At 45.8% G+C, this 144,179-nt stretch overlaps 1 protein-coding gene across 1 annotated transcript; it reads left to right on the forward strand.

Moving 5' to 3' along the window:
* Positions 1-334: 334 nt before the first annotated feature.
* On the forward strand, positions 335-73,712 carry RAB36 (RAB36, member RAS oncogene family). Its single transcript, XM_069215111.1, has 11 exons — positions 335-533; positions 8,527-8,640; positions 16,157-16,248; positions 21,549-21,614; positions 24,657-24,758; positions 24,937-25,001; positions 34,554-34,605; positions 37,407-37,488; positions 60,465-60,555; positions 65,810-65,929; positions 71,454-73,712. Exons 2-11 carry the CDS (start codon positions 8,572-8,574, stop codon positions 71,516-71,518), a joined length of 804 nt encoding a protein of 267 aa, XP_069071212.1. The 5' UTR covers positions 335-533; positions 8,527-8,571; the 3' UTR covers positions 71,519-73,712.
* Positions 73,713-144,179: the final 70,467 nt, after the last annotated feature.

Raw genomic sequence — 144,179 nt, forward strand, 5'->3', positions numbered from 1 at the left:
TTCTGTTTATTGATGTACAGTCTTACTTAGAAACGAATGAATAAAATAAAATATTTAATGCATTGGCTGGAATCAAACGCATAAACGATACACTACTGGGGGTATTCAAACATTTTTGAAAACACGTGTGTTCTCTTAAATTATCTTTTTTTAATGCGTAGGAGTCATCCTGTGCCAATTGGATCATCCGACAGTCAGCTAGCGCCGTTGACTTCGCTGGAAGCCATATTGGTTTTAGGGCCTCTTTAACCACCATAACCCCGTCCGTCTAGAACACTCCTGTCTCTCACCTCTGCCCGCCCACTGACTCTAGCCACGCCCTCTACATACGGCCACTTCTTGGCAGGTCAGATCCGGCCTCTTGTCATAGTCCCGCCTCTTTCCCTCGAACACCCCCGAGGCTCCGCCCACTGATGCGAGCCACGGTTGCTATGGAGACCCGGCTGGCTGCACAGCTCCGTGCCTGGAGACTCTTGTCAGCGGAGGCTGCTCGGTAGCACCGGGGCCGTAGGACTTATGAATCTTTAGGCTCGGTGAGTACTGGGGCCGGAGAAGTTATGCTTCGGTACAAGGGGAAGGGATTCGAGAGAACACCAAGCCAGTGTACTACGGGGGACCACGTATGATAGAGGTTAGCAGGTGTGGGTGTCCTGGGGTGCAGTGTACGCTGCAGGGTGTCCTCCTTGGTATAATGTGTGCAGGTGTAGGATGCAGGGGATATATTGTGTGCGAGATGTGAGGGTGCATAGTTCATAGTGGCACAGAGTGCATGGCTGGAGGACCCACAGATGGGATGCTGGGATGCAGGTTGCAGACCTTCTTGTTAGGGAGTGGGGGGCTACAAGAACTAGGAGTTTATGGGCAGAGCTAGAGGGTGAAGTAGGAATGTGGTTTGGGCCTGGTTTATATTATGTAGGGTGCAGGCGAGGTATAGGCTTCATGAATGTAGGGTGCAGGGGTTATAGTGCTAGGCTACATGATGCAGTTGTTTGGGGTGTTAGGTTGATAAAATGTGGGTTAGAAGAAAGAGCTTGTAGCATACAGGCCCAGAAGGGTGCAGAAGGATTCTGTAGGATACAGGCCCGTAAAGGTGTAGAAAGTATGGGTTGTATAGGAGGCAGGGTACCGTTAAGAATGTATGGATAATGGAGGAATTAGCATTGGAACACGAATATAATTGTATAATTATGTAATCCTGGAAAACAACTGCAATTTCATTTTTGTTCTTCACTGTTGAAATAATAATAAAAATATATTTAAAAAAAAGTATAGGAGGCAGGGTTCGATGGTGCCAGGGTGTGAGATACCGAGGGTATACAGTGTGGGATTTTTGGTGCAGGGTGCATAGGGGCATCAGTTGTGCTAGGAGGTATGGGGGAATAGAAAGCAACATTGTATGGGGGAGGTCATTACCTTGGAATCTGACGAAGTGATCGTTTCCTCTCCGCTGCACCTGTTACTTGATGCTTTTAACATTTTTGGACACTTTGTATTCATAATTCGTCCGATGGCTCCGTTATGCTCCATTGATATAACTGGACCTCTTTGGAGCCTGCTGACACTATACCACCACACATATAATAACAATTATAACGAGCATGGCATCGGACGTAGCGAACGAGAGAGGTTAATATCATTTTAGGACCAAAGAATATTTGTACTTAAGTTACTTGTCTCCACTCGTACGGAGCATCACAGACGATGGCATTGTGCCCACTATTAATATCGATACAGTTGCCTCGTTGGTGATATGTACATGCCCAAAGGCTTGGCTTTTACAATAACGCAGAAGATGCCTGATTCAGGAAACGAACAACACCAGATGGATGGAGCTGAGTTCACCTCGTGTGAATGACCTGGTCGTTGCAGCAGTCGACCTTCCCTAATCCGTTGTCTCATTTAGACAGGAAGTGACACTGTAGACCACAACGTCATGGCGGTGCTTACAATGAAACCGTAGATTGATTCAGTGCTCCGTCTAGGCACCCACATTCTCAAATGTAGCAAAGATATGATAATTCTCTTTACTAAATTAGGCATATCATAATGAAAGCTGTACATTGTAAGGCAATCAACGTGGGCTTGCTGGGCAAGTTAGTAAAGAAGGCCAGTCTCAGAAAGTAACTCTGAAGTTGGTTACATTACAGCCATTCAGAGATGTAAACATCTGTCCAGTTAAAACACTGCTTTCTGATCCAAGAGCGATGCATTAGTCCTGGTGTGGTACAACACCTACATGTGTTAACACGGATATGCAGCTATACATCTGCTATAACTCACTTCAGATGCGAATATGTCAAAAGTGCTTCATATACTTTTCGTGGACTTACAGTTTGGCACCGAATTTAATCAAGGACTGGAGAGATCACAGTCTGGCTGCAGTTCACACATAGTCAGAGGACCTCATATTTTAAATTATACTTCTTTCAGCCATTATACTTCAAAATATCACGTTGAGTGGCTCTTGCAAGGCTTCAATATCATCTTCATTTATGGTCTTGGTATAGTCTACAGTAGGTTGAAATTCGGAGGGCATCCGTGGGCTTAGGTGGTTGGGCACATCAAGGAAAATGCAAATAAAAAGAGTAATGGTGAGAGACAGGATATCGGGTAATAGGATGTGCACTACAGGATGAATGTATGAAGTATGGACATGTAGGGTGAAAAGGAAAGGTGCTGTGGTACTATGTGCAGAAAACAGCGGTGGGTCTGCAGTGCTCTGGGCTAGGAGCAGCGAAGGAAGGGCACGGGGGCAAAGAGTGGAAACTATGGAGAACCTTCTTCAGGGCACAATGCGTAGAGTAATCCCTGGGTACTGGGCAGGGATGTGGGCGGCGCTCCTGGAATTAAGTGGGATGGAGTTCTAAATTATGTGTCACCCAGAGCCGACTGAATGAATCGTTAGGAAAAAGCACATTCTGCTGAATGCCACGTGGTTAAAAGCAAATTATATGGTATACTCTATCATTTAATTGCTTGCTTTTCATATAGTGCTTTACTTCACACTCATACAGTTTATAAACACTGTAAATGGTAAATTTTAGTATTACTCTGTTTAATGGTACTCACCTTACAGAACTCGGAAGGAAGCAAAGTTTAGTCTACTCTTCTGGGATTCGAACTTGCGAGCATCAGATCACTACAGGTATCAGCAGCGAACTTCAGCTCACCTATCTTGCAGGCATTATTGTGCAGCTATAATGGCATTGTTGCCCAGACGTTAATACAAAATAGATCACAGTGCTCTCAAGAAACTGATACTCAGCTACTATTCAATTCTTATTCACCAACATTTACCACATTTTCTTGCTTGAAAGCACTGAAACATAGTATTTATATTATCCTCGCTACTTTTTAGAGTAACAGGGATTTTGTAAAGCATAGACGCTGTCACACTCGGCAGGACTAAAAGATATATACACAGAATCGAAGGTGTGCAACGACCATTCCACACATCCCAGCTAATACATGGCAATTTTTTAAACTTATTTTGGAGCTCATCATCAGGTTTACTCTCTGTTTATAGTCTGGGGCTAATGTAAGCACTCCCAACAAGTAACAGTTCCACACAGCAATATTGTATATGACACTTTTTTTATTTAAGTATCTCACTGAGAGGCATTTTATGATTGCCTTTTAATTGCATTTAGTTTTAAAAAAGTGTAACATATAGTAGAGTATGACAACTTAAGCCAGTGATGTCAATTCAGTGATGGAGTGTACTTTAAGCTACAATCCAAAAGTCTAAATACGTGTTCATAGCCCTGGAAATCAACAATTATGGTTGTAAGGTCAGCAATGCACACTACACATTATGTCAACCTCGTTATTTTACAATTCTGAACCACAGTCTAACTTTACTACGCATCATTAAGGAGAAATGGGCCCCTTTTGTCCCTTGGACGAGAAGTGATCTGGACTTGGGCAGCATATGTTCCTGTAATGTCTTAGTCCCCATGTCCTCAAACCAGTCTCAAGAGTTGCGGTGGGGCCATCCATTCCACACATGGCCACCCATCTTTTTGCCAGGAATAAAGCCAAGTAGCCAGTCTCCTAACATGACTGGGGAATATTTTCTCATAACTCTGAGGGGGTGTAGGGAACCAGCTGTCATGTGAATACCTGTATTTTGGTGAATTGTCAGAAAAATTCCCAAAAGATAAAACAGAGGGGCAGTACCAAGCCAATCAAATAAAGTCACCATTTGAGTTCCTACATCTTATGAAGGAACTTAAAGTGAAGCAGGTTATTTCATCAAACCCATTCTGCCTGCTCTGCACACCACCACGGATCATCTGTGAGCAGTGCACCTCGATTGTGTTGCTGGTGGTCCATGAATCCAGCCAGGACACATGGTGTACCTCGTACTGCAGCTGAATAACAGTGGGATGTCATACGTCTTTGATCAGTGAATTTAATGATATGTGCAAAGAAGGAACACTCAAGAAGTTCTTCAGGAAGCGTGCTATATGGAGCTCAAATGGAATATGCCAGATAAAAGTATATATGTAGATATGTTCTGTAGCGACTCATCCCCTAGAGATTTATGGACATCATGTGACAGCACCTGTCCATCTATAAACATGTCGCCCAGTTCTCGGAGACCAAGGTTAGTTCGCATATTTTTAGCTTTCATTTCGAAAGCCAGGGCAACAGTTCCATTGTCTAGCAGAGGCAGTGTGCTAGATTCATGCATACAACATAACGCATCTCCTTTCAGGGCCGGTTATTCTACTGGCCAGAGCTGTCTCTGTCAAGATTAGATCTCCCTCAGCTACGATGCCCAAATTTGAAAGAGCCAATGGTACCAACATTCTGCAAAGTTGGAGAGTAGTAGTAGACACAGCACTAACCCTTACATATCAAGCTGGAACACGGAACAGGAGTTCCGTATGATTCATTCATAGGGAGTCTATCACAAGATTACACATTCAACCCCAAATCGATTCAATAGGAATAGATGGACAATATATGTGAGGTTTAATATGTAATCTTGTGATACACTCCTTATAAATGAATCTTACAAAACCCCTGCTACCTTAGCTTGCAAACCAGGCCTGAGCATCTTAGTAGCACAGCTCCAGTTCGACCATCCTACCCCTATCACATGGGAGTGTCTGCAGATCCCACCAGATTGTGAGCTGTCCGCCTGCTCATATTAATCTACATAGTAGGGCTCTTAAAGACCTCAAGCAAGTCTTAATATAAGGCAAAGGAATTTTGAGAAACAAATATAGACATTGACGAAGCACTACCATTTTTTAATTTATGGCAATTGATCAGTCTCTTTAGTGAGCTGGTCATTAGCAGGTCAGTAATTATCCATAATAACTGCCTTGCAGTCCATGTGGACCATCACCCTGAGGTACTGAATAGAGGAAGTTAACTGCACTAGCAAGAACTCAAATTCTGTTGTTCTTGTGCAGTGTGTAAGTTGGAAGATATCTTATCTAAACCAATTAATGCACAGCCCCCAAAAGCGGCTACATTTATCAGATAATGTCAGGTTCCTTGTAAAAGATGTCTTCCATATCCACAGACAATGGGAGTTTGTGGTTAGTGAAAAGGATAACCCGAAGGTAACCGCAAATTGCACTAGTACAGGCGAATACCTGTCTCTGGTGCCACAGGATATGTAAACAGAGCTGGAGAGCATACAGTTCACTCCATTCCTTTCAAGTGGAAGCAAATACAGCTGGATGATCTCCCGTAGCATGTAGGCCCGATACACACATGGTGTAGCCCCCTTTGTGAGAAAGGCCCACTCCAGGAAGGTAAAGGTCTTCTCAACATCCTAGAGTATAACTGGTACTTGCATTCAGAGTCCAATCAGTGCAGCTTATCAAAGAGAATACGCAAATTGTCAGCACTGGCTGTGCCCGGTACAAATCCAGCCCGCTTTAGGAAGACCAGTACCACTGTCTACAGCTTTAATCTGCACGCAAGGAACCCTGCAAATATTTTCTGTCCAAATTTATGAGAAATAAGGGTCTGTAAAATTATAGCCTCCTTTCATTTGGAAGGGAGAACCTCCGACCCCAAAGTCTCCCTAAACGTGGCTAATAAATGTGGAGCAATTATTTTACTGTCTTCCCTACAAAATGTAGCTCCGAGACCATCTGACCCATGTGAATTGTCTCCTGGTAAACCCTTTATGTATTTTTACCTTCAGCTAATGTTATGGGCTACAGTAGTGTCTGTCTGCAAGTGTCATCACCGGGATGGAGAGATAGTAGACCAGAAGTTCAGTGGCGCCAGGCAATCTGGACCTATGCAAAGTCTTATAATAACATGGAATGGTTGGAAGAATACTCAGTATCATTAAACATAAGTTGCGCTTTATGCTCTTGTGCCCAGAATGATCCCCGGAGTTGAAAAATTGGCCAGTGGTCATTGAAAAGGTCCTACCAGGCCTGTTGCTCTAACCGTATCTCCTTGCCCCTGCAGGATTCCCCAAAAACATAATGTCCCTGTTTTCAACAAATAACATAAGTTCCTCATTAATAATAACCACAAGTATGGTTCTGTCTCCACTGTCTGTGTACTGCATCCCAATCTGAGTTATCCTTGTTTCTTTCTTGTCCACAGAGTGGCTTATGTCTTTCAGCACCCTCTTCTGTTTAGCTATGCAATATCCATATTGAAGTCAGACATTTCAATTATTCTGTTCTATCCAAACCACTGGTTAAGCTTCTGTTGATATTTGGACTACTGTGTTTACACATTTGGCATCCCCTTCTCCATCTGTGAAACATAATGTTTTGCCCTTTTAGGTGACCCTGAGTCCTGCTCAGCAGAGCATGGCAAAAGAGATTGCTTGTTGTCATAGTTTCTTTTGAACAGGTGCAAATATTATTGTGCCCCCCTGGATGGCTAACATAAACTCTGGGTAAATGGAGATGTCCAGACCTTGAAGTGTCAGTGTTCTTTTTTCTCAGTCCCATGCAGGTGGACATCTTTACCTCTATAACTCAGGAAGTGTGCAAGTATTTGTTATGGCTTCACCTCAGTGCAGGAGTTTGTGCTAACAATACATGGGCTTTTTCAGTAACAATGATTACTAAGAATTCCTGCCGAACAAGTACATTAGGAGAATTTCAACATAAGTTATGTTTCAGCATTCCCAATATTGGTAGACTCTGACAGTCCTTAAACTGGAATTCTATTGCATTTGGAGCTTGCCTCCAAACCCTAATTTTTTAATGTTATTACTTCAAAGATTATTTATCTTGTCATCTTCTTCCATGTCTGAGATGCAACATTTTGATGTGGCATGGATGCATACCAAGGAGAAACCATATGATCCTGTGGTATTTGGTGCAGGGAGAATTAAAGTATAGGGTTTTGTGATACAGAAGTACATAGATCATAGTTGCTGAGACAGCTGGGTGTCTGGGTGTGAATGAGGTATTGTGGTTAAGGTACTGGAGTATTTAATGCTGTGAGTATTGAGTGCTATTGTACTCCAACCCTTTTGGGCATTCCATGTATTGAATGTTGGGTATTATAAGTGTATTGTGTGTATATGGAGAGTGAGCAAGGTAAATGACTGAAGACATTAGGGGCCAGATGTAGCAGAGGTTTTTCCCCATTCTGTGTCAATGGGAAAAAGTGTTCGTACATATGGCCCTTGGTCCTTTGTCTATTCGTTGCTCTAAATGTTTGTATTGATGACACAGGACAGCTAATGCTGAGTATAAGACTTAGTTGCAGTGTGAGTTGCAAAGTACCGAGGATGGTTGATACTGGCTGTTTTGAACACAGTACTGTAAGCTGTGTCTCCTCTATTGATGATATGGTGTATTGTACTGAGAATAACAGAGCTGTAGTTATGAGATGCTCTGAGTATTGAATGTTGGTCCTATGTGGTACAGAGACTACTGGAGCTGTAGTTTTCAGATGCTCAGAACAATAAGCGTTTGCATTACGAGGTGCAAGGGTACAAAGTGGGAGCTTGAAGTTTGGATACTGGATGTATAACTTACAGTATACAGCGGTTCCTAGGTACAGGATCTAGTTGCAGATATAGAACCAGGTTACTGATTATACAGAGACCACAGCACAAAGTGTAAATATGGTGTAAATGTTTTTTGTCTCTGTTTTTATGTTTTGCGCCTATTACGAGTTTAGCACAAATTGCACTTACTCACTTAGTTTTAGTGCATTGATGTACCATTGGCTATACGCTGGTGATCATTTGCTTGGGATAAAACATTTCTAAATGGTTGCAAAAAAGTTTGTGCATCTTTTTCCACAGTAACAAAACGTGCTTAATATGTAGTTACTGGTGTAAGCAGTATTTGTGCCATAGTGCTTTATGGTACAATGTACTATGAGATTCTAAATGAAGGCCAACATGCATGATAAAGTGGTAGTAAAAACTGCGCTTGCTGGATGTTCAGTTTTGTGTACATGTTCTACACTATGATGAGCACACTGAGTAATTTATTGGATTCTGTGAGTGCTGAATGCTGAGTGGTTTTACCTTTCCTGACGATTTCCTGTTCTGATTTTGGGGCTTTTCAGCCAACAGAGAAATTGAGAGCTGTAGCCCTTCTCTAGAGAAGAACAATGAGTTACGACATGCTTCACCTGGTGCCACCCGTCAGCAAGGACAGAGTCATATCTCATTTTCCCAAGGTAAGTGGCATTGAGCTGTGCAGCGTGAGCCATTGTACCTGGGCACCCTGGCAACTGTACAACCCATGAGCAGAGAGAAGAAAAAAACACTGTGCTATTAATGAAGCAAAAAAAATGGGATCATTTAGGCCCAAACTTTCCAATGATCATCTTTACAGTATGCATGGCTGTGTATCATGCTGTTCTTATTTATTTATTAATAAACATATCACATCTTTTATCCTGATTGCTGCATAATGGGGCTCTCTGGTGCAAATTTAGATGCAGGCTGTCACATACCAGCAGTGATGTTGTCCAATAGGAAAAGTGACTCAGCTGGTGAGGGGCCATTCTCTACTTTCAAAGAGTTAAAGGGGTTTTATGCAGACTTTTTTGTTGTGTTTTTCTTTATCCACCATTCCTTAGATGAAACATTCATGCATCAGGTGAGCAATGTATGAGATCAATCCATAAGATAAGTGACCAGGAGGAAGGTATCATACATCTCAGCTCTTTCATTGATCATAGTCCTTAACTAGGATTGTACATCTTCTAATTTATGGTAGTTAATAATGGGCCGATGGTAAAAGCATTGCTATTATGTATTTAAGGAGACGTTTTATCAAGTTTCGAATATTTTGCCTTCTGGTTAGTCTGTCCAAAGTCTGTATTTTGATTCACCTAGGTGGTTTGTTCCCTTGTCGATCACAAGGTAGCTATGGAGACCTATGTTTATTAAGGTTGTACACACTCCAGATACTTTGCACCATGTCCTTGTCATTATGTAATGTACAGAGTTTATAGGATTTATATTGACTATTCTATCATTTGGTTCTTTCTGAGGATTCTTTAAGAAGAAACCAAGTGCAGCCTCTGTCCTGACCCTACATGGTTTCTGTGTTTGAGTGGCATTTCCAGCAACCATTTTATGTTCCACTGGGGCACTCATGTTTGTGTGTTTATATACATATTTTGTAACTTGCTAACATTCTTAAAAATAGAGTTTTGAAATCAAACCTTGAGAAATGAAATATAATAAGCATTTTAAGTAGACAAAACGTGTTTCCAAAAAAGTTAAGAAGTATGTTGCAGTTGAGCATGCTCTTATCAATGGAACACAGTTGGTATGCTGGTGAATTAAAAGCAATTTAGCTTCAGTAATGTTGACTCTATTAGATAATGTTTACTTTCAACAGATTCTTTATCTTTCAAATAAACTAGATGCAGGCAGAGACCACGAAAACCTTTTTATACTCTGTCATAGACCCATATGGTGCCACTTATGTCCCTGGTTTTGCACTGGTGTCATGCACTGTTGAATAACTGTGTGGCACTGAGCACATAAATAGGACCACCCTGCTCAAACCTTTTAATTTGCAAAATTCACCTGCCAGGTAGGCTTCAGCAGATCAGATGACTAAGCGGGAAGTGGTCTGGTGATAGGGACTCTGCAGAGACTACATAATATCAATCAGGAATAATGTTAATGAAGGTACATAACTTTTTTTCCTGATGTACATTATTTTCTTAACATTTTTCTCATTGTTCAAACATTGTTCAGCATTGTTCATAGGCAGAGGGTTCTTGGTTCTGGAGAACACTCTAAGCTTGCTGTAAATGTAGTCAGTCACAAACAAGGCTTTAGCGCTGTTATTTGAATTAAGGTAATATTGTTTTGCAAAAGTGTAAATATAAGACCAAGTGGCTGCCTTGTAGCTCCCCTACAAAAGCTAAGAATAGCAGCATTGGCTGCTTGCTGTCTTATGGGACGTGCAGTTATGCATTGAGGAGGAGTGGCTCCCTTCTAGTATGTATGCCACTATAATTCTGAAAATTGTTCTTGATAACATTTTCGTGGCATTACAATTCTATCCATTCTATACCTACCTGGAAATGTGGAGTTTCAGCCCTCTTTTTGGTTCTGATGTATGGAGCTTACTCATCTTCCTGACTTCTTCGCTGAATTTACTGCCATCAGGAATACTATTTTGATGGAAAAGTACTTGACATCACAAATATGCAAGGGTTCAAATGGTGTCAAGCGATCCAACACTTAATTGAGGTTCCACCGACTGCTGTACATCACAATGTGCTGCACAGCGGAGATGTTTCTCACTAAACCATTCATATATTGAGACACTGCCAGACTCACAAACCAAGAAGTATCATCAGGTTTCCTCAAAAATACAAAGGAACACCCTTACCCTACCTCTAATATTTGACAACTGCAAATCCATCTTAAAAAGTTTGAAATAAAAATCTAGCACTTGAGACAGTAAAGCTATAAGTAGAACACTGGCGGATCTGATCATATTTCTACAAAACCTCAAGCATCTACACTCAAACAGAGGCCTAGTGCTCTTTAGTTACTATTCACCATAACACCAAGTACAAGTCACCAGAGAGACCATGTCCATCAAACCACAACCTGTTAGTAGGCAAATATGCTATTGCAGACTATGGAGTTCTGGATGGAAAATACTTCTGCTCACATGCAATGGAAGTGTCAGAAAGGCGGGCAGCCCGATTATAGCTCCCTGTGGAGAAGACAGGAATCCATGTACCAAATAGCCCTGAACCGGTTGGGAGCATTCAGAGTCATTGTGGTCTGAACTCTCTAAGGGACTGATTTAGATCACAGCACGAACGGTCCCACCATCAGCTTTCTGTCAGAAACCCCATCTGCCTACTAGATGGTCTGCCCATTCTATTTAGATGTTGACGGTTCAAGAGACGAAAGACCATCGGAGTCCCGCTCACTCTGCCAGATATGTTCACCTGCGTCGATGGCGCCATAGGCAAAAGCAGCTGTTGGAGGAAGGCCTGCCAGTTTGTCCTCCAGGCCAATGACGATGTGCCTTCCTGTGGACGTGACTGTGATGGGGAAAACTCCTCACCTCAGTTGGTGGATTGGAAGGGATATAAGGCAGAAACCCACTATTTCTCACTTTCCCACTTCCTTTCCCGCCATGGACCCCATCTTCTAAGTACTGCCACTGCAGCTGCTGCTTGATGACAAACAAAATCAACACCGCCATGACCGAAACAGATGGGAAGCTTCACTTTTACCTGTTACCTCTTGACTTGTCTGTTAACATTTGCACTGTACCTGTGCATTTTTAAATCTCTCTTACAAGCAATAGCATATCAATGTGCAATGCATATGTATGTCATGTTGACGCTTAAAAAATTTCAAGAAACACACCTGTATGATAACATTGTATTTCCTAATTTAATGGAAGCTGCCTTTAATGAAATAGACACTTACACAAAAAGGATATCAAGAACAAAAAACAAAAAGTCACCATACAAGTGTGTTTAAACAAATTTTGAAAATTGGCCAAATAAAAACATGTGCATTACACATCATTGGGATAAGTGCACAGTAACATGATGCAGAAATTGCACTAAATAAGGTGTAACCTTTAGCTTATTAATTACCTGTTAAATCAATGCCAGTCCCAAATTTGAATCATTCAGCATATTCATCCATGTAACATTTCCCATTGTCTAGTGCAATTCCTGTATTGTACCTAAATTCAATAGTCACATTATTTTTAAGGTGTAATACATATGCAATCATTCTAATCAGCAATCAAAGTGAAATAAACACACCTGCAGTAACAATTCAAAAATGATTTCAAACGTTTATTTGTTGCTGCAAGTGTCTATTATCACGATGAATGGATGCAACTAAATTCAAATTACCATCACATGCAATTTTAACCAGTGTTTGCACTGAACAAACTAAACATCAAAAATATGTTGCTTTTCCTGCCATAATGGTAAATAAAAATATGTACGTCACATTTCAGTCAGAAACAATGCTGGGAATCAAACAATAGCCAAGGGAAATTAATGTCAGGACACATTTGGTGAAATCAAAATAGTGGTTTATTAAACCAATGAGTTACATCTCTCAAATTAAAACTATAAATACATTGCACTCCAATTTGTATGAATGTCAAGTGCACTGTTGTGCTTTAGCAGTAAGCTTGCCTCCTAATCAACTGCCAAGGTGAACCTCCTTAGGAAGAGGCATCTAGTGGGCATAGAGCAGGCACTTCAGTGATCTTTCTTGGGGGTTGGGTTTGGGAGAGGTAGTCTTGGTTTTGGGAGGGCTGGGTTCTGGTTTGGGAGAGGTTGTGTTGTGTTTGGGAGGGTTGGTTTGGGATTTGGAAGGGGTCTAGGCAAGGGCAAATAAAACATCTTCACAGGGAAAACAAGTAGGATGGTTGGCAAGGAGTTAGGTTTAGGAGGTAGAGGGAGTGGCAATGGGTGATGTGTGTGTGTCTGTTGAGGTTGCAGTTCCCCATGGGTCTGGTGTATGTTGTGTACATTTGGGGGGTGTTTCTTGCTAGGTGTATGTAGTTCAGGCAAGTGTGGGCGTTTGTGTTTTGTGGTTGTCGGTTCTAATGTATGTTTGTGTGTGGATGAGTGTGTTGTTGAGGTGCTGGGTGTGGTTGTGGATGTGGTGGTGCATGTGGGTGTGGTGGTGGGTGTGGTTTCTCTGGATGTGGTGGTGGGGGTGTCTGTGGGTGTGCTGGTGGTGGTTGTGCATGTGGGTGTGGGGGTCGGGACTGTGGATGTGCTGGTGGTGGTGGATGTGCATGTGTGTGTGGTGGTGGGGGTGTCTGTAGATATGCTGGTGGTGGTGGTTGTACATGTGAGTGTGGGTGTGGGAGTGGTTGGTGTCTGTGGGTGTGCTGGTGGTGGTGGTGCATGTGGGTGTGGTTGTGGGGGTGTCTATAGGTGTGCTGGTGGTGGTGGTGCATGTGAGTGTAGTGGGTGAGATGTCTATATGTTGTTTGTGTGTGTGTGTTTTTTGGTATGTTTGTTTTTATGTGTGGGTGTGCTGCATATGTGTGTTGGAGTTGGTGTGTGCAAAGGAGTGAGTTTGCTTGGGACAGGGCTGGGAATAGGGAATTGGCATAGGGAAGGGGCAGGAGTTGTAGCACAAGGTTGGGAGGCTGCGGTCAGTGAGGAGGCTAGACCTTGAATTTACCTCTATAGGCCAGGCATACCACTGTGGATGCCTTCCAGGTATGCTACTATTTGTTGCATATGGCGCTAAGGCCCTGTATGACATTCAGGAGTGAAGTCTAGCCTACAGAGATGTTCCGTAGGAGGTCAATAGCCTCCTCACTCAGTGCAGCCAGGGAGACAGTGCAGGGGGTGAGGTGCCTGCAGCAAAGGAGGCACCATCCCTCTTAAGGGGGCGTGTTTGGCCAACAGGGGGGAGCAGCAAGAGGGAGGGTGGAGATGGTTCTCTGGGTGGCGGACAAGGATGCAGGTGGAACAGTTACTGTAGGGTCCGCCACCACTAGGGACTGGCTGCTTGTGAAGGCCTCCGAAGATGATGATGTTGAGCTGGTGGCCTCCATTCCAGTCACCTCTTCCTCCGTGCCACTGAATCCCTCGGTGTCAGTGGTCTCAGTACCCGAACCACAGTGGCCAGCTGCTTCCTGGCTTTTGGCCAATGTCTCCTCCGCCTGCTCCTGATGATGCTGCAGTGACATATACAATAGTTATATTGTATCTGTGTAAATAGAACTGATCACAAACTTTGATCACATCTTCCAATTTAACATATTTCAACTGCTTCAAGGCTCTCAAACTTTGGTTCCTTATTATTATTATCGCATGAATGTATGGAACATTTTCAGAGGCAATTTGGTCACAGTTTTGTAATTCCAGATGATTTTTCCTATATCATGTATGACCTTGTCTCTTATCCATTTTTATTTCTCTGCAGGAACTGTTTAAGACCTCTGAATGGTTGGGCTTTGTTGTTTAGAATAGTGAATTTATGTCACCAAAAAAGATATGAACCAAAAATACAGTGTGTTTGCAAGGTCCAAAAATCTGCATTATTATTTTATTCACCAAAGTAAAATGTGAATCAATGTGTGTCAACAAATACTGCAATGTTGTACCAAAGTTTGTATAAACTAAAAGCCGGGATTCCTTTGTTTGGACATTTCACAATGGTAACACTTACTTCAAGTAACTAAAGTATATTTCAAATGTAAAAAACAATTATATGGAATGTGTTCTGAAGTAGCTTATCAGTGTATCACACACTATGTTGACAAATATTGATTGACAAATTACTTCAATAGCATAAGTAAATACATGGGCCATAGTACATTCCTAATCCACTTCATTACAGAACAAAAACATTTTCTAATTTGACTCCTAAATATCTCTAATTATCTGAAGTCTTACCATTGTGTTATTGTTTTACAAAATATGCTGGCTTTCACTTTAGGCAGGAATTGGTACAACGTCACAATAAATATTACATACACTGATTCATATATAATTTTTTCATCAAAGATTCATATGCAGTTCACAGTATGCTACAGATGACACATTGATACATTTCTACATTTTCAAAATGAGTCATGAATTGGGCCTCATACTGAGTTTTCCAGATGGGATACTTCAACATATATGTGATGGAACCTTCCGTCTGCAAAAGTCCCTTTAAGTTTCCAATTTTTCTCCATCATTGATTTATCACATGGACATAAAAAGGGAATTGTAAAATGGTTTACAGTAATGGGTACTCTGTCACCAATGTGTACATTACTGTCTGTGTTGTATCAAAAATTGTATGCCTATCACAGTTTTATTCACAAAACAGGCTGGCTTACATGCACATTTGTGAAGGAGTAAGACATCATGCAAATATGTCACTTTTAACATGAATTAAATAATTTTTTTGATTTAAGCACATTTGGGATATGTTTTGAATAAAAAATGTAGCCATTTAATCTGATGTTACTCGTCATTTTGGCTCACATACTCACTCATGTGTGTGCATAAAACCTACTTACTAACGTGACGCTTGGTACATTCACTATATCATACAAGTATTTTATGCTATGTCACCTGTAATGGGGCTAACACAACATCATTCACAATAGTGAAGGAGCATTACACCTGATACAATAATGACCAGTGGCCTGTTTGGTACCACTGTCCCTAATAACATCAAATTACCTGATGTATATTTGTTGTTTAGGCGGGACATGTGTCTGCTCAACCCAGTCCTTTCGTAGTAAACAAAAATCAGGTGGTGTTTTGTACATTACATTTTGGTCAAATTGCAGATCTGGCCAGTGGCCAGGTAGGGGCTAGCCAATTCTGTGTCCTTTACCCATAGGTGCATTGTCAGAGAGGGATTACTAATTTGGCCTTTTGTATTCAGTGCGTGCATTTGCCCATTATATGGATTATGTAAAGGAGTGATACAAAAAACTGCCTGTAGCATGCATATAGGTTGAGTGATTAGCTTGCTGTCCATTGCTTTCTGTTCTGAGCAGTCAGAGTAATTTCTCTGCAATTTATAGTCAGCAGTTTGTTAACTAATTTGATGATTTGTTGGTACCTTTCATTGAGTACAGCTCTGAAATGTGGTAAGTGCCAAAATGTTATACCTTTTAGAGGTGGTCATCACTCTTTGTGGGTCAATATGCATGATAAAACAGTTTTGTCTTCACCAGTAGTGACTTGCTGTATCTATTGTCAGTGTTACAAGCCTGAAGCCTGTCTCGAGTACAAAGACTACTTCCACCCTGATGTGAAGAATGCCTGCCAGAAACGCATAACTGGAACTGTCGGGTAAGTCATTTAAATAGGCAGGAGCTCGAAATGTGAATTTATATGACAAGAGGCAAGATGCAAAGCTCCTGAAAATGTAATATTAGAGAAAAACCTGAAATGAAGGCATCCTTGCGCAGGAGCTGTGCATCATACTGAATTGCAGGTAGAGTTTTGTCATCAATTTGGAAAGAAAAGAGCAGAATATCTGGGTTGGTCATCAAGGTGTAATGGAAAGAACATCATGTCCGGGTCAGAAAATGAGAAAGGGGTCATGCAGTGAGATGTAGCGAAAGCACCTGGGTATGGTACACGCTGCTGAGAGGCCAAGATCAGGAATCTCAGAAGGGATGAGCTATAGAAGGATCCTACTAAGGGATCTGGGAAAGGAGCATCTGCACTGAGAACGTACTCGGCAATCTGAGAAATGAGAGCTGCATGAAGCCCTGGGACAAATCCAGGTTGTGAAAAACGGTGAAGAAACCAGAGGGAGGACTATGAGAAGTAAAGAACTTGAGGGAGACTAGAGCCAGGAATCTTGAAATGGTGGATTTTAAATCGAGAAGTGTAAATTGTACACATCTCTGCAAACACTTTTCATCACTTGTACTCCAAGGCTAGGACTCCAAGCAAGAAAGGATTCCATCTTCCAACAGTAGTGTGTTGTTAGATCTTACTGGAATTTTTTAGTGATCTTTATCGTGACCTTAACTCTTGCAGCATAGACCACCAATCCCAATTAGTTTTACACTACCACTACTACTAGTGAAAAGGGTAGGGAAGCAAGGGTGAAACTGGGACAAACAGTAGGCAAGGACAACAAACTAATAGTGATATCAGAGAAATCAGCAGTAAAGAGCGATTCAACCAACCTATAAAACAGGCCCACAACAGCCAAAGAAACCAGCTCACTTACATATCTGTTAGGCCAGCCCTTCAGGTACTGGCTGCCCAGCAGGCCATCTGACCCCATAGAGAAGGGTGAAACCCTATTAGAGAGAGGGCAGGCTGGACCCTTGTATTTTTCAGGATAATTGTTAGTGGCAGAATTGAGATGCCAATATCAGAAAAGAGACAAATTTACAAATCTACCCAAATTCTATTCTTTATTATTACAAAAAAGGAATCAATACATATGGACCTGACAGGAATGTGACAATAACCTTAGTTGACCTGCAGAAGGCTATGTTGTCTACCCTTGCTTCGCTCACATCTAGGGAATAATCTACGCATCCAGAAAATATAGATTAGAACAAGATGTGTCCTTTTAGCAATAGTTCAACCCAGTGTCCAGGCAAATGCCCAACAAAAGAAAACCCTAAAGTTTCTAGAGCCTACCTATGCATACTCATTTTTCTCAGCAGCAATTAGAAATGCACTTACTCAACAGAAGAAACAGGAATCCTTCAGAACGTGGCAGAAATTTAAAGAGCCAGATTGACCAGCAAAGATTCAATGGCACAATGCTCCTTCTAACTACCCTTCCCTCTTTTCTTCTGGCATTTTCTGACATAATGGCAGAAGACTAAGCATGCTGGAAACTAGTTCTGAATGCTACCTAGGTGGAAGCTGTCACCAGAGCACACCACCTGTTCAATAGTTCTGAAAATTACAAACACTGCACCAACATCTCTGGTTGTGCATGGGCAACACAGCCAAAGCACCACTTTTTCCACAAAGACCAGCAAGGTCTACTCGATGTACTTCACAATGACGTAAACATCTAGCACATGCAGCACTAGAGGTACATGTCAGGTTTTGCAATTATTTGGGCTTGATCACAGTCAGCGGCCCAACATGCATTACTAATTACTGCTGTTAACAGCAAGCTGATTTAATTTGGCTCCTCCACATATGCCCGCTGTGAAAGAAGTACAGTACATTTTATCAGTGTTTTGCTTTATTGTGTCTGTTGTTTACCACCCAAGTGCAATATCAGAAAATTATTTAGCAATGTAGAACACTGTTTTCATGTTAGCAATTAAAGCCTTCATTAATGGAATAATGTGCAACATTAAGGAAGGTAGGGCTGAAAATCGAATATCTGTGGATAGGCTAGATAGACCCAATAATAGGCCAAACATCATAGCATGAATGACACATGTGGCCAAATTCCCTGGTCAAAGGGAAACTTGAAGAAGAAGTATGATATATATGTTCTCATTCCTTGACATAATCTAATATCTAAACACAGATTGTGGTACCACTCAAGCAAAGCAGCACAGAATGTTTCACAGGTGTACACCTTCTGCAGTGCCACATAGCATAATGGTAGCTGTAGTCCATAATGCTATGGGGCCTTACTGAAGGCAAAGGCCTGTGCAAAGTTCTGTGCTACTTTGAGTGCTGCCACAGTCTGTGTATGTGTTTTTGCAACATGGGGTTTCTGGGCCAGTGGTCTGCAGTTAAGGGTTGCTCTCTTGCTGGGAGAGGATTCTGGGTATTTTACCATTTTAATTGGTTTGCTGCGTGCAAAGTCACTATAACCTAACAAGGTTGAGGTCCTCTAGGAACATTGACCTGTGAAATGAAAGCAGATTACCTCACTGTATTGTCAGTATTCTACTGTTAAATGAAGACCGAAAATGAGATGATAGATTCAAGGTCTAGAGTTACCAGAATGCCCTGGCTTTGTTATCACTTGCAACATTCTGTGCTTGTATCGTCTAACATATGGGTCTCCAACCTTTTCTGCAATAAGAGCTACTTATGTTCAGTAAAAATCATCCTGAACCAGTAATATTATCAGTGTTGTAAAAGTGACTGCATCAGGCAAGATTACTTTTAGTGGCCACTCCATACAAGATTACCAGCAGCGATCACCTCAGTGTTTCAAGGAGAGTTACCAGTTGTAATGTCAAAAAGGCTTTGCCAACTTGGAAGTACATAACATCTATATCTGCAATGCCCCTTGCACAAAAATAATCTGCCTAATACATTTCTTCATTGACGCAAGATTGATTGCTTATATATTAGCTTTAAACACATTATGGAAATGCAACCATTTTTCTCCAAACATCAGCATATGAGTTCTGAAAATACACACATTTTTGGTTTGTATTCACACTTTTAATTTTGAAATGCATATATTAATTCAACCAAACAAAAGATTTTAATTTAGTAGGCTGGCCTGCACACCAGAGAGCTACATTTAGGTAGCTGGAATTTACTAGCAGCTCGTAAGCTACTCATTGCGGAAACCTAGTATAATATGTGTAGCACTCAAATCACTACCCACCCCTCAGTACACATGGCTTTAGGGATGGTACTTCAGAAAGCACGACAAGAGAAAGCTTGAATGAAAATAGAAATGTGGCCTAGAAATGTTAGAAAGAAATCTTGATGCAATAAGAGGATACTTCCACATACTGAGAAGTATTTCTACAACTCTGTTCCCAGGAACACTCCACTTGTTAAGTGCTGAATCCTGGCCACTTGTTGAAAGGGATTGAAAGAGCCTGGAGCTTGAACAAGAACAAACAATGGGAGGTTTGAATGAATGGGATATTGAAGTCCTCGCCACTAGAGTATATGAGGCAATAATGAACTAAGGGCCTGATTACAACTTTGGAGGACGGTGTTAATCCGTCACAAAAGCGACGGATATATCACCTACCGTATTACGAGTCCATTTGGGACGGATTAACACCGTCCTCCAAAGTTGTAATCAGGCCCTAAGTCCTAATTGCCTGTGTGTGATCAGCGTGAACATATATTTTGCCAGACTCTGAGACCCAGGAGGACACACGCAATTATACAAAATTAGGAACACCTTGCTTTTACCTAACAGAGAAGAAGATACATCACTAATCAATCAGCTCATCTCTATATCATTCAAATTAAAAAAATACAACTTGAAGAAAATCCATGTGTCTGAACAACCAGCAAATGACCTCAGTTCTGCTATCAATAAAAGGGCTAGGAGTTCCCCCTGTTATTACTATCATAGCTAAACACGTTACATCCACAGGGGATGTGGAGCTCCTTTGTTCCTTTTCTGTGAGCATAGTGCAGGTAGGGTTCAATTTTTAGTAAGCATTACATCCTCCATTTTTATTTTGCAGAGGATCCTTCTATGATGGTTGTTTAGCCTGCAAGAAAATCTCATGTGACTGCAGCTACTTCATAGTGCAGGAGAAATGAAATTGTTGAACGTGGGACCTAACATGTGGTAGGGTGGAAAGGCCCAATGGTGTACCATGATTTTACTTTAAATAATCACTGTTAAAGGAAGACTCCTCTGGCTATGGAGAATTCCAGTGCACTTGTAAGGCATTAGTCAGAAGTTATTGATATACCATAGTTGTATTCCTTCTCAAATGTCTTGTTCCATATTATAGTAATCCATGTTGCTCATTCGGCTTCAAAAGATAGTAAGAACAAAGACTACAGAGGTTGTTGTGAATAGACTTCCTTGGCTCTTTTTGCCTGCTGGAGAACACCTGGGACCTGTATGGTTTGAAAACATCCCCTGCGTCTGTATCTTGTATCTGCAAGGAGGAGCTGGCCTCTTGAGCAAAACCAGTTAATCCACATAGTGAGGCAACTTACCAAACCCATATTTCTGACTTTGGCCCAGCCCCACTTACCTCTGGAAAGCTATTGGGCTGTGGTTTTCTAGTGAATATTTCTTATGCCGTCTTGTATCCTCATGGTTACCTTTGATTGGAGACACTGTTCATGGTGCCAGATGTTCTATCCTTTTTTGTTCATCTGCTGAATGAAGTTTTAGGGATTTTTTGTACCATGAAATACTCTTATTTATTGTGGTCTTTGAGTAGTTCTTTGTTTATATTGAACCCATTTGTTAGAAAACAAGTTAGGGGATAGTTATCCCTTCAAGGACTTTTCTCCCCATTTGCCTCATAACGGTTCCTCATTTTTCTCCATTACCTTTGTTTTTAATTTTTTTTAAGTATGGTGTGAACATTGTACGCTTTTTATTTCTTACTTTATTCATAATTGATGGGTTTGTTAAACATAGTCCCTCTGACATTTTTACTGAAAGTTGACTTGCTGCTTAGGCCAAGCTACCAAGTGCGAAGGAAGTTTGCACTTATTGAAGCTCTTCTGTCTCTTATTGTTTTTGTTTATGGGCATTATAGACGTTCAGCCATAAATCACATTGAATCTTTGGCCAGTCCATCTCATAGCATTGCATATTTGCTAAAGGCACCTAAAGTTGAATCATCTTACTTTTCAGATTCCATTCATAATGCTTGTTGGTTAATGACATGATTAGAACTTTTAAACAGACGGTTTGCCAAGACTATGTAAGCAAATTATTGATTATCTGTAACTGTGAAATTAATTTCTTTCAGGCTGAAAATGTCAAAAGTGGTGGTGGTTGGAGATCTGTACGTTGGAAAAACTAGCCTCATAAACAGGTATTACTTTTTGATTGTTCATTGTGTTTAAATACACCATCTTCCTAAACCTTTAAGGAAATTTTCACTTATATTTCCAGTAACAAAGTCCTTAAGAGCTTTTGTTAGCAACACCATCAGTGGTGCCTTAATTTTGTTTCGCAGATATCACTGTGACCAGTAACTTGGAAATTGGCTGTGTACTATATTTGCAGCTACGGACTATTCCTGTTAACTAGGACAAACCCTGTAATAAACTCCATATACCATATGGAAGGAGATCCTTCATACCACAGCAGTTTTGAGAAAGTATTTGTAAAGCTAGGTACTATTGTAGGTTTTTATTTTTTAATGCCTAGTTGTTTAAATTCATAATATTATCTGCATTGGTCCACAGTTGAAGACTTTAACATGAACAAAATATATCAGCCTTACCAAAGAGGGCAATTCTGTGGTAATTTAAGTGAAAAACTAAGGCCATTTTTTCAGACAAAGAACAAAAATGCTCCCATTCCATGTAAATTCTGAAGAAACTAATTAAGACTATGGGGCTCATTACGAACCCGGCGGTTCAGACCGCCATGCCGGCATTGGCAGCGAAAGGGACCGCCACCAGCATGGCGGTCTGAGCCTCCATATAACTAACACAGGGAGGGCCGCCTGTGGCGGCCCTCGGCCCCTCCGCCACCGCCAGACTACCGCCGACAGGCAGCCGACAATGATAATGTACCCTGTTTCCCCCAGTCTTTCCCCGGCGGGTTCCCCCGCCAGGGAAAGGCTGGCAGAAGGGGTGCTCTGGGGCCCTGTGGGGGCCCCTGTACTGCCCATGCACTTGGCATGGGCAGTGCAGGGGCCCTTTGCAGTGCCCCCTCGTGCAAGTCACTGTCCGATTTACGGGCACTGATCTGTGCGACGGGTGTTGCTGCACCCGCTGCACTGAGGCATTGCTGACGGCTCCATGTGGAGCTGTTGGCAATGTCCCAGCCCTGCAGAGTATTCTTTATGCGGCCGACGGGATCTCAAGGGGGCTGGCAGTCTGTAGAAAGACCGCCAGCATGAACACAGCGGTGTTCATCGCTGTGTTCATAATGTCCCCATGTTTGCTGTATTACAAAAGTCAAGAAAATATCTGACCTGACCTTATGCAATAAAAGGCTATACCTCTTTTGTTCTGTTAACAGTTGCTGACGTAGCCTTAACTGTATCAGATTCTGACCACATTACTTCACAACACTAATCTCATTTGATTTTCCTGTTTTCTTAGCATTTAACATTCATCTACTTTTTGAGCTCCCATTATTCTGTGTATTTTATGAATACGCAGGCTTTTTAAAACCAGGGTTCAAAACTGAATAACATCATTTTGAGATATTTCATCAAAGAACTGCGATCTGTTCTTATCAAAATCATGACATTTATTATATACCTCAACATTTTTAAGTGGTCGTCCTTTTTTAAATCAGTAAATCATTAATGGATTTTCAAAGAAATACATTTAACTTCTTGGGGTAGAGATCATGGTGAACCTGCAATTCTCAAGAATGAGCACTAAAAACATACACAGCTAACACCATGGCTGACCTACAATCTGAATAAGTGCTGGCCAAAATGTATAATTTTCAATCTTCGTGGCCGATCTCCTCAGGGCATGTTGTCCAGCATCACAACCCTTCCACCATCAAAAGGAACATAAGGACCAGGGCTTGGGTAAACTGCATCTCTTCACATATTTTACATTTGCAAGCACTAGACTGTGAAAACATTGTTTAAGCTCATTAGGAAAGAACCAAAGGAATGTGAAAAATATTCAGGACATGTAGAGTAATATCAACTGTTAATCTAAACTTTTTGAAACCAGAACTTTGATGTGCACATTATTAGTCAGCCATTTTGTTGAAGTAAGACCCAGTTCTCTCATTCTTCTTTTCTGCCTTTCTTAGCCTCTTCAGCATCTAGCTGACATTTCTGACAGTTTTCCAATAATACCAGAAAAGCTAATGATTCTCCTTGGAATTATGCTATAAAAAGAGACCAGGAAAGGTACTGAATCACCTTATAAGGCACTCTCAACTTTTATAGTTTTATTTCTTGCCTTTTGTTTATTAATTGTCATACCTCATAACAAAGGACAGTTGTGCTGCCTGTCATGTATCCGTATACCATGGAGGTCCTACTCCTTTTTTCTTTCTGTGCCATCTGGGTTTTTTCCCTGCCTGACTTCATAATGGAGGTTCTACTTTGTGTTTGTGCCTCCTCCAACGACATGGAAGAAGGACCCTCCAAAGATGCCCGTGTCACTGAGCACCACTCGCTGTTATTTGTGGGCTCTTACCTTTCTCAGCCCAGTGGCGTGCACACTCCTCCTTCCCACCATACCTGGGTCCAGACTGCTTAATGTGATGAAAAAAACTAAGCATCAATGAATGATATATTTATGAATGCTCAAAATCTCTGATGAATGCAGCCATCTTGTATTGTTGTCAGTGCACACCCTCGATTGTCTCAGTTTTTTACCCTCTTCTCTTATTTTGACTTAGTGTGCAAAACTGCATAGTCCAGTTTTATATATATATATAAATATATATATATAGGTTTAATGATTCATGCTTGTAGAAAAACCGCATAAATCTCTACAGTTAAAATATCTCAAATTAATAAGGGACCTCAATGACATACAGAAGATCCCAACTTATACCTCTCTCCATGGATGCAGACTTGACATTCCTACCTGTGTGGTCCATAATCTCCGCCACAGTTGTATGCTGGGTAACCAGAGTGATAGATTAAATAGCAGTCTATAACTGAGAGAGAAAAGACAAGCCATGTTCCCTTCTGAGATTTATTGGACGCACTTGGGCATGTTTGTGGATGTTGACTTGACCAGTCATTCCAGAAGAAACTGATGGGCCAGAGATGATTACTTTTCAGTGGGCTCTGAGATAAGAAAACAATAGTAAAAAGATAGGACAGCTAGACAAGGAAGTACAACGTCAACAGGATTTTATGAATCCTCCAAAGGCCCATGATGATTGTTCTCACCTCTTTCTTTATTTTCTCCTCTAGGTTTTGCAAGGACAGTTTTGATCGGGACTACAAGGCGACCATTGGCGTGGACTTTGAAATTGAGCGGTTTGAGATTGCTGGGATCCCCTATAACCTCCAAATGTAAGTCGGGGTGCCGTGCTGCCTCCTTATCTTTTTCCATAAGGGCAAATTGTCGAGCAAAGTATTTTTTATCAAAGTTACTGATGCCTGTGATTCTATTGAAGTTATTGTCTTCTCTCCTATTTTCTCTTGTTTTTTTTTACTTTCACCTTCTTGACCCCAACTCCCCTCCATACAGATGGGATACTGCTGGGCAGGAGAAGTTTAAGTGCATTGCGAGTGCATATTACAGAGGAGCACAAGGTGAGTGCTGAACATTTTGTCAATCACCAGGAATGTCCTCTTTTAATCCTCCGTAAATCTTTCCATTCCTTTGTCCGGCAATCTTTTCACCTACTCACTAATGTACGCTCTCCCCTCCTCTTGATCCACCTGCACAGAACCTCACATCTCATCCTGATATATTCACATCTTAAGCCACCTGCACAGGGTCTGTTGCTTTATTCACATTTGCTGTTTCTGGTCTGCCAGCTCCTCTGTGCCCTAGTCAAAGCTTTCTGCTGCATCAGCTCCACAAGAACTCTCTTCTGACTTCCCCTACTTCCCGTTCTTTGGGGGCCTCTTCCAAATTCTTTATCTGTTTCTGGGAACCATACTAATATTTCTCAGTCCTATCAGTTTTTCCATATTTTGCCCTTTCCAGCTCCACAGTCATGCTCACATTCTTCTGCAATATTAGCTCTGACTTCTGCTTTTGCATCATTTTCCCATCTCATCAGCATCAGGAAATAGGGTTAGCACCTCCCTCCAAGTCATTTGCAGAACTGTTTCCCGTCCATTACTTCTGAGTGACAACCTAACTCATTCTGAGTGTTATAATATTGTGTTACAATCTCGTGTTGTTTCCATTAAACTAATTAGATTACCCCACCTGAATACAGTGATTTATAGGTGAAAACTAGTCACCCTATTAGGAACGTTTTCTCCTCTTATCCCCTTTCAATTTCCCAAGTCTCTCCCCCATCATTTCCCTTTCCCCACCTTTCATAGCTGTTATACCATCCACCTGCCCTATCTACCGCGCAGATTAACATGCATATAATTTTTCCATGGTCAGTGTTTTATGGCTTCATTGACTCCATTGATAATTATCCTCGGCTTGGGGCTCCTTGGGTCGTTTCTTTTAGCTTTCTTTAGCCCTCATAACATTTCATATGTATATTAAGGACAATTTAACAGATCCTGAGCTCTGTCCCAAACAGCAGCAAAACATCAAGCAAGAATGATGGATCAAATACGTGCAAATCTAAAAGGTCAAATCAATGAATGCATCAGAAAAATATAGTTACACAATAAGAGATGTAGGCCTTTGTCCCTAGAATAGAATAGAAACGAAGTTACCAAATCAATCACTTTTTTCACTAACAACTAGGTCTTGCTCCCTTCAGATGAAAGACTATGTCAAGCAATTGTATCTCAATTTAGAGAGCTTGATCCCGGACCTTCTGAGATTTTGGCATGGTGCATAGCACAGACTCTTGAAATTGTTACATTCACGCACTGGTATTCAGTATAGTTAAGATGGTTCTGTCAGTTGAGAAATTATCACTGAGCTCTGATTTGCACATACACCTAATAGGGCACTTCTGAAAGGTCAATAAAAATGTATTTCCCATTTCTATCAAAGATAATATTGAGAAATGGACAATTGTAAGGAAGTCATGGGCTGATACAAAAATGGTTTCCTCTTAGGATCTCACAACTGTAACATATAAACTGAGTAATTAAAAATATAATAAAAGACAGAACTTATGTTAAAACATAAGGATTTCACACAAATTACAATGTTAAATAAAATGTTTGTGGTCACTCTGTTTTGTAGGAGATTTTATTTCTGTGTGCCATAAGGGAGATCGAGACACTCATGAGGCCATACTATCCGGCATTCACAATGATGATGTTTCATTTCATAAAGTTCAATAGTTTGAGAATATGTGCTTTAACAATGGTTTTCTTGATATACTCAAAGGACTTTCAACCAACTGGGAATGAGGGGCTTAGCTAGAACAGATGCACACATACACCATACATACACACTCGCTCTTGAAATAGACAACAACTGGAAAGTGAATGAATTGTGGTGGAAGTACCATCCTCTATATCAAGACTTGAAATGCCTCCTGCAGGGTATTTCTCTGGGGATCAATCATAAGGTGAGGAGTCTGCAGAAAAATATATTTAGTAAAACAAAAAGTAGGCTTCCGGGAGATTCCTAGCCATCCTTACTCCTCCCAATTGAGTTACTGCTGATTTTAATATGCTCCCAAGATATGCAAATACACCATATGCTGGATTGTCTGCAACCTGTGAACAGGTTGGAGCCTTATGTACTCTGATGTACTCACATCTAGCAGTTAGATTTGCGAGTTCAGCCACATGGCACCAGCTGGCGATGCTGGAAACTTTGCTGGTGCACACAATTTCTGGGTCCTGTCTGGTCCTAGAGGATAGTCATAAGAGATAAGAATGATGTTCATAAGGTGAGGCTGCAGGAAGGTTATTTATCCACCAGAAATATCATTTCCAGATGTAAGAAACCATTTTCATGAGTGAGATTACATCAGATTGGCACAGTAATCTACATCAACCATCTGAATACCATCATCTGCCAGATAGGTCATGGTTTACAGGGATCCCTATGACCCTGGCTATGGTCAGTGTCTGTACTAACATGCAGAGCACAAGTGAGCACTATTATGCAATAGGGTAAATGTTGGAACACCACGCCACACTACTACGTATGGAGCTGTGCAGCCATGCGCAGTGGGTGCACTGCTGGCACACCAAAGGTAAGCCCATCTGCCCCCGCCCGCACCAGGACTGCGCCCAGCACCAGGAACCCTGGCCCTCAGCACAACCACAGATACTCCGCCGCAGATCTCCGTGCTGTAGACCCCGGACTCAGCAACAAATGCTGTCTCTCATCGCCTCGCTCCACAGTTGGACCTTTCTCCTTTATCCGCTCCCGGTTCACCTCCACCCAAGTGCCGAATGCCATCACAGCAACCAGTGCCATGCCTTCCCCATCGGCCGAGACCCCCCCTGAACCAACTTAGCTGCCGCCTGATCAAGGTTAGGTCACTCTGCAAGCACGCCAACGAAATCTGGGAAACAATCTCCAACCTCGCATCCGACATGACCTTCCATACATAAACCTGGCTCTCCCCCGCATTCGCCCCGGACATCACCACAGCAACACCCACTGGCTACAAGATGAAAGACCGTGACCACACCAACAGACACAGAGGTGGCTTTGCCATTGTACACAAAGAATCGATCACCTGCACCACCACCGACAATGACACAACCACGATCATGAAACACATTAACTTCCAGCTCCACACAGATGACAAAACCACCATCAAAGGTTCCCCCCAGGACCAAGAACCAGCCTCAGCTACACCATCACTGAATTAATCACCCCGCTATTCATTGAATCCGAACGCTACGTCTTCCTGGGAGACCTCAACTTCCACCTAGATGACCCCACAGACACCAACTCCATTGACCTCCTGGAATGAATGGACAACATCAGCCTCAAGCAGTTGGACGCAGTCCTCACGCACAACCAAGACACACGCTGGACCCCCTCTTCACTGCCAGTAATAGAATCAGATACAGCCACACCACGGAACTCACCTGGTCCAACCATTCCATCGTACACTTCACCATTACTGGACCCTTCCCGAACCCACCCCCTGGCCGCAACAGCGACTCCTTCCGAACCTGGACCAAGGTCACCCAGCTCCAGTGGACCGATGCCTTCAGCATCGCCCAACTCAACATCATCACTGATCTGAACCAGGCAGTAGAGAACTTTAGCACCTGGATCACCGGCGCTAGCAACTAGCTCTTTTCCACCAAACCTGCCAAAACTCACAAACTCACAAATTGAGCCTGCTGGTACACCCCAGAACTCAGCACGGGGAAACACAGATTTAAACAACTCAAAAGAAGAGGATAAACCAGCAGAAAGAATACTGACCAAGACAAATTCAAGTCAGCCTTCAACAACTACCACTGCCAGCTCAAAGCTGCAAAAAAGGATGCCCTGACTCACTGGATCGAGACCACCATCAACCAGACCAAGGAATTCTTCACCATCGTCAGAGAGTTCACCTGCCCATCAGCCACCAAAACCTCAATCCCCTCCACCCAGGAACTCTGCGACGCCCTCGCCAACCACTTCCACAACAAGATAGCAACCATCCACAGACCTTTCCCAATCAGGATACAGAGCAAATCACAGCACCAGGACAGCCCTGATCACCGCAACAGAGGACATCCGTATCCTACTCGACAGAGAAGAATCAGCCACCCTAATCCTGCTTGACCTTTCCGCAGCTTTGTACATCGTTGCCCACCACACCTTCATCGACCGACTGCACAAGATCGGAATCACAGACAATGTGTTCAGATGGATGCCATCCTTTTGTTGTATAGCTATTTTAGCCATGTTTTAGACATGTTATTTTAGCAAACTAGGCCTGCCGTTGTTCACTTTGGCCCAGTTGCATTTTATTCAGCATTGCTTTATTTTTCTAGCAGTAGATACATTTGCAGTGTTGTTTTATCTTCTCTAACTAGTTGTTCTTTCACATAGGAAAGCATCACGTTCTTAGCATTGCATTTATTTCACTTTGTGATTTCCTCAAGGCTGCAGTCAGATAGGGTTGCCGGCAAAAGTGGTACTCTGTGTCTTCGATATTAACAGAAACATACATGTCCTTACGTGGGTACCTTTTCTTAGAACATCAGTTGTTTTATTATAAAACCCCTTCTCTGTCCCATGCACGTTAGAGGGAGATTCCAGCCAGATGACCACAACTGCATGCTGATTGCTGAATATCTTTGCTACAGCTGCTTGCTCAGACTGCTGAATCCCTGGTCTATATGGGGATGGTGTCTTTCTGGACAGCAGGCGTCCTTGTTCAGGTATGGGGGATGATGTCTTCTCAGGAGGGAAACCTGAAGGGCGGATTAGGGCTTATCTTGCTGTGCTCTAACATAGCTTAGTTACACAATGCATATATATTATTCATAGTGACAGTATGGTGGGACTGTTTTTGTGTTTTAATCTCCTTGTCACAATTTTGCTTCTCTTGTGTTTTATCATCCTAGTTATTGCAATACATGCCATTCCATCAAAGATGCTGTTACTTCACTAAACCTTATTGAACTATACCTTGCTTCTGTTTGTCTTTGCCTGTGTGAGACTAACATAACTGAGAGAAAGGGATGAGATCTGATCGACCATAATTCCCCAGAGGAGTCCTCTCTGTCATTCGCCCAGTTGCCACAATCATCCCCATTCATGGGTGGAGATGAGTCACTGCTAGTTAGCCGGAAAACTATGATTAGGCCAACAGGGGTCACATGGTGTAGACTTGTACTCAGCACCCACAATTCAGATGATTCTGCCACCCAAATCCAGTAGTCTCGTTAGGATAATGAGAACCTACGCAACACTTTCTCACGGGACACATACAGAGCATCCGTCTCCCTCCCTTCACCATACAACCCAAGCACACTATCTGCAGCGTCCGCAAGGCTCATCCCTCAGCCAACCATCTTCAACATCTACATGACACCCCTTGCAGACATCGTCAGAACATCAACATAGTCTCCTACGCAGACGATACCCAGCTCGTCCTCTTGCTCTCAGCAGACCCAACCACAATGAAGACTAACTTCCACAAATGTATGAAGAACATGTCAGCCTGGATGAAGAATAACTGCCTGAAGCTCAACACGGACAAAACAGAAGTACTAATCTTCAGCAGACACACCTCCCTGTGAAATGACTCCTAATGGCCATCAGAACTCACCCCACTCCCACTCCGACGGACCACACCTGCAACCTCAGTATCATCCTAGGCAGCGAACTTTCCATGAAACGTCAGGTCAACGTTGTCTCCTCAGCCTGCTTCCACACTATCCGCAAAGTCTTTAAGTGGATCCCCATGACCCAGGCCTTCATCGCCAGCAGACCGGACTATGGCAACGCACTCTATGGAGGCACCACCACCAAACTCATGAGCAGGCTCCAGACGATCCAGAACGCAGCAGACAGACTAATCCTCCACCTACTCAAGAGGATCCACAACACCCAGCACCTGAAAGACCTCCAGTGGCTCCCCATCCAGAAAAGATTCCAATTCAAGCTTCTGATTTATGCCTACAAAACCCTCCACAATCAAGAACCCGCCTACATGAACCACCGCCTTAATTTCCACTTACCTCAGAGGAACCTCTGCTCTGCCCACCTCCCCCTCACACAGTTACCACATATCCATCTCTGCCGCACTGGAGGACGCTTCTTCTCCCACCTAACTGTGAGTCATGGAACACCCTTTCCCTCCACCTTCTCCTGCTTACCCACTTCAGGAAGGGACTCAAGACCTGACTCTTCAACTAGTTCCCACAGCACAGCGCCTCTCAGGTGATGAGCTGCGCTATATAAGAACCAACTGATTGATTGACAGGGTACCAGGCCTGACTGACATAGATTTCGTTGTGACTTATAACTTACTCTCGGAATTTAGGAGTAAGCCAGAAGAGCTACAAGTGTCACCTATTCATAGCAACATCTTTGTAAATCCGGCCCACTGTCGTTTTTCACTTGTCATGAAAATTGAAACACTTTTTTAGTGGTTTCTATAATTAGTCAATGCATTTCCTGACCACAAAGGTTATTACTAGCTTGGTCACTAAACAACAATTTGCATAATTTAATCAATATACATTCTAATAATATTGCAGTGTACATCAAAGACTTTGGGCCCTATTTAAAGTTGCAGGGCATCTGCCAAAAAGTGGCTAATGCCCCATCCACCATATCAAGGGAGGATTGATGTCAAGCTCGCTCTAAATATGGCAAAGGGGACATCCACCACTATATAAGGCTCCTGGTAAAATACACATGTTAATTTCCTGCAATTTTGAGAACATAATATAAATTATTCTAAAACAGTCATAATGTAGCAAAGTATGCCAAAGTGGCAAAAACATTTGTGACAATAACATAAATAGGTAAAACATTTTTACCCAAATTCAGTCCTTCAGGTGCCTCACTGTACAAAATATAAATCTGTCATAATTTGAACAGATTACCTGAATATTAATATTTCATTTCTAATAAATCAATGGTATTAGTGTGGGACAATTTATCTTGCTGTGTTGAGGCTGGTTATAAAACCTACAATGCGGGATAATTCACAACAACATTTTCCACTTTAATTCAGAATTTTTATGTGTTGAAGCACTGATGACTTTAACAACAGACACCATAGGTCTCATGCACAAAAGAGGCTCTTTGCAGCGTAGGTCTTGCACTACTCCGAGACTAGCCTATTCCTCCCTGGTTCAAGACAAAACAATACAATTATTGAAAGCACTCACACTTTAACAAAACAAACGTTATTACTTAATTCATTATTTGTTTGACTACATTTGTTATTTATCTGATAACGTGTTAGTATGAAAATCCAAAAGTGTCTGAACTATTTGTCTTTTAAAATAAAGGATAAGTGAAAATGTGTATGCAATAAAAAATAACACAACCACTTATTCTGTCAATAGTGGGGATGACTGGTATCCAAGACTGATTGGAATATGCAGAGTGGCCCTACAGTTGAAGAAATGGCATTGTGTGGTCCTGCTTACTTTGATTAGAATGTAGATAGAATTTGCACTGCAGGTCAAAATAAGGTTTAAATATTAATGAAGAGATATTTTCCCGCTCAGATGATTGATTGTTATTTTTCCAATTGTGTAACTTTTTGGGTATTCTTATCCATATTGAATAAATTGACAATATGATCTTACGATTACATTTGAATCAGTCGTGTATTTTATTTTACTAAGAATGAACGGGTTTGGAATATTAGTATACATAAGTGTTGTAATGAATTGACTTACTATGCTGAGAATGTTCGTATAGTAACAAGCCGTTGATCCATGAAGTTTATCATTTAATTGTTGAGACTGTTATCTTAACAACCTTTTCATTTTCATCAGAGTGAAATAAAACTCTATGGACCTGATTTAGAATTTGGTGGATGGGTTACCATCTGCCACATTGGAAGTGCCACTGGATAAAATGTACTTCTAGTACACCGGACGGGATATCCAGCATGTTTGTGACGAGTAATCCATCTGCCAAACTCTAAATCAGCCCTACGTTTACAGGTTTATTTATTTTTCTATCTCCTGCATGATACCATGTTTTATGATTTTGAAGTTATGAAGAAAGAAGCACAAACACCAAAAATACCCATTATTTTAATGTATTGATTAAATGAATCAAACTTATGAATTGGAGCCTTGCCTGTTTATGCCCATAGTTAGTATATTGGTTCATTGCTTGCTAACAGGGAGGAACCAGTCCCAAACAGAAGAGAGCATTCACAGATTGTGAATTAAGGAAGGATGTCATTGATAGAGAAGTGTGGTCTGTTCTACTGTGTAAAACTACACGTGCAAAGAGGCTGATATAAATAAAAAGAAACTACCTATTTCTCATTGCATATTGGGATTGTGGGTGGGTCTCGGTCTAAGAAGACATTCACCTATGCCGTAATGGCATTCATTAAACCACAATTCTGAGGAGTGGATGAAGCAACTCCAAAACTTAAAAAGTGTGACTCCTACTTCACTCTCCCATCTCCATTTCCCTAGGGTCTATCTAAGTGCCAGGGTGTTTGCACATTTCCTTCTGACCTCTTCACCACCAATGATTCCTTTCTAAGCCTTCAGCATTCCCCACCATCCGAAGACCACTCTAACATTCTCCTGGCCTCTGCTGGTGTTCAGGCCTTTTTTCCCTTGCACCTCCATTGATTCTCTCTTACATACTTATGTACTTACAACCTGCTGAAGGGCTCTCACATTCTTCTGTTCACTGCCTCCCAAAGCGTTCTCTCTTCTGGACATATGGCCTCTCCAGTTCCCCAACTGGAGCTCTCTTCAGCTCCAGATTATTTGATTCATGGCTTGATCCTTTTAACTAATCCTCTGCTGAGTACTTCAGGTCATCAGACTGGGTCTTAGATCCTTCAGCTCAAGCACACCTTTCATGGCCTTTCTTATGCCCTTCTTCCCTTTCCAGCTCCTGAGGTCCCCCCTCTGGCATATTTATGCCCTTTACACTGTTGCCGGTGTCTCCCTGCTCTTCTTTTCTTTTCTCCATCCACATTCTAGCAATTATGACATGCTGCCTTTTCTAGCGCCTCAGAGTCTCCTAGGTATCAGTCTGTTTTTTACTCATTCTAATGGTCTCTCCCATTCTTCAGACCTCTCCAGCTTCTCAAGGTCGCTCAGATTTTCTGTGCTCCCAGCTTCTAGGCGATTGCTATCATTTTGTCTTCTTCAGTTGTTCAGGGACTCCATGATGGATCTCTACTCTTTACGTATGGTCTCTCACATTCTGCTTCCCCCTTCAGCGTCTGCTCCTCAGGTTTCCCACCAATCAGTGTCCACTGTGCAGTCTAGCTTGTGAGTATGTCAGCAAACATTTTTTAGTACTAAGATTCCTTTGGAAGAACTCTTTTGTGTTTTACAAAAGTCAGAATTCAAATATATCCATCCTATTCTCCCTTGTTCCTCACTGCCTCACTCATACGCATCTTCCCTCGCTGCCTCCTCAGAGTGCCTGCCATATGCTTCCTCCCATTCCTTCAACACCTTCCACTGCCCCTTCCTCCCTGCACCCCCACCCCATGTTGCTTTTCGAAAGGGCTGATAGAGTTACCAGATTTGTTGCTAATCTGATTCATCCTGTTTATCTTTTCGCAGTGATTGTAACCGCATTTGATTTGGGAGATATCCATACCTTGGAACACACCAGGTAAACAATGTTGGTCCCTTTTGCTTGTTCAGACAGTACTAAGTATGAATCTGTCAACCATCATCAACAGCAAAACTGGCTTCCTGTGGTGCGAATGCATGCAAGGTATGCTTGGATGCTAAGCTTGAATCTCACACAAGTACAGAAGTGGAAGCAAAATTGTGTACTCCCATAAGTGAAAGAAACTTTGGCGGTCATTCTGACCGCGGCGGGCGGCCGTCGCCGCCCGCCATGCGGTCACCGCCAAATGGCCGCTCCGTGGTCAGGAGACCGCGGATGCCATTCTGGCTTTCCCGCTGGGCCGGCGGGCGACCGCCAAAAGGCCGCCCGCCGGCCCAGCGGGAAAGCCCCTGCAACATAGAAGCCGGCTCCGAATGGAGCCGGCGGTGTTGCAGGGGTGCGACGGGTGCAGTAGCACCCGTCTCTATTTTCACTGTCTGCAAAGCAGACAGTGAAAATCTTCATGGGGCCCTGTTAGGGGGCCCCTGCACTGCCCATGCCAGTGGCATGGGCAGTGCAGGGGCCCGCAGGGGCCCCACGACACCCGTTCCCGCCATCCTGGTTCTGGCGGTGTAAACCGCCAGAAACAGGCTGGCGGGAAGGGGGTCGGAATCCCCATGGCGGCGCTGCAAGCAGCGCCGCCATGGAGGATTCCCTGGGCCAGGGGAAAACCGGCGGGAAACCGCTGGTTCCCCTTTTCTGACCGCGGCTTTACCGCTGCGGTCAGAATGGCCCTGGAAGCACCGCCAGCCTGGCGGTCATAGACCGCAAGGGTTGGAATGAGGGCCTTTGTTTCTTCTTTAAGATAGAAATTATTTAGATCCTGATTAAAATAATTTGTGGTCCTTCTAAGGGTGGAAATAATTTCCAGTCCTTTCAATGATGTAAGCAAATAGGAATCCTTCTGCAGCTATATAATTTGAGATCTTGTTAATAATAGAAATGTGGATCCTTTCATGGATGCAAGTAATTTGGGATCATTGCAAGGGTGAAAGTATTTTTTTTATTATTCTTAGATTATCATAATGCAATATATTATTAGCACATAGAAAATTGAACAAGGAAAAAAAAAGAATGAATATAACAAAAATTAGATCACTTAATTTAATTTCTTCAACTACACCTCAATATAATCACATAATTCATTGTAATACGGGTAGAAGTACTTAGAATAACATTAATAAACAGAAAAAGCTTTTCATCATACATGAATCCAGGAATATGTTATCAATACTATCTGCTAGTGTCCACTACTCCTTATACCCGTTAGGATAGTAAAGTTTCTTGCATGAAAACATTATTCCAAATTACAAATGTTGTGCATCATAGAAACCCACTCTTGAAAAATTGGAGATTGTTCATTATTCCAACTGCCTGTTATAAAAGATCAGGCTATTGTCATTCATTGCTCTGAAAAGGATTTCTGCACCACTTGAAGGCATTGGCAGCTAGGTGATATTTATCCCATGCAAGGCAATTTTTGGATACGCTATGGTCATAGTATTAGGAAAACATTTCTGCAGTTGTGCAGATATGAACCGGCATTAACCTGCTAATTTGAAACCTTTCCAGAACATACATATCATTTCACCTTCAAGTTAGTTAGCACAGCATAGGAAATTGGATTGAATTTGCAAGGTGAACTTGTGTGCAGGGTATGATAAAGCATCAAAGTTATGTACATTTTCCAGGAAAGCTTGATTGAGTAAACCAACAAATCATAAACCCTTCAAACATCAGGATCTCAGTGAACACCTGTGCCTGCCATTTCTGCAGACTAGAATTTATGATTCCCTCAATGATGAAAAAAAGCTTGAGTCCTTTTAAAGGTAAACATAATATTGAATTTTCTCAGTGATAAAAGGGAGCAAATATAACTGTGGATTTGTCCAAAGGCTTTAAGAATTTGGGATTCTCTTAATGAAAGCACATTGGCATTCTCCTGAAGTGGAAAAGCATGGGAAATGTCTTTGATAATCTGAGTGCAGCACAGAATCCTCCCAGGGTTGGAAGACCATGGTATTTCTTTAAGACTGGATGTGCTTAAGGGTCTTATTAGGGGAGGATATGCATGGGGTCATCCTGTAGATGGAAGTACATGTTGTCCTTAAGAAAAGACCTGCTTTTGGATACTCCCAGGGGAGGAAGTGTTTATGATCATCCACAGTAGTGGTAGTAGTGTGGAACCCAGCAAGAGGTGGAAGTCATTTAGTAGTCTTCAAAGAGAGTATATCGTTTGGGACCTTTCCAAAGGTGGAAATAATCTGGATGTGTTCAACTGCGGGGGCATTTGGAATCCTTCCAAAGTTGAAGTAATAACCAATAGTCATCAAGGATGTAAATGCAGGAATGGTCCCAGAAGTCAACTTGCTTGGTATCCTCTGACGAGTGGATGTGCAGGGGATACTTACAAGGGTGAAAGCAGGCAACCCTACCAAGGAAGGAGGCAATTTGGGACGCTCCCAGGAGTGGAAGTAATTGGGTGGTGGCCTATGTTGGAAGTGTAGGCAATCTTCTTTCCAGGAGAAGATGTGCCTGAAGGGTTTCACTCAGGGTTGAAGGTCCAGGTGATCCTCCAGGAGTGAAAGTGCTCAGCATTCTCACAGTAGTGAAGGTGCCTGGAATTTGTCTTGGGTGCAAATGCATTGAATAACTTTCTTTTGTTTGCCTCCGAGCCAGTTTACCTCTCCAATCCAAGGGCCTTTTCTTTCCTCTCTTCGAACAGTGTTTCCTTACCTTTTATCTTCTATCCTCCCTTAAATTAATCATTCAGTCCATCTTTCATTTTTATTTTGTTGCAGACAGTGGTTGGAGGATGCCCTGAGGGAGAATGAGCCTGGCTCTGCTTCTGTCTTCTTGGTCGGAACAAAGAAGGACATTGTTGTGAGTAGAAAAACAGGACACCCCTAAAGCCGAGCTCTAATAGCTGTTATGTCTGGTGCAACTAATATATATGGTACTGGCCCAAATAGAGTGATATACCCAGAAAGACCCAAACAGGAATGAAAGCGTAGTAGACAATAAGGATGTGTCTGCGTTTTCTAGCATTAAGGAACTAGTGATAGAAGTGAAGGGCGGTGTCAAATTATTTTAACACTTATGAAAAGGCAATGGAGGTGAAGTTGTTGGCCTTTATATTCTTGGAATAGTGTAAAAAGTGGTAGAAGTGGAGGGTTTGGTTTGTGTAGTCTTCTAGCACTAATCACAGGAAGGCAGAAATGAAGGGTATATCTAATTTGTCTTTTTGCCCAGGGAAAAGGGCTGTAGGAAGGTGGCCATACCTATGTTATTTCACAGCAGTAGGAAAGTGCTAGATGTGGACTGATATTCCAGGAGGATGTCCCAGCCATCTGGAGAGTATAGTCAAAGTGGAGAGTCGAGGGGCATGCAAGCATTGCCTCGCATAAGTAAGCACATTGTGGTGGTGATGTTTGTTTGGGGTACTATGTTGTGTGCAGTGCATGTGATGTTGCATGCCTGAAGTGTCTCTTGGTATAAGTGTGGCGATTGGCCTGTTATGTCTCCCCTCAAAGGGGCGTTTGAAATACTTAATAAAGATGCAGTGCTATTTCTGGTCTGTTGCCAAAACTTAGTACAGCAATAGAAGAAAAGCACGTGCCAGTAAGGTCTCCCATTACTATGGAGGAAGCAGTACAAATCAAAGTACAAATCAAAGCAAGTGATTCTGGAGTTTCCCTGAAAAGCAACATAAAAAACGACTACGAAAGAGAATGCATTACATTTGGTATCACATCTCAAGGCCTGAGTTATATAGATGGGACCATGAATCTCACAGACCACTCTCTTGACTCACTTAAAATTGTCAATCAATAAATTTGGCATGTAGAAGAGCTATGTGGAATCAAATATACATTTAGACTGCCAATATTAAGGTGATATAAATCAGTTAATACTGGAGATAAAGAACTGGTTGAATTAGCCAATAAAACATATTGGGACTTCTACCACAGAGGTGAACAAACTCATTATAAAATAAACATTTTAACAGTAGAGGATAGAATGAAAGCTCTTTAAAATCATAAAATATGCCATTCTAATCATATCACACCTCATCACGCCATGTCCCTCAGTACAAAGCATGACATTAATCTAAGACTTCTTTAGTAATACAATTGATAGCGTAAGACTACAGTTGAAATTTACTGATAAATGGCAGTTGTATGACTATACAGTGCATGCCTTTGCGCACACACGCACACACACACACACATATATAAATATATTTTTATAACAAAACAGTCATCATATTCCAGCAGCACACTCAACTGCTGGTGCAGGCAGGGAAGGGAGACCGAACCTCCATACAAATAATATCCAACAAAAGGACGCCGCACTCCAGGAACTGTCATATACTCCATTTTTATTGAATTGACAGGGTGACCACCAACGCGTTTCAACTCATGCAAGACTTGTACAAGGTTAGTGAGTCCTAAACTCGCTTTCAACTTTTATGCCACTGTCCAGCCTGCCCATTATGAGGCACTCTGGACCATGTAGTTCAATACCATAACCACGCACTCCATTTTTTAAATGAAAGCACAAAAGATAAAACACATATCAATGGTATCATCCGCGGTTTTATCATTCAATTTTAAATTCATATTTAGACATGTTGGATGCATTTATCGCTTACTCATATAATTGTGGCCACACTTAGGCCCTCATTATGAACACGGCGGTAAATACCATACCGCCAGCGGTGGCGGTAACAAACGCCAACCGACGTGCGGTCCGAACCGCCAAATAAGAAACCAACTGAAACACAGGCATCCTGAAAACCACTCACCGCCAGCAGAGGAGTGCCGACAACGATGGCAGAGCCCGCCCACAGGCCGAGGGAAAGGCCCTACCCGCCCATCAAATAACAAAGCACTAGACCACCATCAGTTCCGGGGCGGGAACCACCGCCACACAAAGCCAGGCGGAAACAAACCAAATGTAAGGAAACACTCACTGGAGGCTCACACAACATGCCGAAGCAGACATGGAGAGAGAGTTGCAGATCATGCCAGTCCTGCTCCTTGCCATATACCTCCACGACCGAGATCGCCGACGAAGAAGACGACAGTAAGTCCCGTGACCTACTAAAAAAGGGAAGAAAGGGCACAGTTACATACCCACCCACTCCACCCACCCTGCAACGCTCCCACAACCCTTCAAAGCAGCACAAGCCATACACCCCACAGCAAGAAGTACTTACCCGAAACAAGGCAAATCCAACCTGCCCAAAGTTCATACATGTGCCCAACACCCCCAAAACAAGAAACGAAAGACCACGGATCCAGAGTGTGCCTTAAACGACACAGGCCACACATTAACCTTTATTCTGCTCACTGAGCACCAGAAGTGCATATAAGGCCATTGGCCAGTCCATAGTTAAAGAAGTCCGATGGGCCACAATGGCCCCAACTTGACTCCCACAAGTGCAACGGTACTCCACCTCATAGGGGCAACAATGGGGCATCCAGGCACCTCAGGGAACAAGGGGTGGTGGGGGTGGGGACTTAGGACTGGGAGGGGGGCTTAGATTTACATTTGGAAGGTGGAGGGGGCTTGGGTTTTGTGACAGCAGCTGGTGGAGCGGACTTGGCCTGAGGTTCGGCAGATGTTTCTGGGCCAGCACAGGGTCTGTTTCTCACAGGGAAGGTAGCACAGGAATGGGAAGGGCGGACAGGGGCGGGCTGTGACGTGGGAGGAGTGGACAGGGCAAGGAGGTGGGCACGTTTAGGGACAAGACGGGTTGGGCCAGTGGGTTCAGATAGGTCTACACGGGATAGGAAAAGTTTTTTAGGTTCGATTGGGGTGGACCTGGAGGAAGACGTGGGAGTGGAGGTAGAGGGAGTGGTCGTGACAGGTGTAGGTGTGCGTGATGTGGGTGCAGGTGACTGGACAGTATGCTGAGGTGTGGTGGATATGTGATGGGTGGGTGTTTTGGTGCGTTTGAGTGTCTTGGGAGGAGGGGGGTGGACACAGTGGGACAAGACAGGCTGCCAGTGTAAATGATCTGGGTGTCTGCAAGTCTGGTGAGTGTGCTGCATGTGTCAACTAAAGTCGTTGTGGTGAGTGCAGGTGTGGTGTCTGGGGTGCATGAAAGGATGTTTGCTATTGTGGTGACTGCAGGAATAGGGTCAGCAACACTGAATGAGGGTGCAGGGCCTGTGGGTGTGCATGTACAGGGGACAGACAGGGAGGCGGAAAAGGTGGACACACTGGGGGAAGTGGTTGTTGGTGTGTGTGCATGTGTATGTTGGCTGTGTGTATGCCTGTGGTGGGAAGTGTGGTGCTTGTGTTTTGAAGTGTGCTTCTTGTGTGCTGAGGTGTGTGCCTGCGTGTCAGAATGTGTGTTTTGGACGGGTGAAGGGATTGGGGTGCTGGAAGGGTTAGAGGTGGTTGGAGGGGGGACGGAATGACCAGGGACAATGGCTGCCGTCAATGAGAAGGTCTGTAGGCCAGACACAGCACCGTGAATGCCATCCAGATAGGCATTGGTCTGCTGCACCTCTGATGCTAGCCCCTGGATGGCATTGACAGTGGTTGTCTGCCCTGCAGAGATGGTTCCCAGGAGGTCAATAGCCTCCCCCGTGAGGGCAGCAGGGCTGACTGGGGCAGGGGATGAGGTGCCTGGGGCGAAGGAGACGCCCACCCTTCTGGGTGAGCGGGCACGGGCAACTCGGTGGGGAGCAACTGGGAGGGCGGTGATGGTATAGGGGGTGGTGGAAGATGACACAGTAGGGTGGGTTCACTAGGGTCAGCCACCGCCAGGGAGCTCCCATCAAAGGAGGTATCGAAGTCACTACCTCCAATGGTAGTTGCCTCCCCCGTGATTCTCCCCTCGCCCTCCAACCCACTGGTCCCCTTGGCGTCGGACGGCTCTGCCTCCGAGGATCCATGGGCCGCTGCCTCCCCACTCGCCGGTGCCTCAGCTCCCTCGCCAGATGATGCTGATGTACACAGACAACACAAGAGAACAGGGATGGGGAGTCAAAACAGGAGAGACACTTGTAAATAGCTAAATGGAGGTACAGAACTGGTTCACACATACACCCACCCTGAAAATATTCCACCAGGCAGCACCTACCGCTATACACATGGGGCTATGCCCCTGACTCGTGGCAAGAACCCTGCTCTACAGCCATTCCCCACAGCACTTAAGGACCTGACGTACTGCAGACTTGACCCTTCCACTAGACAGCATAAATACGAACGCACACACACACATCCATCAAGGAGCCAAAATATGGTATTTGTACTCACCCCCTTGTGACTGCTGTGCAGCCTTCAAGCGCCCATCCAGGTCCAGGTACGCCACTGCCAGGATGCATTGCAGAAGGGGGGTCAGTGCCCCTTCCTCGTTGGGTGGATTTCCCCAGCTGGGCATCACTGATCTTCCTCACCCAGCACCGCAGGTCCTCCCACCTCTTCCTGCAGTGGGTGCTCTGCCGGTTGTAGACCCCCACGGTCCGCACCTCCTTGGCGATGGCATGCCAGAGTCTCCTCTTCTGGTGGGCGCTTACCCATAAGGGACACACAGAAAAAGTAACACTGAGGTCAGATAATGGCCAATAATATACAGCTGGCTATACATCCACTATGGGATGGACATTTCAAACATCCTAACAGCACACACACACGCAGGATGTCACAAACCCTGGACTATACAGTGTCACACGTACACACATGTATGCAGCCATCTACCACCATTACACACATCCATGGTCCCAATCCACCTACTCACCTGTACCTCTGGCCGACTGTAGAGCTTGGCGTACAGGGGCAGGACACCGTCCACGAGCTTCTCCAATTCCTCGTTGGTGAAGGCCGGCGCCCTTTTCCCTGCAACACGTGCCGTTTCCATAACCAGAGGCAGGACACAGCAGTACACTCAGTGGAGTACCTGTATGCACGAGATCTGGGAATCAAGTGAAGTTGGGGTGACGAGTTCACGTACGCACCGCGGCGGTGTGCACCGTCACCACTGGCGGTGATCACGATATGCTAAGAATGACAACAATGTTAACCAATGAATTTGCGCACAGCGGTAAACACTGCCTTATGCTATTACGTCAACAGCTAGTGGTATGAGCTCACTTCCACCACGACACTTCTTGATTACAGGGGACAGACATTTTGGCCTTAACTACGCAGTTGTAAAACCCTCATCAGCACAATGCAGGCCCTATTGTCCACTAAACAACCATAGGCATGAAACAATATACATTACCTCACCTGAACAGACCTGATATATCATTGTGGTGATGTTGATGTAATGTCACACATACTAGACATTTGTGTCGTCGACAATCATGCCAGCAGTGCTCAATGAGAAACAATGTGTGCAGATGTATGTGTGTTCCTCACACGTGTTTTCAACTCCTCCAAGGTACAGACCCTTGTGGCGAGGGAGGGCCCCATTGGTGTACAGACCACTTGTTGATTTGCGGACCATGGTGGAGCGTCACATCATTATCAATTACAGACTCACTCGTGCTACTATTCATGAACTTTGTGTATTACTGGATCCAGCAGTGAGACCGGCTAATCGGAATCAGCATGCCATCCCCACTGAAGTACAGGTGCTCTCTGCACTCCATTTCCTGTGACAGTGGGCATGGGTGCAGGTTTTTCAAAGCCAATGTTTAGCATTATACTGTCCAGATTCCTGAATGCATTTGTATAACACCTGCAGTCCTATGTGAGGTTTCCCTAAAGTGCTGACCTCCCTGCCATCAAGTCGGACTTCTATGCCTTTGCCAACATACCCCATGTGATAGGTGCCATCAATGGCACCCGCATAGCTATCATCCCCCCAAGAGTCAGTGAACAGGTGTACAGAAACAGGAAGAACTTTCATTCCATGAACATTTAATTGGTGTGTACTGCAGACCAGTACATCTCACATGTGAATGCCATGTTCCCTGGATGAGTCCATGATTCCTTTGTGCTAAGGAACAGTAGTGTGCCACACAAGATGAAACAACTACAAGACGACAGAGGATGGATCATAGGTAGGTGTTTCTGACACTTATTGTCACATAGCAGACAGCCAGGCTGTCTGCCACTGAGGGCTGTCATTGGCAGTCCTGTTTTGCACCCTTTTTTAGGTGATTCTGGCTACCCCAACATGCATTGGCTCCTGACACCAGTGAGGAATCCTGGAACAGATGCAGAGAGGAATTACAATGAGGCCCATGTACGTACTAGGAGGGTGATAGAGCGCACAATAGGTCTCCTGAAGGCTAGATCTTGTTGTCTACATATCTCTGGTGGTTCCCTGGCCTATGGGCCTCAAAAGGTGAGTAGAATAGTGGTGGCCTGCTGCATGCTGCACAACGTGGCTGTGAGGAATTCTATCCCCCTCTAGGAGGAGGAGGGTGCTGTACATCCAGACCAGCTTCCTCAGAGAGGGGATGAGAGTGATGGTGATGATGAGGAGGGGGAAGATGTAAATTCCAGGACCCAACTGATACACCTCTACTTCCAGTAACTATGTAGGACTATTAAATGAGATTGCTGGCTGTGCAGCATACTGTCACTGTGCCTTTTCATCTAGGGGGGTGTTGGGTCAATAGTCATTGCCACTGTGGCCAGGTCTGCATAGAACAGGTAACATTATAGTATAATAGTTCAACACATCTGTAGGCACAACAACATGTTATGCGTGTGGTGCATTTCCTGCTACTCAGATAATAATAATCCATACTTCACTTTGTTTAAACATATTGACAGGGGACATTGTAATAGATGAACTGGTGTTTTATTTGGTGCAGGGATTACATTGTGCAGATTACAATGATGGGAGTGGGCTACTGGTGGTTGTACAATATGGCAACATGGTCTCAGTATTTGTTGGCAGTAGTGGTATGTCCATCTATGTTTACAAGAGTTTGTTGTTGTTTTCACACGGTTTGGTCATTGATTCAGGGGGACACTTGGAGGACAGTTCTTGCCAGAGTCACTTCTTTGAGGGGGCCTTGGTCTTGGCAGGTGTTCCAGTGGCATATCTGGGCCTGAGGGACCGTTTGGGTGCCTGGTGTTGGCCTGTACGGGTTGAGATGCATGTCTCCTGTGTGTCCTGAGAGGGTGGAACATGTCCAGTTGCTGCTGATGCTGTTGTTGTAAGGTCTGTAGCCTGGCCTGTAGTAGGGGCTTCCTGGTCTGTGTGGGCCTCAGGCTGTGTTGCGACAAGGTGCAGCAGCGCACCTGCTATGCTGGCCATTGTGGCATTGTGCAGTTTCCACTGCTCCATGGCCTCTTGGTGGTGTGCTAGCTGCATCCTTTGACTCTGCTCCAGGGTGGATACTATCTGGGCCAATCTGTCCTGGGTATGGTGATATGCTCCCAGGACTTTGGAGATCATGTCCTGGGCTGCAGCATCAATCCTGTGGCTTCCCCCCTGTGCCACTGATGCCCTCCCACTGATGCCTTCCCACTGGGCCTAGCCCCCTGTGCCTGTGCCCCCTGCACAGGTCTGGCGGTACCACTTGTACTGGGGCCATTGTCTTCCTGCCTGTTGGTAGGGGGTGACTGTGGCCTCTGTCCATGTGTTCCACCAGTCTGTGGCCTGGATACACAGGTGTGGGTTGCCCTGGTCTGATGTTGGCTGGATGGTAGGGGTGTCAGTGGTGTCCTGGGTGGGGCTGCTGGATGGTGACAGTCCAGGACTGTGTGAGGGGCCAGGGTGATCGTCAATGTCCAGGGTTCCATTCCCAGTGTCCTGGGAGGAGCCTCTGTCTCCCTGTGGGGCACTGCCACTCCTTGTCCTGTCCGTCAGGGTGGAATGGGTGGTGGTGCCTGTTGGGAGGAATGGACATATCTGTTACAATTGCATGATCGGATGGGGTGCACAGGACTGGGCAGTTTTGTGCACTGTGCAGTTTTGTGCAGGTTTTCACACTTTGGGAGCTTTGCAGGGTGCTTTTGTGAGGTTTGCATTGCATTTTGCTTTGGATGTGGAGGTGCATTGTGGGTGCTGTAGGTGATTGTGATCCCTTGCAGGGGTGGGTGGCTGTGCACAGGGGAAGGGATGTGGGCCTGGTTAGGCGGTTTGTGGGCATGCAGGGGGACTGGATGTAGTGATTGTGGCCTGGGTGGGGTAGTGGTCCTGGTGGGTGTTGGAGGGGTGCGGTGGTGCATGCATTACAGGTGTGATGGATATGTGGTAAATGTAGACGACTTACCCGAGTCCATTCCTCCAGTGAGTCCAGTGAGTCCCTCAGGGTGGAGGAAGGCCAGTACCTTTTCCTCCCAGTCAGTGTAGTCGGTGGTGTTGGTGGAGGTCCTCCCCCAGTCTTCTGGACTGCAATGTGGTGCCTGGATGCCATGGACCTGACTTTCCCACGCAGGTCGTTCCATCTCTTGTGGATATCGTCCCTGGAGCGTGGATGGTGTCCCACTGCATTGACCTTGTTCACTATTGTCTGCCATAGCTCCATCTTCCTGGCAATGGGTGTGTGCTGGACCTGTGCCCCAAATAATTGTGGCTCGACCTTCAGTATCTTGTCCACCATGGTCCTTAGCTCCCTTTCTGTGAAGCGTGGGTGTTCGAGGGGTGCCATGGTGTGTGTTGTGAATGGTGTCTTGTGTGGATCTAGGTGAGGGTGCTGTTGTGTGGTTGGGTGTGTGAGTCGTGTGATGTGGCGTTCAGTGTCTACCTGTTGTGTTGTCCATCTGGCTTCTCCTATTGGCGATGCAAAGGATTGTGGGGTGTGTCTGTGAGTGTTTTATAGTGTTGTGGATGTGTGTCAGGTGTGTGAGTTTCAAACTTGCCAATGTATGCATTTCTTACTGTTGGGTCCACTAGCCACCGTGGCGGTCTGTACTGCCAGTGGTCATTCGGCTTCCACTGACCACCGCAGTGATTTGTGCTTTATTATTTGGAGGGCGGGGTGTTTGCGTGCTTGGCGGTGGCGGGGTGGGGTGGGAAGTCCAGCATTTCCGCCGACAAGTTCCTGGCGGTGACTGGTGGCAGGGAGATTTTTTCCGGTTTCTGATTTTTGCATCATTATATGGCGGGTTTCTGTTGACCGCCAAGGGACATAGGGCCAGATGTAGCAAAGAGATTGCGAAGCTCAAATGTCTCTTTGCTATGTAGAAATGCATTTTGCGAGTCGGATCCGACTCGCAAATAGGAAGGGGTGTTCCCTTCCTATTTGCGACTTGCAATGCTATGCAATTCCATTTGCGACCGCGAAAGCAGTCGCAAATGGAATCGCAGTTACCATCCACTTGAAGTGGATGGTAACCCAGTCGCAAACGGGAAGTGTTCCCTTCCCCTTTGTGACTGGACATTAAAAAAAAATTTCAGAGCAGGCAGTGGTCCAAGGGACCACTACCTGCCCTGAAAAAATCCGAAACAAAAGGTTTCGTTTTTTTTTTCTAAGTGCAACTCGTTTTCCTTTAAAAAAACTGCTTTATTTAGAAGCAGTCACGGACATGGTGGTCTGCTGTCTCCAGCAGGCCACCATCCCCGTGAGTGCCCAGACTCGCTATGGGGTCGCAAATTGCGACCCACCTCATTAATATTAATGAGGTGGGTCTTTGCGACCCCATAGCGAGTCGCAGAAAGTGTCTGAGACACCTTTCTGCATTTGGTTTTGCGAGTTGCAATTTGCGAGTCGCTATGACTCGCAAATTGCAAGTCGCAAAACCATACTTACCTACATCTGGCCCATAGTTCTGTATGCCCTTTGCTTTGTCAAAAGGTTTACCTAGCCTAGAAGAACTGTATTGCCTTGGTTTGTTTGGACCAAGTTTACACCTGCGGAGGTGACACTAATAGAATGTGTGAGCTATTGTTGGCCAGCATGAGTATTTAAAGGGTGGGTATGACCATGGACACAAATAAATGCCTATATTTCTGATGGATACAACTACCTGTGGATTCCTCACCTGATGAATACTCCCATGGCGCCAGCATTCGACGGAAATCTTCTTACTAGTCTCTGCACGTCGACGAGGACGTCACTCTAGCCCACGCGACGCCGTCTGACGTCATACAGGCAATAAGAGGTCCTCGCCGACGTGCCGATGACAGTTCCCTTTTTTCCGTGCATTCGAAACGGTTATCTTCGAGGGAGGTACTGTTACCTTCGTGGTTACAGTGTATTGTCTGCTGCGTAGTCTTCTCCGCGTATCGAGGAGAGACTTCATTCGAGGAGGCGTGCTCTCCGTCTTTTAGAAGAGCAAGAGTACCAGCGAGTCCTAGAGGAGGGAGAGATTGAGGACTCTGGAGACGGACTGCATGGTCTGGATACAGCCAGTGGGCTGGACACTTCCCCTGAGTGGGACCTTTCATCTCCAGGGGAATATACGGAGGAGGCTGCTTCCTTTCATGCTGTGGTGAGGAAGGCAGCGAGCTTTTTGGACCTGCCTTTGCCGGTGGCAGAGGCAAAGCAGAATTTGCTGACAGAGGTATTGCATCCGGCCTCTGCTGCAGCTGAGCCTCTCTTGCCATTTAATGAGGCTTTGCTGGATCCGGTGTTGGAGGTGTGGAAGAAGCCGGTGTCTTCCTCGGCCGTTCATAGGGCTGTGGCCAGGAGGTATCGAGCTGCACCATCTGACCCTGGCTTTCTCTCTAGACACCCTACGCCGGAGAGCTTGGTGGTGCAAGCCTCCTGTTCCTCAAAGTCAGCGCCTGGTTCCTTCCCGACGGTGCCTGGAGACAGAGACTCCAAGAAACTGGATGCGCAGTCCAAGAAAATATTTTCGTCATGCAGTTTGGCGTTGAAGGCCACCAACGCAACGTGCATTCTGGGGAGGTACATCCATGCGCTGATGGATGATATTTCGTCTTCATTTACGGAGCTTCCCCAGGGTCTCTTGGATGTGGTCTCGGACGCCCAGGCTGCCGCGACCCAGATTATCCAGTCTGGGCTGGACACGACCGACTCGGTGGCCAGGGCGATGGGCACGGCTGTGGTGGCAAGAAGACAGGCCTGGCTCCGAAACTCAGGGTTCTCTGCGGATGTGCAGTCGACCCTGCTGGACCTCCCGTTTGATGGGGACAGACTGTTTGGAGCCAAGGCAGATTCAGCCTTGGAACGATTTAAGGAGAGCAGAGCCACAGCCAAATCGTTAGGACTGCAAGCTCCTTCTTCCTCTGCCTCTTCTAGAATTTTCAGGAGGTTTCGGGGATTTGGGCGTGGCTCTTATTCCTCTTCCTTTCGGGGGAGGTTCCAGCAACCCGCCTCTTCCCTCCCCTATAGGTCATTTAGAGGGAGGGGGAGGGGTGGGGTCCGTACCAGAGGAGCCTCTCAACAGCACTCTGCCTCTTCCTCGTCCTCTGGAGGGGTGCAGCAGGGGAAGCAGCCTTAGGCTTCCACCGTTTCCCACTCACTCCTCTCCTGTAGGGGGAAGATTACAGCATTTTCTCCACAAGTGGAAGTCTATCACAACGGACACTTGGGTTCTCGGCATTGTGGGAAAAGGCTACGCCCTTCCCTTTCGGGAGTTCCCGCCCCTCATCCCGCCCCGCCCATCTTATTGTTCAGAAGAACACCTCCTGTTGCTAGAACAGGAGGTTCAAGTCCTCCTTTCAAAGGGCGCGGTAGAGTTGGTCCCAGAGCAGGAAAAGGGTCGAGGTTGTTACTCAAGATACTTCCTGATTCCCAAAAAGGATGGTCAGTTGAGACCAATCCTGGATCTGAGGATCTTGAATTGGTTCCTCAAACAGGAAAAGTTCAAGATGCTGACCCTAGCACAGGTGCTTTTGGCGTTGAACAAGGAAGATTGGATGGTGTCTGTCGACTTGCAGGATGCTTACTTTCATATCCCGATACTCAAGTCGCACAGGAAGTATCTCCGGTTTGTGGTGGGGTCGCAGCACTATCAGTTTGCGGTCCTCCCGTTTGGTCTTACTTCAGCACCTCGAGTCTTCACAAAGGTGATGTCAGTGGTTGCGGCGGAGCTCAGAAGGAAGGGGATAGCAGTATTCCCTTACTTGGACGACTGGTTGATCAAAGCCAAGTCCCCGGAGCTTGTGTCGCATCATCTGCAGTCAACAACCCAGTTGTTGTTCGACCTGGGCTTTTCGGTGAACGTGCCCAAATCTCACCTGGAGCCCTCTCAGCGCCTCCTGTTCATAGGGGCAGTACTGGATACAACATTGAGTCGAGCCTTTCCTCCGCCTCAGCGGATTCAAGATATTCAGGAATTGGTTCCAATGTTTCGAAATGGAGCGGTAGTTCCAGTCCTCAAGGTCCTTCGTCTGCTCGGTCTGTTCGCCTCCTGCATTCTGTTGGTCACGCATGCTCACTGGCACATGAGGGCTCTTCAGTGGTGCCTCCGAAGGCAGTGGTCTCAACACAAGGGAGATTTAGAAGGTACTGTCAAGATCTCCAGAGATGCTGCTGTGGAATTGAAGTGGTGGATTGCGGGCAACAATCTTTCACAGGGAAAGCCGTTCGCGCAGTCGCCACCAGTGGCCACGGTAATAACGGATGCCTCCACCCTAGGATGGGGAGCTCATCTGGGGAATCTGGAGATCAAAGGTCTTTGGTCTCCAGAGGAACAGATGTTTCACATCAATCTGTTAGAGTTACGGGCTGTACGTCTGGCTCTCAAGGCCTTCCTCCCTTCCCTTCGTGGTCAGTCGGTACTGGTCCTGACGGACAATACTACCACGATGTGGTACATAAACAAACAGGGAGGAGTAGGGTCGTACCTTCTCTGCAGAGAAGCTCTTCGGCTATGGTCCTGGGCAAAGGACCATCAGATTTGCTTGGTGGCAAATCATCTGGCCGGGGTCTTGAATGTACGTGCGGACAGTCTCAGTCGCCAATTCTCGGCAGACCACGAGTGGCGTCTCCATCCAGATCAAGTCTGTTTAATCTTCCAGATGTGGGGGTTTCCTTGGATAGATCTGTTTGCCACTCGGGAGAACGCGCATTGCCCGTTATTCTGCAGCCTCCAGTATCCGATGCAGGGAGCGTTGGGGGACGCGTTTCAGATAACCTGGTGCGACCAGTTGCTTTACGCATTTCCCCCCATACCCTTGATTCCTCGAGTGTTGAGGAAAATTCGCCAAGACCGGGCCCAAGTCATCTTAATAGCTCCGGATTGGCCAAGGAGGGTATGGTACTCCGACCTTCTCCAACTCTCACTGTGCCCTCCGCTCCGTCTCCCTCTCAGGGCAGACCTCCTCTCGCAGTCGCAGGGGCAGGTTTTACACCCCAACCTCCAGAGTCTGCACCTACATGCTTGGAGATTGAACGGGGCAACCTGAGTTCCTTCTCTCTCCCGCCTGATGTAGTGGATGTTATCTTAGCGGCCAGGCGACACTCCACTAAATCTATCTACGCTAATAGGTGGTCTAAATTTGTTATGTGGTGTGGAGAGAGACAGATTGATCCCTTACATGCTCATCTGTCACATGTTTTGTCTTTTGCACTGTCTCTAGCGCAGAAAGGTTGTGCAGTAGCTACCATTAAGGGTTATTTGTCGGCCTTGTCAGCCTTCATTTGTCTTCCAGACCAACCATCGTTATTTAAATCCCCTATTGTTCTCAGATTCTTGAAAGGTCTTCTGAATCAATATCCTCCAAAACCATTCGTTATGCCTCAATGGGATTTGTCCTTGGTCCTGACTTTCCTTATGGGGTCCCCTTTTGAGCCTATGCATTCTTGCCCCTTAAGGTATTTGGTTATTAAAACAGTATTCCTGGTAGCTATAACATCTGCAAGGAGAGTGAGTGAGTTGCAGGCCTTATCGGTTAAACCCCCTTATATAACGTTTTATGGGGATAAGGTGGTGTTGAGGACCAAGGCTGCTTTCCTTCCGAAGGTTGTTTCACCCTTCCATTTGGCTCAGACAATCACTTTGTCCACGTTTTATCCTCCGCCTCATCCTTCAAAGGAGGAAGAAAGACTACATCGCCTGGACCCAAAAAGGGCGTTGAGCTTCTATATCGACAGAATGAAGGATATCAGGCTGGAGGATCAGCTGTTTGTCGGATACGTGGGCAAGAGGAGAGGAAAGGCAGTCCACAAGAGAACACTCTCCAGGTGGGTTGTTCTTTGCATTAAAATCTGTTACTCTTTGGCAAAGAAGGATCCGCCTGAGGGCATTAGAGCTCACTCCACCAGAGCTAAGTCGGCCTCTTCGGCCTTGGCCAGGGGTGTTCCTGTGGTCGACATCTGCAAGGCCGCAACTTGGTCGTCCCTTCACACTTTTGTGAAACATTACTGTTTGGACTCTGAGGTCAGAAGGGACGGTCATTTTGCACGGTCAGTGCTGCAGGATTTCTTGGTTTGACCATTTAGGCACCCACCGCCGGGCGTGGTACTGCTTTGGGACTCTATTCATCAGGTGAGGAATCCACAGGTAGTTGTATCCATCAGAAGAACGAGTTACTTACCTTCGGTAACGACTTTTCTGGTGGATACATTAGCTACCTGTGGATTCCTCACGGTCCCACCCGCCTCCCCGTTGCCTTTTTGGTCTCTCCAAGCAATCCTTGAGTGTGCTCCTTTTGGTCTTCAAAGTTGCAATGCATTTTGCATGTATGATATTTGTATATATGTGTATATTTATATATAAATCTATATATATATTGGGTATATACATGATTCGTATGTATAAATATATTTATTTGTTTAAAAAAAAAAAAAAAAAAAAAGAAGGTTATATTAAATCTACAGCTATTTTATTGCAATGTTGTGTGATTTACAATATTAAGAGATGTTGCTTTGCTCTTTCATTGCATTGGGTTATTATTATTCTCATCCACGTAAAAAATGTTGGTACTGTCATCGGCACGTCGGCGAGGACCTCTTATTGCCTGTATGACGTCAGACGGCGTCGCGTGGGCTAGAGTGACGTCCTCGTCGACGTGCAGAGACTAGTAAGAAGATTTCCGTCGAATGCTGGCGCCATGGGAGTATTCATCAGGTGAGGAATCCACAGGTAGCTAATGTATCCACCAGAAAAGTCGTTACCGAAGGTAAGTAACTCGTTCATTAAATCCACAGTTTGTGTGTAATACAGCCCTTCAATACCTTAAAACAGCATTGATTAACCTTTGAGGGGGGCTGCTTGATTCTGCGTGCCTTCAAGCCCATAGACAGTGCTCTATCTCTGGCTAAGGTTATGGTGAAAATAATCACAAAGGAGGTGTCCCTGTAACTGGAGAGATTGCACTTGTTGAGTACCAGTGGCATTTAGGTGTAGCAGAGCTACTACAACCACTTCATTGTGCATTAGGTAACAGCTTGTGATGACTGCTGACAAGTGATTCACTTCTGTGTAGATCATGTTCGATCTCGATTCAAGGCATTGATGTGAACCAGGAGGTTTTGTTGTACAGGCTTTAGGAAATAGTAGAGGTGTCCGCTGCTGCAATTTGTTAGTCTGGACCAGCGGTTCTTCACAGTTTGACTTCCATGGATCCTCACTGAATCACTAGTAGAGGCGGGGGATTTCTGCCTACACAATTTCTAGGATGCGAACCTCAAAACTTTTTTAAAAATACAGAAACAAGTATAAATTAAACAAATACGCAAATTATTATTTTTTTAAAATTCACAAACAAACATCGAAATTATCATTTTAATGGGAAGGTTGGAGCATTTCAGAATTTGCGTTCATTTCTAAAAGGCAAAGCTATACACACACACAGACACATACATACACACACACATAGCATAAAAGGACAGTGATTCATACAAATCTGCAAATCAGTGCATAGGAAATTAGGATAACAGGGTGTATCATCATACTGGTAGGCACTGAATGTTACAAGTGCTTGTCCTAGAGTAATACAGTTTCAGAATTTAAAGTGCATGCATTAATGAAACATTATTACTGCACAAAAGCAATGTTTTTAGAAAACTCAGAATAAAAAGGGATTGAGGGATAAAAAAATAAGATTCTACACCAATGCCTTGGCATACTGTTTGTTGCTGGTTACTGTGCTATATTAGAGGGATTGTAAGAAGTAAAACGATCTCTATGACAAAACCATTAACCCACTGGGCTATCTACATGAGATACAAATCTGTGATGTACATTTTAAACGTTGTCCTTTGCAGCAGGCATATTTACCCTCTTTGTTTGAGATGAGTCAAAACTTCCACTAGACAAAACTCAGACCCCTCCAGCAAGTACATCAATCACTACAGTTAACCTGACATTGTTATTATTGCCTGAAAATTGCAGGTCACACAAAGTACTTTGCAGCATGTGCCTTCAACCCCACATGGTATTTCAATGACAGCTTCCACTGAGCTTGGGAACCAGTGCGGAGACAGCGGTTGCACAACCCTAAAGCCACACTCGATCAACCGAATAATATAATTAAAAATATTTAATTTGTGTAGACCCCAGAGTAGGAGTACTGAACCCATAGGGGCCCACGGACCACAGAATAAGAATCGCTGGTCTGGATCTTTTCTCAACATAAATGCCTATTTGACATTATATATTACTTTTTAAAATAGAGCTATAAAGGTTCCCCCATTCTTAACAGTGTATTTTCATGCCTAGCCCCTGATGGCTATTAGAGGTGTCAGCATTCATGCCTATGCTGGTGAATGCCATCTTTTCTTCACTAGTAAAGATAATTTGTACGTGTTGAAGGCTGTTTGATATCCACATACATCCAATAAACTTTGGATGGATTATAACTGTCTGCTGTTAAATGGCAACAAGACTGACCAATGCTAGCTGGATCGAGAGTAGAATTAGCAAGGTTTCAGACCAAATATGTACCAGTGAGAATTGGGATGATTAATATTGCTCTCTGAAAAAAGGCTAAACACTTGGCATTTATTTGACCTGGGTCTTACAGTGGAATGCTAGGCACACCAGTGACCCAAAATTATGGCTTCTATTATCAGTATCCAAGCTAAACTAAAGACTTTTGTGCAAGAATAAGCAATGTCAACAATTGCAGGGCCATCCATAAAGGGCTCCTACATTGCCTATTATATTAGACTCATGGCGGGGGCCCCAAAGAAACTGTCAGGCTGTCTGTAAAAGAACCAAAACTTTGCGGTTAGAGTAGTATTAGGTATCAAAAGGACCCAACACTCATTGCTCTATCAGGCTAAGTGATGGGGCCTGGAGCCCTGTGCAACCTGAGCAGGCTTTCCTCACACCTTGCCCAGCCTCTTAAGTTAAAGGTCACATGCACTTAGAATAAGGTTTTTATTGGCTGTTGCATCTGCGTTTTGATTGACCCACCTCCCTTTGGGCCAGGGTTTCTGTTGGACCTAGGGCTTGGGCTCTGATTGGTTGATAGGGCTTGGTTTCTGGTTGGATCCAGGGCTAGGGTTCCTAGTGGCTCAAGGGCATAGGGATTGGGTTCTGATTAGTTCATAGGACTAGGGCTGTGATTGGTTTATATTGCTAAAACTCCCATTAAACCTAGTGTCTAGGGGATCCAGCCCAGGTAGCAGATTAAAGGTGTTGCCTGTGTGGGCCTGTTAGGGTCTGGAATGGGCCCAAGGCCAGAAACTCTGCATCTCTACAATATGGGCAATAAGCAACAGCTCACTTACAAAATCTTCATCCATTTATACCTCTAAAGTCGACCTTATTAAATACACACCCCTCATATACAATCAGTGGGTGAATTCAACTACTATTAAATCTGCTCATCAGCCATCTAACGCTTACAAAACAAAAATACCCACAGCACCAACACCACACAACCTATCCCAATCAGTACTGAACATCATTAACCACAACCCAAATAACTTACAAACACAATGTAACTTGCCAAAAGGGAACGAAAAATCAAGGGAAGGTGCGATCATACCTAAGGCTTCTAGTTTTCAGTTTTACTGATTTTTACTGGTTAATACAGAAAGAAAACAAACTATTTCATGTCTGTATTTATTTTTAAAAGTGAAAAAATACAGAAAGTCGCTTCTTTTGAGCGACTCTTCCTGTTGAGCTTCACGGATTCCCGACCAACTGCTAAGCAAATAGAAACCATGGGGATTTAAAAACAGGATGAGATTCCCTTATATACAGGCATGTGTTAAGATATATTTGTAAATAATGCTGATATGTACCTGCTGTATAGTGTTTTATTATATTTTTCTCCTTAATTTTCTAAAATGTTAAAGGCGTATGACTTCATATTTATCAGGTAAATAAATGTGGAAATATACCACTTTACAATCCATTTATCCTCAAAACATAAAATTAATATAGATAAGTACCAACAAAACAGCTAAAAAATAAATATGGCTAAATACAGATGGAAATGTTCAAAAAAACAAATATCATGAAATTGGGAGCCCTAATCATACCTTCCCACTTCAACTTTCTACATTCTACACAAATCAGCAAACAACCCAGCAGTTACACCATAATTATCCAAGACAAAAAGCCATCACACACAAATATGTCTCAAAATTATCATTTCTCTAACCAAACAACCCCCCTTCTGCCTCCACCAAAAGCTGCAAGCAGAGTACACCCCCAAACTAGCTCCTGCAAAATGCTCTCTGCCCCTCTAGCTCTACTAATGCTACAGAACATGAAGAAAAAAGAAACAAAAAAAGTAAATGCCTACTCCTCACGCAAGATCCATGAACAAAAATCTCTTTAACATCTTTATTATACTATCAGATACAACACCAGACCTCACCTTCATTACAGAAATAAGAAGTATTGCTCAGTGAAGATTCTGCACCCACATGCCACAAAGCCATCCCTCCTGAGTTTCTCATCATAAATATAAATCGTATTGGCAAAACTAGAGGAAGCCTGGCTGTCAACCATAAAAGAAAACTACAAATATCATCATCATCATCAAACAGACTTTATTCGGCTTTCAACTGGCCATAAAAGTATCAAGTAATAACACGTTTAGTAATAAATAAATATATATAAAAGAAGTAAGTAGTAAGAGGAGGGGAAGTAATAAAACACATTCTAAATTCATTCAATACAGGTATATAAACCCCTAATAGATTTACACCAATACCAAATCAAGTATCCTTACAGTTTTTTTTGTTTTTTTTTCCCTTTGTGTTTTCCATAAGGTAAAAAATTCCAAGCAGTCCAATGAAATTAGTCCAGAACTCCCATAGCCTTCCTTACAGTCAGTACTGAGCATAAAAAGTTTGCTAAAATTCCACACATTTCAATTGAGGGTAAAAGCTGTAAGCTAAAATACGCATCACGGCACCGACGCATATTAATCGACCTTAAAAAAGGCAGTAAAAGCCGTTTTCTTTGTGAGTTATAAAATTTGCAGAAAAGGACCACATGCATTGTGGATTGGGGGGCCTTCGCATCACAAGGACAAACTCTTAAAATTATACTCCAATCATTCATGGTCGGAAAAGTTACTAACCGATGGAAGATATCTAAACGGAGTCTTGTAAGAACAAATCGATGTCGAGGGTTTGCCACGCTTACTAGGTAAGGCTGGATGGCGTCCGTAGACAAAATTAGTTGATTAGACATTACGGTGGATTTTTTTGATTCCTCTTCCCATTTCTGTTCTTCCAAATGCTTCAATGACAAGGCCCTCAGTTCTCTCCTGGTTATTTTTTCCAGTGATTGTGGATTTAAGTAATAATCTTTGCAACCCATTTTTAAAAAAAAAGTCATGATGTAGCTCAGCCAGGGAACTCTGAGCGAGTGTGTTAGCCTTGTGCAGTCAGACAAAATGGCCTTGTTTAGTCCAGTATGCTCAGTGGTCCACACCTTGTGCCATAATAATAATGGCTAGATTTTTATCAGATCAATTACATAGTGGACCCCAAGTTCTGCGTGACTAATGTATGATGATGTACTATTTGGTATCATTAACAAGTGTCTAAGGAAATCGTTTTCCACTGTCTGAATCGCATTGCAGTTAGTATACCCCCAAATACATGCTCCGTAAGTGGCCGCCAGGATATACTTGGCCTTGTAGAACTTTACCATATTTGTCTGGGTAATCCCCCCTATCTTTTTAGAGAAGATCTTCAAGGCCGCCGTTGTTTTAATAAGCTGATCTTTTTTTATTTTCACACAGTGTGCCCAAGTGGCCTGTTTGTCAAACATTATGCCCAGATATGAAAAGGTAGGGGCTATCTTCACCTTATCCTCGTGAATAGTAATATTATAGGACTTACTCAGTTTCCTGCCACAGTTCATTATAAAGGTTTTTGAGCGGTTGACTGTGAGTCCCAGGTCTGTCATGTAATTTATGCAAGTGGTTAAAAGTTTCTGGAGGGCTAGCGGTGTCCTGGCCATGAGAACTGCATCATCTGCATAAAGAAGTGTGGGAACGGGGCGATTACCTATTTGTGGAAGGCCTTTGCATTTACCTGTCAGTTCTCTTTCTAAATTATTTATGTATAGTGAGAATAGAAGTGGAGCAAGAACGCAACCTTGACGCACCCCTCTGTATATTCCAAAGGACCTGGTACATTCCCCTCTCATCCGGTACCTTACTCTTGCTCTACACCCTGTATACAAATCCCTTATAAAATAAACTATTGTTGGTTCGAACTACAAATATCAATAAATAAAACCCTTAGCATGGATGGCTGGGAATTCCAGATGATAAGATGTCACCCCACTCCAACTATAACTTACTCCTTCCTCTTAATATATGGACTGCCATGCAGCAATGTCAGTTTTAAAGATATCTTACTGAGTACTGTAACTAATACCCATCTGGACCACCCAAACCTATACATTCTTCAAGATCACAACATATGGATTGACAAGAAGTATCTAACTACAACACAGCTATCACAACAGCCCTGAAGCCTTCAACCTACAACAAGTCATTTCTGGCCCACCTCACTGTGTAGGACACACTCTAGATGTCACATTTGCACCGTTATTTCTTGCCACAGTTTCAGACAAGCCCTCCCATGAGCTGGAGTAACCACAAGATCATCACTGTCAGGATCAATACACCTATCAATGACAAAACTTGGAAGACACCAAAAACCAACAACAAAAAATGCATTTACAGACAATGGAAAAAACTAGACATCGAGCAACTCAACACCCATCTTGAAAGTATCACAATAAACATATAGCCGAAAGACATACACACCTTCTACAATTGGATCTTCATTGCATTGAACAGATACCAAGGAAAACTCATTCAGGGTTAAACACAAAATAAACACCACATGGGTTACTACCACCATAAAAAGACTGAAAACACAACTCAACCTAATACAACAGAAATTGGTAAATTTAGGAGAATAAACAGAACCACAGAAAGGCCTAAAGAACTTCAAGCCCCTCCATTAACATCAAGAGAAATTAAAAACCTAGGAGTAACCATGCATTCAGACATACCTTTGATACTGTATGTTAACAGTGTCACCAGCAAACTGTTTTCGATGTGTAGGTAAGCTAAGAAGAGCAGGCCTACGGTTCACAGTGGCGATGTTTAGTTATGTAGTTGTACATACAATAGTTATGCCCCACATGAATACTAAAACCATAATATGCAGCGGTCAGCTGCAAATTATAACATATGCCTCTTAAATTCACATGACATCTGCTATGAGGGTTGTCCATCATGACCACTGTACAGCCAAAAAAACAGACATCACCAAATTAACAGGCACAGAATAAGTGAAGAGTTCTGTCACACATTGGTGGACAATTCAGAGGACTTTAATATCGTCCACCACTGCAGGTCCCAAATATCTATACAATATGACTTGCCTCTTTACATTTCACAAAGGCATTAAGCTATCAGAGGATAATAAAAATGCCCACCCTAACAGATCTCTCCACTTCATCCTCTCTCCAGCTATGCCAGCTCAGGACTAAAACTATACACAGAATCTTAGATTGGACAACTGAGTGAAATAACCAGCTAAATATAGACAATATCATAAGAAATACCCTAAATTGGACCTGCAGAGCTGTTTAAAGTTACCAGCATTCTGAAAACCATAAACCTGCGTGGCTGTGTTTCACACTTCATCATCCACCACACTGCTATGCGTTGCGTCCCATAACACAATTACCACACCTAGATGGTCATCTCGTACAACATGGAAACACTTCCCACATAGAATCAAAACATCATCCTTTCAACCCTACACATTGTAGCATCCTACCCATGTAGACAAACGTTTCAGCGACCCACATAGGGATAGTAAGTGCTATATAATTGCTGCCATACTATACAATACAATACACTCTTTGGAAGCTTAATGTGCTCCCTACTGCAGCCAAAGTTGAGTTTAAATATCTCACTTTTATTCACAAAACCATACACTTTACTACTCTGGGTGGAGCCATTTCTCTGATATCAGCTAGGTGAATGTTTATATCTGCTTCCCCTTCTTTTTTCAAAAGTAATAAAAAGTTTGTTTCATGGCAAAATCTGTTAGCTGGATGCCTGTGTCTCTTAGTTAATGCACTTGCTTGTCAAACTTCAAAAAAGTAGAACACCTTTCTGTTTTAGATTAGCTGAATGGGTAGGAGTATTTGATATGTTGTTGATGACGTGGCAAGTATGGCAGATGTTGATGGCTTGATTGTCTGTAATAGTGAGTATCAGGAGTCCAAAAACACCAACCAGAATCATTTAGAAAGAAATGGTCTCATTCTGAAGTGTTCCAGAGCTATAAAGAGCATGGAAGAAGTAGAGGGGTATGCCAGTGCTAAGAAGGATATGGTGAAAGGGAAGAGAATTTGCAGAAGATCAGGGTAGCTGGAACAATTCCTGGGGCTGTGGAGAAGGTTGGAGAAGCCATCTATGTATTATGGTTGCATTAAATGCAGACTATGTTGTGCTTTTGGTCGAAGTGTTTATGCCCAAAGGCTGTTATTCTGTGCCAAGGAGTGAGTGCTGTTGTGGGCTGTATTTTCAAGGTTTCACTCTCATTGCTTTTCCCTTTGCCTTTTGTTAGTCAGTAGCTGAATGCGAGCAGACTGAGCTGGACGCTATCAGATTGGCCAATGAGATGCAGGCTGAATACTGGTCTGTTTCTGCGAAAACAGGTGAGTTTGAGAAGCGATAGTGAAGTGAACTATGATGCTATGTCCATGAATTTGCTATACACTGGGCAAGGTGACATTGATAACACTGGCCAATTGGAAGATCTCTTACCTTGACAAGTTGACGCGAAACTAGAACTAAACCCAGGGAAGCACCTTTGCTTGGTTTGGTTTAAATCTATTTCAAAGAAATGCATGTTACAAAAAAGTATTGGGTGAACTTGAAAGTATTTAAAAAAAATAAAAGCCCTCTATTGGCCGAGGGAGCATTTTACTGCCATCGATCACTTTGGGCCTCCTGCCACAAAGTATGGTCAGTGGACCCAAACACTGTGATTGGCTAGCTGCAACATAAACCTTTCTGTTTGAACTGTCATTACAGGATGCATTGATTGGTCCCTGCATTCTGTAAAAAAATAGAGACAAGGCAAAAGGGGTAGGGAAGGCATAAGAAAGGAGCCAACCTCTGCTTGCAGCTTGTATGCCCACAGTAGGTTGTGGCCGAGCCTCGCGAAAAGCTTGACCTTGTGGCTAATACCTGCTGTGCTGTGTGAGTTGTGTGCCCCCTGTGGGTCAGCCACATAGCCTGGCTGTGGCCATGGCCTCTGGCCAACCCCCTGTTGCACATGTCTGAAAGTAGGTTGGCACAGGTAACATAAAGCTTACAGGGGAGCGGGCCAAATGTTAAGGGAATGCATATAATGAAGGTCACAGGAAATGTGGAAAAATATGGTAAGAACAATAAACAGTATAAAAAAATAAATTTAAAATCAACATTTCAGGCTTTATATGCAAACAAATGCATACCCAAGATATTTACCTGGACCATTTTTATGTAACATTCCCGTATTACAAATGTAATTAAATCACACAATTATCACATACAGTCACACAAGAGGCTTAAAGACCTGCTTGTTGAAGAGAAAAGCCCTGTTCCCACTGGGTGCTGTTCTGTTGGGGGCCAGCTCCTATTTAAGCCTTTTATTTTTGGGGCATCCTGTGCTTTTCGCCTGGCTTTGTATCTTGTGCTTGAGGTCATGGTGGTGTTCTGATTTGGGGGACTGCTTCTTCTGTCTGGAAATTTCCCTTTCTGCTGGGATGCCTTAGACGGTCATCAATGCTGATTGTACCTGCTTTGTTATATCCTCATGATGTAGGGATTTGGATGAGGAAATAATGAGGAGGGAATGCTTTGATCACATACCTGTAATTTCATTACTTTAATTATTCATCATCCTCTCAGTGCTTACATCTCTCCCACCCTCTATACTATGTGCCTATACTACTCAGTCATGGTCTGCTGGACTGCTTTGTTAGTCGGTTGCGCAGGTGCTGGCTATGGTCTCAGAGGAGGTCCGAGCCTTGCTCTCTCAAACTATTGCCAACAGGAGGGACGCAGCTAAGTTCGCCATAAGCTGTGGGCTGAATACAGACTCGCTAGGCAGAGCAGTTTCATTGTCAGTGGCCTCACTGCACCACGCCTGGCTGAGGACAACTGACTTTTCTGGGGATGTCCAGCCCTCACTTATGGACATGCCCTTTGATGGCTCCTGTCTCTTCAGAGACAAGGTGGACTCAGAGCTGGAGTGCTTCAAGGCCAGCAGAGTTCTTTACGGCCAAGTCCTAGGGTCTTTCCATGGCCCCTCGCCAATGTCTGTCCATCTTTTGTGGCCACAGAAGGGGCTTCCAGCTGTGTTTCCAACTGCCTAGCCACCACGGCCAGCATAGCTCTCTGTCTTTGCATGGAAGAGGATGCTACATCCACAGACCTCATGGGCCAGGTAGCCAGTGTTCTGGCCAGTCCATCACAGCCCCCACCCAGCAGCCATAGGTGCAAGCCCCTTTAGCTTGCCCTCCAACCATCATGAACACCCAGTCGGAGGCAGGATATGCCATCACCCGCATCACTGGAGGTGGATAACATCCGACTGCTGGGTTCTCCAGATTGTCCAAAGGGGCTATTACCTTTCCTTTGTGACTACTCCTCTATCCATGCCACCTACTTGTGACAGGCTGAAGGAGGACCACATCTCCTTACTCCACCAAGAAGTTCAGGATGTCTTCACTAAGGGAGCCATAGAGAGGATGCCAGCACCAGAAGTAGGTTGTGGTTGTTATTCCCTCTACTTTCTGGTGCCCAAAAAGGACAGAGGCCTTCGTCCTATTCTAGACTTGCACTCTCTCAATTTCTTCCTGAAAAAGGAGAAATTCAAAATGTTCACACTCGTTCAAGCCTTTTCTGCCCTGGACAGGGGAGACTGGATGGTAGCTTATTACTTGCAGGATTCATACTTACACATTCCAGTCCTACTTGCCCACAGACGTTAGCTGTGGTTCACGGTGGGCTATGAGCACTTTCAGTTTGCTGTGCTCTGTTTTCGTCTTACAAGCACCCCTTGGATTTTCACCAAGGTGATGACTGTGAGTGCAGCTCATCTACAGAGATCAGAGGTTCCAGTCTTCCCGTATCTTGACCACTGGCTGTTGAAAACAGACTCACACCAGGCGGTCATCTCTCACCTCCAGACTACAGCGAATCTCCTGTGCTTGCTGAGGTTCATTATCAATGTGCCAAAGTCACACCTGATCCCTTCTCAAATGCTCCTTTTCATCTGAGCTGGTCAGGACACTACAGTTTCAGGCTTATCCTCCCAAGCGGCGAGTCCATGATATTAAGGCTATGATACTGATGATTCAGCCTCTATCCTGGATTTTGGTGAAACTAACTCTGAAGCTGCTGGGCCTCATAGACTCCTGCATCCTGCTTCTGACTCATGCCCATTGACATATGCAGGCTCTGCAGTGGGACCTGAAGTTCCACCAGGTGCAGCATGAGGAGAGTCTCTCCAGACTGGTCCAGACCTCAGAGATTACTGCAAAAAATCTGCAGTGGTGGTTGATGAATCACGATTGGGTCAGTGGCAGACCCTTCTCCCTTCCTCAACCTTATCTGACAAGATTGATAGACGCATCACTTTTGGGCTGGGGCAGTCATCTGGGAGAGGTGGAGATTAGAGGACTCTGGTCTCTGGAAGAATCTGGACTCCACATCAACTTGTTGGAGCTCCGAGTAATCCGGTTGGCACTGAAAGCTTTTTCACCCTCCACCAAGGGAAGGCTAGTGCAGGTGTTCATGGACAACACCACCGCCATGTGGTACTACAAGTAACAGGGCAGGGTAGGGTTGTGGACTCTCTGTCAAGGGGCCCTGGGCCTCTGAACATGCATGTAACATCAGGGCATTTTCTTGGTGGTTCAACACTTGACAGGCTCTCTGAACGCCAGAGCAGACAAACTCAGCCAAATATGCCTGGGGGATTGCGAGTGGCATCTCCAAACGGAGTTGGTTTAAGGTCTCTTTCAGCAGTGGGGCAAGCCATGATTAGATCTGTTCGCCACTGCGGAGAACAGGCAGTGTAAGCAGTTTTGGGGTTCGGAATTTCCAAATCGACTCTCACTTGGAGATGGTTTTCATCTCGAGTGAAGCTCCAGCCTCCTGTATGCCTTTCCGCCAATACTACTCCTGCCCACAGTTTTTAAGAAGATCAGGAATGACCGGGCTGGAGTCATCCTGTGGCTCCAGATTGGGCTCAGAGAATCTGGTATCCTGAGCTATCAGTGAACTGCAGGTGCTGTCATCTCAGCCTCTGTACATTTCTTGTTACCCAGACAATCTGGTCCTTCGGACTCAAGCACCCTTTTTGTTGATGGTAGTCAGCCAGTTCCACATTGGTCAGTCCGTCACATTGCTTACCTTATGCATTCCGCCTCATCCCTCTAAGGAACAGGAGAGACTCCACATGCTGGACCTGCGAGTTCATTCCACAAGAGCAAAGACTGCGGCCACTGTGTTAGCACTTGAAGTTCCAGTCATTTTTCAGGCTGCAACATGGACTTTGTTGCACACGTTAACCAAGCACCACTGCCTGGACAGTCGGGTCCATCGGGATGAGCACTTTGTCTGTTCGGTCCTGCAGGACCTTATAGTCTAAATCGAGTTCACAGACCCACTGATTTATTTTAAGGTAAGGAATCTGAGGCTATAAGTCTCTATCAGATGAACAAGTTACTTACCTTTGGTCTCTACCAGATAAGATGTTACTGATGGTAAGTTACTTGTTCTTTACAGTTTTTAAAACATAAAAGAAATGATTTGTATCTACCATTTATACTATGAAAGAGAAAAAGTTTTAAATAAACATTTTCTGGTGGTGGGATCAATAGAGAATCAAGAATATTAGCAACTAATTCATCTTCCTTTAGTTTCTCTGTTCAAATCAGAGGGACATTTGTTGCTACTAGGAAGTTTGGATTGCGCATATATACAAAGAAAATGTAATCAAAAGTGAGATCTTTTGAAGTTGAATGTTAAAAACAGAACTCTAGACACCACTCACTTTACCTAATACCCCTGCATCTTCCCTCCATCTTAGAAAGTTGTTTCATTCTTCTGGTAGGAATTGCCCTTTTATTTAGCCGGTACCCAGTATGATGTAGGTATGTGTCAGTGCTGCACAATTATAAAGCACTCCCTCATATTGAAAACAATGTTTATTTTTTAATGGTTAGTATATGATGTAATAGAAATATTTGCAAAAAGGAATATAATCTTGAATCGTGTTCCATAAAATCAAGACAAATTTGACTTCCTGACTTCCATAATCATGGTCATATAAATCACTGATAGGAACTATATACTGTTTCAACAATCTAGTATCCATGAATACTGAGCCTGTCCAGTACTATCCAACTTTAACTTAAACTAATTTAGAGAGGCAGTAAGTAGTACCTCTGAAGGGAGTCAGTCCACTGAGTCAATGCTAGGCTAATGTGGAGGCATGGAAGTCCTGCCTACAGAAGATGGTGTCAACATAAGGAAATTAAGGGTATTTTGATGCACTGTTTGTCTTGGTTTGAAGACCTCTTTTATAAAGGTCTGCATAAGGTCAAAAAATATAATTTTGTTGGCAGGTTCTTTTGGTTAGCTAGTGTGCACTTGCAAAGGTACTGTGACCATAGATATCAAGTCTTTAATTGAGCAATATAGAGCTCTCTATGCATCCAGGAATCAAGGTTGAATCAGTTTTCTAAGACCATGCAATAACTAGAACAGCAAATAATTCTCAATAATGGTGTTTGCATTCCAATGTCAAAGCATTTATTTTTTTAACCCTCCCCCCATGTTCTCCTTGTTGGAAACTTGCTGGTCCTCTCGCCTTCAGAGCAGTGTGTAACGTAATCACTTTGCCTTATTCAGGTGAGAACGTGAAGGAGTTTTTCTTCCGGGTTGCTGCTCTTGCCTTTGAGATGTCCATGTTAAAAGAACTGGAGAAGAACAACACTCACCTGGCAAAGATCGGAACAGGAAACCTCATAAGTATGTTCGTCTATCCTTCAAATGCTCAATGGAAATAAAAAAGAGGTGATCGGGGTTTGTACGCATATAACCGGACAGTAACGAAAGTGCGCAAGAGATGATTGTAGGTAACTGGAGACTAGAGTGTTTTGCATGTGGCAGGACAAGAGAACAGTGATTTGAGTGTTCTTTCTCTTCAACTCAGACTTAAAGAAAACCAACCAAAGTTCAGAAGAGCTCTGAAAGTGCACCTTTTCTCCTCTGTCCTTGGCACACCTAACCCCCTACTCCACCAAATGAAGAGGCACAAAACAGAGTAAGGTGTTGGTTGAGCTCACCGGAGGCAGTGAGGGTTCTTGTGCATATGATATGGCAGTGAGCCAGGAGCACAAGAAAGAGGTGTAGTGCTAGTAGCAGACACAAAGCAGCCAATAACAGTGTAGAGGCGTGTCTGTGAAGCTGCACGCGCCTGCTGTGTTCCTCTGTGAATTAGCATTAGTGTCCTACAAATCATTTTTGGTTCCAAAATCCCCAAGAAAGTAATAGTGTGTTTAACCATGTGTTGGAGTCACCATGCAAAAGGCTCATGTAGCAGAACGGAATTCAGTTTTCTATGTACTTGTTGTACATCGTTTCATATATAACGCCCTCCCTTAACGCATGCTGTAAATCACTTTAAGGCAATTCATTCATGTGTAGTCAAGACCACAGTTAATCATACAAAACCAATACATTTCGGTTGATAACTAGGAGTTAGGCTGCCTTCAGGTTGCCTTTTGTGATTCATGAGTGTTGTGTATATATTAGGTATTGAAGGGCTAGAATTAAAATTAGGGGAAGGAAGTTCAGGTGCAGATATGGTGGAAACATTGAAGGGAAGATAGATACTGAGAATGGAATGGGAACAAGAGGGATACATCAAGTAAGCCGATCAAATATCTCTGTTATATGTTTGACAGTGTGATCATGATACACTGTGTGGGGGAATAACAGAGGGATGAATTGATACTGACAATGTCAACACAGACATCTGGGTAGCTCACGGGAGAATAATAACAGGGGCGCCAGTAAGCACTAAGGGGTTAGAAAGACCAGATAGCACAGCAACTGGTCTAGCATTTTTCTGGAAATCCTTTGACCTACTCAGACAGCACCAAAAGTAGTTATTAGTGAAATTGGGTTTTTTATTTACAGGATTATTAATTCATGTTCAACTCTGTTTCTACTGAGTGGACACAGACGCCAGTCACATCCCATTTTAACATTTCCAAATATGGGCACATAGAGGTGGCAGTTTGTGTTTAGAGACTGTTTTGCTCTACAGTGGGTGGCGAAAGAGGGATGGTTAGAAGGGTTGCATGAAGAGGATACATTTAGGTCTTCCTGAAGGACAGAATCTTAATTGTGCTCCCAATCTGAGGGGCAGATGCCATCATTCAAAGCAAGTATATTTGTGATTAGGTATGGCTAGAACCATTGATGTTTGAGAAGGGATGGTCCAGCTAAGCTTTGTGGGTTTGTTCTTGTGGATAGTTTTTTGAGTGATTTATGACTATTTAAATTGAGAATGGGAACTAACAGATGAGCAGCTTTATGAGTATAGCATGGTCAGACATCAGGTATCTGATATGTTAAACAGTATTCACACTGCTGTTCCACTGAAATGCTATGTAGTCAGACACAATGTTGGAGATATGCCAGATCATAGGTGATGGCATGGAGAGAGGTGTAGGACAACAGGGCTGGGAGAGTACAGGTAGGAAGGGTGATGCAAAGATGCATAGAGCTCAACTGGAGAGGTAGTGGGATAAGATAAAAGGAAAGAATGTCCGCAGTTATGCATAGGAAAGGAAGGAGAGCGCCACTGGTTAGAAGATGGGTGGATGTAAACATTGGGAAAAGGGATGTGGGGAAAAGAAAGAAAGGGTGATAAGAGCCAGTGGTAAACGCCATAGTTAAAGGAGGTCACGAGGAGTGGAAGGACTTGGATAAGGAGGAGTTGAGAGGATAGAGTCGTAGGTGAGTGTGGATAGGAATGTTGGATGGCACAGAGAGGAGGCGGGAAGAGGGACATGCAGGGGAGAGTGATGTGAGGAGGCCAGTGGGCAAGAGTAGGAGAAAGGTACAGCAGTGAAAGGGACTATTAAGATGTTTGGAGAGAAATCGTGGAGATGGAAGGGGGAGTGTTAAAAGGCATAGAGAAGAGATGGTTACCTGGGAGAGACATTTGCAGAAGCTGACAGGCTTCTGTAAATGTAGGATGTATGGTGGAGAACAAAGTGCGAAGAAGAAGCATGGAGTAAAGTAGTTTGGAGAGGAAGTGAAGAGATATAAGAAATTAAGTAGAGAGAGACATGAGTCAGATATGTGGAGGGAAGTGTTGCAAGGCTTGAGGAGGAAAGAGAGTGCAGAAAGTCATGTGAAAAAGAATAACTTGAGAGGGATTAGTGTAAGAGGAGAGTGACGAGTATCCTGGGTTGGCGAGAGAAATGGGCTGGGTGTATTGGCAGTGAGTATTCTGAGTTAGGGAAGATAGTGGCTTGGGACTTTTGCAGTGTGGTACGAGAAGGAAAAAAGCATGAGGAAGGAAGAGAGTTGTGAGAGGTGTAGGACAGGGGATGAAGTGTGAGTGTAAATGAGGATAAGTCCATCGAGTGTGAATTAATTGGTGAGAAATATGGGGAGAGATAGTGTGAACAGGGGTGAGAATGGATGCTCTGGGAGCAAAGGAACTGTGAGCAACTTTGGAAGGAGACAGTCTGAAAATGGAGAGAAAAGGTGCATTGATAGTTAAAAGAGTGGTGAGAGGGGTGGAGAGGCATTGTGTGAACATGAGAGAGAATAGACCGATAGGGAGGGAAGGCAGTGGTGAGTGGCATAGGGAGGATAATGAATAAGAGTATAATTTTGGCTAAATCCATTTAGTGAGAAGGCACAAGTGAGTTGGCATTGCTCAAATTACAAGACGTGTTGACTCACAGACAATGACAGAAGCAAACACTTAACTCGCTGAGACATCTTTTCAGATGAATGAGTTAGAGGAAAGGGAGCTGTAGGGACAGAAAAGTCCCTTGCATGGTGACAGACATACACCCCTGCCTTGAGTGCCCCAGCTGCAACACTTCTGGATCCATGGTATTGATTTTTGTTGTCATGCATGTGTGCCATGACATAGGAATGTCTCACAGATTGGGGTCTTTTTGGACCGGGAGGACGCCCAAAGCTCTAGCCTCATAGTGGTAAGAGGCTACAGCCTTTGCCAAGAGTTAACTAACACAAGCATGGTGGTGGCAGCATATTGCATAGTGATCAGTAGAAGTAAACAGGACGTTTTACCTCTGTCACTGGAGTGAGGACTACAGGCTCACTCATGTAAGGTTCCACTGCTGTGTGCTTAGCTCACTGTGTACCTACATCCGGTTAGTATGTAGTGCTGTTCACTGCATGTGTGTTGTATGCATGTGCTGGGTGTATGTGTGCCTGTGGATGGTACAAGACATGGATGATTTTGGGATCCATTTGGAAGACTCATGACTACATGGAGGAGCATGGGGAGGTAGAGGCAGATTTGTGGATTGCTGCATTCTTGTGAGCTGGGTAGGACATACGCTGAACTAACGAGAGTCGGGGTCTTGTGCACTCTTCAAAAGGTGCTCCTTGATTCAGAGAGGTGCCACTGGAAAATGAGCAAGGTACACATCTCAGGAAGGAGACCACTGGAGCAACCTTTTGATACATATATCTCTGTGGCTGATATCCAAGTGTGAACCACTAGCCACTACCGTGGTCTGTGTTGTGGCGCTATAAGATTTGAAGTCAATCCGACTGTGACAGACTGCTTTCTGGAGGAAGGGCAGGGCAGAGCGGAGGACACTTCAAAAGGGAGCAGACCTCAAACACAAACGTCAAAAACTCAGACCCTAAATCACCTTTGGTGTCTGGAAATGACTATAAGAAGGGAAGCTCGAAGCCTCCAGAATTGTCAACAGTCAAGCAGCCATATGGGTTGTGCGAGAAGGAGAAGCTCTGCAAGGCTCCTCCCTGTGACCAGGGCTGGAGGCTAAAGCCTGCCAGTCTCCCAGCTGGGTGAGGGGACACCAAAGACCACCTGCCCATGGAGCCTGGAGCACCATTGTCTGCCTGCTTGCCAAGACCAATGTGCCCTGTGAGGAAGAGGAGAGGGCGGGAGCGAGAGGGGTCCAGTGAGGGATCCTGGCGAGTAGATCCCTGAAGCAAGGTGTGAGGAGACAGCTGCTGTACAGATCAGGTTGGTGCCTGTGTGCAGATTCAAGTCGGTGATCCCATATGCCAGAGGGGCTGCCGTGAAGTTAGACATGAAGTTTGCCATGCCAATCGAACCTTCATCTGTGTGCGATGTGCAAGTTGGTGACACTTTATTCCAGAGGGGAATGCCGTGAAGAGGAACCTGTTGCTGTGCCGAACGGGCCATCGCCTGAGTGAGGAGCAGCTGTGGTGACCCCGTATGCCAGAGCGGGGCCACTGGAGGAAGTAAAGGATCATAGCCTGGTAAATGCCATTGTCGTGAGAAGAGGCCTCCGTGCAGGCTTGAGCCCCGACTGAGGATCGGAACCAGAAGCTGTTGAAATCCCCCTGTTTCCTACACCCCAGACACACACTCCTGTGGGGAGACCAAAGGAAACTTACCGTTCCATCAGAGAAGTGCTGAGATCACCCCGCTGCAGCTTGTGCAGAGCAATTTGAGTGATACTCGCCAGCGGCAGCAGCTGCTGTGCCCACGAGAGAGACGCTCTCGGAGACTTAGGCCGGCCAATCCCTGTTGGTGCGGGTAAGACAGAGCGAATGGCCAGAAGGCCCCTTGGGAACTTGTCTGTTAAATAGCGCTTCAGCTCTTGAATACAATTGACATTTGTAACAGAGTTGGAGTGGCACTCCTGAGACTCAGACTGCTAGTCGTACCTAACCTGAATGTTGCCAAGAAGTGAAAGGGGAATAACCACTGCCGCTATTAGAGAGGCAAGTGGGACTCAGAGGACTGCCATTAAACACCAGAGCTCTGACCTCAGGGGGCTGGTTCTATTGCTTGTGTATGCTGTATTCTACTTTGTGGTCATTTATGAATACTGCTTTTGCCATAAAAGAAAGTATTTGATTGGATAATAATTTATTGATGCACTGGAAGGGAAGAGATTGGTGTGGTGCGGTGTTAAACACAGTTAAAGAGATGAGTATGGCTACATTTAAAGGAGGGAAAGTAGTGATAGGGCACTGATGAAGGAGACTAAATGACTATGGTGCACTGAGGATGGAAATCATGTGACTGGGTGAGGTGATGGAGAGTGTGGCTAGGGTAGATGCTAACGGGGAGGAGGGTGTGTGAAACATTGTCGAGGAGATACAGCGTAGAGGAGACATGGGAAGAGTTAGAGATTATTAGAAGATGTTGTCTGAGAAGTAAAGGAGGTGTGTTGTGTATGTATTGGACAAAGGAGGAACGAAAAGCATATTGGGTAAACTATGAAATGAAATTCCTTAACATTAACATTGTTGTTCTTTTTTCTCTTAGAGTTGGAAGGAAGCTCCCAGGAAAACACAGACAACAATGTCCCACCCAGTATCAACTGCTGTTAGCACCCAGGCAGGCCACAGAGTTTTGGATTTTACCCGGGGCATGATCACAAACGGGTGTCATTCAGAGAATGTTGGGACTTGTGCGCACAACTTTCACATTTTCCTTGAGAGTGCAGTGCTGCTTGCTTGTGGAGATTTATGCGTATGTTTGTGTAAAGCATGTGTATGTGGTAACACAATGCAAGTCCTAAGCTTGCGCATTTTTAAAGCGCCGTCATAGCTGTCCCTGTCTTCAGATACATGTGCTTCTCTATGTCCTACCATTGTTTCATGTTACTGAGTGTCCTCGGGGACATTACGATAGAGACCTAATGTCTGGGGTGGACAAATCAACAGCATGACTACAGTCTACCTCAGAAAGAAGTAAAGAAACAAATGGGCTATCAGACAGATTCACACCGAACATCAGTGAAAGTCAGGCATTAAACAAATTTGCCCAGATTGTCATCTCTTTGACATGAGAAAACAAAGTACTGAACCTAAAAAAAGCTAAACCAAAAAGGCAACTGCTCAGCCATTTACAAACAGGCACTGTTATAGCTTTCTCTGAAAGCTGAGGGCTGAGAAATGAATTGACGTAATGCTGCCTTCCTCATCTTCAGTCAGGCATATGGACAGAAATGCAGTCTAAATTCTGCTATGCACTTTTCATTGCCTTCTTATCCTCAGTTTGTGATTGTTCCATTTCCACAATCCCCTCATTTTGTTCCCCATGGGTTGGTTTAAAATGTAATTCATAAGTCTTTAGGTGTTTATGAAATGCTGCAGTTTGCATACTTCAGTTTAGAAATAAAATACTCTTGAGGTTGTGCTGTTTGCATACCTGACTTTAGAAATATTCTGTCTATTCATACCTAGAAAGCATTGTCAAATGCACAGATACGTGCTCCGTGGTCCAGCACTATCTTATAGGCAAACTTGCAGAAATATCTCAGTACTCTCAATTTAAATCCCTTTGGATTTTCCTTCATAAAACCAATAAGTTTGGAAGATGCATTTAGGATATAAATACTATCTTACAATTTTATTCTTGAAAAGATTGAGAGGAACATATCTGGAAAATCATGATTTTTTTTTAGCTAAGGCTTTGTATCACAGCAGTTCATAAATAACAATAATCCTTGAATGTGGAATTTTGCCTGGAGGGTATTGCCAGTCTGCTTTTTGGTAGATGAAATCTCAAAGGGATACTGTATGACACTTATTGTAGGCATGTGCCAATGATCAGCTTCTAATAGTATTATGCTGAAGGTTGGTCAAAGTTAAGATAGTTGGCTTAGTATGAAAACGTTTGTGACTACTTAGTCAAAACCCAGCAATTAAATCTTGCATTTGTCAGATGCCTAGTCACAAATAACATGACGAATCATCAAGAAACTGTCATCTCATACATTAAACTCAAACTAGTACTTGCTGATTACCTGATATTTATTGTATTGAAGGCTTTTCATCGCTTGTGCTGGTCAAAGTAAGGAGAACCAAGGAAGTATAGGATAATAATTTTCCAAGAGTCTTTTTATTACTTTCATAAGGAGGAGTTAATCATGTTTGAAATGTTAGTTATGATTCAACACCTCTTTAGTTCCAGGCTCAGCTTCACCTGAACACTTGGCCAATTATTTGGTATTCGACTGAATACTGATATTGCTAATCAGTGTACCCCTAAATCAATATATATCATTTTGAAGCCTTGATACTTACTACAGTACAGGACATTAAAACATTAAATACGTGGCTCGAGAAACTTTCAATGTCATCTCTTCACAGCTACTGCTGGCAAGAGAGCAGAATCTTGAAGTACAATCTGAAACAAGTAGAGTATGTCTTCTGCACCAGCTTCTGAATCACTAATTTTCTTGCTTATGGTGGAGGGAAAATTAAAACTCTCATTGTGTTCCTCCACTGCTTAAATGAGTAGTAGTTGTGTAAAAGGATATTGAACTACAGCTTCTCTTTTCTGTGGTCTGCCTCGCCTTACATGAGTTATTGCAAATAGCACTATGCAGTTGTGTAAAGGTGTATGGAAGGAGCGCTTATTCCCTTTCATTGTAACGCGAACCCCTCACGAGGTCGTTTTCAGTGGACAAAATACTATTACTAAAAAAACACCAGACATAAAATTAAAATACAAATATGATTGTAGCAAAGATTTCAGATACTTACAATTTTACAATAAAGATTAATATAAACCCCCAGAACTGTGAAGGAGGATTGTCAAGTTGTCCCGAGGCACTAACAGCCATCTAAGGCAATTTAGTGTGTGAATGACCACAACCATCTTCCACTAAAGCCAAATATTCTGTTTCCTTGAACCCATCCGGACCCTCTCAATATCTTCTCTCTACAAAATAGAATGTGTGTAAGTTTATCAAGATAATAAACTTACTGGTGCTACACAGATTTTTATTTAAATGAACAGGAACACAAATCAAATATATCTTGTCTCCCAAACCTCTCTGGGAAGCCTGATTTTGCTGGCCAAGACTATATCCAAATCTTAAAAAACTTTGGCCTAGATTTAAGAAGCTCTAGCGCCACAGTAGTGTAAGTTGTTTGATTCACATGTGGCGTTAGGCTTCAAAAATTGCTGCGCCATAATTACAAAGTGCCGCAGTGATTGCATTGCACCACTTTGTAATCCTTTGCGCCGCATTATGCATGCGCCATGCATGATGTATGCAAAGGGGACGTTCACCCGTTAGGGGGACCGCAAAAATGGTGCAGTTGAATCTAAGAGATTCCAGCTACTTTTAACGCCTGCTCAGAGCAGGCGTTAAAAGGGGGCACACCATTGGTTACAATGGGCCCCTATGTACTGTTCAGGGTTAGTGCCAAATTTTTGTCACTAACCTTGAACAGTACATCAATAGCGTCAAAAATGTTCACGCTATAGCCCCCTACCCTGCGACATGGTGCACCGTATTTTAAATACGGTGCACACATGGTGGCGGTAGGTGGGCACTAAGGGTCACAAGAAAAGTGGTGCTGCACTGGGTGAAGCGCCACTTTTCTTAAGTCTGATCCTTTGTTCTTTAAAAGTGATGGGGATATGGTGCCTGGTTCATGTATGCCTTGCATACCTCCTTGATCTCACCAGCTGTGATGTCACTTACTGTGCTTCCAGATGGTGATAGCTGCCTGAAAGGGTTAAGTCAATGCAGTAAGATACAATCACATTACAAAAGCAGTGTTAGTATGCATATTAAAATAGGCCTGGGGGCGGTGGCTAGCTGGACCATATTTAGACAACCTAAGATCATCAGTAAGTGACTTGATCTCTCTTGTCGCTTCCTGTACCTTTCTCCTGCACCAATGCGGTTCCTTGGCACGCATCATTACAAGATAAGGGAATATAGAGCCAAGCCATCTTGCAGCACCAGTGTCTGGAGAGATACTATATCCAAGACAGAGGCAGAGAATTACTATTGCAGTGACTGTGGACAACTGTACACACTGATTCTTTAAAAACATTGGTAGGGCACAATTAGATTTATTTTTCAGACAGCCATGATGCTGCTTGTGGAGTCGGTGCATGTTACCAGGTCCCCTATATCTAAACACTGCTTTCACATTGGGCTTTTTATTTACAAGTCATTGCTTTTTTGTGTGATCATTCACTTGGTTCACTTGAAGTGAATCAAGGCTGCAATTTTCAGAATGTACTGATTTGTGAAAAAGAAGGCCAGGGCTGGAAAATCTGTATCCTGCCAATCTGGCAATCATATCATGAAAGAAAAAGGCTGCTGGTCTTTTATACATGTGCCTCTTCTTTGATTCATATTTCTTGCTGAGATCTCAACCATTTTTTAGTCCACGTACAAGAATTAAGGAGCATTTTTGTCAAATGATACTTGGGGGGTCATTCTAAGTCCGGCGGGCGGCGGAGGCTGCCCGCCAGACTTCCCCCACCAAAATACCGCTCCGCGGTCGTAAGACCGCTGAGGGTATTTTGGGATTTGCCCTGGGCTGGCGGGCGACCGCCAAAAGGCCGCCCGCCAGCCCAGGGCAAATCAACCTTCCCACGAGGACGCCGGCTCAGAATTGAGCCGGCGTAGTGGGAAGGTGCGACGGGTGCAGTGGCACCCGTCGCGTATTTCAGTGTCTGCAATGCAGACACTGAAATACAAAGTGGGGCCCTCTTACGGGGGCCCCTGCAGTGCCCATGCCATTGGCCATTGGCCCATTGGCATGGGCACTGCAGGGGCCCCCAGGGGCCCCACGGCACCCCCTACCGCCATCCTGTTCCTGGCGGGAGACCCGCCAGGAACAGGATGGCGGTAGGGGGTGTCAGAATCCCGCCGCCATGGAGGATTCTGTAGGGCAGCGGAAAACCGGCGGGAGACCGCCGGTTTTCCTAGTCTGACCGTGGCCGAACCACCGCGGTCAGAATGCCCTGCGGGGCACCGCCGGTCTGTCGGCGGTGCTCCCGCCGACTCTGGCCCCGGCGGTCTGAGACCGCCGGGGTCAGAATGACCCCCTTAGTGTTAGTGTCAGTTAGCAAGTAAACTTATAAACCAGAAAATTGGCAGCTACAATTGTGCACTTGCTCAAGTGGTTCACTGGTCAGTTTTGTTTGAGTCCACACTGATGGTTTGAATCCTGGTTGATGGCTCACTTTCTCTCGGTGGCCAAGATGGCGGCCGGAGCGGACGCTTGAGAAAAGAGCTCCGCTCGCGGCCCTCCTTCTTGCCGAATATCCTGGTCCCTGGTTCCCGGTCGGCCATAAAATGCTGAGGCTACCCCCCCAGTGCCGGGGGCAGCCCTCAAGGACACAGAAGTAGCTGCGGATGGCCCCGTGATCAACTGCTGGATTCGAGGAAGCAAGACGCGCCTGGTGCTGTGGATCGGGAGGTGAGGCGGCCCTCCCGCGGCCGGCGAGACGTGGGCACGGCGGTCGGGTCGCCCCGTTCGGCTTCCCCGTGGGATCGCCGGGGGGGTCGAGGGCTGTTGGGCCTGGACTGCGGTGGGCCCTGGGAGCGGGCCTGCTGGCTGGGGCGCGGCCTGGGGGACGCCGCGGCTTCCGGTTCGGCCGCGCTCCATCGGAGCAACAAGAAACACGGGGGCGCGCGGCAGTGAGCGAGCCCCCCCTGATATGGCTTAGCATCCCTACAGCTCCACGTGGCCCCCCTACCAAGAACTGGTAGCAGCGTCGTGCGGTGACGCTGCGGCGAGAGCACTGGGCGGTGTTTCCTTGCGGGGTCGGGCCTTGGACGTGTCGGCGCCAGGAACGGGCGTCTGGCTCACCCTGGCACTCCGCCCTTGATCTGTGGAGGCGGCCGGCGGACGCGTGCTCGGGTGGAGTGGGGGCCCCGGCGTGCCTTTGGTGGAGTGTACCGGACCGGCTGAGGGGACCTTCGGCCTCTCCTCCCGTGCAGGGCACTGGGCCAGCGACAACGACCCTCAAGCACCAGCACCCAGCACAGAAGATAAAACAGTGGGAAGCAGAGGCGGAGGAGTGGGAAAGAAAGGAAGAAGGAAAAAATTTACAAAAAATAAAATAAAAATACATAAATAAAAAAGAGAGGAGGAGCCAATAAAATCAGAATAAAGGAAAAAAAGAAATAAAAAAGAGAAAAAAAAAAAAAAAAAAAGAATGAAAAAGCGCTGGCACAGAATAAATTAAACGCACATAAAACAACCACGTTGGGTCACCAAAGTATCAAGCCACAAGCAAATAAGTGAAAAACCCAACGCACCTGTACCAGGCCAGTGGCATTCAGCTCTCTGCCTTGCAACGAGGAGGGCCTCAGTCAACAAATTAACATACTAACTCCTAATATCCCTGAAAATAAGCAACCACGCCTGGACCACTGATAACGCTAAAATCACCCACTTTGACGTGCATGGCTCTGCTTCGCCCCACCAGTACACATAGCTGATTTCATACGGCATAATTCTCCCCGGTCGCATAGTGGTCACAATGGTCAAGCCTAAGCATTCCAAAACAGGGACTTCTGCGGAGGGAGAAACCCCCCCCTCCATGGGCCAACTGGACATGCAAAAGGCAACGCAACTTCAACTGAGCGAGACGCTACGCGCACACTCCCAGCAATTTGATAAAATTATGCAGGCAATTATGGAAACCAAAACTTCGCTAGAAGGGAAAATTGATGCCGCAGTGCTGGAGGTCTCCCTACTCCGAGCTGACCACCGCAAACTGTCTGACAGAGTGCATAATGCTGAACTGTCGCTAGAAACGGTTCACCCGGAAATGAAAGACATGAAAAGCAAATTCAAACAGATGGAAACTGAGTTGGCACAGCTACAACGCCGAGCTGAAGAAGCAGAGGGGCGCTCAAGACGTAACAATATCAGATTCATTGGCATCCCAGAACGATTGGAACTACCCAAAGCCGAGGATTTCTTAGAAAACTGGCTGAAAGAAATAATGAAAACTCAGGATGCCACAAAATCACCAATGATAGAAAGAGCCCACAGAATACCGGGCAGACCCCCTCGGCCTGGAGCGCCACCCCGACCCATGATAGCTAGATTTCTTAACCACAGAGACAGAGATTCTGTTCTTCAACACTTTAGATCTTCCAGTCAAATCAGCTTGGAAAATAATAACATATCTGCATACCCGGACTATACGCTGGAAGTACAACGTAGAAGAGCAACCTTTGTAAAGATCAAACAAATCTTGCGACAAAATAATATAACTTATTCTCTCATGTTCCCAGCCCGCCTGCGTATCACCATAGATGAGAAAACGCTCATATTCCCTACCCCAGAGGATGCATGGACTTGGATTCACGCCAAAGGTTTGATCAGCCCGCCAACGGAAAAGACAACAACTGAGGACTGGATAACACCCAGCTCCAGGAGGAAAAAAAAACAAAGCAAGACCACATTGCGCCCAACGAAATCGCAAATGGAATCAGAGCAAGCTCAAATATTAAGGGAAACTAGCTCCTTCACTCGACCACAATCCAAAACCCGAAGTGACACAGATGCTACAGACAGCGGATCCCCAGGAGGGGAATCAAGTGCATCCTCCTCCTTCCTACTGGCCGGCCCTGACCTTACACCGCGCGTTGCGGATGATCTCTAGACCTCGTGAGGGAATATGAACTGCGCCACAGACATGAGTCCGGCGTTGGGACACGCGACCTCCCGCCCTTATGCGGCCTAGAGCGGTGCTTGGTGGTTTCTTTGGGATGGGATCTGGCCGCTAGCTTCCTTGACTGGGACTAACAGGGTAACCAAAGCGGTTGTACTTACAATTTGGACCGAGCAGGGACAAAATTATCCTGGAGACGGGTCGGTTCCCGCCCGGCTATACCAAAACCACGCTCTCCGACAACCAAGTCACTCCCGAATGGAACTTAACTTCGCAGTTTGCAGTTTAGGCACCAGTTGTGCCATTATGTTTATCTCCGGGCTTTACCCGAAATATCCTTTTGCCTATTATTTCTTTTGCTCTCATTTTTATTATTCTCTTTTGATAATGTTGTTTTGTAGGACTGGGGGGGCTGGCGGGCGGGCGCTGGTGGCGGAGGGGAGACGTGGGTGGGCGGCGCGCACTAGACTAACAGCAGTCTCTGGACGCGTCACGGGATCGACCCAACTGTACAAAAAAATAGGTGTGCAACAACCTAACTTAACATGACAAAAAAGGAACCAACATATAATATAATGACGTGGAATGTTAAGGGTATGGCGGGCATAAGAAAGCGCAATAGGATACACGCGCACCTAAAGCGTCACAATATTCATATAGCCATTCTCCAAGAAACGCACATTACCCCTGTAGATATTCCCTGGTTGGAAAGAAAGTGGGGCGGGCAGGTCCACGGGTCGGGAAATTCATCATACGCAAGAGGGGTTTTGATATGGATAGCCCCGGGGGTCCCGTACACTGTGCGGCGCGGCGTTTTTGACATAGAGGGCAGATACATACATTTAACAGGCCACTTAGATGGGGAACCAGTAACACTGAACGGACTGTACGTCCCGAACGTCGGACAAAGTGAATTCCTACACAAAACAATCTCACACTTCTCAAACGACCTATCCTCTACATGTATCTGGGGCGGGGATATGAACTGCGTTCCACATATAGATACGGATAGATCACACCCCCCCATAGCAGCCTCCCAAGCAATCAAAAATTCGCAGATGCTGCGTCAATGGATGGTAGACCACCGTCTCATAGATACCTGGAGGCATATACACCCCCATGATCGCGAATACTCATACTACTCCCCAGTACACCTCCTCCACACTCGCATAGACCTTATCCTCATCTCCCAAGACATCACCCACAAGATCACTAGCGCTGATTACACCGCTAGGGTAATCTCAGATCACTCCCCTCTCATCGCTCATTTCAGATGGGGCAGCCCGCGCGCATGCATCCCAACTTGGCGCCTCCAGACCCGATTGTTACAAGACCCCCCTTTCCGAGATGAATTAGCCATACACATATCCTCTTACTTCATCCAAAACAAGGGGACAACGGGCTCTAGATCAACAGAATGGGACGCACATAAGGCAGTCATACGAGGAACATGCATCTCAGCAACAGTCGGCGCGCGTCAAACACTAGCACGTGAGCTTAGTAACTTAGAAAAGGAAGTACATTCTTTTGAGAAAGACTTCGCCAGGGGCGAGATTACACACACAGAACTAGCTGGAAAGCGCGCACAATGGTACGAAGCTGATAGACGACTAGGTCTGTTTGACCATCGACACTACATAGCTCGTAACCACGCAGAGGGTGACAGATCGGGTAAATTACTGTCATGGCTCATACACAATGGTGGCCGGAAATCCCCCATAGGAGCCATCCGATTAGAAACAGGACTAATAGTAAATGCACAGGCCGATATTAACCTAGCCTTTAAGGAGTATTACAGCACACTATACAAAGCTCCCGTCCCCCCACCCGAAACATCACTGAGCGAGTTTTTTACTGTTATCGAGCTGAAACAACTAACGACCGCTCAGGTTGCAGACCTGGAAAGACCAATTGATATCAATGAGATACAGCAGGCCCTAAAACAACTGCCGCATGGCAAAGCACCAGGCAACGATGGACTGCCTATTGAATACTATAGCATGTTCCCGACTCAAACACAAACCCCATATCTAGAGATGCTGACGGAGGCGCTAGAGCGTGGACAATTACCAGACACATGCCGTGAAGCGCTGATAGCAGTGCTACCTAAGCCGGGGAGAGACCCATTGGATGTACGTTCATATAGACCACTATCACTACTGAACACAGACTGTAAGCTACTCGGTAAACTGCTAGCCAACCGTTTGCTCCCATGTATGCCGGACCTGATACATCACGACCAGGCTGGATTTATACCTGGCCGGAGCACATTTAGCAATATCCGAAACTTATTGCGCCTTATGGCGAACTCACGAACGGATGACTATGCTCAAGTGGCAGTATCACTGGACATAGAAAAAGCATTTGACACGCTGGGTTGGCCCTTCTTGATGGAGACGTTGCGCCGTATGGGCTTCGGTCGAACATTCATCAGATGGATAGAGGTACTCTACACTAACCCTTCTGCAAGAGTCAAAACGGGCGACACGATTTCGCAACCGTTTAAAATAGAGAGAGGAACCAGGCAGGGCTGCCCATTATCCCCGCTTTTATTCGCCCTCGCAATCGAACCCTTAGCAGCTCACCTACGAGCGGTAGCCCCTGCATGGGGCATCCGAGACGACCACACACACCGTATAGTGTCGCTATATGCAGACGATGCACTTATTTTCTTACGAGATCACCAAAAATCCCTACCTGAAGTGCTGAAGTTACTGCACAGGTTTGGCACGTTGGCCGGACTCAAGGTAAATTGGTCTAAGTCGTGCATATTCCCTATGTGTCCTGTCCCTGAAGCACACAGATTATCCTCCAACCCTGGCGAACTGAAATGGTGTTACACCACTTTCAAATACTTGGGTGTAAACATATATCACGACGCACGAGATCTCAGGGACGGCAACTTGGGGCAGGCGATTCGATCCATTAGAGGCTCCCTGCCCTTCTGGTGCTCACTCCCTCTATCACCATTGGGCAGAGTAGCCATAGCGAAGATGGTGATCCTGCCCCGATTGTTGTACTTCTTCATGGCCCTCCCACTGACTCTCCCAGCCTCTTTCTTTAAACCTCTGAATAGCCTATTAATAAATCTCATATGGGGCAACGGCAGACGCCGAGTGGCACTAACAAAATTATACCACCCACTAACAATGGGTGGAATGGGAGCGCCTAGATTCGAAATGTACTACGCAGCTTCCCAGTTACAATGGATCTCATCCTGGCTAAGCCGTCCAGACGGAGCTGAATCACAGATGATCCACTCGTCTTTGGGGAACAGGGGCTTAATACAATACTTGATGAATCGCGAATCCCCCAAACACCCACGCAACATACTACTGAAAATTGCGCACTGGATATGGGGCCACCATGTGATCATGAACAATAAAACACCACAATATTCCCCCAGGCTTCCATTTTTGGCCATCTCGAAAATAGCCAACATAGCAGCTAGAGTTGGCCTGAACAGTTGGTCAGAAAAGGGAATACGCACCATCGGCGACATCTATAGTGAAGGACGCCTCCTAACTTTCAATACACTAATTGATAAATATGAACTGGGGCGCGGAAGCTTTATAGCATATGGAGCTGTACGCCAGACACTAAGGTTTTGCTGGGGCAATGAAAACTCAGAACCAAATATCTCCCCTAGATTGCATGAGTTGCTAGGTAGCATAGAAGATTCAATAAATGTGTCAAGAGCATACATAATCTTAACTTCTTGCGCTGAAGATAAACAAGTACAATCAAAGAACAAGTGGGATGCAGTGCTAGCAGAGCCTCTACCACAACCCGCTTGGAATCAGGCGTTGACAATGACAAAAGAAGTATCACGCAACCCGCGTTTTCGTTATACCCAGTTTAATTATTTACATCAAACATATTTATCACCTCATCGAATAACCCGTATTTTCCCCCACTCAAAGCAAACATGCCCTAGATGCGCCACTCCCGAAGCCACCTTTTACCACATGACCTGGGAATGCCCCCCAATCCGGAAAGTATGGGAAGACATAATAGTACTGCTTGTTGATTGGACAGCTGTTGAAATGTCCCCCACCCCGGAGCTGTGTTTGCTGGGTGTAGGTCCAAGCCTTAAAAGACGGAAACAAACCCTAAGATGCATAGCGCTGGCACTGGTGTTGTACAGACGCCTCATAGCCATGCACTGGAAGGCACCAGCCGCGCCGAGCATTGAACAATGGCGATCGGAGCTGCGGCGTTGGGCCAGGGCCGAAGCCGACACGCTTCAGCTCCTATCAACAAAGGGTGTTCTGGTCAAAGGTCTTGACACCTGGAACTCTTTCGTAGCAATAATAGAAAGAAAAGATGACGAACGCCCGCCCTGAACGATCCCCCCAACGAACATTAAAATCTGCATTTTATAGTCCTAAATAGCTGTAACCCCCCAGTGATAGCGCGCAACCACCCTTCATCAGGCTCGAATCAGAATGTCAAATAGAGGAAGGCGGACAGGAGCTGGGAGAGACAACATGAAATTGTATAACCTAACAGGCGGTAACCAACTAGCAATAACACCAGCACACAAAGGGACGCATGACCCAATGCTCGCGCGCGTGCCTTCCTTTCCTCCTCTGCCCCCGCTTCCTCCGTCTTGGGGGCCCCCCCCGGCCTTTATCCCCCCCCACAGTATTTCCCCTCTTTCTCTTTCTTTCTTTTCTCTTTTCTGTTTTTTTTTTTTTTTTTTTCTTTCTTTCCAATGCAACAGGATGCTTTAATATGATGCCCAGTCAGGACTATTCCCCCCCCTGCTCCAGCCCGTGGCAACACGTTCTCTCTGGCAGTGGCGCGGAAGTGGGCGAAGTACAACATAGCCCAGTCATGGTACATAAGCCGTCTAGGGTGATGTGATGAACGAACCTGTTGCAAATGTTATTCTTATTGACAGCTTTCACTTGTGTAATTTTGTTGTGTGATAATAAATAATAAAAACACATTTAAAAAAAAAAAAAATGGCTCACTTTCTCTCGGAAATTGTGTAGATTAGTGCAAGCCTGTGACTTGTGGAATACAATTCTTTGACAAAGTTTTAACAGGCCATCATTCTGAAATCTCTAATCTTCACCACAATACTAGTCATTCCACAATCTCACATTTCTTCACACCTGCCGTGGGCAGCAGTACGTTCAGTGTTTTCTTCTGCCCCTTGGGTGCTCCTCCTAGTGTGCTGTTCTTTGGTATGCTGTACATTTAAGGGGAAGAAAGAGTAGATGGTGACTGACATTTTCAAGGTATGACAAAATAGATGCATGCAAAGATAGAGCCAACCGGCATATGTTCATAGAGGAACAGAGATGTGCAAAGTTTACAGGGAGTAGGGCGGACGACTGAGGTGGGGTATGCATGATGAGGAAATGGGGAAGGTCGATGGAAATGAAGCGCTAAAACCAGACCGCAGATATAATAAATGAAGATGAAGTACTTGTGCACATGAAATAGGCTATATGAGAGTGTTATCATAAGATAAAATAGATCAGGAGAGCAAATAAAGGCTATTGACTGGAATTATAGGAAGACCAAGGGCTCGAGAAATGGGGCAGAGTGGAAATAAAGGCTTTGAATATATATGAATAATAAGTATGTTGAACATCACTTTAGGGGTATTAGAATTATGAAAATGGGAACTACACTTGATTTTAACACAGAACAGGATAGGGACTAGAATCAATACTGTGAGTAGGCACAAGAGGGAATAGGGGCTAGAGGAAAAGAGATTTGGAAGATGATTTGCAAGCGGAAAAGAGATTTAGAAGAAGAGGATTGCATTTGGTTAGTTAGCAAAAGTGGTGGAAAAGAACGAGCTGGGACGCTAAGATCAGAGCGGTCAGAAGGGGAAATTTGAAGTAGGAACTATAAAATAAACAAGGATATGTGGAATAACATGAGTACCTTTAATGTTTTATAGATGTTAATTGCAGAATATTTCACTACTGTAATCTTTAATTTGAACGTTGCTTAAATCATGTGTTGTTGAGTGTTGTTTTCATATGAGGTGACCACTTTGCCCTGAAATCACTGCCTTAAAAAAAGGAGGGCGTTTTCTCTGCGAATGAGGAAGGACTCAACTCTGGTTACTTTTGTAAAGCATTTTGTGACCTTGTTGGAAAAGGTGCTAAACATTTTCAATAAATAGTAAATCCTGCTATTTCTGTGAGAAAGTTTTTCTTATATGGGCATGTTCCTGGAATACAGAGCTACTGAAACCTCATCAGAACAGATGCTAACATTTTGTCAGAATTCTGAATGGTGCTCTGGAGCGTTAAGTTCACCGCTCCGCTTTATTAAGTGGCATTGTATACTAAATGCGAATCAAACACAAATCCCATGTGTGGTTACAGTGGATAGTAAGAAGATAAACTGGAGATCTGTAAGGGAGAAGGACACTACTTGTACTGAAGGAAAGAACTCCACCACTATCACAGTGTTCTGCATCATCTCACTCTATGCTGTTGGTCTGGAGGGAGCAAAAAAATCCAGATGTCCCAGTCTTCACTCTTTCCATGGCATCTTGAAAGGAAGGAGTGAAGTAAGGAACAGTGCTAGATTGTCTGCTCTGAGAGCAGAAAATTATAGAAAAAGGAAGGGTGAATGCAAACTAGAGTTAGAACGAGTAAACCCTCGCAACTTGCCCTCTTCTTGGGCACTGGAGTATAAGAAAATGCTCTCTTATGCAGGAAGAATTCAATGAAGTATTTCTGGGTCAATGGTGCCAGTATAAGGGAAATGTCATCTTACATAGGCCCATAAAGAATATACACCTTTCCAGCCACAATATGGAGTAACATTCCCAGGCACTGTAGTGTGGCACTCTGATGAGCACCATGGAAAGTATCCAGCACTAGAAACTTGTTCTTTAATTAAATGTATTGGAATGAACAGGTCCATGCCTTCCTTCCTCCGCTTGGACATCTAGAGCGAGACAGCGGATCAGAGATCCAAGTCACATTCCAGAACTCCAGGGGAAGTTACATAGTGAAAACATATCTTCAGGCAGAAGCATTACCATTTGAAATCATGTAAACTAAGCGAAATAAAGAAACAATAAACAATAATAAATGTCAAATAGAAACTGTGCTTACTTTATCCCCTACCCCTTTTCAAAACACACACGCTAGAACCATTCCCCCACACTCGGACAACATAATCTTTAGATATCGATGGTAGAGGTGAAGTACATCCACTGCTGGCTTCTGATATAGGTTAACTAGGAGCAGTCATAGACTTATCACTCACACTGTTTTGAGAAGCAACATCTGTTGAAGTTCTTTCAGACAACGAAGGTACTGATGTTTGACGTCAGTCTTCCACACACACAGGAGCATCTGTTTTGTCTGGGGGGTACTGCACCGTATGTTCCAATCAGTATTCTCACTCTGCTCATGTCAAATGTTCTTCAACATAAGACGAGCTTGCTCAGAAGAAACATAAACCACCGCACTTAATTTCCACCACCCATTGTCCTCCAAAGTAACAGCAGACTTAGGGCCAGATGCACGTAAAACTGATCGTGAATTGCTGGTTGCAATTTGTGTTTTATTTTGTGAACCGACCTATGTAACAAGAGGTCTGTTCAGAAAAAAATAGATTAGTAGTGGGACGCAAGTCAACCTATCTCATGAATATTAATGAGGTAGGTAGCAAATTGCAGCCCACTAGGAATCTACGGGATGGTGGCCTGCAGAGGTCAGCACACCACAACATCTGTGACTGCTTTTAAATAAAGATTTTTATTAAAAAATAGAACACATTACTGAATCACTAAATGGATTTAGTACATCTGTACAAGCCATTTAGAAGACACAAATCCTGGGATTTAGTGAATCGCAGATTTTGAAACAGCTAAATAGCTATGTACATCTGGCACATATTTACCTTAACAGATGCAATATATTTGGATTCTCTTTAACTACTCATTGGTTTTTAACATTCACGGGGCATCAAATGTACCTCTTTCAGATTAGTTTTAGAATCAGTTTACCTCCTACAGTACTTTTGTTTCAACAATACGTTTGTTTCAATTTCACCTTCCTCCACACATCCACATCCAAACATGCAGAACGGTCACTTTTACATCATTCACTGATCCAAGCCGGCTTCAGTATGGACACCGGATCAACCCCCTCAGATGTTGTGTGGTGGTCGCTGTCATGATGTGTGTAGTTGTGCTTGTGTGTGAGTGTGTAGATGAGTGTGTTGGTTGTGGTTGTGTCATGTGTGGGTGCAGTGTCACTAGTGTGTGTATGTTGTGTGATGGATGTACTTGTATGTGTGTTTGCGGCATGTAGGTGTTGTGGTGTAATGGCAGTGGATAATGCTGTGTATGTGGTGTGTTGACTCATGTGTGATGCAGGGAGACGCATATGTGAAGGGTAGTGTGTGTGTGTGTGTGTGTGACTTACCTCTTTTCCACAGCCACTGGTGTTGTCCAATGTCCACTGGGTCTAGCGATGTCCTCCCTCCATCAGCAAACCGCCGCCAGTACAACGCCTGTCCAACTGTAACATATAAGCATGGCCTGACGGCTAGGGAGAGCACGCTATGATGGTCTTCGGCTCAGCCACAAAAGATCTAAATACGGCGGGTGGATCACCGCCGACTTGACGGTCTTCTCGGACCTGCCGCTGACACGGCTTGGCGGTTACACCGCCAAGATCTAAATCAGGCCCTTTGTTACCTGCCTGTGCAGAACCTGGAATAAGTCAAAGATGCTGAACCCGAGAGGAGGCTTGCACAGTGGAAACAATAACTTTTCTGAGCTTCCCTGGGAGAGAAGCAGTTGCTATGAGACGCACAGGCCAAAGATTTTGTCCCAGAAGGACAGAAAGGCGCAGCAACACCTGCACAGTATGGAGTGCGGCCTGGAAGGGCCAAATCCATATCATACAGCAACACCCTGGCCTTTTGTGGAAGCATACTGTACTTGCCACACCCCAGAAGGATCCGTGTACTGGGCAGGTGGGTGACTGAGGAAGGGAGGAGGATGTGCCCAATTTGGTAAGGCTGACATGATTTTGTGAGCCTGAGCGCGATTTATGGGAAGGAGAGAGACCATAATTACAACTCTGGGCCTAACAAATACGCATTCAAAGGTGCACAGGGAGGAGGCAATACAGACCTCTTAAACAAAATAAGACAGAAATGGATAATTTAATATTGTGGGTGAAATTCAGGATGAAGTAGCTCTTACTAAGTTTGGAATAAGGCTTCAAGGATTATTTATACTATTCACTCAACAAAAACGAGAAAGAGAAACCACAGGGTGATTGTGCATTAAGCAGGAAAAGATGATGCAAGGAAATTTAGTTTAGAAGAGAGGAAAGACAAGGATCAAGTGAAAGACATAAAGAAACGGGGTAGGGGAAAAAAAAGTAACACTTACCTGACCTATCCTCTTTTCATCTGGGCGTCAAAACCTGTGGAGGCAGCCCAGGGCGGGACACAAAGGTGGTGGTGGTTAACTGAAAGAAGAAGCAAGTGGGAAAGGACCAAACATGGGCATCAATTCACCAACATGCCAAGGCTAGCGGAAGTGACATCACATAACTTCCCTTTTGACCCGGTGAAAACACAGAAAGGGAAATCCTCTCAGGAAGTGATGTTAAATTACCTTAATCCTGATGACATCACAATAACTCACAATGCCGAAAATGCTGAAATTAGGACACTCGTAAGTGCACTATTGTACAATAACACAAGTAGCATAGATAAACGTCCATTTTATCTACCAACTGCACGGTAAGCAGGGTACGAACACGATAAGAACTTTACACATTTCTATTTTTTTATTGCACAAAACGTTATGTGTTTGTTAGAAGAGGAAAACATAGTGCCACTTAAACACAAAATAACACTGGCAAGCTAGATCATGTATACCTCAATCTCATGATTTAATAGTTCCCCTAGTATGTACCCTGAGTATAAAATGTATTGGAACATTATAAAGATACACAAAAAAAAAAAAAAAACATTATTGGTTTTGTCCACCTTAATTTCACTACAGTAGATAGGTGAGGTTTTTATTCAAACACATCATTTTCTATAACTCCACCATAATAACAATTTGAAACCTCGTTTTTAAAAAGGTGTATCTTTTATTTCATTTTACATTTTAATTCAGCTGACTGTATGTTGCATTGCTGTATACTTATTTGTGTACCGTGTACCTCCTGCACTGTGTACCTGCTGTTTTGTTCTTGAAATTGCCATTGTCATCTCTGAGACCAGGGGTCGCAAGGGGAAATTCAGGGGTCGCAGCTGCGACCCCTAGATGGACTTGCCCAAAGGGTACTGGAGAAAGAAAAATTTGTACCCAGCCAAAGCCACCACAGGCCACCACTAATACTGCCTCAGTTTAGCAGAAACACCCAAATGACCTTCATGAGCCACCTCAATCAACTTGTGTTGTACCTTTCTGCTTAATGTAACAGCAAAATGTTTTGGTCCCTCTGGAGGAAGGATATGAATTAACCTCCATGACAGTGGTTGTACTATAAAGAACGTTCTGTACCGATGAGGTTTGTGAGTAATATATAAAATTTATTAAAAACTTAAATTCAACAATGTAAAGTAATCAAGAAGCTCCTGTATAACGGCGCAATGTGAGTGAATTATGTGTTAGTATAAGTGTTGCAGTGAGAGTTACATGACAACTAAAACCAAGCTGTGGTTAAAAAATGAGGTCTCAAATAAGCCCTTATAACCATAGGTACTGTGAGCCTGCTAAATTTTTCAAAAGTCAATCCACAATTTCTAATACAATGTCAATGTTTCGACCCCAATCAAAGAAATTAATTCAGGCGGGTCATCATCAGGACAGAATATTGAAATAGGAAGCACCTCATGGCTTCAGGAAGGTCTTAGATCGTTCCATGAAAATGAGGCAACTTTTTAAAAACGTGTTGGCGTGGTCCTATGTTAAAGTTTCAGATTAAGGGGGTCATTCTGACCCTGGCGGCCGGTGGCCGCCAGGGCCACCGACCACGGGAGCACCGCCAACAGGCTGGCGGTGCTCCCACGAGCATTCTGACCGCGGCGGTTCAGCCGCGGTCAGAAGCGGAAAGTCGGCGGTCTCCCGCCGACTTCCCGCTGCTCGGGGGAATCCTCCATGGCGGCGGAGCGCGCTCCGCCGCCATGGGGATTCTGACACCCCCTACCGCCATCCTGTTCCTGGCGGGTCTCCCGCCAGGAACAGGATGGCGGTAGGGGGTGCCGCGGGGCCCCTGGGGGCCCCTGCAGTTCCCATGCCAATGGCATGGGCACTGCAGGGGCCCCCGTAAGAGGGCCCCACTGTGTATTTCAGTGTCTGCAATGCAGACACTGAAATACGCGACGGGTGCAAACTGCACCCGTCGCACCCCTGCAACTACGCCGGCTCAATTCTGAGCCGGCGTCCTCGTTGCAGGGGCATTTCCTCTGGGCCGGCGGGCGCTCTTTTGGAGAGCGCCCGCCGGCCCAGAGGAAATGTCTGAATGGCCGCCGCGGTCTTCTGACCGCGGTGCGGTCATTTGGCGGCTCCCTCCAGGCGGGCGGCTCCCGCCGCCCGCCGGGCTCAGAATGAGCCCCTAAATGCTTTGGCTGGGAGTTCAGCAGCACCGTGAATCCTTTTCTGCTGGCATGAATACATCTTCACTGATGATAACTTGTTAATTCAGATGCAACCTGTGAAAAACTTGGTCTTTCTGAACTCGGAGTTTAATCTTGTTATAAGCTGCTTGGGGCCCCACACTGCTGAACCAAATTCAAGATATGATTCTCCTGTAGCACTCCATTCAGTCCTTCTCCCAAATAGCCAACTCATTTAATTATTTAAGCTGCAACAGTGCAATCACAATCACTATCGCAAGCTACCTTATCACCAGTGACCTCACTAGGAATCTCAAGGTAACTTTCCCTAAAGTTCTTCCCACCAGGAGCATCCTAGATGTCAAATTAGACACTTGAGGGCCAGACATAAGCCTTGCTGGCCTCGATAATGCTTTGTTTGAACAACTATTGCCTAACATGTATACTGAAGTGTCCTGTATACATTTCAAACATTGTTCTCCTTAAGTAAATTTTTAATTTTTCAATAGCCCATGAACAAGCAAGAGCCTCTCTTTCCATGGCGATGTAATTGCATTCAGCAGACTTTAACGTTCTTGAAGAAAAAGCAACAATTCTTTTCTATCTGACCACGTACTCTGCACAACTCCCAGTCCAAATGCACCTGCGTCCACTGTGAAAGCACATCTGCATAATATACAAAACTTTTGTATGCAGGTGCTTCAATTCTTAAGTTCTTAACTCTGCAAAATGCTTCAATCACTTCATCTGTCCAAACATATTAGAAACCCTTTTTTAATGAATTCATAAGAGGTTGAACCACTAGTGCATACCCTTGCACGAACTGGGCGTAATATTCACTTAAGGCCAAAAATGAATGTAATACTTCTTTATACTGTGGTTTAGATGCATTCTTAATAGCCTGAACTAAACTAAACTTAGGTGTAATGCCTTCAGCTGTTATCATCTGTACCAGGCCTTTTGTTAACCGTCATGCTACACTCCATATGTATAACACAGTTCTAATCTCTCATTGTGCTGTTTGAAATTTTCTGCATAAACCAGAATACCATCCTGGAATGCCTGAATGCCACACTAACCCTCGAACAACGAATCCATCATTCTTTGAAGACCAGTCACTAGGGATGCCGGGCCAAGTACCATATAAGCTCCATAATGAGTCACAAAAGTGGTGAGATATTTGATCCTCTAGCTAGAGGTAGTTGATGAGATGCAGAGCTTATGTCAATGGTAGAAGAGAATTTGGCGCTACCTAAATTTGCAAACATACCTTGTATGGAAGGCAAAGGATGGCAGTCCACTACAACTGTTCTATTTAGCGCATGCAAGTCAACATACAAAGAGATGTCCACAGATTTGTTGCACGCAATAATGGCAGCCAAAACCCACTCTGAGGACTCAACAGGGTGTATTTTTGTTAGTTCGACAAATTATCCAAAAGTGTTTTCAATTCCGCCCTAACACCAAGTGGTACAGGCCTCTGCACTACAGGTATGGTGCCTACCTTGAGTTTAATTTGGTGCTCAAACCCCTTCATAGTCCCAAACTTATCTTCAAATATCTTTGTGTATTTACACAACAGTGTCTCCTTGTTTCCACACACAGCACATGCATTTCCTCTAAAATGTCAGGATTTGGCCCCCGTCAATCATATATAAGTGTTTAAGTGCCTTCGCTTTGCGTTGTGCACTGGTGGAATGACACTGAAGCCTGAAGTATTATCCAGGTGAGGTGTCATCAGCACGGTGAATTGCATGCCTGTCACCCACATGCACCAAAGATGAAATTCAATTTTGTTGAGTCAGCTGTTGGCGAACCGTGCTCACTGAATTGTTTCCCTGATCTCAAGTTGAGTAATTCTGAGAAAGTGGTAAACACAATTACCAGTTATTTTCTCTCGATCTCCTCGTCCGATTCAAGTAGTTATTCACAGCATATCTGCACAGTCTTTAAGCCCTTGATTATACATATCCCGTACTGTCACCAAAATATGTAGTGTCGTACTCCAGTGAGCATCACAGGAAATTTCCACTAGAAAGAGGTTCTTTAAAAGTATTAAGATTTATTCAGGTGAACGGGCCATGACTTAATTCCTCAGTTGACGATTGACAATGAGGTAGAAGATGCAAGTTCAATGTCACATTCTTGAGCACCATCAGAAATGATAAATGTAAAGTGGAAATTGTGCGTACTGCAGAAATTAACTTACAACATTCATCTTAAAATTCATGAAGGGACTAAAGCCTTATCCCTTCAAAAACTTTCTCGTTGAGCATTTGAATCATTCCCCATTCTAAGATTCCATATAAGTCCTGCGTTGCTTTTCAGCTTCGTGATATCAAGCAGGACGTCATGGGAATGCAGGACCTCACACACCAGTTGAACATCCTGGCCACCCTGGAAAAATAAGGATAAACTAACCAATCGCCAAGGTAGAAAAATACCAGGATTCCCCAGAAATGTAGCATATCCACCAGAGGAGCTAGCACCTTCATGAAACCCTTGGAGCTCAGGACAGTCCACAACCACAACTGGTAAAGCATAGAATCCTAAAAACTTCAGAGACCCTTTCATGCACTTGGATATGAAGGTCTTCATCCAACAAAATCCAAGGGGACCAAAAAAACCTAATGGAGCCAGTAGAATTGCCTGCAGTGTTGGCATCTTGAATGTTGTGTCAAAGAAACTGATTCACTTCCTTTAAGTCTAAAATAGTCCAGAAGCTTCCAGGAGACTTTTTTAACACCAAGAGGATTCACAAGTACCCCACACCCTTTTCCCTGCTGGAAATTGGAACTTGGCCTTGCCCAGTAAATCCCTGTGCCCTGAAGAGGAGATCAGAGAAGAAGATGACAGCCTGGGGCTGAAGGGGAGTAGAAGAATGTTCCTGAATGTTCTGAAAACAGGATCTGAAAGCCAGACACCACAAACACCCTTGCATGGGAAATGGGACTGCCATTCCATGCCTGATTTAAATTTCGGCAGACGGGTTACCCTGTCACAAAGGTGATGGATAGCCTGTCCGCTGAAATCTAAATCCCATAGGATGTAATGGGATTTGTATTTCGGTGGTTGGGCTATCCATAACCGTTGTAAAAGAGTAACCCATCCGCCAAAATCTAAATCATGCCTCTTGACTGCAGATTGTTCACACAGATGCTAAGATGACAGAAGATCTATTTGAGTGACCTGAATTGTAGTGGGAAATTCATCTGTAAAGTTATTGGTGGGATAATGTCCTGCCAAGAACTCAACTTCCTTCTACTTCCTGGATAAGACTCTTGGAACTGCCTAAAGCAAAGGAAGACTTTCAGGCTCCTTTTTAGGTTGCGCACACAATCGCTCTGGCCTGTTGTAATCTATCTGTGGGGTTTTAACCACACCCATGCCTGTCACTCATTCATGGGCTTGCCTTTCAAAATCTTTTGTTATCATTGGTAAATGCTGTACGTTTGTCCCTCCTTGGGGTGGTTTTGTTATCGTCTTGGACACCGACCCTGTTACATGGATAATTGCCCATTTGCCCATACGTCTGACTGTAGACGAACTTCTTTTTCCTTTTGTGTCTCTCTTCCGCGCTCATGCTCATGGCGGCCATGGCACTTTCAATCAGCTCGCTTATGTCAAGTGTTTTACTTTTCATTTTCAACTTATGTGGCAAGAAAAGTCCTGTTAGGAATTTACAGCGCTAATAGCTCTAACTCGAGCAAATGCAAGACCCATGCATCGCAAATGCTTGAGTATAATATTGTTGGGGAAAATAACATATTGTTCTGACTTAGATCCTGTATCTGGGAAGATAAAGTTTGTTCCAATATGATTTAAGTCGTCAGTCAAACTTGTACTGAGTACCTATCAACACCTCTGGACTCTACCTTCTTCAGAATCATTGTCTACACGAGAATTTTGAAACTACCTAAGTTTCATTAGGAGAGTGTAACCCCTGTGTACCTAAAGCAGCAGTGACAGATTGACCTGTGAGCTGCTGCAACACAGTACTGAAAGGAAGGTCTGTGGCCGAGCACTGCTGTATCTTGCTTTGAGGCAGAGTATTCTGAGTTCATGCTTCCTTTTTCTTAAATTCTTTTTTCCCCTCCGTTTAGCTGCAGCCAAAAGCATGTATCATCCACTGCTGCAAGTTGACAAAAATGCTTCCTGCATCTGTCATGGTATCTGTATTGACAAACTATTGCAGCTCCCCCAGGTCTTGCGGGAGTTCTGCCATCTTTAGGGCACGCACCAGGACAGTCACACCTGTTATGTTAATTATATTTTTCTAGTGGGGGCGTGGCCAAGATGGTGACCAGAGTGGACGGCTAAATCAGACTCCGCTCCAGGCCCTGCTGAGATCCTGAACCAACCACCCCCACCCGGTCAAATAACCGGGCGATGAGAGGGTCCAGACACCAGCTATTACCCGCATAGCAAGCTGGCAAGAGAGGAGACGGCGAGGCAGACGGTGCGGCCGTGTCGGCGGAATCGGGCCTGCCTGTGTGGAACTGCGTCGGGGAGCGGATCCTCGCCTGCGGAGGGTGAAAACAAGCTCCCTCGGCTCCCAGGAGTGCATTTATGGAGAGCAGAGGCGGCAAAGAGACAGTGAATGCCCCAGTGAGTGTGCAGAGCGTAGTGGAGCCGCACCTGGGGTGTGGCTAGCCGCATGTAGGCAAGGACCGCACAGGGCATGACCCGAGCGGTGAGAGGGGGCCGCAGCCCGAGGATTGCCGGCCAAAGACTGCATCAGCACCCGCATGGGAGGGGAAGGCCCTCCCCAGGCTGACACCGCTGGTGCCAAAAACGACCCTTCAGAATGGGCCCGGGCAGGGGTGAGTGGCCAGAGGAGCCTGCGGTTCACTGCTCTCCCTGCTCCTAGCGCCCTAGGCCTCAGGACTGAATCTGAGAGACATCTACATCAGATCTCTGAAAGAAAGAACGAAGACGAGCGGAAGGAGGGGCCGGGCTGCTGTCGCCCGTGCACATGCCATGTTGAATTCCCATGCGCCATAACACAGAGAGAGACACTGGGGGGCAATTTAGAGCATGGAAGCCCCATGGTGTGGGCTTGCAAGGTTGCACTAATACCTGGAAGTCTCTAGGCAAGCCTGCCGCGCTGGATGACCACTGACTCACTCTGCCGGCAGAGGTGACATCAGAACATTACATAAGGGCAGACTTGCGGAACCAGACATGGGTCGCACAAAAACAAATAAACCCGGGGAAGCCAGCTCAGGAGCACAGGATAAAGTGGCTCTAGGAGAGCGCAGAAACTTCCTGGAAGCCTCGCTGGCGGCGACACTGACGGAGTACACTCAGCGATTTAATGACATACTGAATGCAGTACTTGACATCAAGACCACATTGGAACACAAGATTGATGCATTGCGCATAAACATGGGCCACCTGCGCGAAGATCATAAGAAGCTGAAGGAACGCATAGAAGCTGCAGAAACCACAGTATCTAATATGCGACTGTTGGTGGCAGATGCTACCTCACACATTAAGGCTTTACAGAAGGAGGTGATACAACTGCGGCAACATGTAGATCAGGAAGGACGGTCCTGAAGCAACAATATATGCGTGGTGGGGCTCCCGGAGCACGAGGAGGGCCCCAGCAAGGACCCATACATGGAAGACTGGCTATCACAAACAGTCCTCCAGGGCAAACACTCGTCCTTCTTCTCAGTTGAAAGAGCCCACAAGACATCGGACAGACCTCCTCTGCTGGGGGCTCCCTCACACCCTGTGGTGTTTCGCCTCTTTAATTACCGAGATAGAGACCACTTCCTACAGGTGGCCTGTGCCAGTGGACCCTGGAGAATAACAGATGCGCAGGTGCACATTTATCCCGACTACACCCTGGAAGTGCGGCGTAAACAAGCATCTTTCCTACGGGTCAAACGCATACTCAGGGAGCACAATATTAAATATGCGCTGCAATTCCGGGCAACGCTCTGGATCACGCTGGACAATAACACCTCCTTTTCTACCACACCAAACAAAGCCTGGACATAGTGGGAAGGCAGAGGCGTAACCCATGCAGTGCACACACCGCCTTCACGACCAACAAGGAATACTAGACGGGAGAACCAGGGCACAAGTAAACGGCAACCACGAACTGGCCCATTGAGAGAACAAGCGACCAAAGAGAGAGCACAGGTGGTGGCCGAGGTGGAACTCTGCGCTGGGACCCTGCCTCTGCCCGGGGTGAACAGGGAGCAGCTGGATGCAGATGTCCTCGAACTGGACGGCAAGCAGATACATCCATTATTCGGCGGCCCACCTGTAACACCGCAAACTGCCGAAGACTTACTATAAGATACGCTGTTGTACTGGTAATAATGTGGGAGCTGAAATGAGCCCAGCATACATACGATCCACTCTATACATAGAGAGGCAGCGTTGATATATTCATACTAAGGGCTGAGCACTATTAACTTATGTGACGTTACGACAAATGCCTCTGATTAGCCAACCACTTATCCCCCACATACACCACAGTGTATTCACAGTTGAATAATAGATAGTTTAGTTCCGTACACGCATTGCAGTGCTATTGTCGTAGTTTGGACTCTTGCTCTGAGCAAGACTGCTGGTCTCAGGATAACAGTACTTTCGTTTGTAGGTGACCAAGGCGGTCATTCCAACCATGTGGCCAAAAGACCGCTGCCGGCATTCCAACATTCCCGCTGGGCCGGCGGGCGCTAACCAAGTTAGCGCCCGCCGGCCCAGCGGGAATGAGGCCGCAACACAGAAGCCGGCTCCGAATGGAGCCGGCGGTGTTGCGGCCGTGCGACGGGTGCAGTTGCACCCGTTGCGCTTTTCACTGTCTGCTAGGCAGACAGTGAAAAGCTGGCCGGGGCCCTGTTAGGGGACCCCTGCACTGCCCATGCCAGCGGCATGGGCAGTGCAGGGGCCCCCAGTGGCCCCAGGACACCCCTTACCGCCAGCCTCTTCCTGGCGGTGAAAACCGCCAGAAACAGGCTGGCGGTAAGGGGGTCAGAATCCCCAGGGCAGCGCTGCTTGCAGCGCTGCCCTGGCGGATTCGCCCAGCTGGGGCAAAAACGGCGGGAAACCGCCGGCCCCGGTTTTCCGACCGCGGTCAGAATGGGCTTTGAAGCACCGCCAGCCTGTTGGCTGTGCTTCCGTCATTCTGCGCCCTGGCGGTCCAAGACCGCCAGGGTCAGAATGACCCCCTGAGTCTCTTCCTACAACTAGTTGTAACTGTTTTCCAAACCTTACCGGCTCACTAGCAGTACCTCACCAGAAACACAATAGTAAAAGGTGATTTGTAGCAGTCGCTTACGCATGGACTCAAAGTAAGATATCTCAGGGTTGTCGTGGTTAAACGGAAATTACCCTTTTCTCACAGATTTATTATGTCTCATACAAACAAAGGCAATAACACAGATGCAGTGAAATTATAATAGTTTTTATTCAACATAACTGCAATTTGTGATAAGTTGCATGAACTGCAATGATTAGGATAATGAATATATACCAAGCAACAGTAGTGTGAAGAAGAGAGTCATTGTTATAAAGACCCCCACCATTGTGCAATATATAAAAGAAATATATGTATATGTATAAGATGGAATATGCCCTAATACCCTAAGGAGAATAGGTCTAACCTCCTACCTAAAAGGAGAGCTGGGTTTGTTAAACCTAATCTGCCAAAGCTGTGTCCATGAGAGGAGCCCCCAACCCTCATTACCTTGGAATGAGGTCTCTATCTCAGACTCCGTAGGGACACGAAGACTGGGTCAGCGTCTTGACGACTGCAACATCGGTATCAGCGATGGTGGCGATGCCCTCTGGTCGGAATCCCTCTGATTATCTGTCTAAAGTGTGTTGTATTTATACAGATCTACAAGGTCCCCTGACATAAGTGTTATTCATAACAATAGATAACAGGCATGCTTGGGACGGCAATTAATATCAACAGTCCCTCGAAAGTATAGAGAGGGAAAATCCCTAAGTGTGAATACCTACTGTATGTTTGTCTTTCGTGCTTGATCTTGACGCCTTGGCGCAGTGACACTGATAATAGAACCCATAACAAGTGGCCTAACTATAAACAAGGCAGCCATCTTAAAGGAAATAAATAATTAAATGGACTAAGACAGAGCAAGCTAAGTAGGTTAAAAGTCACTGGGTGACGGGGGCACGAGTTTACAAGCCTACGGCTAAGCTAACTCTTGTTATCCCGTTAAAACAAACTAGGATTCACTACACCCTCCCCATTGCCGTAACAGGTATGATGAAGGTAAAGCAATCCAAATGCTAAAAAAGCTGCTACTGAACAAAAAGCCAAAAAAACGAAAACTCAAGCTAAAACATGTACTAAATGACAAAATAATTGCAGTGTGTTAAAATTCGTTTAAAAAACATACAGAGATGTTAATATCAACCATGACAAGTATAGCAAACTTTTAGTATAATCGCTTATTTTAGAACCGGGAACTGGTAAGCAAATTCATCAAATCATGTGCTATATGCAGGATCTTGAAGAATGTCATCGAAGTCACCATTTAAGGATTTTAAAAATGAGTCAACATCGTCTGAAGTGAAATCGAGAGCTGGACGGACAAACGGATCCACAGAGCAGAAGTGAGCCACATTCATCGGTGTATCGACATTCGCTGCAGCGTCCTCATCCATGTCAGATCTCATAACAGAAAGGTCATAGGTGGCCTCGCGGAGCAACCTCAGTCTCAAGGGGCATGACTGTGAATGAACCCTCATCGGGGACATCAGCAGATCGTGGTCCACAGGAGATGTCGGAGCAACAGCAAGACAGACCATAGGCAGATGTTCAAAGAGGCACCATATGCAGCGGAAGACCGGCTGTACACACCAGAGTAGCGGCCGGAATGACAACGACCAGTCAAATTCCAGTTCCACCAGCAAAGGTGTACCGAAGATCCGAACCATGCGTTCACGGCACAGTGGGGTTGACGGGAGCGGCTCCATTGCTCTGTGTTGCTGGAAAGAAACAACCACCGCGAATCAGAAGAAATAGCAGTAGTAGTCCGCCAATTAAAGCCAAAACAATCGGAAAGCCACCAAACACACTAGAAAAGAGAGAATGGAGGGCTGATGGGATGACTCCGAAGACAGTCTGGAAGATGGACACGAAACCAGACCCGACAGCCTTAAAGAAATGCACAATCCCAGTGGTGCTTGAAGCATTGAATATTCTCGATACCAGCTCTCCAAAGTGTTTGGGGAAATCGGTATTTAAAAGGGATTGTATCTCGGCTGATGATCTCGCAATCTGGAGAGCATACGTCTCTTTTGCGGATGTCAAGGCGACCTGTTTCTGAAACAATAGCGCCTTTAGTCTACTCAACTTGTCATAGTTCATATTAATAGTAACTATGTGGGGCCACATTTCAGATAGTTGTATCTCTTGTGTGGGGGGAAACAAAACATGTCCACAACATGTAACGACCTTCGTGACTGAAATTGCATAGGCAATTCCAGGTCGCAAGCCGCAACAGCTTTGATCATTCAGTAGAACATAACTTCCATTGGAAAGTACATGAAATACTGGACGAATCAAGAGGACGGGAGTACCCTTCAGAAAACAGGCCAAATTCGCGACCCCCCGCATTGCAAAGACCATGAAGGGACACCTGTTTGCATATCATAGAATGACAAACAGCAGTCTCACATTCACTTCCGGTAAGATAGACCTCCTGTTCACCGTTCACACATCTGTAGTCAAAGGGCAACTCCCACTCTTCCTTAATAAAGCTATCTCCTAGCTGCTCATATCGTCCCACCGCAAGATGTTTCAGGCAGCTCGAGAAACGAAAGGTTGAAATTGGTAAATTAATAATGCCGTGCAAGAGCCAGATAGTTGAAGGACTCTCTGCTACCGTGAATGGCAACTTATCTAATTTCTCTACTTGAAGCAGGGTGAAACGAGCCTCCCTTTTAGCCATTGTCTCTTGTTCCCTGGAAAAATTAAAAGCAGCGAATAGTTCACTCCCATTAATGTACTTCCATGGAATGTGGCCACTTTTCAGTGTCTGTAATGTCCAACCCAGCTACATGATGGAACATAGCTGCGTTTGCCCATGATATAACCGGGACAAGTCAGTCTGAGTGATATCAATAGCAGACAACACTATATTTGATAGTGAATAAATCCTGTTGGACAGCGTGTTCATGCCATTATCGACAACAGCTAATGTTTTTTCCAAATTCTCCTTATCTAGTTGCCTTAAATGTGCAGCAGCCTCAATCTGGGAAAGTTTCCAAATTTCATTATACCTAGCAAATAAAAACCGTTTCAAGCGATGTTTCCTAGGACCTAACAGAAAATCCTGTAAGTCTATACTGTCAGAAAGAGTGTTGCTTAACCGCTGTTAGCGTGTTTGTCTGCACCCATTGCTGGCACAGCTTACCCACACTGTATGTTGTAATTATACCTGTATGTTGACCTGATATAAAGCGAGGGTCAGGCCTGTGAATGGAAAAACCCCCTGAAGAGTTCAAAAAACGCTTACTACACTTATCAGTGTCGGTGGGCCAAACCAACCACCCGCCGGGACGGGAAAGTGAAGAATTATAGGTACCAGCCTTAACCATTGCATCTAGCCTGTCTTCTGAGACATTGAGAAATTGTTGCCAATCTTTAAACTTTGTCGGAGTAGGGATACTGGGCGTGTTCAGGTCTTTGATTTTCGCTAGCCCCAGACATGACGTCTGCTCAATAGTGTCATTTAAGAAAATCATTTGCACAGGAATCAGGCAAGCTCGAAACAAAGCCTCCCTACCCTGTATCTGCCAATCTTGTGTCCCCCATACACTTTTCAAATCAACAGTATCTTTCCAATATTCGTAACCCTCAATCGAGAGCCGGGAAACAAAGGGATCTGAATAAATCAGTTTCGTATCTGTTAGCAGCAGTTTTCTAATTTGTGCCGGAGGTAATTTAAAATAATACGACTCTGCTTTTCTTATATCATGCCCAGAAAAGTATGTAAATTTTTCGCTGTAATACTTCGGACTCCCCACCTGTGGTGTCACACAATGTTCCCATTGTGTATAATTCAAGAGAGGCCTATATCTAGTTGCACGGTGTAGGTAGTGATGTCCCCAATTGTTATAGCAGAACATTTCCCCATAATTCATTGTATAATCATATACATCATCACTTCCAAAAGCGGAATAGTCCTTCATTTCAGTTAGCATTGAATCAACTGTTTGGACATTCCAATCATCAGAGACAACATTAGGTGTAATAACATCAGACATTGAAATTTTGAACACTTATGGTATTTGAATTATCTCTGTAGGCCCATATATATCGAACTGAACTTTGTCCCACACAATCCCATCAGTAATTGGTATAGCTGTAATATTGACAGGGGACAAATCACGTCGGACCTTATGTGAAGAATGATGTGGTGTTAAAATTTCATCAACAGGCTCTACAGAGGAGCGATCAGCGATATAGTGACCATTAATTAGTAAAAAGAAAGCAGTCACAAAACCAATCCATAAAAATAATGCAATAAATGTCAAACAGAACCAGAGATAGTTCCATGGATATATCAAATAGTTCTCCTTAAGCCATTGATAGAATTTGCTACATCTCGAAAGTTTGTCAGACTCAGTTGAGGATGAATCCGAAGAAAAATCATCAATGTCTACAAAATAGCCAGAGGAAGTCTCTGCAAACACAGGACCCGTCGAATTCTCATCCATTGCTCGTGGAAGTTCTTGATAGACAACGTCATTCGCCGTGGAAGTGTTCGTGTAAAACACAGCCAAATCCTGAAGCGGGGTGGTCTCCGAAGTTGTTACTGGAACCAACAAAAGTTCATCTTCCGCCCTCCCCATGGTCGAGGAAGTGCTCGGAACAGCAGGTGACATAGTTGCATAGTCAGTAGTAGTGATATTCATCCTACTATGTAGATGGACGTCCTGTTGGGTAGTGAGAGGGGATCGGGAACTACCCAAGGGACCTCCTGGTCTACTGTGAAGAATTGGCCACATGATGTAATTTGATGTCATCAATGGAGATGAATCTGTTTGATTTGGAACCAGACAATGGTGGAAGGATGACAGTCCTTGTGCCTTTTATCCCCAAGACCGGTACAGGTGCTCTGTATGATGGACCAAATTCTTTTTTCACAGCGATCTTCTCATGAACCAGATCCCCAACGTTAGGAATCCAGCCAGTCGAAGTTTTCGCCAATTCCCTTATTCCCAAGGTGGCAGCACTTGTAGATGATTTATCATCACGGAATTGTTGAAGCTCCTGTAAAACAGCAAGACGTTCTTTTATGTCAAATGGTGTTTCTGCTGCCACCATACCAGGGGCATCAAGATCGGGGACATACATAGGTGTCCCAAAGAGTACCTCATATGGAGACCTTCCCCCCAAGGACCGTCTTGGCAGATTATTCAGTGCTCTCTGGACCCCATATAGGTGATGTAACCAACTGCGGCCTGAACCTAACACTCGAGCTGTTTAAGGACTGCTTTAGATCACGATTCCGCCTCTCCACGACCGAATTTCCCTCGGGATGGTATGGTGAGGAGTAATGGAGTTCAACACCCATCGTTCTCATGGTGTCCCTGAAAGCTTTAGAGGCAAATGCAGGGCCCTGGTCCGAATGGAATGCTGCAACCGCATATGTACCGATAAAGATCAGCAAATCTTTTATAACAGTCCGGGCGTCAGCCGACCGCTGTGGCCATACCCACAGGAATCTAGAACAGGAATCTACAGCCACTAAAATGTATTTATATGCACCATCAGGCTTCAAGGGACCACAATGGTCCAGGTACACACAATGGAGTGGCTTGTCTGACACTAAGAGAGATGTCTGCTGAGGGCGTTTGATATTCGAGCCCTTAATCTGCTGACAAATGTCACAGCAAAGGACATACTGTTTAGTCCGTCTGCATAGACCAGGCCACCAGTACCGTTGTTGTAGAATGGTGATAGTGGCCTGTATACCAGCATGTGCAGAAGCGACACCCTCATGTGCAGCTGTTATCAGCTCTAATCTTTGGTCTTCATTGGGGATCACTCGATCACCTACCTCAGGAATTGTTGCAAAAGCAACATTCTGTGCACTGATATGATAAGTATAGTTCGCAGGGTATCCTTTCGGAAGGGTCTTGCCTGCAGCTGAAGCTTTAACGGCAATCAGTATTTCACTATCCAACCTCGTCCGAGAACGAGTCACTGCAGCCACAGAAGCCGTAGCTACTGATGCTTTGGCCGCTTCATCAGCCAATGTATTACCGGCAACGTGTATTCCTACACGTTGGTGTCCTAATGTATGAACTACATGGACACATGGTAGCTTCTCCTTAAGATCAGCCACCCTTCCCCACAACATTTTGTGTTTAATGGTGTTCCCTTTAGAATCTCTAAACCCGTTCAGTTTCCAATGATTGAGATAATCATTGTATGACTGGACGCAGTAATATGAATCACAGACTATCAAAGTCTGGGTTCCTGGCTCAGTATGTTCGAGGGCTAGAAGAAGAGCCTTAAGTTCGGCCAACTGGGCTGTGCAGTCCCCTAAGGTCTGCGTGTAGGTATTGTGAGGATGGAAAACTCCGCCTTCCATCGTCCCGCACACGGCTGCGCAAGCCGCCGAGTATTGATGTTTAGTACCTACAGCCGGTTGTGCCGACCCGTCAGTATAAATGATGGTATTATAACTGTCTATTGGCAAGATATGTAGAGGAGCGGGGTACTCCTGTTCATACTGGAGAAATTCTTGTGTCTGAAGTCTTGGGTCAAACACATAATCAACATCAGTGGCGGTCAGAGACGTTGCCCATTGAATCCAACGTGGATGTAATGCCTTAGCGTTTGGAACGCTCGCTTTAGTGACAGCCTGTAGGGCCGGCACCGGGGAGACAACAATAATTTGTTTCCCCTGGGCAAGTGGCCTCTCCTTTATGATGGCCATCTGAACTGCTGTCAGAATCTTTTCTGTAGGTGCTAAACGTTTCTCAGCATTGGAGTATAAGTGTGATTTGTATGCTATCGGCACCGTGTCACCCTCATTAAAGGTGACATAGGTAGACCCAAGGGCTCCAGCAATTATTCTGATGACCAAATTTGTTTTATTGTCCCGTGTGTATAAGTGTCTAGCTTCTAGCATGTCCCGTTGTATGTCCCTAATGATGTGTGTGTGTTCAATCGTCCATCTTCTGCTGGAAAAGTTGGGCTGAATTAAGTCATAAAGTGGTTTAATGCGTTCCGCATAATCTGGAATGTATGTTCTGCCAAAATTAAAGAAACCCAGTAATGACTGTAATTTCTTAAGTGTGTTCGGAGGCTGTAACTGAGCACATTTTTCTAGGAAGTGCGGGCCAGGCTCTTCCCCTCATTCGATAGCTCATATCCCAGGGACAATACACTAAGAAAGGCTATCTTGCTTTTCTTAAAATTAAATTTATAACCGAATTCTGCAAATCCCAAAATGACCCGATCGACCCTCGCAAGATGAATGTCGAGGGCGTCGTCAGTGAGATAGATATCATCCACATAGGACAATGCATCGGAATCAAGCTCGTGCAAAATCGATGTCACACAGGCTGAAAACAGTCCTGGGCTATTTTTATAGCCTTGGGGTAAACGACAAAAGCGTTTCTGAGAGCCAAATGAAAATGCACTTAGGTCCCGACTTTCATGTGCTAAATTCTGGCAGAAAAAACCATTAGATATATCCAATGTAGTTTTATATTTTTTAAGCACTATATTATTTATCAGTGCTGTGCTGTGTGAATTTTGTATAGCATATGTGCAAGTATGACTATTTAAATGTCTGTAATCAACCACTATTCTATATGAATGATCTGGTTTCGCAACGGGAAATAATGGATTATTCATGGCCGATGTACAAGGCTCAATCACTCCCTGATATTCAAGTTGTGACAGGATCTCCGTCACCGGAGCTTTTGCTTCATGCTTAACAGGGTATTGTGGCTGCGGATGGGGAGTAGACCTAACGGGAATAACATGACAAGGAGAGTCCTTGTCCCAATCTACATGATTACGGTAGAGTGCAGGTGCCTGCGCTAAAGCCCATCCAGCAGCATAGGCTCTTTTGTCTGCCTCCGGAACAAGATCGGAGAAAGAAGGCAAAATTACATCTTCCCCATGTGGGAGCTTGCGGACATGTTCAGGTGGCCAGTCTCTCTCGGCCAACAGGATATCACTAGTAAGTTCATCCCAAAATATTACACTAATAATGCGTTCCACGTCTCCCTCTATCTGAATTGTTAAATCATAAACCCGATCGGGTGGGAGAACGCGGTCATCCGCCGTCTCAACCGCGATGTAATCGCTAGTTGCTGTCGCATCCAGATGATCTTTCAGACTCTGGCGACATATCGTGACCTCTGCCGCGCTGTCCAACAGAGTCACTGCCCACCTCTTGTTCCTCAACAGTGTTCTCAATACTACTGGCATTTTTAACGGTCAGTGCTGCCACTTTCTTCTTTTTAAATTGTGGCTTTTGCTGAGTAGTCTTTTCTTCTTTTTTAATGGTAGACTGCGGCGAGTCTTTCTTTTCTTTCACGTATTCCGGACGTCGATCTTGACGGCCCCCTCTCTCGCTACGTTTATCCGGTGCGTCCTGAAAGGAACGAGAAGGACGTGAATCAGTATATCTGTCTGGAGTTCTAATGTTATCCCTATTTCTGAGATTATACCTCCTTTCAGAGTACTCCGGATGTGGAGAATCAGCTCTTTTATTTCTCCTGTCTTTGAAATCTTTTTGTTGGTCCCAGCGCTTTTTAGAGCCCTCTTGTGCTTGTTTTGTACCTTCCTTATGGGTGGTACTCGGTATGTCCAATTTTTTAGGTTTGGCTCCCAAACCATCCCGTCCTATACTAGTATAGGTATTGGAGATTATTTTCGGTAGCTGTCGCTCTTGTTCCATATTTGGAGTTTCCCAGAGACGCTGGCGTATTGCCAGTGCCACCGCTTCCCCTTTAATATTACTTAGTATTATCGAGGAGACGGCGTCAAAGTTACGCATCAATTTCATCCCCAGATCCAGGGCCGGTGCAGCCCCATGCTCATTTTGTATTTGTTTTAACACTTCCGGTAAATTGGCAAGTGTAGGGGTACCATGTGTGGTAGTATAAACGGCAGCGAAGACTGTACCCCAAGTGGCACATTCATCCACCGAGGGAACCATCCCGAACGGCAAGCACATAGTGAGCAATCTATGTTTCTCCTGTGGCCCTGTATGGGGGAACACAGCTTCCAGCTGATTTGTTTTCTGAGCAATCCAGAACGGTATTTTTTCCCGTTCCGTGGGCACTTTACCCATAATAGTATGCACTGTTTGTGGATTAATCCCAGTAGCCAATTGATATCCACCAGGTACTGGTGGTGCTGGACGTGCTGGTGTAGTGTTCAATGTTCGCATTACGAACTGAACCAATCGTCTATATAATGCCACTAATTCATTATATAATATTCGTAGATCTACGATCGGCATAGTCTGTATGCCCGGGTGAGGTGTATATGTGGCAACTATGGGCCATGTAGGCCCTTCATTACTTAAAGGACCTAGCCTCACTCGTCATAGTACATGCGGCAGGGCGCCTTCAAACCAGTTCTGATGCTCTTGATATGTGAGCGATATTTCATGATACTGGTATGCTTCGTATCTTACTGGTACGTCGCAATGTCATAAGTGTGAAATGTGTGCGTTCGTTGGTCAGCCTCAGGAAAGGCAACCCAACAGTAAAACGTTTCTGTCTGGTAAGCTTCAGTCGCTTCTATAATCAGAGTAACATCCCCGCCCTCTTCTGTAAGGCCATGCACTAATAAATGTTGTGTAAGTGCATGTCTAGCATTTGCAGGAATGTCAATGGTATTAGCCATAGTTGTTTAGAGAAACGGAACACCAAAATAGGGGAAGTTTTTCCTTTTGTGAGTTCGAGCTCGAACAACCTACAGCCTAATTAGGTGTTACCTGTTCAGCTGAGGAGGAATCTCCCAAAGACCACGGACGTCTCCGTATAATGGTACTTAGGGTACCTGTTGTCTGTGAGACAGTGATAGTTAGGGTATCCGTAAATTAGTGCCTTAACACCATTGTTGGTGGCGCCATGTCGTAGTTTGGACTCTTGCTCTGAGCAAGACTGCTGGTCTCAGGATGACAGTACTTTTGTTTGTAGGTGACTAAGGGGGTCATTCTGACCCTGGCGGTAAAATCCGCCAGGGCCAACGACCGCGGGAGCACCGCCAACAGGCTGGCGGTGCTCCCATGGGCATTCTGACTGCGGCGGTACAGCCGCGGTCAGAAACGGAAAACCGGCGGTGTACCACCGGTTTCCCGCTGCCCTGGGGAATCCTCCATGGCTGCGCAGCTTGCTGCGCCGCCATGGGGATTCCGACCCCCATACCGCCATCCTGTTCCTGGTATGGGGTGTCGTGGGCCCCACAAAGATTTTCAGTGTCTGCCATGCAGACACTGAAAATCGCAACGGGTGCAACTGCACCCGTCGCACCCCTTCCACTCCGCCGGCTCCATTCGGAGCCGGCATCCTCATGGAAGGGTGTTTCCCGCTGGGCTGGCGGGCGGCCTTCTGACGGTCGCCCGCCAGCCCAGCGGGAAACCCAGAATACCCGCAGCGGTCTTTTGACCACGCAGCGGTATTCTGGCGGTTCCAGCCAGGCCGGCGGCTTCTGCCGCCGGCCGGGGTCAGAATGACCCCCTAAGTCTCTTCCTACAACTAGTTGTAACTGTTGTCCAAACCTTACCGGCTCACTAGCAGTACCTCACCAGAAACACAATAGTAAAAGGTGATTTGTAGCAGACGCTTACGCATGGACTCAAAGTAAGATATCTCAGGGTTGTCATGGTTAAACGGAAATTACCCTTTTCTCACAGATTTATTATGTCTCATACAAACAAAGGCAATAACACAGATGCAGTGAAATTATAATAGTTTTTATTCAACATAACTGCAATTTGTGATAAGTTGCATGAACTGCAATGATTAGGATAATGAATATACCAAGCAACAGTATTGTGAAGAAGAGAGTCATTGTTATAAAGACCCCCACCATTGTGCAATATATAAAAGAAATATATGTATATGTATAAGATGGAATATGCCCTAATACCCTAAGGAGAATAGGTCTAACCTCCTACCTAAAAGGAGAGCTGGGTTCATTAAACCTAATCTGCCAAAGCTGTGTCCATGAGAGGAGCCCCCAACCCTCGTTACCTTGGAATGAGGTCTCTATCTCAGACTCCGTAGGGACACGAAGACTGGGTCAGCGTCTTGACGACTGCAACATCGGTATCAGCGATGGTGGCGATGCCCTCTGGTCGGAATCCCTCTGATTATCTCTCTAAAGTGTGTTGTATTTATACAGATCTACAAGGTCCCCTGACATAAGTGTTATTCATAACAATAGATAACAGGCATGCTTGGGACGGCAATGAATATCAACAGTCCCTCGAAAGTATAGAGAGGGAAAATCCCTAAGTGTGAATACCTACTGTATGTTTGTCTTTCGTGCTTGATCTTGACGCCTTGGCGCAGTGACACTGATAATAGAACCCATAACAAGTGGCCTAACTATAAACAAGGCCGCCATCTTAAAGGAAATAAATAATTAAATGGACTAAGACAGAGCAAGCTAAGTAGGTTAAAAGTCACTGGGTGACAGGGGCACGAGTTTACAAGCCTAAGGCTAAGCTAACTCTTGTTATCCCGTTAAAACAAACTAGGATTCACTACACTATTGGCTGATTGCCAGTCGGCGTCACAGCCTGGGATGGGGAGTTTACTGTTATACCTATGTTATGTCAAGGGGCCTGTTCTGTTGGTTTCTAGCAGTTATGAATAGTTGTGCATGCCGGGAGGTGCAACGCAAGGGGAGTGGCGAAGCAGAGGGTGGGAGACGGTCAAAGTAATATCGGAACTTCCAGTCGCTCCCACCCCACGGCACCCAAGTCATGGGTCACATTACATATTACTAAGAAAATGGCACAATTCTCTTTTATGACATGGAATGTAAGAGGGATGGCGGGCTTTAGTAAAAGATATAAAGTATACCAGTTTTTACGGCGATACCAAATACATGTAGCGCCAGAGGAGAGGTATGTAATACTAGAAGGGGAACTGGACAGGGCACCGATCTCTCTAATTTCACTTTATGCCCCTAACGCTAACCAGAGCCCCTTCTTGCAATCACTCACTACGACTCTGCTGCACAACCCGGCAGCGCCATGCTACTGGGGAGGTAACTATAATAGTATCCTGGACATAGAACTGGATCGATCTCGTCCACCGATGCCGGGCGCCCAATCTATATCGATCGCGCAGCATTTACGTCACTAGGCAACGCACAATTAATTACACGACGTATGGCGGGGCTTGCACCCCACCATGCGCGAATACTCATTTTATTCAGGGCTACATGACCTGCACTCTAGGATTTACCTTATTTGCTGTAATCCGGAAACCTTATTAAAAATCACTAACGTCGAGTATATTGGTCATACGCTATCAGACCATTCACCCTTACGGATCTAGTTACGGTGAAACTGCACTCCCCTGAGCATACCCCTACGGAAGATTCCTGTACCAGCTTTGCTGGGTACAGCATATACGGACTCCCTCAGAGGGCATATTAGTACTTATTTTGAGATAAACAAGGGCATGGCAACAGATGTGGGGATTGAATAGGACGCCTTTAAGGTGGTACTCAGGGGCCACGCAAAAAAAAAACTAATTTTGGAATTTGGTTACTAAGGTCGGAGACTGCCCAAACCCCAATTACCGCTCTACAGGGTAGTAATGGCCAGTTGCTGAACACACAGGAGGGTATCAACTCAGCGTTTTACGAGTACTACTCCTCACTATACACTGCCCCAGAGACGGCCATGGAAAGTGTTGAAATCGAAGCGTTTCTGTACTCCCTATGTATGCCATGCGTGGCCCCAGAGGATAGTGATGTGTTAGAGGCTCTGCTACAGATGTCAGAGATAGAAGAAGCAATTAAGCACCCAGCGTGGTGAAAGACTCCGGGTATTGACGGGTGGCCGATTGAATTTTGCGCCACATACCAAACACTATTAGCCCCTAGACTGTTAGCGACGTGTAATGCTGCCTATGCTAAGGGGATCCTACCTATGCGAGAAGCGACGTTGGTGGTATTGCGCAAACAGGCAGAGACCCCTAATGATGGGGTCATATAGACCGCTGTCACTACTTAACTCGATCTACAAGATACTCAGTCATATACTGGCGAACAGGCTCCCGTCCATAACCACGGGGCTGATCCATACTGACCAGAATGGATTCATCCCGGGCTGGAGCACGTTTCTGAACCTCCGGTGTTTGTTTTCAATAATGAGCTGGGCGTGCAAGGGGGGGTGGGAGCATGGGTGGTATCACTCGATATAGAAAAAGCATTTGATGCACTGGGATGGGACTACTTGATGAGGATGTTAAAAAAAATGGGCATTGGACCTAGTTTCTTAAGATGGATAGCCCTACTCCATCAGGCACCGTTAGCACAGGTGAGGACAGGCACACAGATCTTGGCCCCTTTCGCTATTGGGCGGGAGACTCGCCAGTGGTGCCCTGTGTCGCCATTGTTCTTAGTGTTGGCGATGGAGCCTCCGGGCGTGTGCGCCTGATTGAGGATTGAATATGGGCGGTAATTGGCACATGATATCATCGTACGCGGATGACGCTTTGGTATACCTGCGCGGCGACATTATGGTGCTGTCCCAGCTGATGGCACTGCTGCACCAATTTGATAGGGCATCTGGCCTCAGAGTGAACTGGGAGAAATCCTGTCTATTCCCCCTTACACCCGTGTCTGTAACCCAGTGACAACAGTTACCCACCACCACACTGACGTGGTCTTGTAACACTATCAAAAACCCGGGGGTCAGAATATATTTTGAGGAAAAGGACCTTATAGATGCAAACATTGGAAGGGCGCTGACGGATGCAAGATCCTCCCTACAATTCTGGATGTCCCTCCCTCTCTACCCAATGGGCTGACTGCCGTGAGCAAAATGCTGGTGCTCCCAAGACTATTATATCACTTTTCAGCCCTCCCGGTACTCCTCGTGCATAAATGGTTTACAGAAATGCAGTAATTTCCTGTAGCACTGATTTGGGGCAAAGGAAGACGTCAGGTGTCCCTGGATAAATTATATGCACCCATATTGAGAGGCGGCGTAGGTGCGCCAAACTACGCATAATATTACGCAGCGGCCCAGCTCCAATGGCCTACGCGCTGGCTGGCAGCATATAACCTACATGAGTTAACCAACACCTTCTGACACAGTGGCCCGACCAAGCAAATAAGCTGGATCATGAAACCTGGCCCAGACATACCAGAAGACATAAAGCAATATATTAATGTCCATGGCCAAGAAATGCTGGACCAAATACACGCGCACTACACACCAAAAGTGTCCATATGCCCCCCACTTGCCACTCTGGGTCCTGCCGGGATGCATGGATAAATGTTACGAGTCGACGGAGTCCGCCTGGGAGAGAGCAGGCATAGCGGAATGGGGAGACATTTTTGAAGACCACATGTTGGTCCCATTGGACAGACTAGTCACGGATTATGGCATATCACCGGGCACCTTCCTTACTTATGCTTCACTAACTCACTACTCCTCACAATATTGGGACACAATACATGAGGAGCCACAAACATTGGCACTGTTGCAAACACTATTAACCAATGAGGGAGAGAGAAAGGCGATCATGAATATATAAAATGTGTTAAATATAGACAGCAAACAGCTGCTTAGGGCGCTCCGGGCACACTGGGACACAGCACTTCAAATATCGCTCCCAGATAAACAATAGGAGCAAACCCTCCTAGTCCCAAAGATGATCTCCACGAACGTTTGCTACAAACACACACAGTTTAAATACTTACATTACACTTATCTTACCCCCACAAGACTGGCGAAAATGTACCCGGGAGCAGAAGGCATGTGCCCGAGATGCCATGCCCAGGATGCCAACTTTCTGCACATGGTGTCGCCATGCATCCACGTAACCAAGTTCTGGGAAGCTATAACCAAGACACTGAATAGTATCACAGGTTGGGAAACATGCCTGAACGGATCACACTATATACTGGGAGTAACACAAAGATCCTCGAAGCGCAGGGCCACTAACAAGGTCATAGACCTAGCGCTGATCCTAGCAAAACACTGATTAGCAATGTGCTGGAAATCTAGTGTAACACCACCAGTCACGGGATGGCTAACAGACCTACACGAAGGAATACTCGAGGAACAACAAGTAATGCAACCAACACACGCACATGGCAGTCCCCCACTCAGCCCCCAGACTAGGCAACAGTTCTAGAAGGAGTCAAGAGAATCCTAAACATGTAAAGCGATTAGACAGGCACAGGACACAGGAGCCCTCAATAAATAAGAGATGGCCAGCTCTGCCCAACCCACCGAACAGAGTACTGCTGTAGCCGCAGGCTGGAACATACACGCCCTCTCGCACTTACACACCCGGAATGCATCCTTAGTTGTTACTAGTTATATTGTCATTTTTATTCTCTTTTAGCTTTATTAGCTACATAAGTCACTAATGGGTACAACAAAGAAACAATACTTAAGATATGACTACCACAATCAGTTGTAAAGAGGAGTGGGCTAAGCACTGGTACTCATAACCAAATGATATGTACGGACCTAATACTGTAATTGCCAGTTACAAAATGATATGAGATAATGCTTGTATATGACATTGCTATGAAAAGAATGTTTGAACGATTGTATGATAAAGATATGCACCCTGAAACTGTTATAACATTTCTCAAAACTAGTAAAGAGATATAAAATATATATATATATATATATATTTTTTTATAGCATGCTATAACCCATGAGGGTATCATGGCGCTGTTGAACGAGTTTGAGGCTAGTCTTGGATGGGCTTACTAAATAAGCCAGGTCTTCGGCTTCCTTGTACAATTCAAGAAGAGAGGAGGAGGAGGCTCTGATGTGCTGTAGAAGATCCTTCCAGGCTTTAGAAGCAATGTATGAGAAGACACGGCCTCCTGCCCTGCTTATGTTTATGTGTTTGTTTGGGTCTGTGCTAGTGAGAGTCTGGCAGAGCGAAGGTACCTGCTGGGATGGTTGAATTGTACGAAGCTTTTCAAGCAGGCAGAGCCTGTGTTGTGAAGTGTTTGTAAGTGAGGAGGAGGAGCTTGAAGTGTGTGCACTTGTGTATCGGAAGCCAGTGGAGTTCCCTATTAGGTGAAATGTGATGTGGGCCTGGAGTGGGAAACTGAGTATTAGTCTGGCTGCTGGTTCTGTGAAGCCGTGGACTATCGTGGCGTCCCTTTTTCTGACTGCAGTTGGGCAGGCAGTCTGTGTTTCAGGACACAGAAACTGCCTCTGCCTGTTTTTTGGGGCTTGTTTGGCGTTTTGTGCTGCGATGTGTCCCAGGAGGCACATTTCGTGCCCCGGGTCGCACTGCGGCCCCTGACAGCCTCCCTGACTTTCCCTTCCCACTTACCTTACTTGGGTCCTTTCTCTTTATTCTTCTTTTTTCTTCTTTTTCTTCTGTCATCATGTCTTCTTTCTTCTTGGTCTTCCATATCTCTTTTTCAGGAGTTCCTGTGATAGAGGTTTTTTCCCATTCCTTGGGTTTTTCCTCTGGGACTCCTTCTGGAGGGTACGGTCTGTCTTGCCATTTTTCTAGTCAGCAGCACCGTTGCTACTAGAAGGGGTCGCCCTTATCTTGGCCAGTCCAGAACCAGTAAAAAAAACAGCTGTCCCTTCTAGCACTGCAGTCTATGGCGGTAAGAGACATGCAGACCGTGACAGGTTCTGAATAGACTGGAGTCTTCTTGTCCGTTGATTAGTTATTCCTACGTATAGGGTGTTCCCGTTGTCAGTCTGATTGTGACAAGGGCTTGGGTGACCATTTTCTTGGTGGTGTTTGGTAGCCACTTAAAGATCTCCTTCACCATCTACAAGGTGTTAAAAACAGGACAATGCAACTGCATTGACTGGGACGGACATGTACAGGTTGCTGTCTACAATAATTCCAAGGTTTCTTGCTTGTGTACTGGGTGTGGGAGTGGGTCTGAGATTTGTCGGCCATCAGGTGGAGTCTCGCAGCGAAGCGTCCTGCTTGAATATCACCACTTTAGTTTTAGTCTTGTCCGTGTTCTGCTTGAGGCAGTTAGACTTCATCCAGGTGGCCGTTTTGGTCACACATGCAGTGAACTTGTTCCTGGTGCTAGGTGTTTTGTCCGGGAGGGATAGTATCAGCTGCAAGTCCTCTGCGTAGGTGAAGATGTTGATATTGTGAGCCCGGTTGACATCTGCCAGCGTGGTAATTTATATGATGAAAACGGTCGGGCTGAGCAAGAAGCACCTGGGACTCTGCAAACGAGTACCCGTGCTTCTGTGGCGTATGGTGGCATGTTGATGCTTTGGGTTCTTCTGGTGAGAAATGTAAAGATCCAATAGAGGGTGCATCCTTGAATGCCCATTTCATGGAGCTGTCTGATTAGAACAGTGTTACAGGTTGTGGAGTGGTCTAAAACGATGAGGTCTGCAGTTTCCCCTCTGACAAAGATCATCTGGATGTTACCCGTTGCTGCAATGAGGGTGGTCTTATTGCTGTGTTTCAGTCTTAAGGCTGATTGTCTGGCATTGAGAAGCTGGTTGCTGGCAAGATGGTCAGAAAGGCACATGTTAATGGATTACAAAAGACCTTTGCTCAGTATGAAAGGAGGGATAGTGACTGGTAGTTGATGAGTCTTGTTGGGTCGGCTGAGGGTTTCTTCGGGAAGGCATTAACAGCTGTACGCTTCCAGGAATCCAGAAAGGTGCTGTGTTGATGGAGGTGTTGAGGATGAGGGTAAGGTCTTTTCTGATGTGAGCTGATCTTTGTTTAAAGGCATGATGGGGGCAAGGATCCGGCTGGGGCCTGGAGTGCATGGTCCTATTGAATGCTTTGGTTTCCTCCATGCTGATAGTTTCCCATTTGTTTATTGTTGTCTTGCTCATCATTGGGAGTCTTCTGGCAAGGTATGAGGGTTCTCCTTGTGGGGTAAACTTGCTGTATATGCTTGTGATCTTGCTGCATAAAAACTTGGAGAGGTCGTTGCACAGTTCTTTAGTTGAGTGATGATGAGGATAGCAGCTGCCTCAAGTGTTTTGAAATCCCTGACAATGGCAAAAATTTCTTTGATGCTATTGGAGTTGGTATGGATGTGTTTGGCTAGAGGCTTCCTCTTGGTTTCCCAAATTTGCTTGTGGTACAGTTTCATGGTGGATTTGAAGGTGTCTTTTTCCACTTCTCTCTGGCTTGTTCTCCACCTCAGCTCTAGTTATTTGCCGTGCTTTTTGGCCATTCTGAGATTTCCTGTGTACCAGCTGGCCTATATTCTTATTTTTGCCTTGTGACTTTGTTTGCTGGGAGGCCAGGGTGTTGGTGCAGGCAGTGCTCTATTTGTAGAAGTTGTTGATGTCACAGGCTAGGTGGCTGGTGTGCTCCTGTTCGTTCGTGTGGAGGGCAGAAGCCTACACTACCTCTGCTAAATTCCTCCAATATCAGAGTGCTGGGCCTGTTGTGGAGGTTATTCTGTGGTGATTGTGAAACTGGTTATGACGTGATTAGTCCAGGTTAGAGGCATGGGTGTGATGACTGTGATGTTGTTGAAAGATGGGAGGACGGGTTCCAGGATGTGCCCAACGGCATGGGTGTGATCAGAGACACATTGGGCTAGCCAGATGTTTCCAAGGATGTCTAGGAGTGCGACTGAGTTAGGGTTGTTCTGGTGTTCTAGATGGGAATTGGAAATTTAGGTCTCCTAGGAGAATGTATGTGCTGGAATTGGTGACTAATGGGGTGATGAAGTCCTTGATATTGTTTGTGAAGTGGCCCGGGGTCCTTGGGGTCAGTACACCAGGGTTCTACCCAGAGTGAAATTTGTTGTGATATGCAGTTTAAGGTTGAGGTCTTCCATTTAGTCTGTTCCTGACTCTTCAGAGGAGGTGTGGGTTAGGGTGTCCTTGAAAGTTATGGTGGTTCCTCTTTTGGGTCTGTGTTGGCGGTCTTGTCTGTTGATTTGGTACCTGGTTGGAACAGCTGTAGCGATGTCTGGTGTTAATGCTGTGATCGGCCACATTTCCATAAAGAACAGGAAGCCCTGGGCAGCGTTGTCTATCAGGTCCCAGATCTCCATAGTTTGCTGAGTGAGCTGGTTTTAAGGAGCATGCATGACATTGGTGTGTGAGGAGCAGATGAGTGTGTGTTGGAATGTGTTTGAGTGGGTGAGGTGTTGATGGTGTTGGAGCTGTGGGTGAGGTGGAGCAGTGAAGCAGCAGGGGGTACAGGTACAGGTATTGTGCAATGCGGCACGACAGCAGAGCACTGACCGGCGTCTGGGGTTGAGGACATGCAGGAGTGCAGCAGAGTAGCGGTGGGTCGGGAAAGGGCCAGGGTTGCTGGCACTAGGCGCGGTCCAGGCAAAGACAGACTTGCATTTGATGTGCATTCGGCATGCCAGTGGTGCACCCACACTGATGCTACAATTAAGTAGGTCCTGGGAGGGGGGAGGAGTGCAGGGGTGGGACTGAGGGGCAACACAGTCGGCAGGAGAGCGGGAACATAGTGGAAGGTGCCAGGAGCAGGTAAGGGGCGAGGGATAAGGGCAAGAGGAAAGACAATGACAAAAGTCACAGAGAGAAGGCAGGCAAGAGTGTTAAGAAGAGAGAGAACAAGAGAGAGAGAAGTGAAGTGGGTGCCTAGAGGTGCTAGAGATGCGTCCGAAATGGCCTTGACCAGTTGGAGGACTGGCCCCAGGTAAGTCCAGGGGGGCTGGGCCTGTGTACTTGCTTACTCTAAACTTCTAAATCTGAGCCACAGAGAAGAAAAGTGTTTGGACACCTCTCCTCTGCTTAGCAAAGTTGTGTGTGCAGATGTTTCCCCAGCTGCTCCACAAAAGCACTGCCTGAGGCCCAGGCCCATGCCATCCACTGAAACACTGCATCCCAGCAAGGCAAGGCTGTTTAACATGGAGGAGGGGGAGAATGGCCGGGAGTCTAGGCCGTGAGCAGGACCGAACTGCTGACATAAACTGCCTTACAACTGAAAGGTGACTCACGTGGTAGGAAATTCTTGGAACCAATAATGATCCATGCAGTCTTACCTGAGAAAAGCGACAAGGAGATGCACGGTGTCTGCCTCACAAAACAGAAAAACCAAGATGTTTCTGAGTGTCTCATTTGATCAGATTCCTTGTGAAAGTAGTGAAGTTAGGGACTAGGCAAACATTAAACCTGTCATATTTTTAATAATTAGGATTGTATGGGCAACATCTGTTTGCAGGCTGAGATAAACCTCACTATGTAAGAGCTGGGACGAGTAAAACGGATGAAACTGCCCTTTAAGGCAGAATGCTGGCAGTATACTAGAGAGACAAAAGAGGGCAGAGGGCAAAAGAGCAAAATATAGAGAAAGGAAGGAGATGTTAGGAACGAAAGAAACAAAAATAAGTAGAAACCTAGAATATGAAGATACAATACCCCCCATTCATAATAACAAATAATAATCCCCGTTTCACAATAATCTGAAACAATAAATCCCCTTTCATATTAGTCCCAGACCTCCTCCCTTGCCTCACTCACCAACAGCACCCCCTTCATTAAAATAAAAAAAACAACACACACACTCTTACCCCGTTTTATACTGGCATCTCGCTCCCTTCCCCATCCCTCTAATGGTCTTCTGGGAGCAACCAATGACACCTGTCCTGAAGCAGCAGGCTCCTCCCAGCCCCACCCAATTTGAAGGATATTGACATTTTAAGAGTTGCATTTCCAGGCAGAGGTGGGGAAGATGAATTATTGCTGCATGACCGGCTGCATTCGCCGGTTCTTTATAAAAGACCAAACCATCTCCATATCTTACCAGACATTCAGCTCTGGAGATCCCCTGACAGTCTCTTGCACTCAGACACAATGCACGGTTGCACACCCCCACCGTATAACAGAAGAATATTGCAAGTCTCAATTAGTTTTTTTTCCGTTTATTGAGGTTTTCTTTTATTAAAACACCAAGAAAACATACAATACACACGACAAGTGCGTTACGGGATTAAGGGCCAGATGTAGGAAGCCTTTTGCACGTCGCAGTTTGCGACATGCAAAAGGCCTAACGCGATGCACATCCTCAAATTGCGAGTCGGTACCGACTCGCAATTTGAGGATGCGACTCGCAAATAGGAAGGGGTGTTCCCTTCCTATTTGCGACCGCATCGCCATGCTGAGTTGCTTTGTGACCGCGAATGCGGTCGCAAACCAACTCGCAGTTACCACCCACTTGAAGTGGGTGGTAACGCATTCGCAAATGGGATGGGGTCCCCATGGGACCCCTTCCCCTTTGTGTATGTCGCTGAAAATATTTTTTCAGAGCAGGCAGTGGTCCAATGGACCACTCCCTACTCTGAAAAAATGAAACCAAATGGTTTCATTATTTTTTTGAATTGCAACTCGTTTTCCTTCAAGGAAAACGGGCTGCAATTTTTTTTTAAAAACTGCTTTATTAAAAAAAGCAGTCACAGACATGGAGGTCTGCTGTCTCCAGCAGGCCACCATCCCTGTGAGTGCATGGACTCGCTATGGGGTCGCAATTTGCGACCCACCTCATAAATATTCATGAGGTGGGTCTTTGCGACCCCCATAGCGAGGCGCAGAAGGTGTCTGAGACACCTTTCTGCATGCACTTTTGCGAGTTGCAATTTGCGAGTCGGTATGACTTGCAAATTGCAAGTTGCAAAATTTTTGTACCTACATCTGGCCCCTAAATATTGGCCACGGAGGGCCACGTCACACTGATCATAATCATGCAGCAAGTATTTCGATTCAGGACTTACATTATGTCTATCACGGCAGAGGGATGCAAACTCAAACAGCGTACCTTCCCACCTTAAAAGCATGCAAAATATATTATGCATAACGACCAATTTAAAAGTACAGTCACTGTCATAATGCGGTTAATAAATTTTAAGGTGCCATGAGATCTATCTACATCAGTAATTGTATTTCCACCCGGTGAGTGTGGTGTCCCATCTTCTGCCTCCCCAGTTTCTTTGATGACTAAATAAGTCTGATATGGCCCCCAGAAGTTTTTAGTGGAGGGGTCAACTCATTATATGTGTCAGTCTTGGTGTTACAATATGCCATATCTGCATACCACTCTCTGAGTGGGTAATGGACCTTGGAACTATTGCATTGCCACTCGCGTTTTCCAGTAATAGTCCCATGGCCACCAGTGGCATGGTCTCTTCCTCTATGTCTTTGTCATAGGCAAGCAGGGCAACAACGGCTCAACAGCCAGTCTAACCTCAACAATGTGCTCCAGTTCCAGAAACACGGCTACGCAGAATCGGTGTATCCCCGGACAGACCCACGCCATGTGGAAAAAACAGCTTCTCCCTCCCTACACCTTGGGCAGTCAGCCATGCAGTCCATATTCAAACAAACCAGCAGGAGTATAATTTACCCGGTTGAATATTTAAAATGGATCAATCTATGACTACCATTTAAAGATATGGAGTGTACCACGGAGCAACAGTATTTCCATTGAGCATCTGTGAGAGCAATATCTAGGTCTCTGTGCCAGTCAAGTCGAGCCTTAGTCAATCTGGGTCTATGCGTCTCTTGTGCGGAGGTGTACAACCGGGCTATTAATATGCAGGGAGCATCCTCTTGTATCAGTGTGGAGTGTGCCAACAGTTCTGATGGCTCCAAAACGTCTTCAGCTGTAAGTACCCACAAAGAATGTCTGGCTCTGTAATAGTGATATCTCATGAGGGGAGTAGATGTCTCTATGTGTTCTGTGATGGACTCCCAAGTACGCATTGTACCATTGTGAAAGAAGTCCCCCATGGTATCAATGCCTAATTTGTGGAAAGCATCCACAGCACCCTTTTCTTTATTCAATGGGAACCAGGCACACCAGGACATCTTGACATATGGTGAGTATAATAAAGAGTATGCCTGCTGAGTCGTAAAGTCATGTCATGCATGTGTTGTAGTGTTCAGTGAGTCGAAAGTGCCATATTGGCGTTTGGGGGACAGGAACATCATGTAGGGCAGAGTATGAAAGTCTCAAGAAGTTGGGTGACCAAATAGAAGTATGGGTCTGCAAGCCCATCATTTAAACTTTGTCCCATTTCAAAGTGTTGCATTTAGAGAAAACATTAAGGCCCAGATTTATGAAAAAGTGACGCATCAGCTATGATGCGCCACTTTTTCTGCACCCCCCTCTACCGACAACTAACGACACCATGGTTGTGCCTTATTAAACATATGGCGCACTATGGTGGTAGTTGGGACAACACAATCAACATTTTTTATGCTAATATGGTGCTTTGCTATGGTAGCTTAAAAAATTATGACCCTAGTGTAGCATTGTGAAGGGGGACCCACTGATTTAGATCAATGGGTGTGTCATTTTAACACCTGCTGTGAGCAGGTGTTAAAAATGGCAGAAAAAATGGAGCAATGAAATCTGTTAAATTCCACAGCGCCATTTTTTCAGGCCTCCTAATGCCAGAACGCCCCCCTTGCATACATTATGCCTGGCGCAGGCATAATGTGCGGCAAGCGGTTACAAAGTGGTGCATTGTGCACTTTGCAAATATGGCACAGGGGAAATGTCACCTTAACGCCACATTTATTTTTTAAGAAAATAAATGATGCAAATGTGAAGCAAGGTGGCGCTAGGGGCTTTTTAAATGTGGCCCGAAGATGGCCCAATGTTTCATATAAATATTGTTCTTCACTTTAAAATTCTCCCACTTAAAAAAAAATATGTGACGTATTTTTCAATTATAAATATGGTACAATGTCTACTGGGCACTGGGAGCAAGAGGCCTGATGTTTGTAAATGTGACACTTCGAAATGTGAAAAAATTAAAATGAAGGGTTAATTTAATCATGAAGTTAACTCTTAATTTTAATTTTCTGCAATTTAAAAGCATTAAGGAACGTCATTTTGTGCTCATGTTCCAATATTGAGTTGGCAAGGACTTTTACTTAAGGGTTAATACCTCAGTACTTCAGTTCTTTACCTCTGTGCCTCACCATGGGTCATAAATCTGGCCTGCTTATTATCAAGCTCTGCTGTGTTCTGCCAGATAATAATAATGTAAACCAAACACAGCCTTCCCTTAACTTTAAAAGGAAAATGTGACCCTGTGCTTATTTAAAATGAACTCAAGGCTGCAAGCTACTCTGAAGGTGTCTGTGAGCAACTGGTCTAACTGGTCACACATAGTGCAGACCAAATAAAGCAGTGGTTCCCAACCTGTGGTCTGGGGATCCCGGGGGGTCCGCAAAGCCTCCTCAGTAGATCTGTGACTGCTTAGAAAATTAAATAATATTAACAGATTAGGTCCCCAGCTTTCAGTAATGACTCATTGGGGGGGTCCCCTCATTCCAATAATGATTCAGTGGGGGTCCCCGGATTCCAGTAATGATAAAGTGGGGGTCCACAAAAGTCAAGAGGTTGGGAACCACTAAAATAAAGAATTGGTAGTTAGAGTTAATATGAACAAACAATAAAAAAAAGTAAATTTGAACCCGCTTTGTCTCTGAAGAGAACAGAAAGTTTTAGGCAAATATGAACAGTGTGCACAGGCTTGTTGCAGTCACTAAAAGTAAAAAGTGGCCAATGGGTAGAGTGAGCTGGCCCATTGCCCAATGCTGTCAACAGTTGTGGGCAAATGGACATTTTGAATGAAGCCTGCTGATGACGAAAAGCCTCTTTATGTATACATTTTGTGTAGGATTTGTTTTGGGAAAACAATAGACTGACGAGACTGCTAAAGCTGTCTCAAAAGCCATTCCTAATAAAAATTAGCATTGACATAAAATGAAGCTAGTTGTTGAAAGAAAAAAGTAAGATTTTTTGGGTACAACCATTTGCATTGCTTTTCTCTGTCAGAAAAACAGAAAGAAGTCTTCTGGGTAGAAACCCAACTTTGTCAGGATCTAAAGTGCTGATAATTTTAGTTTTTAACTGCATGAATCAGTGCCTGGTGTCCTTCTTGCTGCTTTCATTTTTTCTGGCGTTGCTGTTGTATCCATTTGTTGAGACAATGCAGGACTTCCACACTGAGCTCTCAGCGGACAAGAAGATGCAACAGGCAGTCTGACCCCATCCCTCCGCATCCGTGAGGGTGAGGGTGCGCAAACACCTGAGGTCAATCCCTGCGCCCGAATAAGGTAGATGTTGGGGTTTCTGACCCACCATGGAAGCCTGCTCCCTGACATTTTGGAGGGTGTCACTGCTTACTTGTAATAACTTATTCCAAGAGCATGGTGGCGTCATTTTCTTATTGTAGGTTTGTTCTGAAGTCTGGATGACGTGTGCCCGTAAAAAGAAAACACTGAATGGGACTTCTGTGTGTTGGGTCTGAAAGCGCTGTATAAATGCCCATGCAGTTAAATACAATACAGCAGTGGTTCCCAACCTTTTGACTTCTGTGGAACCCCACTTTATCATTACTGGAACCTGGGGACCCCCACTGAATCATTATTGGAATCCGGGGACACCCCACTGAGTCCTTACTTAAAGCTAGGGACCTAATCTGTTAAGATTATTTAATTTTCTAAGCAGGCGCAGACCCCTTGAGGAGGCTTCGCGGACCCCCAGGGGTCCCCGGATCACAGGTTGGGAACCACTGCAATACAGTGTTATTGCCAAAATTTGTAATAGAAAATTGGATTTAAGCAAGCTGCTACATTGACAACTAATAACACGCCAGTGGCATGGGCAGTGCAGGGGCCCCCAGGGGCCCCAGGACACGCGTTACCGCCAGCCTCTTCCTGGCGGTGAAAACCGCCAGAAACAGGCTGGCGGTACAGGGGTCAGGATCCCCAGGGCAGCGCTGCCCTGGCGGATTCTCCCAGCCGGGGCAAAAACAGCGGATGACCGCCAGCCCCGGCAATCCGACCGCGGCTTTACCGCCGCGGTCGGAATGGGGATTGAAGCACCGCCAGCCTGTTGGCGGTGCTTCCGTCATTCGTGGCCCTGGCGGTCCAAGACCGCCAGGGTCAGAATGACCCCCTTAATCTTTTCTTTACCTCTAGGTATCAACTCTATTTAACAGTAGCTACTGGTCAAGCTGAGAAAACGATGGTATTTTGCATCACCCATGTTGTCCATCAGGGTGTCTGCTAGACAAAAGGGGTTAGCATTTTCACTGCTAAGTGTTTTGAGGCCCCAATAGTTGATGCAGAAGTCCAATTATATCAGCTCTTTCTTGAGCACCAACAATAAACTGAGCTGCAAAGGGTGTTCAAATACTTCTAGGTCCAGCACCGTGGTCACCTCAGCCTTGAGGCACTACTGGACCTTGTGTGATATCCTCTAAACTTTGCTTTCAGCAGGCTGACTATCACCTATGTCGATGTTGTGGATGCAGACTGCAATTAATGTGGGGGCGGTGAACCCCAGTCCTAAACCCTGCCTGCTGTAAACTGGGGGCTGGTAACTACCTCCGCTTAGCTCACAGTCATCCTCAACCTGGCCAGTGGCCACAGGTACGACTCCCAGTTCCTCCCTCTGGAGGTAAGGCTTCAACCAGTTTACATTGAACATCATGTGACGCTCCCCTGATGGCACCCATGGCAACCAAAGAGTCGATCGCAACGATCTTCATGAAGAGATCCAGGTCTGAGGTCGTTGTCAGAGGGAACGTATGAAAACAGAAGTTGATCACAGAAGGAAAGCAGCCTCCACACTTCTAAAACAGGGAGATCTTTTGCTGACTTGTACAATCCTTTCACAAAGCCAAAACCCTTTGTCATCTGCACACCTACATATGGCGATTAATGGGTTCAACTCATGGCCATGCCCAACAGGAGGTCACTCATGTGTAAAGTACTCATTTTCTAAGGTGTTGAGAGGAGTACCCTAAGGGTCGCGCTCAAATAGGGATCACATAAAATATTATCGGAAGAATGCTTGCAATAAGTCTAACCACAGGGAATTGCTCAGGGCAACATTCCAACCCATAGTTTTTTTTTGCCCGTCATGCCACCTCATTTGGACCCAGCCATATGCAAATCATTCTTGACCCTGCTCCAATCAAAACAGACCAGACCAAACAGCCAGGCCAGGTCCCCCCTGAACCGGAACACAAGCAACCTAGAACCTGCTTCACCCTAGTTGGGGTTGATCAGCCAGGTATAGCTGGATTCCAGTTACGCAGTGTGCACTGAACCATGTCTAGGAATACCTGTCCCACTTAGAATGACACGCCAAAGCATACAAAAAGTGATGGATGAAAGGCTTGAATTAATCTCAGCCACCATTAATCACTCAGGCTGCATCCCAGTCCATCGTTATTTTATGGATCAAATCTGTTTATTTATAGTTTCAAATATAAACAATGCATATGCAACTGTACATATTAAGAATAGCAGTGACAAACAATGGGCTCTATGCATGTCGATAAGACAAAAGAAAAAGGAGACAAAATAGAACTTCAAACTTAGTTTTCCACAGTTGACATACAGAATTACATCAATATCTTAGGCTCCCAGGACTTGTACCTGCGCAGACACAGCCCCGGATAATAGCAAGCGTTGCACACCCTATTTTCCTCCTTCAAATCAGCCTCAAAACCCTCAGGTAGGTTGGACATGTTAGTTCCGTGAACTCCGTAGACAGTATCTGTAAGAATGGTTGCCACAATTCCCTAAAATCTTCACCGCACTTTAATGAGGACAGGGTAAGCCTTTCCATGGCGAGAATAAACCATAGCTTATGGAGCCATGATGTTAGGGTCGGGATCTGATCAGACCCCCACAAGCTTAACAACAGCTGAGTGGCTGCATTTAACGCTATGGCCATCTGTCTACCTTTCATTGACTTCAAAGGGAAGGTGAGCACATTAGGAAGGCCCAGTAAGATGTACGCAGGAAATATGGGGATATGAGTATCAAATGCCGAGTCGAGAGTGTCTAATATACTCTCCCAGTACCTATGGAGCTTAGGGCAATGCCATAGGAGATGAACGAGCGATCCGGTCATTCCACATCCTCTCCAACACAAATCTGACTTGGCAGGATCCCAGGCATGGATCCTTGCCGACGTATAATACCAGTAGGATGCCACCTTATAAGCTGATTCTGTTCCTGCTGCATTATAAGCTGTGTGGTGTGCTCTGTAGAAGATGCTCTCCCACTCCTCCTCAGAGAGCTCTCTCTCCAGCTCCCTCTCCCATCTCAGCTGACCCTTAGATTTCGGTGGTCAAACCACCCCCCCCCCGGAGAAGAGCATAAAGCTCAGAGATCAATCGCTTGTCATCCTTTTTCGTTATAATCCATTTTTAAAACAGTGTTAGGGGCCTATCTATTAACACTCTATTGGCTGGTAACAGAGCCCAATGTCGTATCTGATAGTATATCATCCTTTCTGCTTCAGCTAAGCCATATGTCTCCCTCATCTGGTCAAAGGGGATAACCCCCTGTTCATCAAAAAAGCAACCAACCCTTTTACAGCCCCCTTCATGCCAGTGACGAAGCGCCTCGACCTGCAGACCCGGACCAAAATCGGGATTGGCGCCCAAGGGGGTCATTGGAGACGGAAAGGTCATCAGGCCCAATCGACTGGCCACACGGTCCCACACCCTCATCAATACCTCCGTGACCAGGGATACGTACAGCCCACGGGCTCTATGATGTCGCTTAAGCCAGGGCTCTTTCCATATATGAGAGCCAACCACTGCCTGGTCCATGAAACACCAATGCTTCTCAGAGGACCGGCGGCTCCATTCCATTATAAAACGCAATTGTACCGCTTGAAAGTATCTCAGGAGGCAGGGAACAGCCAATCCCCCTTCCCGCGTAGGGCGATACATCAGTCGCCTCGGTAACCGCGCCGCCTTCCCCTCCCATATAAATCTTAGGACTGCTGTTTGAAGGCCTGATACCGTTCGTGGCGGGGGTTCTACCGGCAGTGCCTGAAACACGTACAATACTCGCGGCAGGATGGACATCTTAACTGCCGCCACCCGACCTAACCACGACAATTTAAGCCTCCCCCAGCTCTCCAGATCATGCTGAACCTCCCGTGTCAATTTCAAATAATTCAACGTCGCAGTCCGGGCAACTGTGGGGCCCAACTCGACCCCCAAGTATGGAAGCCTCGAGGTAGACCACATGAAGTGGAAACGATCCCTCAAATCCTGTTCGTGTTCTGCACTGAGAAATCTACCCATGGCCTGCGACTTTAGCATATTGATTCGGAAGCCCGAGACCTCTCCAAATTCCTCAAATACAGTCATTAGCGCAGGCAGCGAGGCCACGGGTTCCGCCAAAGTAAGAATAACATCATCCGCATATAGTGAGATGAGGTGCTCATCTCCCCCAAACTTAACGTCCTTAATCCTAGGGTCATCACGCAGCTGCTGAGCTAAAGGCTCCATATACAAAGCGAACAAAAGGGGCGAGAGGGGGCACCCCTGCCGGGTTCCTCTTTGAACCGAAAATGGCGAAGAGAGCGTCCCATTAACCCGCACCGCTGCACGGGGCGCTTGATAAATACATCGTATCCAAGCCATAAAGCCAGGGCCCAGACCGAAGCGCTCCAATGCCTTAAACAGGTATGGCCAATGAACCCTGACGAACGCCTTTTCAGCATCAACCGAGAGGAAAAGCGCCTCCCTTCTAGAGCGCTCCGTTTTATCCAATAAATGGAGCAGGTGTTTGGTGTTATCGCTACACTGTCTATGCGGTATAAATCCCGCCTGATCAGGATCGACCAAGCCTGGCATATAGTAATTCAAACGGTGAGCCAAAATGCCAGTGAACAATTTGGCATCGATATTAAGGAGCGAGATCGGCCTGTATGATGCGCAATCCTCGGGGTCCTTCCCCGGTTTTGGAATTAGCACAATAGTGGCGTCAAGCATGCTAGGCGTGAGAGCCCCCGTGAGTCGAAAGGAATTAAAAAGTCGCACCAGAACTGGTACCAACTCCACACAAAAAGTCTTATAAAAGAGTGCAGAGAAGCCATCCGGCCCAGGTGATTTCCCGGCCTGCAAGCGCGAGATTGCTGATATAACCTCTTCCGCCCTAATAGGTTGCTCAAGAGAAGCCGAATCTCTCTCAGACAAGGGCGTAATTGCTACACCCTCTAGAAAGGCCTCTGGAGAAGAAATACCAGGCTCCTCTGCCTGATAAAACTCTGCAAAGGCTTCCGCTATTTGGTCACTTGTGCGCGCCTCCGTTCCCGAGAAAGAGCGAACCATTTGTATCAGTGACGCCGTTCGCTGCGCTCGCAACCTATGCGCTAGCATCCTCCCACACTTATTACTTCCCACATAGTACTTGTGTTTGAGGTGCGCCAATGCGTATTCTGCCCTATCCCAGTCCAACCCTCTCAACTGCTTCCTTACTTTCTCCAGCTCGCGCCAGACTCTCGGTGCCCCACTGCGTTTATGGGAATGCTCCAACTCGCTCACGAGCTGCTCCAACTCAGCCCTGAGGAGTCTCCTTGCCTTATTATCTCTAGCCGAGAGCGACATGACCTCCCCCCTAACGACAGCCTTCAGTGCCTCCCACAGCGTCGTCTCAGCAACGGTCCCATCGTCATTCCGGACGAGATAGTGTGTTATAACATTGCGGATCTCCTGTACTGTTACATCGCTCTGAAGCATTGAGTCCCTAAACCGCCAGCCCGAAGCGACCACTCGCTCCATATTTGTATGAACCACAACCGTAACCGGGGCATGATCCCAAAGAGTTCGGGGTTCAATCAAGGAATCCCTGATCCGGGATAGAAATTCCTGCGAAGCCAAGAAAAGGTCTAGACGGGCATATGTCTTGGTCGCTGCTGAATAGAAAGAGTAATCTCTTACCATGGGGTGAGCCCTACACCACACATCCACCAGGCCACACTCACTCAGCCAATTACGACCAGCTTTGGATATAGACCCTGTCTGCCCCCACCTTTGACCTGAGCGGTCCAAGCCTCCGTACATCACCAAATTGAAATCGCCACCGACCAGAATAGCGCCATCTGGGGACTGCAACAACGGGGTCAATGCTCGCTTTAAGAAGGCCTCCTGCTGAGAGTTAGGTGCGTACAAAGAGGCAATAGTGAAGGAAAAACCCCCCAACCTCAATCGCATGACCAGAAGCCTCCCTTGAATCTCATGGAGTTTGGACACCACTTCCCCTATGAATGAGCGCGCTAGTAATATCGCCACCCCTGCATGTTTTGTTGTTGACGAGGACCAAAACTGCCTAGGGAACCACCTAGAACACATGCAAAAGGTGTCTTTCGAGACGAGATGCGTCTCCTGAAGCAAACATATATGACAGCCTGACCTCTCCAGGGCGGACAGAACAGCCAACCTCTTGGTAGGATTATTGAGCCCACGGACGTTCAAACTCCTACATTTAATAATCATGCGCTATAATAAAGGTTGCAGGCAAAGAGGAGGAGAGAGCGCAAAAAGAAAGACCCCATGCCCAGATCTACCTCACCAGTACCCACAAGCCCTGGGAGAATCTTCACATAAATGCCAACCTCGCCGGAAACCCAACAAAAATCAACCATTATGCACAACAGGTGCCAAAAACATATGAGTCCTCGCACATCCGTCCTCACGAGAAACAGCCATGTTTGGTGATCCACGTCCTTCGCCCCCGCCGCCCCGACCCTCTCCAATGGCCGACATGCCGTTCACAGCAAGGTCCATCAGCATTCAGGACATCCCCAGGCCCACTTTCTCTACGCCGAAGTTCCGGCCGCCACACTGCTCAAAGCAGACTCCCTCTCCGATCTTAGCTCCGAGGCTGACGGACGCCGCAGCCTCCGCCTCTTCTCCTTTCGGCGCCAACGCGGGGGCCCCCCGCCATAAAGGCCGACCCCTCACTCGACACCTGGGGTACATCCTCCAAACCCAGGATCCGGGCCGCCTCAGAGACAGATGTCACCTGCCGAAGCTGCTCCTCCCAGCGAAAGACCAGACGGAATGGGTGACCCCAAAAGTAAGAAACATTGTGCGCCCGCAAGTGTTCCGTGATAGGTCTAAATTCTCTTCTCCTTCGTAATGTACGCACAGAGAGATCCAGGAATAGTTGAAGTTCATGTCCCCTAAAGAGTACCTTCTGGAGAGAGCGGGCACGCTGTAAAATCCGTTCATTGAGGACGAAGTTGTGAAGGCAGGCCAGGATGTCCGGCGGGCAGTCTCCGGGGGCACCACTGCGGCTAACGCGATGCACCCTATCCAGGGTTATCTCCTGCGTCTCATCCGGACCAAGTAGAGAGTGAAATAGGCCCCTCACATAGTCCCCAATGTCCTCCTTCTCAACCCCCACTGGGGCCCCCCTGATGCGGATGTTTTGTCTCCTCAAGCGATTTTCGAAATCCTCAACAGTTACCTGGAGATGATCTTGCTTCTCTCGGAGACGGACAACCTCCTGCTGTAGGCCCGCCAATTCTTCGCCCGAGGAATCTCGCCCTCCTCCAACTGCGAGACCCTCTCCCCCAGAGAGGTCACCTCGCCCCGCAGCTCCTTCACCTCCTGGGATATGTCCTGTCTCAAATCCTGTATGTCACTACGAAGCGAGTCAAACAGGGAGGTCAAGAAGCCCTTTGTGACCGGTGAGCCTCCATCAGAATCCTCATCCAGTCGACCCTCTTGGGGTCTTGTCGCCGACGATTCCTCAGCAATGCCACCCAATGTCGAACGGGCGCCTGCCAGCATGTCCTTCACAGACCGCTCTCGCTTAGACTTGGAAGACGCCATCTTTTAAAGGCCCAGTTGTGAATCGCCAGGTCAGCTGCCAACACCGCTACTGCCCCTCCACTGGTAGCAGAGTGGTCAAAATTGTGCAACAAGATCTCCGTCCGGGCCCCGCGCCCTAAAATCACCTCTTGCAGCTTGCGGATGTTAGGGCCTCTGCCGTCCTGTGCCCATCCTATTTTCCCCAGCAATCGAGGGGGCAACCGCGTGTCGATGCCAGTATTCAAAACCAGCACCCGGCTATTCTTCTCTGTGGCGTCCCGATTTGAAGTTCCTAGTTGGGCCCGCACTCACTTGCTGTCCTGCTGGGAGGGCGCTTGGTGGATCAAGGGGCTGGATTGGCTCCCCCCGTCTGCTCCCGGGAGCCCGGGTCTCTCCTCCGTCCACCCAGGGGCACCCCAGCGTGGGGAACCAACTTCCGGGCCTCAGCCAGCCCAGGCACGCATGGGTACCTCCCCGCGACCTCAGCTCCGAGGTCTTAGGGTCCCGGCCCTCTGCTCCGTCCCGTCAGAGCCAGGGCCCAAGTGCCAAAAAAGAAAAAAAAAAAAAGAGGGAGAACAGGCCAGGCCGGCCCGATATCCCCGGCGCCAAGGCAACCGAGGCACCGGGGAAAGATCCTCCCGCCGGCTCAGGCCGCCGCCCACACCTCACCGCAACCAAGGCCCCGGCTCCGCGCTCGCCGGCTCCCAAAAAACAAGAGCCGCCCGGCGCACCCCAGGGTCCACAGGGGCCGATCGCAACTCGCGGCAATGTCCGCTGTTTCTGGGTGGCCTCACAGCGACCCCACTACCGGACCAGACAGCTCTTCAGAGGGCCAGGGCGGCAGAGCTCGGACATATACGTCCTAGCACGCCGCCATCTTGGCCACGCCCCCTTTAATCTCATTTCCATCGTTATTTTAAATTTCATGCCACCCTAGTTTGGACCCAGACATAGGCAAATCAGTCTTGACCCTGCTCCCATCGGAACAGTCCAGCCCAAACTGCCAGGCCAGGTCCTCCCTGACCCGGAATACAAGCAACAAAGGACTGGTTTTGCACTGTTTGGGGCTCTTCAGTTGGGTGTAGTACTCAGATAGTGACTGCACTGATTTGGGTAGCCACATCAGACGATTTTTACTGGCCTGGCCAGTGTTTTTCTATGGAGGCCAGCGAACAAAAGTGGCAACCCTAGCACCTATACAGAGGAGCCTCATGGAGAGGATCTCAATGCATACAACTTCTAGCTGAACAAACCACCCCATTACCTTCACTTATCAACCTTTTCATGTCCATGAATTAGGTTTTTGCTAGGTAGTGTTGCTTGAACTGGTATTTGAAGTCCTGGCTGCAAAGGAAGAAGGTATGTATGAGTGAGCTACTCACCCCTGCCCTGGGACAAGTTGAAGTCTCACTGGCCCCGGAATACTACAGACGTTTGCTTGGTCCTCCAGGCTGTCCCTGCTGGGAATCTCGTTCTTTAGCGGTGGAGCTTGCTACCCCCTCCCCCCCAGTCTACCCGTGGCTGCAGATCTGGTCTTTTTTCCCTTTCCAGGGCTTCAAGCGTTGGGACGTAGCCCTTGCACAAGGCTTTCATTCATGAGCCCTGTTAATAATTGATCCGGCCTCATATTGAATTACAAGTGCTGATAATTCACTCAGCTGTGGAGGTACACAGAGATATGCCTGCCTCGGTCTCCCCGGAGGAGAATAAATATTAGCTTGAACTCTGGGTGCCTCCTGTCCCAGGTGCTGCTTGGGGGGGGCCGTGGGGGAGGGATCGTGTTTGCTCACTCCTTCCTGTGAGGTGGAGCTTGGGACCTACACCGAGGAGGCTGAGATGTTTACTCAGCGATCCTGTGTCTGGTGTGGTATCAGCAGCCAGTCAAGGTGTTCTAGCCATTCCATGCGTTGCATGCTGGGACACGTAGTCTCACTTCTCTCATATTGGTGGGCTTTTGTTTTCCAGCATGAAAACTGTGGGCGAGTAAAAAGCCAGCTGGTGACTGTGGAGGAAGAGGCATAGCACGTGGCAGCTGAGCTGATGTTTGCTTTTAAGGTGCTCCCAGGTGAAGTGGAGGCCACCACTGGGGAACTGATATATACCAACTTAGGGTAGCCACCCAGCTCCATATTGTCCTAACCACAGGACAACTGTGCTGGCCTTTCGTTTAACACCCCAGTGTGTTGTGGGAGTTGTAGTATTGGGCTGCTGCCATTGAATCATTTGGAATGAAACGCATGATAAGCTGGAAAGGCATCCAGTCCAGTATGGATTGAAGACTTTAGCAGGGCTCTCAAGCACTGGTGGCCTTCCTGGGCAGCACCTGGAACAAGTGGTGCACCTGTTCAAAGCGGGGTGCTTCGCAGAGGGGTTGTAGGCACACATAAACCCAGAGCTAACAAAGAGATGCACCAGTACACTTCAACTGCTGCCACCTCTTAATCCCACACAGGATGGGCCTACAAGAGTGGCCAAACCCTTTGTTGATTCTCCTTGTTCGGACCCATGGGGTCTTTTTTAACAAGCTGCTCTTTTCTGGCAATGCACTGTTAATGTTCCAGTGGGATGCTCACATCTGCACTTGAAAGGTCATCTCTACCCTCCTCCCACTACACTGTTTAACCCTTGACTACCTACAGGTAACACACATTGGCAAAGCCAATAGGTCTGACATACATTTTGAGTCCAGCGTAAAACGTTAAAGCCTGCTACGGTGTAAAAACAACAGCAATTGTTTTTAAATAGAATGTACATAACATCAGGGCACTTGGCAGGCACATTTTAAAGTAGTTTAGTCAATTCAAAAAGTCTGCTTGTTTTACATGTAAAAGCAAAATGGCTCACATTTTTGTGAACATGCACTTTGTAATTACCATTGTGCATTAAAACAAGCATTGGCAATGCCAATCAGTTTGTTTGTTCTACAGTAAAAGATTTTATCGCAAGCTTCCCTAGCAACAGAGGTGACGCTTGGACTGAAATTGTGCACCTTTCCCCAGCATACTGAACAGGTAAAGAACAGGTAAATGTAGAAGGAGAAGCAACACAAACGGAATAGGTACAATGCAGGTAGCAACTGTGCAAGCTTCCATTCCTTACAGAATAGGTACAAGTGCAGTACAGATGACACAGCAGTGGAAATTCCCTATTGTCACAGAAAGGGTACCACAGAGCAGCAGCATTGCAAGCTTCCCTCTCTCACAGAACAGGGAGAGTTTGGGCAGCAGCATCGCCAGCTTCCTTTGCTCACAGCTTCCCTCTATCACAGAACAGGGAGAGTTTGTCCAGCAGCATCGCCAGCTTCCTTTGCTCACAGCTTCCCTTTCTCACAGAACAGGTGCAGCTCGGGGAGCAGCAGTGCGAACTTCCCTCTCTACAGAATAGGGAGAGTTTGTCCAGCAGCATCGCCAGCTTCCTTTGCTCACAGCTTCCCTTTCTCACAGAACAGGTGCAGCTCGGGGAGCAGCAGTGCAAGCTTCCCTCTCTACAGAACAGGGAGAGTTTGGGCATCAGCATCGCAGCTTCCTTTGCTCACAGCTTCCCTTTCTCACAGAACAAGTGCAGCTCAGGGAGCAGCAGTGCAAGCTTCCCTCTCTCACAGAACATGGAGAGTTTGGGCAGCAGCATCGCCAGCTTCCTTTGCTCACAGCTTCCCTCTCTCACAGAACAGGGAGAGTTTGGGCAGCAGCATCGCCAGCTTCCTTTGCTCACAGCTTCCCTTTCTCACAGGAACAGGGAGAGTTTGGGCAGCAGCAACGCCAGCTTCCTTTGCTCACAGCTTCCCTTTCTCACGGAACAGGTGCAGCTCAGGGAGCAGCAGTGCAAGCTTCCCTCTCTCACAGAACGGAGAGTTTGGGCAGCAGCATTGCCAGCTTCCTTTGCTCACAGCTTCCCTTTCTCACAGAACAGGTGCAGCTCAGGGAGCAGCAGTGAAAGCTTCCCTCTCTCACAGAACAGGGAGAGTTTGGGCAGCATCATCGCCAGCTTCCTTTTCTCACAGCTTCCCTTTCTCACAGAACAGGTGCAGCTCAGGGAGCAGCAGTGCAAGCTTCCCTCTCTCACAGAACAGGGAGAGTATGGGCAGCAGCATCGCCAGCTTCCTTTGCTCACAGCTTCCCTCTCTCACAGAACAGGGAGAGTTTGGGCAGCAGCATCGCCAGCTTCCTTTGCTCACAGCTTCCCTCTCTCACAGAACAGGGAGAGTTTGGGCAGCAGCATCGCCAGCTTCCTTTGCTCACAGCTTCCCTTTCTCACAGAACAGGTGCAGCTCGGGGAGCAGCAGTGCGAACTTCCCTCTCTACAGAATAGGGAGAGTTTGGGCATCAGCATCGCAGCTTCCTTTGCTCACAGCTTCCCTCTATCACAGAACAGGGAGAGTATGGGCAGCAGCATCGCCAGCTTCCTTTGCTCACAGCTTCCCTTTCTCACAGGAACAGGGAGAGTTTGGGCAGGAGCAACGCCAGCTTCCTTTGCTCACAGCTTCCCTTTCTCACGGAACAGGTGCAGCTCAGGGAGCAGCAGTGCAGGCTTCCCTTTCTCACAGAACAGGGAGAGTTTGGGCAGCAGCATCGCCAGCTTCCTTTGCTCACAGCTTCCCTTTCTCACAGAACAGGTGCAGCTCAGGGAGCAGCAGTGCAAGCTTCCCTCTCTACAGAATAGGGAGAGTTTGTCCAGCAGCATCGCCAGCTTCCTTTGCTCACAGCTTCCCTTTCTCACAGAACAGGTGCAGCTCGGGGAGCAGCAGTGCAAGCTTCCCTCTCTACAGAACAGGGAGAGTTTGGGCAGCAGCATCGCAGCTTCCTTTGCTCACAGCTTCCCTTTCTCACAGAACAAGTGCACCTCAGGGAGCAGCAGTGCAAGCTTCCCTCTCTCACAGAACAGGGAGAGTTTGGCCAGCAGCATCGCCAGCTTCCTTTGCTCACAGCTTCCCTCTCTCACAGAACAGGGAGAGTTTGGGCAGCAGCATCGCCAGCTTCCTTTGCTCACAGCTTCCCTTTCTCACAGGAACAGGGAGAGTTTGGGCAGCAGCAACGCCAGCTTCCTTTGCTCACAGCTTCCCTTTCTCACGGAACAGGTGCAGCTCAGGGAGCAGCAGTGCAAGCTTCCCTCTCTCACAGAATGGAGAGTTTGGGCAGCAGCATTGCCAGCTTCCTTTGCTCACAGCTTCCCTTTCTCACAGAACAGGTGCAGCTCAGGGAGCAGCAGTGCAAGCTTCCCTCTCTCACAGAACAGGGAGAGTATGGGCAGCAGCATCGCCAGCTTCCTTTGCTCACAGCTTCCCTCTCTCACAGAACAGGGAGAGTTTGGGCAGCAGCATCGCCAGCTTCCTTTGCTCACAGCTTCCCTCTCTCACAGAACAGGGAGAGTTTGGGCAGCAGCATCGCCAGCTTCCTTTGCTCACAGCTTCCCTTTCTCACAGGAACAGGGAGAGTTTGGGCAGCAGCAACGCCAGCTTCCTTTGCTCACAGCTTCCCTTTCTCACGGAACAGGTGCAGCTCAGGGAGCAGCAGTGCAAGCTTCCCTTTCTCACAGAACAGGGAGAGTTTGGGCAGCAGCATCGCCAGCTTCCTTTGCTCACAGCTTCCCTTTCTCACAGAACAGGTGCAGCTCAGGGAGCAGCAGTGAAAGCTTCCCTCTCTCACAGAACAGGGAGAGTTTGGGCAGCAGCATCGCCAGCTTCCTTTTCTCACAGCTTCCCTTTCTCACAGAACAGGTGCAGCTCAGGGAGCAGCAGTGCAAGCTTCCCTCTCTACAGAATAGGGAGAGTTTGTCCAGCAGCATCGCCAGCTTCCTTTGCTCACAGCTTCCCTTTCTCACAGAACAGGTGCAGCTCGGGGAGCAGCAGTGCAAGCTTCCCTCGCTACAGAACAGGGAGAGTTTGGGCAGCAGCATCGCAGCTTCCTTTGCTCACAGCTTCCCTTTCTCACAGAACAAGTGCAGCTCAGGGAGCAGCAGTGCAAGCTTCCCTCTCTCACAGAACAGGGAGAGTTTGGGCAGCAGCATCGCCAGCTTCCTTTGCTCACAGCTTCCCTCTCTCACAGAACAGGGAGAGTTTGGGCAGCAGCATCGCCAGCTTCCTTTGCTCACAGCTTCCCTTTCTCACAGGAACAGGGAGAGTTTGGGCAGCAGCAACGCCAGCTTCCTTTGCTCACAGCTTCCCTTTCTCACGGAACAGGTGCAGCTCAGGGAGCAGCAGTGCAAGCTTCCCTCTCTCACAGAATGGAGAGTTTGGGCAGCAGCATTGCCAGCTTCCTTTGCTCACAGCTTCCCTTTCTCACAGAACAGGTGCAGCTCAAGGAGCAGCAGTGAAAGCTTCCCTCTCTCACAGAACAGGGAGAGTTTGGGCAGCAGCATCGCCAGCTTCCTTTTCTCACAGCTTCCCTTTCTCACAGAACAGGTGCAGCTCAGGGAGCAGCAGTGCAAGCTTCCCTCTCTCACAGAACAGGGAGAGTATGGGCAGCAGCATCGCCAGCTTCCTTTGCTCACAGCTTCCCTCTCTCACAGAACAGGGAGAGTTTGGGCAGCAGCATCGCCAGCTTCCTTTGCTCACAGCTTCCCTCTCTCACAGAACAGGGAGAGTTTGGGCAGCAGCATCGCCAGCTTCCTTTGCTCACAGCTTCCCTTTCTCACAGGAACAGGGAGAGTTTGGGCGGCAGCAACGCCAGCTTCCTTTGCTCACAGCTTCCCTTTCTCACGGAACAGGTGCAGCTCAGGGAGCAGCAGTGCAAGCTTCCCTTTCTCACAGAACAGGGAGAGTTTGGGCAGCAGCATCGCCAGCTTCCTTTGCTCACAGCTTCCCTTTCTCACAGAACAGGTGCAGCTCAGGGAGCAGCAGTGAAAGCTTCCCTCTCTCACAGAACAGGGAGAGTTTGGGCAGCAGCATCGCCAGCTTCCTTTTCTCACAGCTCCCCTTTCTCACAGAACAGGTGCAGCTCAGGGAGCAGCAGTGCAAGCTTCCCTCTCTCACAGAACAGGGAGAGTATGGGCAGCAGCATCGCCAGCTTCCTTTGCTCACAGCTTCCCTCTCTCACAGAACAGGGAGAGTATGGGCAGCAGCATCGCCAGCTTCCTTTGCTCACAGCTTCCCTCTCTCACAGAACATATACAGCTTGGTACCAGCAATTCAAGCTTCCTCTGACAAGAAGGCAACCACAGGGCAGTCATCCCTCCCCCACACAACAGAAGTTCAAGCTCTCATTGCTCACAGAACATGTACAGCTAATGTAGGCATGGGTGTAGCTTCAGGGGATTTTAGGCTGTGACACCCCCAAATAAACACATTTTTAGCTTGGTAGTTGGGTCTGGGGCCTGCATCGGCTCTGCTATCTTTGTATTGTTTTTTCCTGTTGTGAGCCAAGAATGAACGTGAAGGACAAACAAGTGACCTTTTGTAAACGAGAGATAATAAAGAGAGACAGAGAGAGGGGGAGACAGAGACACCCAAATGATGGCTCAATTTCAAAATATGAATCCAGATAACCTGGAATCAATATCAGTGTCTCTGCTTGTCCAAGAAATTGTGATCCTAGGCAAATATTTTCTTTCACAGAGCCTCCTTTTTCTATACTATCACATATGAGCACACTTTTAAATGCATGAGTTCAGGATGTGTGCTGTATAAGCTCCTCCTAAATTTGATTTAATAGCCTGTAATGTTGCTCCATCTATCATATGAATCTAGGCCACTTTTATGGATTGCATGACTATTGCCTCGCTTCTTAGTTCACTAATGGCAATGTCGTTAGAGGGCGAGCCATGAATGTTTCTAAAAACTATCACTTTTAATAAATGTCTGTGTATGATATAATCTGATGTACTTAGGTGAAATGCTTCCACACGTTAAAGAAATATATTTTTTGAATTTTTAAGACTTTGTATCATAATTCGACACTATCTTTGTTGCACAAAATACATGCCGAACGTTTTCCTGGCTCAGCTTGTGCACGGTCTCTTACAGCCAAGCCAGATCTGTGGCTCTGCTCACCCTATTAATTTGCTTGCTCGTCCTCCTCCATTTGCAACTCTGGCTTAGTCCATGGGGTAGTCATTCACTTGATAAAATGATGTCTAAAAGGCGAGGACTAGAGGCATGGAAACCTGTCCTTATGCACTGATATGACAATTCTACCCTCAAAGCTTCTTGTAGCAGAGAAGAGGAAGAGGACGTGCAGTAAAAATACATTCAAAATATGTCACCCCAGGGTAGAGACTCCAGGCCACTGTGTTGTATGTGAACGTCGGTTCCAGGGAGAACTACCAGGCCCAGGTGGGACGCCAGGGCGTAGCTTCTGTGTGTGACACCCCTGATAATGTATTCTTGATTTGGTAGATGGGCCTGAGAGCCCAAAGTTGGGTCTGCTATGTCTTTGATTCACGAAAAGGTTTTACTGTGTTCATTTCTTGGGTCAGGATCATAAATAAATATAGTGACAGGTTCAGCAAAAAAGTAGTAAATCTGCACCAACAGAAGCCCTGGAATTTAATACGTTTTGGAACTCCCAAACATTGACAGTATTAGGCTTGGAAAACTCTGCCAGTTTTGAGTTTCGAGGCATACCGCTGGCAGTCAAAGGCCCAAAAGGTGATGGAATGAATGCGTGCAAATAGTCTAACCAGCGGCATTTAAACCCATCGTTTTTTGCCCACGGTGTCACTCTAGACAGAGTCCCACCTTATACAAATCAGTATTGGCCCTGTTCCTCATGGAAATGGTCCATCCCGAACCTTGACTATCTTATCCCCTCACCCTGCAATCCACTGCCTTTTTATTTGGGAAGTTGGAGATTCACCCCCGTCCCAAATATTACTGACTAAGCTCCACCCCTGAATGTAGGAGTGGCATGTAGGTTATACACTGGTATCTGGGGCAGGTGCTTAAGTCACTGGGATGAGTGTATAGGTGGACGAGAGAGAGAATGTGCATGTATTGCCCACTACTCCAACAGAGGTGGCATTCTATGTCGGCACACTTGCTGTCACTCTATTTCATGCCCCCTTCTTTCACTTGCGATTCTGTAAGTGAAGTTTGTGTCACATCCTGAAAGTATTGCTGCAGCCACTCTGAGTCCAGTTGTCACTGCTGTAACTCCAGTTGTTGTCATATCCTGCAGTCTTGCTGCTGTCACTTCCTGTAGATCCTACTGCTGCATTCACATCCACATTCATCAGTGAACCCTAGATCTCACATGTTGGGGACCTTGCTATAGCTGCCTGGACAACTTTCCCAGGTCCATGTGTGATGTGCTGCTCCAGTCCAGGTTTTTTCTTTTAACTCTGGGACTTCTAGTCTTATTTTTTCCATTATCAAACCGGATTACAAGTGCCAGATATCAAAGATAAAAGTATGGACTGGAGCAGCTCATCACACATGGACCTGGGATAATTGGTAGCTACTATAGGTATACAGAGACTTTTCCAAATTGTGACCTTTTAAAGAATAAATGGCAAAATCAAAAAATAAGCTGCAACCTCAGAAGCAGCACAATCAGCAGCAAGCTTACCAACCTCTACAAAGCCTTGCCTGACACGGCCACCTTCCCCGAAGAATGCAAATACACAGAAGTCTTAGCCTCTCCTCAAGAAACCTTTTGCTGACCCCATTGACCTCATAAACTACAGTCCTATCTCCCTGCTCCCTTTCCCACCAATGTTCTGGAAAAGGCCATCAACCACCCCCTCACATAGCACCTGATGAAGAACGTTCTTCTAGACAACTCCCAATCCGGATTCTGCATCAACCACAGCACTGAAACCGTGTTGATCACATTCACAGATGACATCAGAACACTCTTTAACCTGGAAGAAATGACTGCTCTCATCCTCCTTGACCTCTCAGCAGCTTTTCACACCATATCCTACCACACCCTGGTCAAGAGGTTAGATCACATTCGGAATTTAAGGAAATGCTCTCAAGTGGATAGCCTCCTTCCTCACCGGAAGAACCCAGAGAATCCGCCTACCTCCATTTACCTCCGAACGCAAGGACATCATTTGCAGCATTCTTCAAGGCACTTCCCTCAGCCTCAAACTGTTCAACACCTAGATGACCCCCCCAGGCAGCATCATCAGAGCCCACGGACTAAATATCATATCCTACACAGACAATACCCAGCTCATCCTCTCACTCACAAAAGACCCTACAACCACAAGAGCCAACTTCCACAGGTGTATGAGGAGCATCGCTGACTGGATGAAAAACAACTGCCTGAAACTCAACATGGACAAAACTGAAGTGCTGATCTTTGGCAACAACACCACCCCGTGGAACAATGCCTGGTGGCCCTCGGAGCTAGGACACTCACCCAAACCCATCGACCATGCTAGAAACCTCAGCATGATCCTGGACAGCAAACTAACCATGGAATCCCAGATCAACACCCTCTCCTCCTCCTGCGTTCCCACACTTTGCATACTTCGAAAGATATTCAAATGGCTCCCCATCAACATCAGATGTACCGTCACTCAGGCCCTAGCCACCAGCCATCTAGAGCTCAGCAACGCACTCTGCGCAAGTACCACCACTCGCCTCTTAAAAAGGCTCCAAACCATGCGGCAAGACTGATCCTAGACCTCTCTAAATGGACCCACATCACCTCTCATCTCACAAATCCCCAGTGGCTCCCCATACAGAAGAGATGCCAATTCAAGTTTATGATGCACAGATACAAGGCCCTGCATAGCCATGGACCATCGTACATCAACCTCCACCAGACCTCCAGACTCCTGTGTTCTGCTACCCTCTCCAGCACTCACACCCCCTGCATTCGCCAAAGCAACTATGGAGGACGTTCTTTCTCCTTCCTTCTGGCAAAAACATGGAACGACCTCCCTCTGCACCTCCAGACCCCCACCTCTCTTGTAGAGTTCTAGAAGGCACTCAAGACCTGTCTGTTTAACTGATTCTACCTGAAAAAGCAAAACCTTCAGCGCCTAGATATCCTCCTGTATGATTAGCCGCACTTTATAAACTTACTGATTGATTGATTTAAAGATCAAAGAAGGATTTTAGTTGTGAAAAAGAAGCAGTGGTTTGGGGTATTTTGTAAACTGCTAGGCATTGCCTTGATTCTTTTTTTGTTTTCTAGCTAGTGAAATAGGTCATCCAGGTTTATTCTTTGCATTCTGGGAACTTAAGTCTTGTTAATCCCATTACGAGATCACGACTACAAGAATATGGGGAAAGAACCTGGCCTCGACAAGGTCTCAAGGATAGGCCTGGTAAACATGGGAGCTCTGTTGATGCTCACTTACAGGGGCGGTTTACCTGCTGATATCATATACTTGGGAGACAGCGTTTCAGTACCCTGGGTTTCCTTTTATAAAATGTTGCTTTCAGGTTTGTTAGCCTAAAAGGCTTGATTTAAGTTAACCAAGACTTCAGCTCCCAGAGTATACTGATTTGTTAAACGAAACCACATACTTCATACTAGGTGTTCTGGTGACTTGTCTGGTAACCTTAATCACATGACAGCACAGTGTTTTGGGGTTACCTATGAGGGGGCAGACTGGCTGTCAATTGCAGGGTTTAAAGGTTAAGAAATGTCATGTTACCTGTTGCAGACATATAAGATGTTCCTGTGGAATGCCCCTGATCCTGTGGTGGTGGTACAGATGGCCTGGGAGAGGGAGCTGGGAGAACTGGGAGAGGGAGCAGGGAGAACTTGTCCATGACAATTGGAGGGAGGCGCTGGAGACCGGCAGGAGGCGGTAATAGCTTTGCAGTCTTGGCACATCCAGCTGAAATCTGCCCCATCATGTATACCACACCTGGGCGCGGCTCCACCCTATGGGGTTGATACCCGACAGGGGGGTGCTTGCGATGTGGGAGTTCTGCAGGAAACCTATCCCACACGTTCTGGCACTGTCCTGTTCTTTCTCATTTCTGGGAGGGGATTCTGGGATGATTGGATAAGGTACTGTGCTGGGGAATTCCCGAGAGATCCTAGGCTGGTGGTGCTTCATGTAACAAACGAGCTGGGTGGTGCGCGTTATCAGAGGGCACTCCTGTCGCTTGGCCTAAATTGTCACCAAGGGATTGCGAGGGTGTGGAAGGATGTTGTTGATCCCTCAGTTGAGGTTTGGTCCACGGACATGGACTTTTGCATGTGCATGGAACGCCTCATCTACAAAGCAAGAGGTTGTCCTAAGAAACACTACAAGATATGGGAGGGATGGGAGGTTAGGGGCCTACACCTCCAGCCTTCCCAGATACGCCATGGACTTGTATGGACATAACAGGTCAGCTTGGGAGGGAGGTGCATGGTGTAAAGGTGAGGGAGGGAGATGGAGGCAAAGATTCGATGATCGCTCTGGTTCTGCCTAATGAATTAATAATGCTGTGCCACTATGCCTAACGCTGTGTGCTCTACCTGTAGTGTGAGACACTGATGCACCTTGGTTGTAAAAAATAAATAAATGAATAAACCGTTTTTATTTAAAAAATTTAAAAAAAGAATGTTCTCGTTTTAGAGTGAAAAAAGCCAACAGTATCCTTCTGTAACTCGCTGGGGTCCTACAGAAACAAAGCGTTACAATGAGGCTACAGAAAATGCAAGATGAGCAAAACGTAGTCCCAAGAGGAATAACCTGGTTCAAAAGAACAATGAAACACTGTCTGAAGTCAGGACCAGGACACCGAGGGTGAGAATCACAAACAAACTACAGAACTCTCAAGTTTCCATGGCCGTGCTTGAGTAGTTCATCTAGCCCAGGTTTTTACTTTCCATTCTGGGATTTGTATTCCTGGTTTCACAATGCGGCAAACAGGACTACGAGTCCCAGAATGCAAAGCGAAAACACGCAATAGGTGAGCTACTCACACGTGTACCAACGAAACCTGAGAGCTCTGCTCTGGCGAGCCGCATGTTAGGCTGCCAGAAGCAAAAGCAGGTCTCTGCAGAAGGACTAGGCCTTTGCTGGGCTCCTGGCAACCGATGTCACCTACTTTTATGAGCAGCTGGGCCTAGCCTGACCAGATGACACCAGTTTTTCAGTCCTGGAATTGAAGTTGAGAAATCTGTGCATACTGGATAGGATAAGATTGATTTGGTTCCATTGAACCAATAGCATTAACACATCCGAAAGTAATTACTGGAAAAAAGAAAGTCCAGGACTGAAAACTGGTGGGCCTGTGATGAGGAGTCATCTGATCACCCTAGCTGTACTGTTTTGATCTGCAAGTCAAAAGTAGCCACATTGACTTGGGAGTCACCTTTCTTTTTGGATAGGAAAGAAACCCGCAGCTTACTTTCTTGCACATTGCAATGTCCAGTCGATCCAAGTACGGGTGAGCTGAGTGTTGGATGCTGGGGACCAGAAGAAAAGGAGAAACCCGTCCCCTGATGTGCCACCAAGTAGAGCTCCTGGTTGGCGCTTGAGGCTTACCATGACATAGCTGCCAAGGTTTCCCAGGTCCATGTGTGATATGCTGCTCCAGTCCAGGTTTTTTTCTTTGAATTCTGGGACTAGTAGTCTTGTTTGTTGTATTATGAAACAGGACTACAACTCCCAGAATTCAAAGACAAAACCCTAGGCTGGACCATCACATCACGCATGGACCTTGAAATCTTGGCAGCAGAGCATCATGAGAGAGGTTGGTCTTTGTACCACGCACAAGGAAATCCTCGGTTGGAGGGAGATTGTTCACCTACCATGAGGCTAAAGGTTGGAAAGCCTTACCTCTTCACCTCAGACAGTCGCCATCGCTACCCCATTTCAGGAAGGACCTGAAGACCTTGCTCTTCGACTGAACCCTCAGGACCTACCCCACAGCGCCTTGAGGCCCAACAGGTGAGTAGCGCTTCAAAAATATTGATTGATTGATTGATCACAAGACCCTCGCAGGTAGAGCTTTCTACCTTTAATGTGTAACCATGGACACAGAGGACTTCATTTCATCCAGGAAGCAATGCTTCAGTCAGGATTTTCCTTTACAGGTGGTCGGCTTCAGATGTGTTGGTTTAACCCCCAGACTGCATTAGGTTGTTGAATGCAAAACCCAGGATTGGCAAGTTGAGTCCTTGGTGTCATAGAGCCATGTGGTAACCAGTTATGTGTAACTATTCTCAGCCTACGGCAACTTGGTTGCCAAGGGAATTGCCCCAGAAGAAACACTTACAGCAATTTTCATGTCTCTCATTATGCACTGCTCTGAAACCGCAGTCTGCACTTCGCAGCTTTTCTTATGATACTATGCTGAACACTTTGCATCCTGCATGTAGAAC

Source organism: Pleurodeles waltl, chromosome 11 (genome assembly GCF_031143425.1).
Source record: "Pleurodeles waltl isolate 20211129_DDA chromosome 11, aPleWal1.hap1.20221129, whole genome shotgun sequence".
In the NCBI taxonomy this organism is placed as follows: domain Eukaryota; kingdom Metazoa; phylum Chordata; class Amphibia; order Caudata; family Salamandridae; genus Pleurodeles; species Pleurodeles waltl.

Coding starts and splice junctions, on each gene's coding strand:
- RAB36 (XM_069215111.1), top strand. CDS start 8,572: ATGAGTTACGACATGCTTCACCTGGTGCCACCCGTCAGCAAGGACAGA. Junction 34,606..37,406: donor CATACCTTGGAACACACCAG/GTAAACAATGTT, acceptor ATTTTGTTGCAG/ACAGTGGTTGGAGGATGCCC. Junction 37,489..60,464: donor GAACAAAGAAGGACATTGTT/GTGAGTAGAAAA, acceptor GCCTTTTGTTAG/TCAGTAGCTGAATGCGAGCA.